This window comes from Phocoena phocoena, chromosome 12 (assembly GCF_963924675.1).
Source record: "Phocoena phocoena chromosome 12, mPhoPho1.1, whole genome shotgun sequence".
Taxonomy (NCBI): Eukaryota; Metazoa; Chordata; class Mammalia; order Artiodactyla; family Phocoenidae; genus Phocoena; species Phocoena phocoena.
In genome coordinates, this window is record NC_089230.1 from 14,408,805 (window position 1) to 14,537,044 (window position 128,240).

Consider the following 128,240-nt stretch of genomic DNA (forward strand, 5'->3'; position numbering starts at 1 on the left):
CGACGGCTTTCTGTGGCCTGGACGGAGCAGAGTCACTCAGCAGTTCTATCCCCCAGAGACCCGAGGAGCGAAGCCGCCTCCTCCCCTCCAGGTGAATGTGGGTCTGGAGCAGCAGCCACTGCATCTTTGGAGCATGTGGAGGGATCTCCAGAGACCACAGACCTTCCCTTGGGAGAATACGTGGCTACCTCCCCTACTGTAGACCTCATTCATGTCCTAAGTCAGGGATGTGCAGTAGCAAAATGCACACGACAGAGAAAGCCAGGCAGAGACGACCCATCCCCCAGCGGAGACCCTTGGTCACTCTCCCTCTACGTCAGCTGTCATCCAAACTGTGTCAAACTCACCTCCTTTCTTGTAGAGTTTTCATTTTCTCTTAATGCTTGGGTGTAATCTATTTTTTCCTTCTCCTTTAAATTAGACACTAATGCTCTTTTAAGGGAATATAAATTTTTTTTCTTATGGCATCAATAGAAATAAGACAATCACCCAAAAGAGAAACAGGTTTTCCTTGGGAAGTTAAGAATATGGTTTCCTGAAAAATATTCGTGAAATAGAAATTTAAAAGGAAGACAGAAAATGATAGAAATTCACTATAAAATCTCAATCCTGAAAAAGTATCCCTGCTGGCTGTCAGGACATCTGATACATTGGTGAATAAACTGTGTACAATTTCTTCATCTTACCAGTATTTCATGTTAAAGCTTTCATTTTTAAAGTACTGAGCTCGGCTCTGTTCAAACATTAATGATTACCACCAAATACGATCTGGTAGCAACATTTATTTGAAAGAGGACCATTTTATAGGACCTCAGATCTATGTATGTTTCATCCACATAATTAGGTGTATGGCTTTTTTTTTTTTTTTTTTTGCGGTACGCGGGCCTCTCACTGTTGTGGCCTCTCCCATTGCAGAGCACAGGCTCCGGACGCGCAGGCTCAGCGGCCACGGCTCACGGGCCCAGCCGCTCTGCCGCATGTGGGATCTTCCCGGACCGGGGCATGAACCTGCATCCCCTGCATCGGCAGGCATACTCTCAACCACTGCGCCACCAGGGAAGCCCGTGTATGGCTTTTTAAAGAAATCATGTGGGTTACACTCATAAATCTCAGTCACTTTTGGACTTCAATCCTTGATTGTACAGATGTTTTCCTTCCTTTGTGATGAAGGCAATTTCCACCCGAATCGCAGGAATTTCAGGAGAAACAGTAGGACTGTGAAATAACAGAGAAGGTGCAGTCTTTGATACTGAGCCGACCTGGTGTTCATTCTGGTTCTGTCACTAACTAACTGCAATCATAGGTAGGTAACCAAGATCACCTCTCAAGCCCCAGAGAGGTTGTAAAGTAAAAACATTAAAGTTTCTCCACATGGTTATTATGAGAATTAAATTGGGTAGTAGAACTCCTGACTCATAATAGAAACCCCATAATTGTTATTTCCCTACCGTCATTTCCCATTCTAGATACACAATCTAGTGAAATTCATCTGGGTCCCAAAGTGCTAGCAAATAAAATAATAGGTGATTTTAGTGCCAAACATTTACCTAAGGCTTGCACCTTTGAGATCTTTTTTTGCCCATGATCAATTCTTGCTCTATCATCAAAGTATACGATATTCACACACTGATCAAACTTCAAAGGTTTGGGGAATTTGTGAAATTGAGAACTCTGTCCTATCTCTCATCTCCACCTCCCTCAAGAGATATGGTGTTCAATGAAGAAGTTGTAAGTGGCCTTGTGGGTGTCCATCTTGCCTTGTGGTCACATCTTTGAGGCAGGCACAGGTGACAAAGTGATGCTGATGTGAATGGATCAGTCTTTCAAGACATTTGATGATTTCATAGTCAGGAAGAGCGAGACTGGTCATGTTCAAGGCCAGCATCTGAGAAACCACCTCCCTGAAGTCCACCAGCTGCAATGTCAAACAGAACCACAATGATTGAGAGAACAAAATGTATCAACACAGCTAGACCAAATGCAACACAAACATCTGTGGAAAACCCAGGTTTGCATGAGCTAGGCAAATTACTTACTCTCATTACTCTCTGATTAATTCTCTCATTTATGGAAGAAGGAGGGGAAGGAGAAGAGGAAGAGGAAGAGGAAGAAGAAGGAGAAGAAGAAGGAGGAGGAGGAGGAGGAGAAGAAGAAGAAGAAGAAGAAGAAGAAGAAGAAGAAGGAGAAGGAGAAGAAGGAGAAGAAGAAGAAGAAGAAGAGGAAGAAGAAGAAGAAGGGGAAGAAGAAGAAGGAAGAGGAGGAGGGTGGGGGAGGGGAGGGGGAGGAGGAGAAGGAGAAGAAGAAGAAGAAGAAGAGGAAGAAGAAGAAGAGGAAGAAGGAGAAGAAGAAGAAGGCTACCTGCTAAATTACCTCTCAAGACACTAACCTTCAGCAATTTCATAACCACTTTTCTGATGAGCCAATTAATATGGTATCGGCTACCAAATCAAGAAGCCCAGTTCAGCAACTATGAATGAGATTCTGGCCTTGATAAGATTTCATTTTCCCACTTCCAGGGTGAATGACTAAGCATATCTTTTTCCCAGGGCTGTTCTGAAATTTGGATCAAATGAAACGATGACTGTGTATGTGTTCTGCCTACTAGGAAATGCTCTACAATTGTTGGTGTGGTTGTGTCTCTTGTGTTATAAGCATTTATGCACTGGGATGTTAACTGGGCAATGAACCTCTTAAACAAAAGGAAGAACAAATGGCAAAAAAAAAAAAAAAAAAGTATGAGCTGATGAAAACAGAGGACTTCTAAGCGTTGATCAAATCACATCACACAGATTGCCACCTCACAGTCCACAACACTGGACTCTCTGGGACAATTATTTGTCCAACACAAAAGGAAAAATGAGAGTTGTGGAGCTAGAGAAAATGGACAAAATGTGCCTTATACCCCTTCAAATTCTCATTGACTGGTTGCTGTGATTCTAGGTAAAAGCAGAAGCAGATCAACTAGAGATGGCCAGACAACCCCTCTCCAGAGGTACCTTCCATTTTAGAAAAGGTGTGATCCAATCCGAAGGCAGATGTTTCCTCCAGGAGAAGTGCCTTCCACACATCCTCATCTTGTGCTCATTCACTTACCAGCACCCTTCCTATGCTGAACCCAACTCGGGAAACAGAACACTCTTTCCAGCCTAGTCTCCCTGATGAAAAAGTTTTCCCCAAACTTTTCCACCCTTTTGAATATGGCCAATGCTCTTAATTGATGAGAGGTTTCCTCTGAGACCACTCACTCTTAGAGCTTGGCCTTCCTCAACTCGGCCTGACACATGAGCCAAAGCAGAGGCAGCCAAAGAGAAAAAATATCCTCGGATCAGAGCCCACTCTGTGCCCTTCTGAGCTGCAGAAAGAGACTGAGATAAAAGCCAAAAGCAGGGGTCAGGCTGCCCAGGACATGTTTTTTTATGCCTGACCTCCTGATGGGCTCACCAGATAAAACTCCTCCTTGCAACCAGTGGGCGCATGAGTTCTGTTTTATGGTTTACATCTGGGCTTGGTCGGCCATCAGGTCTGGGTGCCACTGTTTGAGAATTGGGATTGTTTCCTGCAATTGATCTCTGCTGGAGATAAAATTTCCCTCCTGAGGCTGCAGCCCTGGATAACGTTAGAAGATCTGGGATAACGCAAACTTCAGAGGCAATCAGCAAATATAATAAAAACCTCTTCACAACCAGAACCTGGCTTTTCACAGGCTTTCCATGGCTTCAATAAGAATGTCTTTTTCTTTGCTACAGTTCACGCCATGAAAATGTGAATTGTTTTTCTTAGTGGAGTAAATCATAATCATTCTTTTAATGCCAAAAAGATGGTAGAAGACAGATAGATACGTTAGAATGATATAGAAAGCTTGATAAATTGGTTATGAAGAAATATATGAATAATTATCAAGCTTTTGAATTGCCCCATCTTTCCCAAATCAGGTTTCACTGACAGATTTCTACCCACCTGCTTTTCTCTCTCTTCTGCTTCTTCCAGTGATTGTTTTAATGTCTTCATTTCACTGGTTACCACTTCTAGCATGTTCCTGGCCCTCTCTTTACTCTCCTTAGCCCCATGCTCTGTAGTCTCCAATTCTGATTTGACAGACAGTAGCTTTTTCTCAGCATTCTCCTTCATCTTTTCCAGTTTGTCTCTGGATTTATTTAGGTCTTCAATAGCTTTGGTCTGTTCCAAAGTTTTAATCTAAGCAGTCAAAGAGAATGCTGATAATTTCTTCTGCATTTATTTAGGAAAATTGTATGAACAAGACAAATCAGAAGTCAGTGGGGACTTCCTGGTGGCACAGTGGTTGGGAGTCCGCCTGCCAACGCAGGGGACACGGGTTAGATCCCTGCTCCGGGAAGATCCCACATGTCGCGGAGCAACAGGGCTCGTGTGCCACAACAACTGAGCCTGCGCTCTAGAGCCCCCGAGCCACAACTACTGAAGCCGTGCACCTAGAGCCCATGCTCCGCAACAAGAGAGGCCACCGCAGTGAGAGGCCCGCCCGCGCGCTCCAGCAAAGAGTGGCTCCCGCTCGCCGCAACTAGAGAAAGCCCGCGCGCAGCAACGAAGACCCAACACAGCCAAAAATAATAAAATAAATAATAAAAAATTTTAGGTCAATGAAATTCATTTAACAACTCCTTTCATGAATGAAGAATGGAATCCAACCCAGTTATACAGACTCTGCTAGGCATACAGACTGGACGAACATGTCTTAAAGCAGTTATAATTTATGAGCAAATATTAGAGTATCATTATGTGGAAGATTGATGAGATGAAATGGTAGATAGCATGATTCAGGGGTTAAATATTAAAACAAAGTCTGTGGTACTCACACATAGACTCTACCGAGCTCCACAGAGAAAGCAACTTGCACTTTTTACCCCTGCCAAGGGGTCATCCCTGGTATACAAACATTAGAAAGAGCAAAATGTCTCCTCATTTGGTGATTTACCACAAGGAAGCCCCACTTAAAATCTCCATGGCAAGTCATCAGTGCTGTGAGGGAAATTAGCAGTTTTTCTGAAAAAAAAGTCTTCTGACTTTACCAATGAGTATATGGGAACTGGGAGGTGGCCACAGCATTCACTGCAGGCAGGAGGCAAGGGTGGTACCTCTCTCTCAGAAGCTATCCCAGGATCTTAAAGCCAAAACAGAGCATCCTCAAGTATGAGGCACACTTGCTTTATTAGTTTAGTATTTAAAATTATACCAGATCTGCCGACAAAAAGAATTTGAGTCAAAGGAATGAAGCTCTGATACATACTATAGCATGGATGAACTGTGAAGACATCCCTATAAGTGAAACAAGCCAGACACAAAAAGACAAATATTGTATAATTCCACTTCTGTGAGTTACCTGGCGTAGGCTAATTCGTAGAGCTAGAATGTGGAATAGGAGTTACCAGGAACTGAGGGAATGGGGAGCTCTTGTTTAATGGGCACAGAGTTTCAGTTTAAGATGATGACAAAGTTCTGGAAATGGATGGTGGTACTGGTTGCACAACAGTGCGAATGTACTTAATGCCACTGAACTGTACATGTAAAAATGGTTAAAAATGGTAAAATTTTATGTTCTGTATATTGTACCACCGTTTTTTTTAAAAAAAGAATTTGAGGTAGTTTTACATAATTAGGCACAAAATTTTTTAACTGACCATTCAAAATAAATATGAATGAGCTCCCACTCACTTATCCACCAGATGACTATAACCAAAAAGATAGGCAGTAACAAGTGTTGGTGAAGAAGCGGGGAAATTGGAACCCTCCTATACTGCTGGTGAGAATGCAAAATGGTGTGACTGCTGTGAATAACAGTTGGCCAGTTTTCAAATTGTAAACATAGAGTTGACTTATGACCCAGCAATTCCACTCCAAAGTGCATATATTCATGAGAACTAAAAACTTACGTCCACACAAAACCTTCACAAGAATGTTCGTAGCAGCACTATTCATAATCACCAAGAAGTGAAGACAGCCTACATGTCCGTCAATGGACGAGTAGATACTATATCCATGCAGTAGAGTATGAGTCAGCAATAAAAAGGAACGTAGTACCGATACATGTGACAACGTGGATGAACCTTGAAAACACTGTGTTAGGGGAAGTAACTCAGTCACAAAAGACCGCTTATTATATGATTCCATTTATATGAGAGATCCAGAAAAGGCCAGGGGTTGGTGGGAGCAGAAAATGGGGAGTAACTGTTCCCCGTTTCTTTATCAGGTAATGAAAATGTTCTGAAATTAGATAGCAGTGATGTTTATAAAACTCTGTGAATATACTAAAAATACTGAATTGTATGCTTTTAAAAGGGTAAGTTTCATTATATGTGAATTTATCTTGATCAAGTTGTTATTGGAAAGTACATTTACAAAGAAGCCTTTAAACGCATCAGAAGAAATTACTTTGAAATAAAGAAGTACACGTGGGATGGACAAAGCGCCAATACCAGCAGAGCTCTGAATTGAGTTCGGAGCCTCCTAACAGTTCAGACAAGGCCTACAGGCATATTCTCAAAGAAAAAGCATAAATTTGTGTTTTAATTTTGTTGAAAATCGTTTAAAGGTTACATCTGAAAGTAATAAAAAGATACCAAAAAATGAGCGTTTGCTGATTTCTCCCTTCCCCTTTCATTTTATCCCTTCTTTCCTAAGAAAGAAAGACGCTTTCTTGCTGCATCTACTCCCATCCTGTTGTTCCCAGGGCAAATCTGAGTAACGGGGAGAGTGCTGGGGAAGAAGAAAGTCTGAGAGACTAAATTGATCTACCCGATAAAAAGCTGAGAGAGGAGTGGGAAGAAAGAGTCTCTGTCAACTAGGCTGCAGGAAGTGTTTCTGGAAAAAATTTGGGATGATGGAAGAGGGACTTGTGAGGAGATATAGGTGTCATGCAGCAAGGAAACAAGAGAGGGAGGAAACAATGGAAAAGACGCTTTAAAATATTGCTACTCTTGATGAATGAAATCCTCCTTTGCTTTTCTTTTTTCCTTTTTGTTTTGAGTAACAATAATAAAGCAACATTAGCATTTAGTTTCTGGACTGCTGATTATTTATTGATGAAAGATTCTGAGATTGTTGCAATTTACCCAGACTACATTTGGAGGCTACTGTCAGAGATTAAAATCTTGACAGAGTCTCGGGGTTAGAGCTCATCTTCATGGAGACTGAGCTCCAGAATTATGGCGTAAGGAGCACAAGCTGACCTGACCTAAACTCTGAAGGGTCCTCCAACACTTCTGGAAAGTCAGAGGAATGGTAGACTATTCTAAGATTGGAAGTATGACATGATATGGAGGAAAGATGCCTGCTTGGGATATGGATGTCCAGATGGAAAATCAGATTTATACTGTCTGGGTAATGTCACTAAACTGAGAAAGCTTGAGTCAAATACCTAAACTGGAAACTTGTTTTTACCTACTATCACACACACAGATTCTTAAGAAATTAAATTCCTTCCCAGGCAGAGAGGAAGTCAATGGCAGACACTCTTGGACAAGTTCAAAACTTTTGAACTGGCTCCATGCAGGAGAGAGGAAATCTCTTGGGAAACTGACAGCTGCTCGCAATCCAGAAGGTATAAGAACAACTGCTGTAGCTTGGGAAATATGCAGGAAATAAAATGCCAGTAACAGCTGGGGGAAGGGATTCTGAGTCAGCTTTTTCGTCAATGAACCAGCACCAGTAGGGCAAGCACTTGAGACAAGGAAATGGTGCCCACGAAGTGCAGGTCTGCAGATGCCGACCTTGGAGATCATTCATGGATTCCAAGTTATCAAAACCCATATTTGAACGTGGACTGTATATTAGTACGAGTATATTCGAATATTATCCCAATGTAGATTCCTGAGTGTAACAACTGCACTGTGGTCACACAGAAGAATTCTCTTGTTCTTAAGATATACTGGGTAAGTATTTAGGGATGAAGTGTCATGATGTCTGCAACTTACTCTCAAATGGTTCCTCTCTGTGTCTCTCTGTATCTCTCTGTCTCTCTGTCTCTCTGACTAGGCAAAATATAACAGTAAGTAAAATGTTAACAATCTACATGAAAAGTAAAAGAATGTCTGTTATGCTATTCTTGCAACTATTCTATAGATTTGAAATTTTTCAAAATAAAAAATTGAGAAGGGAGCTTTCCCATGAGTGATCAATACATGTATAATGCATCCTATCAGTAAAAAGTTCTGAATATATATGTACATTTATTTATAAATTATATGAACAAGTGCTCTAAATAATATATTGTGTAGATTTTCAAATATTTTACAAATAGGGGACATTAGATGAGCGAAGTCAGTATCACTTTTAAAACAAGGTTATCTCCCTTTAAAACATAAAGATTCCCTTCACATGCCAATTATCTCAGTGCTGCAGAGAAAACGTGGGGCAAAGCAAGAAGTTTCTGGGATTGCTATGTTGCATTATAAACCTTACATTAACAGAAGAGGAGATACATTCAGCCTTTCTACTCAGATTGCAAAAACATTTACAGTGGGCCATCTACCAAAGGAGATGGAACATAGCTTGGAGAGTTAGAAGCACATAAATCAAGTCCTAATGAGAAAAATTTATAGCCAAGAATTTCTCAAAAATGTGAGACTTTATCACAATCCTGAGGGCTGCCTGAATTCTTGTTGTCAGGGAGAAAGTAATGGACTCCAAGCCAAGCCACCAGGACCGAACTGGGAGCCAGCGGTAGGAAGTAGGCCTCAGCCTCCTAAGTCAAATCCAGCAAATGAGACTGCTGGGAGGATGGGGGGACGGGGGGTGGGGAAAGGGGGCCAAGGCAAATGGGTTTCTTAATCCAACTACGGGAGCTTATCAGATCCAGCCCAGAGTTCAGTGAGAGACTGTGCCCACAATTTTTTCCCAGTGGGACAGAGATGGTCATAAACAAGACTGATGTGCCACTCAGACCCCAGCGAGGATGGACCAGCTTCCGAGTCTGCTTCACTTTCAGTGAATACCATATCTGGCATCTGCCCCCTTGAGGGAAAGCATTTCAAATCTGGTGAACAATTCTCTCGTGTTATAAGGGCCAAAGACCCTGAAAGAGAAGGTGATTCAACGTAAAATCAGACCTATTGAATCTGCCAGAGGATCTGAATTCTCCACCTGGAGGGTTTTTAGGAGATCGCACTGAAAATAGGACCCTGCGGGAGCCAGGCACTGCAAGAGGGCTCTCTAAAGGGGGTGGGACAGCAGCGGGGGAGGGTCGCCCAATGATACCTTGCCCCTCCTCAAAGAACCACAGAGATTTCACTAGGAGGGAACCATAGCAGAAATCAAAGGAAGATGCTCCACTCTGCAGGCTGAGCACACCCCAAACCCCTCCGCAGCACCAAGGAGGTTCTTTCTCACAGGTTCTGCTTGATGTACACATTCAAAGTGGGGCAAGTTCAGGGCAATTCAAGGTCAATGGATCTACGTAATCAGAGCTGAGTTCAAGATGGTAGGTTTGGGGAAAATAGTATAAAGAAAGGCCGCAACTGGCCAGATTGGAGAAAGTTCTGGAGTGTGGGAGGAGCATGGGAAGCAGCTGTCTTATGTGGGAGATTATCAAGAAAGTGAGAAAGCAGAAGAGAGCTTTGCTGGTGGCTGAAGAATGTTACCCTCTTTGGGTGTTTCCTTGAGAGACTACAAGGAAGATAATAATGGCTTTCCACTAGTTTTTGGTTGTCTGACTACCAGTCTTTGGCCACAGCTCCCTACTAAGATTGAGCCACATGGTACAGGCTGAAAGCTCACCACCAAATATCTATTCTTCCTTTTTTTATTACTTCCCAGAATAAAGACCCATTTCTTAGGCTGACTTCATCTAAGTGAGCCCCAGGGACTAAGTTACAGCCAACGAAGACTAAGAAGTGTTGTATTGTTCCTGGAAAGTGGCATACAGGATGTCCTTCCACCTTTCCTTCGGCCTGGTGCCTGGAATGAGGCCAGCAGCTAGCTTGCACTGAGAGGTGGCATTGAGGAGGAAAGTTATTGCTGGATGGTGAAGCAGAAAGAGAGAACAAGCCAGGATCAGCGATGAACATGAAGCTATCCTACTAAACGTGGAATGACTACGTCCGTGCTTCTTTGCAGTGAGAAACACGTAAACATCTTTCCTGACCAAGCCACTGTTATTGTGTGTTTCAATCTACTCAGCTGAAACTATTCATAACCCATGCCGGATACAAAGCAACTAGCGTTGCTTTGGGCAGATCCATAGAAACAGAAAGTAGATTACTGGTTTATGGAGTTTGGGGAAAGGATGAATATGGAGGTTTTCTGTTTTTGTTTTTGTTTTGGGAGGTGAGGGGATGATGGACATGTTCCAGAATTAGGGAACGGTGATGGCTGCACAACCTTGTCAATATATTAAAAACTACTCAATTGTGTACTTTAAAAGAGTGAATTTCGGGAGTTCCCTGGTGGCCTAGTGGTTAGGATTCCGGGCTTTCACTGCCATGGCCTGGGTTCAATCCCTGGTTGTGGAACTGAGATCCTGCAAGCCATGCGGCACAGCCAAAAAAAAAAAAAAGTGAATTTTATAGCATGTGAATTATATCTCAGTTTTTTAAACGAAACACATAGAAATGTGTCCAAATTATTACTTTGTATCAACCCTCTCTAAATGGTGAAATTAATGCCTAATTTAGTAAGAGTGCCCCCACCAACCCCACAAAAGACATGTCTACCCAGAACCTCGGAATGTAGTCTTATTTGCAATTTGCAGGTGTAATTAAGATAAGAAGCTTGGGGCTTCCATTGTGGTGCAGTGGTTAAGAATCTTCCTGCCAATGCAGGCGACATGGGTTTGAGCCCTGGTCCAGGAAGATCCCACGTGCCGCGGAGAAACTAAGCCCGTGAGCCACAACTACGGAGCCTGCGCTCTAGAGCCCGCGAGCCATAGCTACTGAGCCCGCAAGCCACAACTACTGAAGCCCGTGTGCCTAGAGCCCGTGCTCCACAACAAGAGAAGCCACCGCAATGAGAAGCCCGCGCACCGCAACCAAGAATAGCCCCCACTCGCCGCAACTAGAGAAAACCCGCGCACAGCAACGAAGACCCAACGCAGCCAAAAATAAATTAATTAATTAAGTAAATTTTTTAAAAAAAGATAAGAAGCTCAAGGTGAGAACATCCTGGATTAGGGTGGGCCCCAGATCCAATAATGAATATTCATATAAGATACAGAAAAGGAGAGACATACAGAAGGAAAGGTGACATCAAAATGGAGACAGAGATCAGAATTATGCAGCGGTATGCCAAGGACTGTAGTCAGCAACCGGAAGCCAGGAGAAAGGCATGGAATGGTTCCCCTCAGATGCTCCAAAAAGAACCAACCCTAGCAACACCTTGACTTCAGACTTCTGGACTCCAGAATTGTGAGAGAATAAATTTCTGTTGTATTAAGCCACTCTATTTGTGGTACATGGTTACAGCAGCCCTAGGAAACTAACACAAGAAGGCCATTTTTGCTAACGTCAGAAATACTGCTTTATGGATAGTAAAATTAACACAGGGACAAGCATAGGTGATGTACAAAGATGGAGAATTGATACCATCAGTCTGTCTTGAATACTAATATGTCTCAAGTAAAACAATAAAAAGCTGTTTTGTAGTTGAAATCTTATAAATTCATGAAGTTAGCATTTACTGTATTAGTTAGCATTGGTGTCATTTACTGTATTAGTAAGTTATAGAGATCCCTATTCCTTACTGGCAGGCAGACTTTGCACTCTACTTAAATGTTTAGGGGCTGAGTCAGTCAAATCCAGTCTCTTCTATACCTTACCTGTAGAAATATGTGCATCTCTTTATGCAAAATAAAACAACAAATTAAACACACAAGCCAACTTTATTTACTTTCCTGTCTCTCCTTCCCTTTTCATCCAAGTATTCCAGAAGACTGGGCCGCCATCTTTGTTTCTACTTCTCTGTCATTTCTCAGCCTACTGAAACCTGGCTTTTTGTCAGAGCCTTCTCTCACTACCACCATGATCTGCTATTATACACGCTCAAGCCTTATATGTCCCAAGGCCAAGTGTAGCAAAGAGTCATTCGGTCTTCATCTCACGGCTGCCCTTGATGCTGCTGATCACAGCCTTATTCTGGAGTCCCTTTGCTCTCCTCATATCTCTGTTTCTTTTTAGTCTCTTTCCTGACAATTTCACTCATCTTCTTGAAATTCCCCAGTGGCTCCCCAGGACCCCGATGAAAAGTCCAAGCATCCTAGCATGACACACGAGGCCCTGTGTGAGCTGGCCCTGTCCCCTGTCCGCTGCCCAGTTTCTTCTCCCAGTGCTCCAAACCCCGGAAATTATCACGGTGTTAGCAGCAGCCAATCAGCGTTTCTATTCACCTGCTTACTGCATTTAATTATCACTCATTTTCATTCTCTTCTCCAATCTGTCTATATTTGTTATTCCCATTCTACCTCCACAATGTTTACCTGTCCACATGTCACCTATATGATCCATTTTCTTCTTCAACTTAGCCACCTTTTTAACTTAAAGGAATTTAATGATTTTAAAGGGAATTTTATATGATTTCAACAGAATGTGCCACAAATGGGAGATGACAATAAAACAAACACTGTATTAACAATAAAATAAAACGGTATCAGTAGGCAGTACCGCTGGGACTGAGCACTGAGCGTAAGGCGTGTTCTTCGTTTAAAATATATACCAGCAAGTGTTCTAGGACATAATAACCTCTAAGATTGTCTCCTTCGTGGTGAAAGAATTGAAAGAAAAACTAAAGGGAACCCATTTTTTACCTCAGGATTGAACATCATATAATACCCCATCCTATATCTCCTAGAAGCATTCTGTATACAGAATGCTTCTGCTCTCTTCCCGCTTCCGCTCTCTTCCCGCTTCCGCTCTCTTCCCGCTTCCGTTCTCTGCTACACGAAGTGTGGGCTCCTCTCACCCCAGCACCACTTCCAGTTCACAGGGTTGTCTTGGCCCAGGCCCCCTACGGCTACTCTCACTACACTTAGCCGGGATCATGGCTTAGCGCATCTGCCTGGGAACCTGTGATGGCGAGTCACTGTGTCCCTCCCTTGAGCGGGCCACCGCCACCTGCTCCCACAGTGTGCTCTCCTGAGCGCATCTTTAGCTACCTTCCGTATCCCCCAAGAGCGCAAATGGAACTTTAGGCTCCAGGGCACGGGTGCCATCTAGGCCCCCTGCGCCTGCACCTCCTGCAGCCCCTGCCAGCCAGGGAGGGAGCAACTGCGTGCTGACATCAGGGCACATCAGTGCTCCCTGACCCACCAGACACACACCCCAAAGGTCAGTCTCAAGGTATGAGAGGGGTATCCAGGATACTTACTTCTGATATTTTCTCCCCACCCAGGCACCCTATCAGATGCTTTCCCTAGCCTCCTCCTTCCTTTACATTCAAGTATGTCCACTCCCCTGGGTGGAGTCTGCCCTCCTCTTCTCTAGGGAAATAAGCCTTTACCTAGTGGCCTCCTCCTGATGCCAAAAGGGCTTCAGGGGGAAAAAAGCTATTGACTCAGAAGGGAGAATAGAGTGGGAAATATGCCCTAAAATATTGTCCTGCTACACAGATTCAAGTGCTGGCTTCATTCCAGATTCCTTTTCCCAACTGGTCTGTGTCCAGATTCAGAAACATTCCAAAAGTCCATTTCAGAGCCCATGTCTGCAAAGAGCAAGGACATCATCGTTGCCCGCTTTCACGACACGGGTATCTGCCAGGGGTGACATGCGTATATGAAGTTATGTATTATGGCCAGCGGCACACATACGTGATATTTAAATATTTTTATTAAATCCCAAGTTCTAATTTCGTTCTTCCCTGTATTCATTAGAAGCCGAACGCCTCGAATCCAGGAATCACGTCACCCCAACCTGTCTGCCCTCTTCACCATTTGGTGTGACACATCGCACAGCACAACCCACACCTGTCTTCTCAGTGAACACTTCCGTTCATTTTCTCCTTTTCTCTAAGCAAATTCCTATGTGAAAAATCCCTACATGATCCCTACCATGACAGTCACCCACACTTCGAAGAAATGTTTTTATTTTCTGTACATCACATCACCCCTTTTTGACTGACTTTTCACCCAGCAACTATGGCTTCACTTCAAATATTGAAGAGACACGAAATTGATCGACTCTGCTGATCTGTGGAATATTTGCATTTTTCTCACAACTCTAGAAAATCAGAGGAAATTTTCAGCTTTTTTTTTCTGGTGTGTCCCTTTTAAGGCTGTCACGCTTTTGCATAAACTTTTATGGAAACACACATAGACAGTGACAAGGAAATGCAGCTGAGCACTTGCCTTAAGCTCATTGGTGTCAGCCAGTTTGGCTTTGAGCTCAGTGTTCGATTCTCGACACACACTCAGCTCCTTCTGCAGCCTCTCCACCTTCTTCTGCAACTTCCTGATGGTGACATTGCCCTCGTCCCTCTCCACAGCCGATGCCGAATGCACCTGCTTCTCCTCCTCCAGCTGGGCTATTTTTTGCCGGAGGAGGTTCATGTGCAGCTCTTTGCTCTCCAGTCTTTCTTTCTGAGTCTTTAGCTAGTTTAATACAAACAGGGATTTTTTTTGTTAATAATCATTGAATAGTCAGTAAATATAAATGAATTACTCAGATAATGTTGATCTTTATCTACACTTCAATAAGACTAATTTGTAAACCATCAGATTTTCCTGATTGCATTTTTCTATCCCTATTTTTCCAAGAATTAATTTGGTAGCTGCAAAGTATGAGACAAAAAGAGCCACAGAAAATGCACAAGGAAACAGGCTTTCAATGTCTGATTCCCTCCAACATTATGTGCATCGTAATAAAAACGTAAAATTACTTTTAAAACTACTAAAATGGGCTTATCAAGAGCAGAACATAATAAGACAGACAAAATCCTCTCCAACATCCCACGGCAACTGTACTTCTACTGGTCTTTTCTGAAAGAAGACAAAGTGTAAATTAGTACCGAAAACCCAGTGTGACTAGTTTCAATCACTTAGAACCAGGTTGAGTGGCACCAAACATGGGAGTTGATATATTTTTAAAGTAAGCTATATGAAGGAGATTTTGAGGAAAGCTTTGTTTATATATTGAAAATCTTAGAAACAGAAGGGACTTCAAGAAGGCATTGCTTCATTAGTGTCTTTACTATACGCCAGACCTTATACCATCCACAAACCAGGCTGAAGAGGGTCTGCAAATAGCACTTAGCATCGGCGGTCAAACTTGATGAAAGAAATTGTAATCGTTTTTAGAAAAAGCTTATGGACTCTATGAGGAGAAAAAAATCCTCCTGGGCTTCATATGTCACAATTAGTGAGTAGAATATTAAGTACAGGAACCTCTTTCGTCTCTTACGAACACTGGGAATTGGAATCGTGTAGAATTATAGAATGTTAGAGCTAAAGACCATCCCATTTTCCCTAATTATATATTCTGCATTAGTAAAGTGTTTGAAGGTGTGAAGGGCTTACTGAAATGAGGGCTTAAATATCTTGTCTAACAGTGACAGCAATGTCCATGCCCACATCCTTTTTTAACAAGGCGCTTTTAGTATTTCTCTAACTAAACTCCCTTTCCTGAGCTTCTTCATGTCAAATTTCACTCTACTGCAAATTTACCATGGTAAGTTCTGTACACTAGTCATTTTAATAATTATATAATACTTAAGAAGGAATAATATTGGGTATTGAGGAAAAATCAATTATCTGAGAACTTCAGAAAGAATTGTAGCTCAGTTTAATGTCTCTGATGGTACTAGGGGTTGTCTGCTTTCTTTTATAAAATATTCCTTAAGATACAGCAGATGGAGAAGAGGTCAAATATGAATAGAGCATTTTCTATGAACCAAGAGTGCAAAAATGCTATTTATTAACAACTTCATGAGGTAGCTATCATCCCCATCTTAAATACGAGGAAACACAGACAGAGAAGTATATAATTTGCCCAACGTCACACAGCTTGGTTGAACCAAAGTGAGAACCCAGATGTGACTCATTAAGCAGCCTATACACGATAATTCTACCATAGAATTTTCTCCTAAGAACTATTCTAAGGACACATCTGTGTTTTCCTCTTTCTTTCCCCAATGCCAATAATTACATAATAATTATGTTTTTATGTTTCATCCATTCGTTTATGTAGTCTAAACTGTTTCTAAGTCTCCCTTTGAGTGAGTGGAAAGTAAACTCTTCTCCTGTCTACTTTCTAGTGCAAGAGAGCTTATATAAAGGTGAGACTGCTAGATGTTGCCCAGCTCTCCTCTTCTCCCATAGTCATAGAAACAGTGACTTTTTCAGCTAGACAAATGGCTACCCAGAGTAAAGGCTACAGTTCCCAGCCTCCGTTGCAGCTAGGTTTAGCCATGAGAACACATTCTAGCTGTGGGATATAAACACAAGTTCACATAGAAAACTCTGGGAGCCTCCTTTAAAAGACAGCTCATGCATGTTCTTTTGCATCCCTCTTCTTCATCCCTTTCTTTTTTAACCTTCTGCCCGGAACACAGATATAACGGTTCTAGGCACCACTGTGAACCATGACAATAAGGACCCCACTAGGGATGGGCAATTACTGAGCTGAAAGGAGCCTGGGTCCTTGGAAACTGTACAGAGTAGAGCTGCCAACTCACTCTGCTTGACTCCAGAAATGGATGTGAGGGAAAAAAATACCCAAGAAACCCACTTCTACTTGTTTAAGCTATTCACAGTCAAACATAACCTTAGATGATACACTTACTTTCCCTTCAGACTTGAAATAGAGACTCAGCTTCTAAATACATATTTGTATAATATGTTTCCTAGCCACACTGGCAAATATGGTGGGAATAAATTATTTTTCGAGATTTACGTTTCTCAGAATTTCCCTCTCTCAACACCAGCAATATCCCCTACCTTTCTCTGTAAACTGTAGGCGACCGTCTTGTTCTCAATGACTGCGCTGCTCTCGGGGCAGACCAGCTGCTCTGTGCGAGCTAACACTACATCCAGACGCGTGTCGAAGCCAAGTTCAGCAGCCATCTGGTCCAACTTCATCTTCTCTGGAAGCTGATCCAGAAATTTAAGATACTAAACCCAAGAACAAAAATGAAAATGGGACACAAAAGTAGAGTTAACAGGTGATCTCACAGAATCCTTGTGTTTCTCCCAAGCTTACAGGTGGTTCTCATTAACCCCAGTACAGAGCCCAGCCCCCGACTCCAGGGCTTGGTGATGAATTCTTGAACCACCTTGCCCGCTCCATGTTCTGTTCCTTGTCCAAATTCTCTTGACTCTCCTGGTCAGGGGCCTTGATGTTCAGTCTAACATTACACACTCTTCTTAACCCTGCCACCTGACAAATGTGGCGCGCTCCTGACTGCATCTGAATCTCTCTGCTTTGGGTACACGCTGCTGCTACCATGACCCGCCCAGCTCCTGGGATCTACTGGCTAATCCAGCCCCTGCGATCCACTCATCCACGTACCTTCCATGGAAATTTTGTCCACCTAAGTGGGTCCTGGCCTCCAAGGTGGAAATTGACCAATTAGCTAGTTGCCATCTTACACTTCTTGGTTTCTACAAATCACACTGAAACCAGAGCTCTCCATACAAACAAACTTGGGCAACATTTTTGTCTTTGTAAGTTAAAATTCTTTAGAAAATGTCTTCAGGGCTTCCCTGGTGGCGCAGTGGTTGAGAGTCCGCCTGCCGATGCAGGGGACACGGGTTCGTGCCCCGGTCCGGGAGGATCCCACATGCCGTGGAGCGGCTGGGCCCGTGAGCCATGGCCGCTGAGCCTGCGTGTCTGGAGCCTGTGCTCCACAACGGGAGAGGCCACAACAGTGAGAGGCCCGCATACCGCAAAAAAAAAAAAAAGAAAATGTCTTTAAAAGTTTTTAATGTATCAAAGTTAAAGGAACAACACCCTAAAATTGAGCTGTATCAAACAGGTTAAAGTTACAAAACTACCCTAGGATCCTCCTCCCTTGATTTCTGTGGCTTATCTCATCATGCCAGATATTAATCCTTACTAAGTGCTTGATGGATAAATAAACCCATCAATGAGCTTTCTATAACATAATTTCATGATCTGGGTTCTATCTTTGAAAGTTCCTTCTCATTGCAATAACTCATCCATCTGGCGTTTTTAGGCAATTATATGTTTAAACAAGTATAAAGTATCATTTCCTGATGACTAAAGCATGCCAGCTTAAAGCACAGAGCTATCTATATTTCAGTCATCAGAATGAAATTATTTGTAAGTGTATATTTTCCAATTTTGTTGAAAAGCATATGTAAAACTTCATCTCTCCTGTAAGTCACAGCCGTTACAGACATTGCTGCTGTATTGTGTGACAGGACCACCACAGGCTGTTTTTGTCTCTGAATCATCAGTTTGTCACTTCTTTTTTTGGCTGTCTTGGGTCTTCGTTGCAGCATGTGAGCTTCTCATGGCGGTGGCTTCTCTTGTTGCAGAGCACGGGCTCTAGGCATGCGGGCTTCAGTAGTTGTGGCTCGCAGGCTTCAGTAGTTGTGGCTCGGGGGCTCTAGAGCACAGGCTCAGTAGTTGTGGCACACAGGCCTCGTTGCTCTGCAGCACGTGGGATCTTCCCTAACCAGGGCTTGAACCTGTGTCCCCTGCATTGGCAGGCGGATTCTTAACCACCGCGCCACCAGGGAAGCCCCAGTTTGTCACTTCTTAACGTTGGGTCAGCCCCCCTCACGGACTATTTCATTTCTAATCTATGCAGATGAAAGTGAAATAACTGCTGCTGTTTGTATTTAAAATAAAATAGAGTTGGTACCTTTCATGCGAAGGTATAAAAGCCTCTCTTTCTATTTCTACATATGACCCATCCACTCAGCATTCAAGGATCTACAGCAGGCCAAAGGGGATTAAGGGCAGGACTGAGCCAAGACCCCACAGAGAAAGTGCCTTTTCAAGGACCTTGGCTAAGCCTCAGAAAGTTAAGGTTGCTGACAGGATTCCTGTACATTTTGTTCATTTGAATCACAGTTTAGCATGAATATATTCTATGTCGTATAAACCTCAATTACCTGTATTTAAATTTAATCTCTATACACCTTTGCTTTTCAATCTTACACGCCTACTATTTAAATTTACCTCAATTACCTGTATTTAAATTTAATCTCTATACACTTTTGCTTTTCAATCTTACAAACCTACTAGCCTTACTAGGCAGTAAGGCTACTATTACTATTTTATAGGCAGTTATCTATGAAAGATTCACCATGGGCAGAGTCAGTTTACACAACTTGATTGCATAACTGAAAGCTGTTCTGGCATAACCTCAATTAAAATTAATGAGTCATCCTAGTGAAGGTGGGAAGAGACAACGATCTACCTAAAAGTCTTGCCTTTGATATGCTTCTTCTATTATTTAAATAATATTTATTGATTCTTGCTCTAAGCCCTGGAAAAATCCAGAAAAAATGATTTCCCCGGGCCTCAAGAAGTTCTGAGTTGACTGGAAAAGACAAATTAAGACATGGATACAAAAAGGGTGATTAGTGCCGTGACAGAGCCAGGTACGTGTTGCGTGAAGAACTAAGCCTCTGAGGAAAGGCTTCCAGAGGAAGTGGCATTGGAGCTGAGTCTTGAAGGGATAGTTATTTCTAGAAGAAGGTGAGGAGAACATTTTCTCAGAGAGACCAGCAATGTGCAATATGGATTGCCTCTAGACTCTCAGAGCCACTCTGCCTGCAGAAAAACCTTTCTTTTAGTCAGAACCCTCCCGTGGCTTTCCATTACCCACAGGATAAAGCCTCGCGTAATCAGCCTGCCCCACCTCAGTTATTCCTGCCACCTTGAGAGCTGCCTCCTGCCTCTGCCTCAGCAAGCATCACGTTCCAGTCTCCCTGTCACCCTCTATCTCTTCATCCTTCCTGCTGTCCCCTCTGCCTCAAATTCCTTCCCCACCGCTTCTGCCTGCCAAGTTCCTACTCATTCTTTCAGGCCCCTCTCACATGTGACCACTTGGGTGAATATGGCTCATTTCCTCACACACAGAAATCGGGAAGAAGTAATTACTCCTTTGTCTGAATTCCTGTCGCATTGTACACCTATCTCGATTGTAGCACTGACTGTACTAACTGTGCCCTGATTTGCCCATCTCATCCATGACATTAGGATTTCTCACAGACACCTCTTAGGCACCTTTGCATATCCAACCCTCAACACAGGCATGATGCGTCCTCAACTTTTTTAAGTACAGAGGATGAAAACGAATGAGTGTCCAGAGTACAGATTTTTCAACTGAAGAGTATTTTTCATGCCAAACTCTGCCCCTATGCTCTTGAGCCCATTTGTCTCTTTTTCTTCCCCTACAGATGCCCGTGACAAGGTACAAACATGTACCTTGCCATTCTGTCTGATAAAACCTTGCTCTGATCCTGTTTTTCATAGCTTTGGCTTCATGCCTCTTTTCTCTTTGGTCACCAGCCTTGGTAGTCGTCTAAGTCTCTAGCCCTTCTCTTCCTAGTCACCCCTCCTATTCTCCACCGCTCTACTAAAACTGCCACTCAGATGTCACCAATGGTCTTCCCAGGGTCAAATCTTAAGCTTAGACCCCATCTCTTCTCACTCTACTTTCCTTGTCGCCATTATCGTTTCTGAGTCTCTCCACACTGCAATCCCAGTTCCACAGTGATGAGATCTTTCTAAAATACTGTGATGTTCAGAAGTCACTTATTACACGTCATAGTCTACAGAATAAAGAGAACCCAATCTTCATAACCCAAGCCATTCCAATCTGCTCGCCTGCCAGAGCCTCGCCAAGAATGCCACGTTCCAGCCACATGGCAACAGCTACTCTGCGCTCTCTGAATATACTATGCACTTGCAACTTTCATGCTTTTGTTCAAACTGTTTCCCCGACAGTATCTGCTCTTTCTCTCCACTAAAATCCTACTTATCCTTCAAAGATGAACTCGATTATCTCCTGCACTGTAAAATCCTCCCCTCATCCAGAATTTATCACCCCCTTCACTGGACTCCTAGAGCACTCTGTTGATCAGTACATCTATTATAACACTTATAGCCTTATAGTACAGCAAATTATTTGAATGTCTGTCTCCTCTATTAAATCATGAGGTTTTATGGTCAAGAACTGCGTGTTATACCTTAACCCCCAAACCTTCAGAGTCTCATATATAACAGACGTTCAATAAATACCTGTTGAATTTAATTAACTTGAATCAAGGAAGCTCCAAACAATAGCAAGGAACACCAAAACAACATCCACTGTTCCTTGAAATTTACTCAGAACTCAGAACTTAACCAATCTACCAAAGCACTGCAAAATTCAAAATATTTCCAGGTGAAATTTTATACTGCAGCAGATGTTGCCACCCACAGACATGCCCTCAGGTTATTACATTTTGCTTCTCGAAATTCAAGTTGTCTCGCAAAATGTCTCCGGAGACCAGCTCTCCCTCCAGATGTGTCAGCTGACCCTGAAGAGTCTCCAACTTGTTTTCTGCTTTCTGGGCTCTCTGGTGAAACCCAGACTCATTTCCCAACTGTTCAACAAGCTCAGATATTTGGGCTTCAAGCTGGGAGACCATCTGGAAACAAAGAAACAGAACAAGGATAAATAAGCCTTGTTTCAGATGCAACAAAGTGTTAAAATCTACTGCTTAGCCGAAGGGGACAAAACTATTTATAACACCAGCTTCCAGATTCTTTGCAACAATTAACTTAAAAAAATAGGTAATGGATAGCTGTATTTGCCTCTGCTTGAAATAAATCTACATTCGTTAGCTAATAAAATATTTTACTGGTATTTTTAATTTTTATATAATTCCTTAAACAGGTTCCTCGAGAAGTATTTAGGGAAAACACTTACTCCTAAAACTACTATTAATTTAGGAGTTTCAAAGCTTAGTTGGAAAAAGAATTCAGACAGAAAGTACTTTGAAAACTTTTGAGTTTTCAAAGTACTTTGAGTTTGCCAGAGAAACTCTTTCACCACATATACCAGATTAAGATTATACAATGAGGTAATCTTGATAGGTAACCTTGAGACATTATCAGGAATTCAAGTGCAGAAAGATATTTTTTCAAGCTTTCTTTAGAACTTTCTATTGCATATTGGTTACTCATGCACTGAAGTGCAGTGGTACTGCGTCTATGCTGAATAGTTTTGGAGTAATGTCATCGTTTCAGCATTTGAAAGGGCAAAATTCCACTAATATAATGACTCTAAATACGGTCAATAGCAGAGTATAAGAAGGCTAGGAAATCTGATCACCACCTCCTCTTCCAAAGCATAAAATCACTATTTCTCCATTAAAGGACCCAAAACTCTACACAACCCCCTACCTTGCCCAACGCTTCCATCCTTTCCTGGAGTTTCCCTCTCTGTCCTGACCTTCCCTTAAACCAAGAACTTAAATTTACCAAACACCTCAAGTACACTTTGAGGTTACTCTAATTGATTCTGCCAAATCCAATTTTCAGAAAGTGCTGAATTTAATAAAAACACCAAGTTTGAGGTGATAAATTTGTTTGGCTTTGATGGTTTATTTTGGAAGAAGAAAGGGGACAAGTAGTAGATATTTACATAATACTCAGTACCATTGTCACAGAAATTAATATATCTTGACGGTCTCAGGCTTACAGTCTCAGGTTTAAAAAAAAAAAATTCCTGTTTGCCTATCTACAAACAACCAAATTTAAAGGCAAGAAGACATTCAAGCTGTCTTCAACTATTTTAAAAAGCGATTATATAGAAGAATAGTAGGATTTGTTCTGAGTTGCCCTCAGAGCTCAAGTTGAGGACCAAAAGGTATAAATCAAAGAATCTTACTCTAAGGTAAAGAATTTCCCCCAGCCCCAATAATTTCAAAGTGATACATACTCACTGTATAAGAAGATTCATTACGGACAAAAACAGAAGTGTAAATGAGCAAAACTAACTCCCATGATCCCACCACCCAGAGGCAACAACTATTAAAATTTTTTAATAATTTATTTGTATGTATTGCTAAAATATAGTTGAGATATTATATATGCAATTCTGTGGGTTTGTTTTTACCTCATATTTTAAGCATCTTCACATGTCAGGCAGTGGAGTTCCCAGTCACTGGAAAACGCTAGAATTTGGCCAATCGTTTGTTAAGAATGTTACGGGGGGCTGAAGTGCTATAATCAGGAAGGTTAAATTACTTAATCTCTGAACTCTCTAATTTTGTCCTTCTAAGGCTCTCAAGGTCCGAGGCCTATAATTCAATTAATTCTATACTCCTTTGGGTGTTTGAAATCAGCTACTTGATGGCAAGCTGCTCAGCATCATATCCAAGGAATATTCCGTTTCCAAAGGAAATTTATAATTTCATTATAGACTATGAGGCTTTAAGAACCCTCATTTCATGTTTCCTACCTTTAGTGCAATAGTAGATCTGACCTTAATGCAAGAAATGCATTAAGTACCATATACAAAGTAACCTACAGAACAAGGGCTATCAAACAACGTCCTCAAGATACTGGCTCCTAAGGGGCTGTCTAATGATACTATGTTGTACAAGGGATGACACTTTTCTGTGCAACTGAAAACGTGCTTTCACATTGGACTCCCAGTAGAAAGTAAGTCTTTCCACCTGAAGATCCTTCCACAGTTCTCCTGTCTCACAGTTGACCTGGCAAAGAGAATGAAACCAAAGAGCTAACAGATGCAGAAAATCTCAGCTGGAGAGATGGAAAACTGTGTGATCACTCAGCCACAGTCAACACGCTGCAGAGCTTAGCAGAGGAGAGCAAAGTCTTCAATGGAAATCAATCAGTAATGACCTCGAGCAAGTGCAGTAACTAGACTCAGGGAGTGATAATGACCCTGAAGGAAGAAGCAGACACCTGATGTAGACCAGACTGTGGAACAGGGACTTTAAAGTCAGACAGTCCTGATTTCAAGTCCTCACTCTACCACTTACCAGTGTGTTAACTGAAGCAAGAAATTAACCTCTCTGAAGCTCATAGACTTTGCTATGATGAGCAGATGAGATAAATTAGACAATCCAAGTCGCCCGGTATTCCATACCCAACTGAAGTTCAACATATTGCATCCACTTTTTTTTTCTTAACATCTTTATTGGAGTATAATTGCTTTACAATGGTGTGTTAGTTTCTGCTTTATAACAAAGTGAATCAGCTATACGTATACATATATCCCCATATCTCCTCCCTCTTGTGTCTCCCTCCCACCCTCCCTATCCCACCCCTCTAGGTGGTCACAAAGCACCGAGCTGATCTCCCCGTGCTATGTGGCTGCTTCCCATAGCTATCTGTTTTACATTCGGTAGTGTATATATGTCCATGCCATTCTCTCACTTCGTCCCAGCTTACCCTTCCCCCTCCCCGTGTCGTCAAGTCCATTCTCTACATCTGCGTCTTTATTCCTGTCCTGCCCCTAGGTTCTTCAGAACCTTTTTTTTCTTTTTTTTTTAGATTCCATATATATGTGTTAGCATACGGTATTTGTTTTTCTCTTTCTGATTTACTTCACTCTGTATGACAGTCTTTAGGTCCATCCACCTCACTACAAATAACTCAATTTCATTTCTTTTTATGGCTGAGTAATATTCCATTGTATATATGTGCCACATCTTCTTTATCCATTCATCCGATGATGGACACTTAGGTTGCTTCCATGCCCTGGCTATTGTAAATAGAGCTGCAATGAACACTGTGGTACGTGACTCTTTTAGAATTATGGTTTTCTCATAGCAACCGTAGTGGGATTGCTTGGTCGTATGGTAGTTCTATTCTTACCTGCATCCACTTTTATCATCAGTATTACTCCTCCAGTATGTGGGTTCACTCAGTCCTTTGCTTTTGTCATAAGGAGTTTATGGAGCCTTTCAGGAATTATGTTATATCGTGTTTCTCAAACTCTTTTCAGCCCAGAGAGCCTGGTTTTTCAACTAGAAGTCTTCCTCGGAAATACAAATAAGGAATAAATGTGTTGAATCAGAGGTGAGGGGGTCCCTCCTGCATCCTCACCCTGGGTGGACCTGAAAGTGTTCCATGGAACCTGCAGACCCAGCAGAGTGTAACTTTTAAAAACACCAGGATGGCTGACCTGTGCAGAACCTACCCAACCTCGCTGCCAAGATTCTGGCGTCCAGAGAGGAGCAAACAGCTATGAACTTCCCTATATTCTATGCACCACAGAACTTACCTTCATACGCTTACCTAGATCTCCATGAATATGATACCACCAAGTCTTTTCACAGTTAAATTTACATATTTTTATTCAAATAAATTAACATTCCAATCTGACTCAGTTCTTGGGAACACCAAATGCCAATGCCCAGGTGAATATATGTGTCCCATCAAAACTGTAAAGTAGTGTTGTGTTTCTCACACCAAGAAATGTGATTTTCTTTCCTTTTTTTTTTTTCTCCTCCTTTTTCTTAGTATCATTTGTTAATATATCCCTGATACTCTGTGGCACAAGATGTGCTAGGGATTTCAACACTAGAGATACATGGAATAGGGCAGGGAAGAGGGGGTGGATTGTAATAAAGAATACATATCTCAATTTTTTAAAAACAAAAAGAAGGCCCTGAAATAAACCATACTTCAAAAACAAGCAGCTTGGATTTTGGAAGTGAAGTCATAATGCCCTAACAGAATTAATTTACTTCCCAAGGACAAGTAGTTGTTGATTTTTCCAGAGAGGCAACTTTTGCCCTAAGATTAAACCCAATGGAAACACGAGAGCTCAAAACTGAAGAAAGAGCCACTTAGGTCATTTAAGGGCCAGTGCCTTTTAGACATGGACAATTCTCTTCTGATTATTGAAACTAGATTTTCACTTAAGAAATACAAAAAATAAGTTATCAGGAACCAATCAAATTATCCTTTCTTCTTGTCAGTATGTACGGCCAACTTTATTGACAGGCTAGCCCTACACCTGTCATACATAATAAAAGTATGACATACATAATAAAAGTTGTGTATGTCAACTTTTATTATGACTTGAATTGGGTCACCCCAAAAGAGACGTGGGGAAGTCCCCTGGTGCCTCAGAATGTGACCTTATTTGGAAACAATCTTTACAGAGATAATCAAGTTAAACTGAGGTTTTGAGGATGGGCCCTAATCCAATATGACTGGTGTCCTTATTAAAAGAGGAAATTTGGAAAGAGAGACACACAAGTAGAAGGAAAATTATGTGAAGACACAGAGAGATCATGATCCATAAGCCAAGGAATACCTGAGGCTACAGAAGCTAGGTGAGAGGTGTGAAACAGATTCTCCCCTGCGGCACTCAGAAGACACCAATTCTAACACCTTAACTTTGGACTTCAAGCCTCCAGAACTGTGAGACAATAAATTTCTGTTGTTTAAGCCACCCAGGTAGTGGTACTTTGTCATGGCCATTCTAGGAAATTAATACACTATAGAGGCTGGGAGAGCTGAAATCTCTATCTGTGTACTTTCCCAGATGCCCTTGTAGCCAGGGGTGACTATATAACATAATACTGGACAATTAAATGTCAAAGGAAGTCTACTTGAAGTCTACTTCTGGGCAAACGTTTGGTTTAGGATATTGGAGGATTAAGAACAGAGCAGAATGATGAGATCAGAAGGGGGAGTGTGGGAGTTGCAGAAACATCTCAGGTCCTTTACGGCATCGGATTGCTTCCCCAAAGCTCCCACACCAGACTGGAAAAGCTCCAGTGGAGGACGTACAGCCTTGTGTGTGCTCTAAAGCAGAACAGACGAGCTGTCTAGATAAATTTTTGTACGGTTGTACTAATTTGTCTATAATTAAGGAGACGACATGGAAATCACTCATGGTCCCGTCCTCTCTGTACAGATCAATTCTCAGCCAGGTGATTAGCCAGTTTGGAAACATCTAAAAGTTAAAAAACAAACAAAAAAAACTTTGCCTCAAGATTCTAAACTAAAATCTGAAAACGTCACAGCTTCCTGTCATTGTGTAAGAAATCATTATTTCAAAAACACTTGTTACGAGTGTCCTGAAATTTCAGGCTGCATAACATCGAAATACTCATTTAGAATTCCTGGGAACCCAACAGCAGAACATTCCTCTAAGAGAGTGGTTTTCAACTAGGAACAATTTCACCGCCCACCCCCCAGCCCCAGGGACATTTTGCAATGTCTAGAGACATCTTTGCTTGTCACAAACTGGGGAGAAGAGGAGGTACTATCGGTATCTAGTGGGTAGAAGCTGGAGATGCTGCTAAACATCCTACAATACACAGAACGGCCTTTACAACAAAGGATTATCCAGCTCAGAAAATGTCAATAGCTGAGATACGCTGCTCTAAGATATAGTAAAGCATTTAAAAAGAAAATTAGATTTTGTTATAATCAGAAAATCATGGAACAAGTAGAAATGACTTACTGAAAAAGTGTGGGTGGTGTCCTGAGTTCTACCCCGAACTGCAAATAGAGGAGAGTGAAAATGAATAGCGAAGAGGTAAACAAGAAAAGCAATGTTCAGTAAGTAGGAGTCATGGTGAAGGGGAGAATTTGCGAGGCCCTGAGCACAAGGGTATTACTCAGGAGTGAACTGTGTGTTTATCCACGGCAGCTGGCAGGGCGTTGCAGCCTCCTCAACGAACAGATTCACCAAACTGCAAAGCTCCCATTCTTCAGAAACATTTCTAAGACAATATATGGAATCCATTTTCTCCTGATTTTACTTGAAGATGAGTCACACAAGGTGCCAGCTATATGCTTGATTTCAGGCTTCTAAATAGTGAGAGCAGCTACTGAAAAAAATTACAGGGTAGGAAAGGCGGACAAAGGCACTAAAAACACTGAATCATTCTCATTTTTATGAGAGGGAGAAGGCATATCCAGCTTAACCAATTTACATCATTTTGCTTTAGAAAATAAACATATACTTCATGCTGACAACTTTATGCCATGTTTCACATGCTGGAATTAAAATAGTTTTAGGAAAACATTTGGGAAAATAGAAGAGGGAAGCAATAAAATGAAATGGCAAAGATCCATTCGCTATTGAAGTACGTCTATTACTATTCAAGGTAAGTCACTTGAAGTTTTTCCCAGTCCTGTAACTAATTCCCTTCCCCAATCCAGGACCTATATGTGTACTGCATCACAAGATAAACTAGGTCACTCTCAGAGACCCACACATGTTACAGGGGTGAACATTTTATATCCACAGAGAGTCCTACACTTGAACAATGGAGTCACTAGGGCTGCTCCTGGAGTACATGTGAATTTTGCAGTTTTAAAGGGAATTTAAAATGTTTTATCGGGACTTCCCTGGTGGCGCAGTGGTTAAGAATCCGCCTGCCAATGCAGGGGACACAGGTTCAACCCCTGGTCCAGGAAGATCCCACATGCCACGGAGAAACTAAGCCCGTGCACCAGAACTACTGAAGCCCACGCGCTCTAGGGTCCACGAGCCACTATCACGGAGCCCACGTGCTGCAAATACTGAAGCCTGTGCACCTTGAGCCCGTGCTCCGCAACAAGAGAAGCCACTGCAATGAGAAGCCCGCGCACCACAACGAAGACCCAACGCAGCCAAAAATAAATAAATAAATAAATTTATTTTTTAAAAGAAGTTTCATCACTAAAGGAAATTTACAACTGCAACCCCGAACTTTGAGTTAGTGATCACTTTGAGTTTTTTAGGATCATTAAAAGGAGGAAAAGTGCATTTTCTCCTTTCAAGCAAAAAAATGAACTCAATAGAAGAAACGGTTCCTAATGGAATTATACATAGAATTTGGATATTATTTACCTTAAAACCTCATTAATTAGGACTTCAATAATCTGGATTTGAGGATAGTTTAAACAGAGTGTGGGCTGAAATTAACTCAGCTAAGCAAAGCTTTATAGAAAATGAGACTTGTTAATAATATAAATAAGGTAACAAAATTAAGCAAGCTTCAATCATATGTGTGATTTCAACCATTTTTAAATCCACTTGTTAAATAGGTCCCCTGAAAGACTGTTCCAGGTACCAACACATCAGGAAAAGGAGGCGAGAAGGGGAGGAGGGGCCAGGGCAGCAAGAGTTAATGTTTAGTGTTGCTATTTGCCGGACAGTGTGTTAAGGACTTCCTAACAATTTTTTTTCATTTAATGCTTACAACAAACAACAACCTGAAGAGGCAGATACAGTTGCAGGTCCAGGAACTCTTACCTACAATTGCAAAATCCAAAAGGATCTGAAAGCTGACGGTTTCTTTCCAAAAGTTATTTGCTAGCAAAGCTTGACCTAACAGAATTTGGCAACAAAGCCTGACCTGAAGTGACCGAGGCTATGCACAGCCTTGGTGGGTCCCACGCAGCTGAGCTGCTCACAGCTTTTGCCACAGAAGATGAATGTGGTGAGTATGGGGTGCCGTCCCAGACCCCACTGAGGAGGAATGTGGAAGGGTGCTCTCTCCATTACCTTTCTGGGGACAATTTTACCTTCCTAAACACTGAAAAACTCTGAATTCAAAACCACAGCAGGCTCCAAGGGTTTCAGACAAGGGGTGTGGACCCTGGGCTGTTCCTGTACAGCAGGCCAGGAAGCAAAATCTCAGAGGCTGTCCTCTCAGGAACCTGCCCAAGGTCACATCTGGAGCAAGTGAGTGTTCAGTAGAGACCAAGATTCAGCCCGGGTAGCTCTGAGTCCAGAACCCGCATGGTAGTATGCGGTCAGGCTTCGGGACTATAATATATTATTGAAAGTAGTACAACCACATTTAAATGCTACTTTTAACTAACTCAGACAACCCACTCACTTACTGAGTATACTGAATGAAGGAGCTGACTGTCCTTAAGAAGCCGGTACGCAGCCATCACCCACTCACCCGTTTCCCGCTCTCTTCCCGGCTGCCCATTTCTCGAATCCTCTCCAGAATGGCATCCTCCGTGGGCCTAAGCGTGCCCGAGCTGCTCCTCAGGAGGGCTGCAATTTTCTCCCTAAATGAGGAGTACTCGCTCTGCGAGGCTGTGGCTGCATCCACACTGGCCTTCAAACTCTTCTCCAACTCCAGAGAGCTTCTCTTCAAGAGGCTCAGCTCCTGCTTTGAGGCATCCCAGACCCGCTGGCCAGCAAGCAGCCTTTCTTGGAGGATCTTAACTTCCCTTTCAAGAGCTTCTTTCTCCTCTACAGCACTGAGCAAGTCCTAAAATAATTTCGGAAAGTGAGGACAGTAGCATTATCAGCTAAGGAGGGGAACCTGCATTTGCTTCTCATTTACCTTGCTTGCTAACAAGTTCAAGGAGTTACAGTTAAATGCTCATTCCATTTTTAATTTTAGGTGCCCTATCCTCTCTTCATAAAGTTGTTCAATTGTAAAGCTATGTTAGGTAAATTTAGATGTCTGAAAAACAGAAGGGATATAAAATCAGGGCTAGAAAAAAAAAGAAGGAAGATGACATATAAGCCTTTTCTATGTGGACCTCTGGAAAGAGTTAATAAAAACAAATCATTGGCTAACATACTACTAGATTCGATCCATATATAGAATATGTTTACAGGCCTATGTGTTCTTAAGTTTGGTATAAATGGAAATTGATGTCGAGTAAACAGTAAACCCTCAGAGTTCTAATAAGTCACTAAAAGTTATTTGAATGAAGATGTCTCCCCTTAAAACTATTTTAAATAACAGGTAGAATTATCATAAAAAATCATTGTATAAAGGAGAGAAGGGCTTCCCTGGTGGCGCAGTGGTTGAGAGTCCGCCTGCCGATGCAGGGGACACGGGTTCGTGCCCCGGTCCGGGAAGATCCCACATGCCGCAGAGCGGCTGTGCCCGTGAGCCATGGCCGCTGGGCCTGCGCGTCTGGAGCCTGTGCTCCGCAACGGGAGAGGCCACGACAGTGAGAGGCCCGCATACCGCAAAAAAAAAAAAAAAAAAGAGAGTAAAATCTTTCTTTCAATATTCATTGACTGTGTATCCCCTTGTCTCATAAAAATAAAACCAATACTGATAGGACCTGAAGAAAGGAAATAGAAAGGAGTAGCCATTTGGTGGGTGGGAGGATTAAAAGTTAGAGGGAGATAGAGTACCATACTGAGAAGAATAATTTCAAAGAATATGATATGTATGATTAGGTTTGTAAAAATAAAGGGCATTGAGAAAGTTACCAGTACACCTACTTCTATTTACTATATGTAGAATGGTCCAAAGAGGCATAAAAAGGATATCTTTAAAATTCATTTAAAAAAAAACAAAACAACACTTGTGGACATCAAGTTCCCAATTAAGTGAATTCACATCAAATAAGATTAAGCAGTCGGTTAGCCAGCACTGCTATAATACTGTAGTCTAGGTAAATGGCAAACATATTTTTGGTTTTTAGGGGCAAAAATAACTAAAAAGAAACCATATCGTCAAATAACAGATTCTACGTCTAAACTGGCCAGTTGACACTTCAGGCTGCTAGTTAAAATGCAATCATCCCTTTTGCATTAGAGCTTGAAGACAGGAAGAATGTTACTTGAAATGCTACCTCCTACTTTTTATTTTTTAAAAAAGAAAGAGAATATCTTCCTTTTTTTTCTGGTGATTTGTTTTTAAATCAAGGAAGTCTTGGGCATCAATTTGAATGAAAAGTCATCCAGTGGATGTAGGTAGTTAGAGAAAGCTGCCCCTTTCAGAGATGTAATAACTAAACTAATTATAGAAACTAGTCTGTGAAATGCTTTGCTTCTCCAGGTCCTGGCACCAGCTCCATTACCCCACTGCCTTTCCAAACCAGTCGTCTGTGCAGAGAAGTCCCATTATTACTGCTAATTAAATTATGTACACTTTATCACAAATACAATATTTTAACACTTTACAGATTTCTTTTCAGATAGTAATACAGTAGCTGCTCAATTAGAGCAACTAGTATCAGCATTGGCGATAATAAATTGGGCCCATGTATTACTCAGAAACTACCATCTAATGTGTGGTTAGAAAACTGAGGTCCTAAATTCGATGATGCAGGGATGAAAATTAATCCTAATCCCCTCAGAGTTCTAAAACTCGATAGGAAATTACATATTAACTTTTACATTGAAAGAAAGTCCCTAATGCAAAGGAGGGGAGTTTCCATGACCAATGGAGAGATATTTTTAACCAGGAATTTACAAAAGATCCTAAAAATACACAAAAAATATATCAGACACTTGAGTACTATAGACTTACTGTCAGTTTGGAATAAACTAATCAATCAGCAGCTTACAGCAGGAGACCAATAAACACCATTAAGATATTTCAGCTATGAGGCATTTTTTCCACCCCAATATGACTGTTTTCTCACTGCCTTAGAGACCAGGGTCAAAACAGTCTTCTTTAACAAATCCAAAGCACCAATGCTTATGTCTAATAAAAATCAGAAAATTCTTTTGTGGTCATAGAATATAGTGGCACATGGCAGCAGGTCAGATTTTTTTTTTTCTGGACACATTTCAGCCCACAGAACTATATGCTGTTTCTCGTATGAAATGCAGACTCGGGAGCCAGCGACAAGGCCTTGGGGACCTGCTCCCCCAGTGCTCTGATTAAGCGCTTCAGAATTCAGAGGCACGCGGCCGATCTGCTGGAAACAGATGTCCTCAGACTAAAAATGCAATTACTTGTAGAGCTATTGGGAGACAGCGGCTAGAGTCGAGTCTGGTTGCATGGCTACCTCAAGGATACACTGAAGTAATGTGACATTGGTGTCGCCGGCCAGGACCTCGGGACTGCTGTCAGAGCACACTGACACACAGAACAAGAAACAAGTAGCTCCCTCAGAGCAAAATCAGGGCTGACCTCCACAGGAGAAATCGCAGTGGCAAATGAGCACAGACCCTATCAAGACAGTGACAGGGATCACTTAAAAAATTTTTTAAATTAACAAATCTTTAGATTCAGTGCTACTAATGCAACAAAGTATAATGACCCCTTCACAATTACTTTTAACAAAAACATTTGTAAATAATAGGATCAAGGTGTTCAATTTAACTTCCCAATTAAATGCATTAAGTAATGAAATCATTCAAAGGTTTGTGTTTTTAAAACACAATTGATTCCTATTACAATGTTGCTAACCATCCTATGGATTTGGATATGCCTGAGATCAAACTGCCTCTCAAAACTAAAATGACTAATTATCATCAGGGTAGAAAACCTCTGGCTTGAGCTTAATTCATCCAACCCTAGACAAATTTCATAAAATTAAAACTTCGTTGCTTATTTCCACCTACTGCAGTTAACATCAACAAATAAACTCAGAAATTCCCCCAAACATGTCCTCTCATACATTGCTGGTGGAAGTGTGAATAGGCATAATTTTGATATAAATATCTAAAACATGTAATATGCACAATATCCTTTGGCCCTGTAATTCCATGATCTATTAGAGTGGGAGCTGCAGAGTAACATTTTACTTCAAAATGAGGAAGACCTTTCCCAAATCTGAGCTGTCCCAGTGGCATAATCAACCTTGGAAAATAATAAGAATTCAACTTAAATTTGAAATTCCCATTATTGACAAACCCGATACAAGTTAACAATAAATTTAACTGTCCATGAGGCCAGTGTGTTCCTGGGCTTCACTTCAGTACTGCAAAACGCTCTGCCCTGAACTGGTCAGACTGTGCCTGGAGGACCATGGACAGTTCCCAGCTGAAATTTCAAGAGGGACATTGTCAAAATGGAATGAGTTCTGCATCACATGCTAGGATTAGACCCATAATAAAAAAATGTATGCAGTCATGTTATTTTAAATTCTGTTTTGATTTACTTTAAATGTGTTGAATGAACCTAAAGACAAAGCATTGAAAACTTAATTATAGTTACAGAACAGAATGAAAATATTACAAACCTTGACAAGGTAAATACAATAATAAAATAAAAACTGGAATGCAGAACGATGCGAGTAAAAAGTAGGAGGCATTAAATTCGTCATATATCATAGCAGAACATCTAAAAATACTATATCAGGTTGTTGAATCAGGAACAGAAATGTATTGTTTTAAAGTCTTAATGGTAATATCAGAGGTTCAAACAAGAGTTTGAGGCTAGAAGTGGAAGGAGAGATGATTTTTAATTTCACTTTGGAGCCTTACGAACATTTTTAATCTTTTATAATATGAGCAGATATTAGTTTAGTGTTTATTTTCATCTTAATTACTCACCATTTTAGAATGGTGAGCTCCTCTAGCTTATGAGCGCCAGGACCCACACCTACCCACCATCCTGTTGGCACCAGTACTGGGATGCCTCAGGCCAAGTAGCTAGGTGGGAAGGGATACAGCACCACTAGTAGGCTGGCTGGCTGCCTTAGAACCCCATAATCCACTAGCCCACCCACCAGAATGCCCAGGACCAGGCCCCACCCACCAGTACACCTGCACTAGCCCTGGAACCCCCAAGACCTGCAGCCAGCTGACATTACTTGGCCACAGCCACTAGGAGGCCAACACCAGCTCTGAGATACCTTGGGCCCCTCAGCCAGCCACCCCAGGAACCAACCCCACCCACAAGCAGGCAGACAACAGACCCAGGACCACTGCAACCCAGGAACCTGCCATGTCAGGACCCAGCCCACACACGAAGGAGCCAACACCAGCTCTGGGACACCCTGGGCCACTCAGCCAGCACCAATCCCTAGAAACATACAATCTTCCAAGACTGAATCAGGAAGAAATAGAAAATATGAACAGACCAAACATCAGTAATAAAATTGAATCAGTAATTTTAAAACTTCCAACAAACAAAATTCCAGGATCAGATGGCTTCATAGGTGAATTCTATCAAACATTTAGAGAAGAGTTAACACCTATCCTTCTCGAATTGTTTCAAAAAATTGCAAAGGAAGGAACACTTCCAAACTCATTCCACAAGGCCATGTATTATCCTGATACCAAAACCAGACAAAGAATCACTAAAAAGAAAATTACAGGCTAATACCACCGATAAACATAGATGCAAAAATCGTCAACAATAAATTAGCAAATCAATTTTAACAATACATTAAAAGGATCATACCCATGATCAAGAGGGATTTATCCCAGGGATGCAAGGATGTTTCAACATCTCCAAATCCATCAGTGTTATATACTACATTAATATATTGAAAAATAAAAATCATATGATCATCTCAATAGATGCAGAAAAAGATTTTGACAAAATTCAACAGCCACTTATGATAAAAAAAAAAAAAAAACTCCCCAGAAAGTGGGCATAGAGGGAACATACCTCAACATAATAAAGGCCATATATATGACAAGCCCACAGCTAACATCATACTCAATGGTGAAAATCTGAAAGCATTTCCTCTAGGATCTGGAACAAGATAAAGATGCCCACTCTTGTCACTTATACTCAACATAGTATTGGAAGTCTTAGCCACAACAATCAGACAAGAAAAAGAAATAAAAAGAATCCAAATTGTGAAGGAAGAAGCAAACTGTCATGTTTGCAGATGACATAATACTATACATAGAAAATCCTAAAGATGCCACCAAAAAACTACTGGAACTCATCAATGAATTCAGTAAAGTTGTAGGATACAAAATTAATATGCAAAAAAATCTGTTGCATTTCTATATACTAACAATGAACTATCTGGAAGAGAAATCAAGAAAACTATCCCATTTACAATCACATCAAAAAGAACAGAATATCTAGAAATAAATCTAAGAAGGTAAAAGACCTGTATTCAGAAGATTATAAGACACTGATGAAAGAAACTAAAGATGACAGAAACAGATAAAAAAATATACCATGCTCATGGACTGGAATAATTAATATTGTTAAAATGACCATACTACCCAAGGCAATCTACAAATTCAATGCAATATCTACCAAAATACCAATGTTATTTTTCACAGAACTAGAACAAATAATTCTAAAATTTGTATGGAAACACAAAAGACCTCAAATAGTCAAAACCTTCTTCAGAAAGAAGAAAAAGCTGGAGGCATCATGCTCCCTGATTTCAAACTATTACACAAAGCTACAGTAATCAAAACTGTGTGGTACTGGCACAAAAACAGACATGTAGATCAATGGAATAGAATAGAGACCCCAGAAATAAACTCACATTTATATGGGCAATTAATCTACAACAAAGGAGGCAAAAATATACTGTGGGAAAAAGATAGCCTCTTCAACAAATGGCGTTGGAAAAACTGGACAGCTACATGCAAAAGAATCAAACTGGACTACTTCCTCACACCACACACAAGAATAAATTCAAAATGGATTAAAAACTTAAATGTAAGACCTGAAACCATAAAACTTCTAGAAAAAAAACATAGGCTATGTGCTCTTTGACATCAGTCTTAGTAATATTTTTTTGGACCTGTCTCCTCAGTCAAGGGAAACAAAATCAAAAATAAACAAATGGGACTACATCAAACTAAAAAGCTGTTGCACAGCAAAGGAAACTATCAACAAAATGAAAAGGCAGCCTATTGAATGGAAGAAGATATCTGCAAACAATAAATCTTTTAACAGGTTAAAAGCCAAAATATACAAAGAATTGATACAACTCAACATCAGAAAAAAAAAGGGCTTCCCTGGTGGCGCAGTGGTTGGGAGTCCGCCTGCCGATGCAGGGGACGTGGGTTCGTGCCCCGGTCCGGGAAGATCCCACATGCCGCGGAGCGGCTGGGCCCGTGAGCCATGGCCGCTGAGCCTGCGCGTCCGGAGCCTGTGCTCCGCAACGGGAGAGGCCATGGCACTGAGAGGTCCGCGTACCACAAAAAAAAAAAAAAAAAAAAAGAGAACAACTATATTGAAAAATGGGCAGAGGACCTGAATAGACATTTTTCCAAAAAGACATACAGATGGCCAACAGATCCATGAAAAGATGCTCAACATCACTACTGAAAATCAAAACCACAATGAGATATTACTTCTCACCAGTCAGTACAGTTATTATCAATAAGACAACAAATAGCAAGTGTTGGTGAGGATGTGGAGAAAAGGAAACGCTTGTTCACAGTTGGTGGAATGTAAATTGGTGCAGCCTCTGTGGAAAACAATATGGAGATTCCTCAAAAAAATTAAAATTGAACAACCATATCATCCAGCAATTCCACTCCTGGATATTTATCCAAAGAAAATGAAAATACTAATTAGAAAAGATATATGCACCCCTATGTTCCTGCAGCATTTTATATATATATATATATAACTCAGCTATAAACTCAGCTATAAGAAAAGAATGTATATAACTCAGCTATAAACTCAGCTATAAGAAAAGAATGAAATCTTGCCATTTGCAGCAACATGGATGGGCCTAGAGGGTGTTATGCTAAGTGAAATAAGTCAGACAGAGAAAGACACAGAATCACTGTGCGATTCCATTTATATGTGCAATCTAAAAAACAAATGAACAGACGTAACAAAACAGAAAGGGAGTCATAGATACAGAGAACAAACAGGTGGTTGCCAGAGGGTAGGGGGATGAGGGAAGGAAAGAAGTAGGTGAGGGAGACTAAGATGTACAAACTTCCAGCTGCAAAATAAGTGAGTCATGGGTATGAAATGTACATTGGGGAATATAATCAATAATTACGTAATATCCTTTTATTGTGACTGACAGTAAATAGACTTACCATGATGATCACTTTGAAATGTATAGAAATATCAAATCACTATGTTGCATAACAGGAACTAACATAGTGTTGTAGGACAAATATACTTCAAAAACAAACAAACTCGTCGGTTACAAGGGTGGGAGGTAGGGGAAGGGGGAATTGGATGAAGGCAGTCAAAAGGTACAAACTCCCACTTAAAAGACAAATAAATCCTAGGGATGTGATGTACAACATGATAAGTATAATGAACGCTGCCGTATGTTATACGGGACAGTTGTTAAGAGAGTAAATCCTAAGAGCTCTCATCACAAGGAAAAAATTTTCTATTTCTTTAATTTTGTATCTATACGAGATGAGGGATGTTCACTAAACTTATTGTGTAATCATTTCACGATGTATGTAAGTCAAACCATTATGCTCTACACCTTAAACTTATACAGTACTGTATAGCGATTATATCTCCATAAAACTGGAAAAAAAGAGAGAACCAGGATGAGGACGTGAATTATAGGGATTTTGATCCTGACTTGCTACAGTGAAGAACTGTCAAACAATTAAGACTGCACAGAGGAAGTGGACCTCCGGTGAGTTCCCTGCCTCTGGAGGAGTTCAAGGGAAGGCTGGTACTAGCTAGACAGGGACATTTTAGAGATGATTCTTATTTCAAATAGAGAGTTTGATGATCTAGATTCTAAAAGACCTTAGGGTCACTTCCAACGTTGTGATTCTATGATTTTAAAGAGCTCTTTAACTTCTTTAGTAATTTATCCTGTCTGATAATTTCTCATTTCCAGGAACTCTTTCCATATGTCTGTACTCTTAAAATAACCATACATTTACTTTAATCCCTAGATAAAAGTAAATAACTAGGAAAAGGAAATTAAAACACTGAGCATCAATTATGTGCTGGGCTTGTCTTGAGTACCATATGTAGATTACATCATTCAATCCTAACGATAACTGTAAGAGGTAGATCCTTAAATTATTTTCCCATTTTACATACAAGAAACTGAAGTTCAAAGAGGTAAAGTCATATGCCTCAGATCACACAGCCAAATGATTCTGGAGCCTATATTAAAAACCCAAGAGCCTCGCCTCTGAGCCACCCTGCTCAGTGTGTCTCTCTTATCCTCTCCCCTCCTACACACGCTGCTGTAGACAACAAACCAAGAAAGCAGAAGGGACATCCTTCCAAACCAAGCCTGCTGACTCCAAAACCAATACTCTTTCTCCTAGCTTCAATTCTGGCCACTAGAATTAAGGAAAATGTGAACAGTGTGAAGGAAAATAAGCTGTTTTAAATCCATTATGTAAGTTTAATTTCTGATTCACTGATTGAAATGTCTGGTCTATAGGAAACGTGTGTGGCTAATGTAGATAAAGTGACTACTTTTCTCAGCATTAGATTATTTCGAGACAACAACAACAAAAGGTGCCAATCTATAAAAGTTTTTAAAACATACTGCAATTTTAACTATTAAAGATTGTCAAATAATGTATTATCCATATGTATAATAAATCACATGGATTTTTATTAGGGAATTTTCATAAAGTAACTTAAAAAAAATCATTAAGATAATAAGAAAAGTTGAGTTTGGTAGAAACAGCACCTCAGCCCCGTGGATACTTCTACCTCTGCAGTCATTCTGGACTTTATTAATAAAGTAAGTTTCCAACCTCAAAAACAGAGCTTTAGAAAGCATTATGAAAACTCTTTCTGAGACCATTAATGTGTCAGTAAAAGCACTTGACAGTGTTTTTCAGTAGTAAATCTTTGGAGTCATAATCCCATGAATGAGCACTTTATTAAAGACCTCAAGTTTTTTACTGCCCATATTTTTTTAATAATTTGTATTATTTTGGCAGGAACTTGATCCCAAAGTGAATGTGTTTCACAAGTCTGAACAACATTGTATCATCAGTCATTTACAAGTAAAGACACATATAAAAGAGGAGTAAGTTTTGAATTTTTAATGTGCTTTTGCAATACATTGTCATTTCCTACTGCTCATCTCCAGAAATGCACTTTTATAGACAAACTCAATTCTTCATAATTTTCAAGGCTTGATAATTTGATAACTACTATCTATAATCAAATTAAAATCATTCATTCACTGAGGAAATTTGCATAGCTACTTATTTTTACTGTTCCACTGACAAACAGTATTTGGCACCAGACTTGTATGGAGGAGGTAGCTGTGAATATACATGTAAAGGGGATTACTGATAAAAGCACAACAACATAATGACCAGGGTTCAAGTCACTTTGCCAGTTAATAGCTGTGCATACTTGAGCAAAGTACATAACCTCTCTGAGCACTTAGCAAAATGACTATGCTAATGGCAAGTGATTGATAAATGGTGACTATTATACTAATGATTGCTGATAGTACTAACATAAAAAGTCTGAGAGTCTTAAACTTCACTAAGAAGGTTTACTTATAGGTAGAATATTTAAAGTGTAATTTTGAAATAATTTTATGTATACTGTAAGACAAATCAAATGAGTAAATATTATTGTTAATATCCAAAAGATAGTAATATAAAGTTAAAAGATATTAATTTATTAATAAATTAATTAATTTAAATTTTTTATTTTTAAAATTAATTAATTTTAATTAAAAGTAATATTCTAATTAACTCTAGAATATTACTTTTAATTAAAAATACCAGTATTAATTTATTACTAAAAAAAGTATTTCTAGCTCTGTCCACTGAAAGCAATGACACCCCAATAGCAATGAGCACACCTAAAGCCTGAATCTTGGTTTCTAAGCACCATTCCCCAGTAAAAGGAGCCAAAGCTCCATAGAGAATAGGCTGCTTTTAGTTCTGTGGTCTGAAAATTGTAAGTGAGCCTAAGATATCATCTTCTGTCAAAAGGCAAGGAAGCATTGAAAGACTAAAGGAGTCAGGTTATAAGGTCACAGAGACCATCTTGTAGGGACTCGTCCTGGCCAAACATGGAGGATTGGAAAGCCAAAAGGAGAATAATTGATTATAACATAGTAAGTGTCAATAAATAAAAATCCATGTGTCCATAGAATTGAAAACAAAAAGCTTTTCTTTACGTAAGAATGTCAACTAATAAGTAGAAGGAAGGATGAAGTTAGAATATTACCACTTTGCCACCCCTGATGTAAGTTAATCCAGAAAAGAATCAATGGATGATAACATCACTAGGTCAACTTGATGCAGAACAGAAATAACCTGCCAATGATCACCCCACAGATACCTTACTTAACTGAAGGAAAAAAAAATGTACCTTTACACTAAAGATCTGGGCAATCAAACTTAGTTTCAGCAACAATAGAAAAATCTAACACTATCTGCTTCTAATGCAATGCAATATGAAGTATACAACTTTATTTTGGTTTTTTTTGTTTGTTTGTTTTTTGCGTTACGCAGGCCTCTCACTGTTGTGGCCTCTCCCGTTGCGGAGCACAGGCTCAGCGGCCATGGCTCACGGGCCCAGCCGCTCCGCGGCATGTGGGATCTTCCCGGACCGGGTCACGAACCCGTGTCCCCTGCATCGGCAGGCAGACTCTCAACCACTGCGCCACCTGGGAAGCCCTGAAGTATACGACTTTAGCTTTGAAATATTCTTGCCAGAAAGGTTTAACCTGGGAACTTCCCTAGTGGCACAGTGGTTAAGAATCCGCCTACCAATGCAGGGGACACAGGTTCAATCCCTGGTCCGGGAAGATCCCACATGCCACAGAGCAACTAAGCCCGTGTGCCACAACTACTGAGCCTGCGCTCTAGAGCCCATGAGCCACAACTACTGAAGCCCGTGTGCCTAGAGCCCGTGCTCTGCAACAAGAGAAGCCACCGCGATGAGAAGCTCACTCACCACAACAAAGAGTAGCCCCCGCTCGCCACAGCTAGAGAAAGCCCATGTGCAGCAACAAAGGCCCAACGCAGCCAAAAATAAATTAATTAATTATTTTTAAAAAAGGTTTAACCTGAATCCAATACAGCCGCTAGAGCCAACTTTAAGTGTATAGGGCATAGATGAGCAAGTTAAATAACATCTTGAAGAAACAATCAGACCACTGCTCTGTACTCTGTATAAGCCAATGATATGTTTTGAAAAACTATAAAAGGCTAAACATAACAAATAAATGCAATGAATGAACCCAGACTGAGCCCCAATTTGGGGAAGAAAACAGCTATAAAAGACATTCTTGTAGAAAATGATGAAATTTGAATGTCAATATTAGATGGTTATTGATCAGCTATTGCAGTGTAACAAATTAGCCCAAACTTAGTGGCTTAACACAACAAACATTTATTATCTCACAGCACTATGGGCCAGAAATCTGGGACTGACTTAGCTGGGTGTTTCTGACTCAAGGTCTCTCAGAAGGTTCTAGTCAAGCTGTTGACCAGGGCTACTGTCACCTCAAGATCATCTGAAGGAGGATTCACTTCCAAGCTCACTCACGTGGTAGCGGATAGGCCTCGGTTCCTGGGCACCTGGGCCAGGCAACTGGCTACCTGAGGGCCCCACCACATGACAGCTGGTGTTCCTCAAAAGCAACGATGCAAGGGAATTCAAGAGAGTGTATCTAAGACAAAAGCCACAGTGTTTTCATAACCCAATCTCATAATTGAGATCCCACCACTTCTGACGTATTCCACTCACTGGAAGTGAGTCAATTCATCCAGCCCACAAGGGGAGGGGAATTAAATTCCACCTCTTAAGAAGTACAAAAACCGTGTGGGTCTGATAACCTCCAAGGATGATACTGTGGCATTACTGTTGACTTTTAGATGTGATAATGGTATTGTGATTATGTATGGTAATGTCCTTATTCTTAAAATATATATGCTGCTGTAGTCAGAAGCAATACATACGATGTCTAAACTTATTTTGTGTGTGTGTGTGTGTGTGTGTGTGTGTGTGTGTGTGTGTATGCAAAGTAATAAAGCAAATACAGCAAAATGCTAACAACTGTTGCACTTGGGTGGGTAATAAGTGGATGTTCATTGTATTCCTGTCTATACATGTTTGAAAATTTCTGTAAGAAAAATTTGGAGAAAAATAATTGAGTTACTTGAATTGTGTCCGCTCAAAATTCATATGTTGAAGCCCTAGCATCCAACGTGATGGTGTCTGGAGATGGGACCACTGAGAGGTAATTACATTTAGATGAGGTCACTAAATGTCATTACCTCCCAGCCTCCAGAACTACGAGAAATAAATGTCTGTTTTTTAAGCCACCCAGTGTATGGCATTTTATTATAATAGCCAAAGCAGACTAAGACAAGGTGCTCAAATGACTGAAGTGACTTGATAACAGTGATAAAATTTTTACTCATTTCACAAAGTTAATGTGACAGAAGAAGAAATCCAGTGGTAAGAAGGGCTTTTGATACAGAGAACTGGGGGGAAATAGAAATTATTATCATTACTGTGGATCACTTTCATATTCCAACTTCTCATATTACCTCAGCTTGGCAGTGAAGTCACTGTAGACCTGGAAGACCTAAGAGATGATCCCACAAAGATGGCTCCTTCTACTGCATCCCGCCAACTCCAGAACCCCCGTCACAGCCTGTGGGACACCACTGAACCTTCACCCTTCATGGAGCCTCTCTTTTTCAGCATTAGTCATTCCTTAATTTTAAACTCCATCTCCTTTACTCTTCAACTTTCTCCTACGTATTTTATTAACTGATTGCACTAGCTCACTTTTGCTTTTGGAAATTAATTGTTATTATTAATCCCATGATTAGTTTCCTTGACACAAAATTTTTTAAATATAATTAAAGGATTATACAGTGTTAAAAAAAATACCGTATTAATTCCCATGCTCAAACAGACTCCAGCTAATTTAAAAGGTAAAGCAATTCATTGGATAAATAAAAGTTTGGAATTAAGAGTCACTTTCCTTTGGCAATATCTCTCAAAATTACAAACCCCATATCCTTTGACCCAGCAAGTCTACTTCTAGGATTTTTGTCTTGCTGATATAGTCTCACATATGAGAACTGACAGATTATTCATAGCAGCCTTGTGTATAATAGTGTGTAGTGTCTTACCAATTTTTTAAAAAGTAAATAAAAAGAAAAACATAGAGGTGCAGAGTATGTTGCCATTTGTGTTAAAAATAAATAAAAATAAACATATGCATATATATATATGTAGAATATTTCTAGAAAGGTATATAAGCAATTGTTAACAGGTTGCCTCTAGAGAGACCAACTCGGTGGCATGAGGGAAAGGACTGGGGGATAACTTCTCATCACATTCCCCTGTGTCCATTTAGAATTTTGTATCTTGTGAATGCATTACCTAGTTGTTCAAATATTAATTTAAAATTTTTGTAATCCTTACAGTTTAACCAAATAAGACGTATTAGCTACAAACTTTTTACTTTTAAGTGTTCTGTATTTCTTTTTTTCTAATTAGAAAAAAACTGTATCCGACGGCCAGATCAGGTCACTGACTCCCGTGGTGCCCCAGACCTCCTGCCGAGAGGAGCCTTTGAAGTTGCAGTCAGTAACACTAGTGTGCTCATCCACATCTGGTTTTCAATGTCTGCTTCATAAACATGATCACAGATGCACACACACGCTCCACACATTGTACCTGGTTCAGCTTCTCTTTCTCTTCAACGCAGGAGGCAGCTTTTTTCTGCTCTCTGTTTACTTCTGAAGCCAGCCTCATGATTGTTTCTCTGCTAGCTTTTGCCTCCATCTCATGGACATTTTTAGTCTCTTCAAGAGTAACGATTTGTCCTTTCACGAATGCGTTTTCCTTGCACAGCTCTCCAAGCTGAAGAGAAAGCAATTACAGCTGTCCCGTAAAAATTAATAATTTCATACCACTCTAAGCAATTCTGATCTATAAACCCCAATGATCTCATTATCACATGACAACAGGGAAAGAGCTATCCCTCCATCCACTCAAAAGATAACTTTTTCAAAGGCAGCCCCTAAATGCTCTTGTTATGTGCAGACCCAGTGGTCAAATTAAAATTAATCAAAAGGTAGCTGCAAGGCAACAAGGATGAGAGTTCAGCCAAAAGCTTCCAGACAGAACAAGCATCAACGAGCCCCTGGCTGCGAAATACTCAAGGGCCGGTGATGTTCCTACAGTTACGGCAGGCAAGGAAGCAAGGGCGTTCTATTCAGCCCACATCCACTGGCACCAACTGCCTGCAAGGTGTTACCTGGCACAGGGTGGGGACATACAGAGAAGAAAGCAGGACTCTCTTTTTCAAAAAGAAAATCCTTCTTATTAATATAAGCATAGAAAAATCCTGAATAACATGCTCGAACAATGTATTCGAGGCGTTGGCTGGGAGAATAAGACTTGTATGATTTATAAGGAGGGAAAATAAAACCAACCAGCCTCCTCGGCCCCAGGGAAACAGCCACGCAGACAGCTCAAGGATGCCTGTCGAAAGACCCGAAACTCCTCATGACAGGGTCAGCATTTGTGTTAGGACAGTCAGGGGAAGTGACATATCTTTTAGCCTCAGCAATTTGCCAACATGGTGCCCTGCTCCTGACTCAGTGCTATTCCCTCCCTCGTGAACACTTTTCCTCATATTTGTATACTTCCTCTCCAACATCCTTTTCAAGGTCCCCATCTCACAGGGGCACTCCTCGGCCGGTCTACCTAAAGTAGCATCCCATGCCTCTAACCTGCTTCACTCTCTTTTCCCATATCCTGATTTGTTTTTCTTCTTTGCACCTTTTACTACATGGGATAATACTGGATATTTGTTTATTTCCTCAGCATCTTTAACCACAACAATGGAAGCTCTAGGAGGGCACAGACTCAGTCTTGTCTCATTCACTGCTGTATCCCAGCACCCAGAACAGTGTCTAGCATACTGTAATCACTCACTAAATGTATGGGAAATGGATGAATGAATGCCAAATAAGGAATCCCTTCTTTTCTACTGTTTCCTTAGAGAGTGTGTGTACATGTGGTTATAAGGGCCTTAAAAGTAAGGGAATGGCTTTGAAATTGCAGTGGTTTCGTTCACCTTCTCAGGGTAACACCCAGTGAGTGTTCAAGACAGTAGCCTTTTTGCTCTTGGCCAGGGAGATTGTTGTTTTTTTTTTTTTTTAAGACAGGGACCTCCTCAGGTGATTGGGATGCTAAAACTCTAGGGTCTCAGGATCTGTTTAAAAATATAGGTTATAGGGGCTTCCTTGGTGGCGCAGTGGTTGAGAGTCCGCCTGCCGATGCAGGGGACACGGGTTCGTGCCCCGGTCCGGGAAGATCCCACATGCCGTGGAGCGGCTGGGCCCGTGAGCCATGGCCGCTGAGCCTGCACGTCCAGAGCCTGTGCTCCGCAACAGGAGAGGCCACAACAGTGAGAGGCCCGCGTACCGCAAATATATATATATATATATATATAGGTTATATTATCATTCAGGTATGGTGAGGCCAACGGATCAGGAGACATTGAAACTGTGTTACTCACAGTTTCTGAGAGGAAGGGGCACACCATGCCATGCAGGGCCGCCCAGGGAGCACCAGGGCTAGTCAGGAGACAGAGAGAGCCAGGGGAAAACATGCTTCCCACAGGAAGGAATGGGTGAGGCAGGGTAAGCAAGCTAGTTTGACTAATTTCAGTGGGTTCTGGAGTGTAGGAGCCATCTCTAGTTGTCTGGCACCTGACCCTGGGGTGATTAGTTGTATAGTGGCCAGAGTATAAAAGCCTGATAGAGGAAGTGGCTGGGGTATGGGCTCTGTATTGGTTGGTTTGCTTATGAAAGCTGTGCACCCAGGAGAGTCATTTACTAGGAATTGGCTAATCCTGGGACCCAGTCTTTCCTGGGTCAGCAAGGTCCCAGATGTCAAAGCATTCGAAGTACAGAATATAAAAAGGCAAGATTAATACAGTATTAACACCCAGATTAGCACCTGGAGATTGTCTCTGATGAGGGAAAGGGTACCTGAAAGAAGGAGCTTCTTAATTTCCTTTTGTTTTCCCCACCACTTGGCTTTTTTAAAGATAACCCCCCAAACTACAATGTGAAGTGGACTTTTATTGCCAGGCTCCTGGTCACATGTTACAGAGGTGGAGGTGAATCCAGCACCTTGAGGGTATCAGACAGAGCCCAGGCCTGAGCAACCAAAACCCATGAGTGAGGTGGAACTTCCTGAAGCGAAGTGTTACATTTCTCAGCTCTCACAGAGTTCACGTGGGAGGCTTACTAATAACCCACTGAGGGGAGGCCTTTAAGAACGGCTGCATCGGGCTTCCCTGGTGGCGCAGTGGTTGAGAATCTGCCTGCCAATGCAGGGGACACGGGTTCGAGCCCTGGTCTGGGAAGATCTCACATGCCGCGGAGCAACTAGGCCCGTGAGCCGCAACTACTGAGCCTGCGCGTCTGGAGCCTGTGCTCCACAACAAGAGAGGCCGCGATAGTGAGGCCCGCGCACCACGATGAAGAGTGGCCCCCGCTTGCCACAACTAGAGAAAGCCCTCGCACAGAAACGAAGACCCAACACAGCCAAAAATAAATAAATTAATTAATTAAAAAAAAAAATACGGGAGTCCATGTATTTAAAAAAGAATGGCTGCATCCCCAGTGGTCACTGCAGTGCTGTTTACAATAGCCAAGACATGGAAGCAACCTAAATGTCCATCAACAAATGAATGGATAAAGAAGATGCAGTACATATACACAATGGAATAATACTCAGCCATAGAAAAGAATGAAATAATGCCATTTGCAGCAACATGGATGGACTTAGAGATTATGATACTAAGTGATGTAAGCCAGACAGAGAAAGAAAAATATCATATGCTATCGCTTATATGTGGAATCTAAACAAAAATTATCCAAATGAACTTACGTACAAAATAGAAATAGACCCACAGACATAGAGAACAAACTTATGGTAACCAAAGGGGGAAGGGGGGGAGGGATAACTTAGGAGTCTGAGACTAACATATACACACTACTATATATAAAATAGACAACCAACAAGAATCTACTTCATAGCACAGGGAACTATACTCAATAATTTATGATAACTTATAAGGGAAAAGAATCTGAAAAAGACTATATATATATAATACATATATATATAACCGAATCATATGTATATGAATCACTTTGCTGTACACCTGAAACTAACACAACAGTGTAAATCAACTATACTTCCCTTTAAATAAATAAATAAATATTTTTAAAAAAAAAGAATGGCTGCATGGAAATCTATCAGGAAGCAAGGATATGAAAGGTTTATAAATGAGCAAAGATATGGTGTCCATTTAAACAGCTTCAGGCTCTCTAATGAATCACCACAGTCCAGGTAGTGATATAATTAATTTCCATCTCAATGGCAACCTACCATTAAAGTAGGATTTTTATTTTTTTGGCTTTAGTGTAAAATCAAAAAGTACTTTAGAGATAATCTTAACCTTATGCTCAAAAAGTATCCAAAAAATGACACACAGCTGGTTTTGGTTTTGGTTGTGAGTGTGTATGTGTTTCTATCTGTAACTAAAACAAACAAAAATCTTCCTAAAACAAATCATTAAAATGAATAATTCGTTGTATTTGACAACCTAAATACATTTTAGACAAAACAATCAATTTCTTCTGGAGAATAATTAATCTCAAATAATGCTAGAAAGGATCTTGGAATTGAGGCTCAGAGAGGTGATATGTTTTTTCCCAGGTCACACAATTAATGCTGTACTAGGGCTCCTGTCCTGTTCTCCTGCACCCCCAGACTCAACCACAGCTCTTCCTTTATGGCACACTTCAGAATGACCACTAAATGTATAGTCTTTTTAATCTTCATACAAATACCTTTAGAATTAAATCTTCATCTGATGCCTTTTCATTCTTCTTCCCTGGATCTAAGCAGTCATGAAGCCAGAAATTCCTCATGTTTCCTGCAATTCTGTGAGACCTGATCCTTATTCTCCTTGTTTTCCTTTAAACATTTTCTGTCGGGCAAATAACAAATAGGTCAAGTTTTAACACCAAAGAAGGTAACATTCATCAAAGTTCAGAACTCAAGCTCTCTGTCGGGAAATAACCAATAATCATTTCAACACAACACAGTTTCCCAGACACAGAGCACGATATCGTCTTGCAAGCCCAGTTAAAGAGGGAGAAAAGTGGAAACAACTCTGGGGCACGTACACTCTGCAGAAATGTAGGGAGATCTTTACGGCATGTTAGCAAGGGAGACAGATTATCTGCCTCCTGCTCCTGACATTTTAGGATCTGCAGAAGTGGAAGGTGGTTCTCTAGATCACACAAGGATCCACTCAGCCATGAGTCTCTGTTGCGGCTTCGTGGGAAAGAAAGAGAGTGATGCTACATTGGGTCTAGAGACCATGCTTTGGTCACTACACAATGATCCATAAGGGTTACTTAGAGCTTTCCCTGGCTCATGGCCAAGCATAACTATAATCAAAAATACATCAGAAGCAGGGGATGTGCCCACCCCTGGAAAAGAGAGGTAGGTGTTCAATCATCAGCAAAGATCACTATTAGTTTTTGCACATCCAGAATTTTTAAAGAATATTGGAATGGGCCAATCAAGGAAAATCAGTCAATTTATGCTCTGCTGTGAATATTTTATTTCAAATCTCAGATAGGTTTGCTAAAATAGCATAGTCTATTTCTAATTCTTTAAATGTTAAAAACTAAGAGAGCATAAAAAACAGACATATTTTAAAGGCAAATTAGGATCATTTCAATAATTTGGCATCATTTTTTAGTACCCTAGATAATAAACATGATTATTGCTTTCCCTTTTTACCATGTTGAGTGTTTACTGCAATTCTTTCACGCTATTCAAAGATTAACAAAGCGTGTAATTGCATATACTCAAAAGCATATCATATTTCTATTTAGAAAAAATGTATAACAATAAAAGATCAACATCAATATATCTCTAAGTTCTTATTTTCAGCATATGAAAGGTAACATTCAGTCTCTCTCACTCATTTAAGTCATAGTTAATGCTATGGCTCTGATTTATTTATGTATATGATTCTATATATCTACGCTAAGATTTCAGTCTTACTTCTGTTCCAGGAGTTTCTAAATTATTTCCACTTCTATTTGCATTTCCCTCTAACCCAACAAAGTCCCAGGCGTCTATCATAAAGACATAATCACATAAATGTGAAAATATGAATGCACATGGGTACTCACTGCATCTTAGTTTATAATAATTTTTTGACTGGAACTAACCTAAGTGTCTAAAGTTAAGAGCAAAAAGAACCTGTTAAGTAAATTATGATATTAACAGGCAATGGAATATCACTGGCCATTAAAAATGATACAATGAAAGACTTTTTAAGTATTTACAACATAGTATCCAGGAAAAATAGTTCCCTACATGATGCCATTTATGTACAACTGTCTGAAGATCTATTCAACAAAATGTGAACTATAGCATTTCTGGAATCATAAGGTTGTGAGTAATTTTAATTTTGGGGGGCACTTTACTATATCTTTAAAAACTTTCTTATAATGAATATATATCATTTTATTACTCATTTGTTTAATAAACATTTATTGGGCACTTACTATGCTACCTACTATGCTTAAAGGTGCTAAAGATACAGTAGTAAACAAAACAGATAAACATCCCTCATAGGGCTTACATTCTAGTTGGGAAGATGGACAATAATCAAAACATAAATGTATGTAAAATGTATAGTATATTATAAAAGGGCTGGAGGGCTTCCCTGGTGGCGCAGTGGTTGAGAGTCTGCCTACCAATGCAGGGGACACGGGTTCAAGCCCTGGTCTGGGAAGATCCCACGTGCCACGGAGCAGCTGGGCCCGTGAGCTACAAATACTGAGCTCTGCGCGTCTGGAGCCTGTGCTCCGCAGCAAGAGAGGCCGCGACAGTGAGAGGCCCGCGCACCGCGATGAAGAGTGGCCCCCGCTTGCCACAACTAGAGAAAGCCCTCGCACAGAAACGAAGACCCAACACAGCCAAAAATAAATAAATGAATAAATAAATTTAAAAAAAAAAAAAAAAAAGGGCTGGAGACAAAAACAATTAAGCAGGAAAGGGAGTAAGAAACATTTGGGAGGAGTGGGGTGAAATTTTAGATGTAGTCGCTAAGATCAGGTTAGTGGCAATGGGAAGTTATCAAAATTTAGATTTATTTGGACGGCAGAGATAGATGATGAGATTTACTGAAGGATCAAGGAAAGAGAAACAAGGATGATCCAAGATTTTGGCCCTGATCAACTAGAAGAATGGAATTATCATTAAACGAGATTAGGAAAAGCACAGGAGGATTTTATGGAAACACCAGGAGGTATTTTGGACATGTTCCGTTTGAGATGCCTGTTAGACATCCGCATGGAGATGCCCAGTAAGTCATAAGATATGTGGGTCTTTAAAAAAAAAAAAAAAAAGATATGTGGGTCTTGAGCGCTGGAAAGAGGTCCAGGCTAGATCTAGAAACTACATGCTCGTGGGGGGTCACGCGCATGTAGATCATACTTTAAGTCATGAGACTGGATGAAAGTAAATTTAGATAGAAAGGAGAAGAGAGTCAAGGACTGAGTGAGCCCTGGGGCACTCCAGTACTTGGAAGTCAAGGAGATGAGGAGGACAAAGCAAGAGACTATGACAGAGAGGCTAGAAAGGTAAGATCAAAAGCAGGGGGGCTTCCCTGGTGGCGCAGTGGTTGAGAGTCCGCCTGCCGATGCAGGGGACACGGGTTCGTGCCCCGGTCCGGGAAGATCCCACATGTCGCGGAGCGGCTGGGCCCGTGAGCCATGGCCGCTGAGCCTGCACGTCCGGAGCCTGTGCTCCACAGTGGGAGAGGCCACAGCAGTGAGAGGCCCGCGTACTAAAAAAAAAAAAAAAAAAAAGCAGGCACGCGCAGTGTCCTGGAAGCTAAAACAAGAAAGTGGTTCAGGGAGAAAAGCCAACTGTTGGCTCATACTGGAAGGTCAAGTAAGATAGGACTGATCATTGAATTTGCAATGCGCGGTCACTGGTCACCTTAATGAGTGGCTTCAGTGGAGCAGATCTGAGAAAGGAGAGAAATTGGTACAGTGAGTACATATAAACATGTTCCAGGAGTTTGGCAGTACATGGAAGGAGAGAGAGAGGACAGGAGCTGGAAGCATTGGGTTTTTGTTTTTATCTTTATAAGATGAAATAAGTAAAACAAGTATCAAGTATTTTATTAGTAAAGTGATTTAAGTCATTATACACAGAATTTTTAAAGTGTATCTTAAGAGCAGGTAGCTCCCAATTTTATCTCAATAATCACCTTTTGTCAGAACTAAGGGTAGAAAACCTAGATTTCCTGAGCTCTCTGCATAAACTGGCAATAAACCCTAATGAGGAGTGTCCAGGGTGGTCTGGGGTGTTTTGGGTTTCCGGGGTATTTTTATAACTAGCTTCTGAATAAACCCTTCCCCCTGTGCACTAATCCTCCACCTCCACTTAAACCTCTACTTAGAGGAAATCTTCCAAATTGTATATATCTAAGAATTTGCAACCCTAATCAATAGGGCATAAACATGCTTAGGACAACGCCATGACATTTAGAAATGAGCTTGGAAAAAATTTTCAAGAGTCCAAAGATACGTGAGGTCAATGATTTTTTTTTTTTTTTCAAAAATGCAGGGGACATGGGTTCGAGCCCTAGTCCGGGAAGACTCCACGTGCCGCAAAGCAACTAAGCCCATGCACCACAACTACTGAGCCTGAACTCTAGAGCCCGTGAGCCACAACTACTGAGCCTGCCTGCCACAACTACTGAAGCCCATGCACCTAGAGCCCTGCTCGGCAACAAGAGAAGTCACGGAAATGAGAAGCCTGCGCACAGCAACAAAGAGTAGCCCCCCTCACCGGAACCAGAGAAAGCCTGCACGGAGCAGCGAAGACCCAATGCAGCCAAAAATAAATTAATAAATTTATTTTTTAAAGTTAAAAAAAAAAAGAAATTAGTATTTTAACACCAGCTCCACTGAGAAGTATACTGAAATATCCTCACTGCAATTTCTCGTCCAGTTCTACAACTTTCTTCTTTAACTCCTGGTTCTCCTTGATTGCAGACTGAGCTGTGATTTTTAGTCCTAATTTTAGAAGTGGAGAGTGCCGCTGATTCTTATTCTAGCTCCTGAACTCTGTCTCTCAAAGAGGTGAGGAGAGACGATTCTCTGGCATTGTTTTCTCCGTAGCTCTCCATTTCAGCTTTCAACTCTTGACAGGAAACTTCTTTGGAAAGCATCTTGGATCGCAGTTCTCGAAGCTAACATGGAAAAGAAGTAAAAGAGGGAAAAGATGTCAATGGTATAAGTTGGAAGTACCTTGAAAAAAACCCAAAGTCATAACTTAAAATTTCAATCTTTTATTCATGACTTCATCTGACTTTACTTTTTTTTCTTCATGTTTGTTTCCACATTACCAGCTGGGAAATTATGCCTTAAATAGGGGACTTCATAGTCTGTCTTTTTCAAAAAACAATTGGGCAATGTCTTGTGGTAATTGAGTCTCACTCAAGAGACATGTGTGGTGTATTTTGCAAAAAGCAATAAAATATTTTGCAATGAGAATTCATTTTCTAAATCTGTATTACTGCTATCGCTGCTCACGATGAAACAAGGAAGCTGCAAGGTAGGCTGTTTGTAATTTCATGGCCATAGCTGTTTCCCAAGTCAATACGGACTATGCGATATATCACAGCATTTCTCCCCCTGGCCTTATGGACCCTTACTGTGGCTGATAAAGAAAAATAATACCCGGATTTCTGGAAAAAATATAGGAGAAAAGGAAAAATCATTATAGGATTTATACTAAGGAAACGTTTTAACTTTTATGAATTCTGTGGCATCAAAACGCTTAACACAGTATGTGCCTTATTAAGCTACCAGATCCACTCCCATTAGAAAACTTTATGAATGCATCTATTTTTTTGGAAATGTAAGTATGCATGCATACACATACACACACACACACACACACACACACACACACACAATCAACTCATCTTTCAGTGGGATCCTGGCAGCCTAGTGAGACTGCTAGTTACCTCACAGGCAAGCCTAGGATTCCTTGGGGCCATCAGGCTATAAGCGCAGTGAGTCTAGAGAGAATCTCCCAGAAACTCCACAATAGACCTGATCCAGGTCAGAGGGTAAATGGATCCCAATCATCTTCCTAGAATTTCCCCCAGACAATCAGAACCACAAGAAAGGGATTCAGATTTCCAACCCCAGAGCTTCAGGTTGCAAGCAATCCACATTAAAGGCAGCTACTCCCAGGGATGCTTACAGCCATCCAAAGCCCACACAGCCCAAACCCGAAGTCCCCAGGTGTCCCCAGGTGCTCTCGAGGATGTAGAGCTCCCCTGAGATCCAGAATCCTGCCCACGTCACCCTGCTTTGCGTCACGGCAAATGCACAGCCTTTCAGGAGTTCTCCACAGCTAGAGGGTAGGGGCACAATAAGAGAATAAGCGTAAACTTTGCCAAAAAGTTTAAAACTGTTTCCCTTTGTCCTACTTCTAATCACCTCTATACTCTGCTTCACTCCATAAGAAGCTAACAAGGCCATTTGTGAGTTATGAAGACGCAGACTCTCACCTCAGACTGAGCAGATTCAAATTTGACCAGAGTTGCTGCAAGTTCACTTCGGGCAGCCTCGGCCACATTCCGATAGTGGTTTAACTGCTCCCGAGTAACTGTGACTTCCAAGAGATGATTATAAGTTTCCTGATAGGGTTCCCCAAAAGACAAAATATACAAAGGAGAGTTAAACAATCTTTTCCATGCAGCTGTGCAAAGCAAGATTAAGTACAGAAGCATTCTTTGTAGTCCAAATATGTTGGAAAGGCTGCCCAGAGATGTGTTTGGTTCAGATTATTTCATTCTCCTTCTCAAAATTCTAAGGGAAGCAGGAGGCAGCCCAGGAAGGAATGATAGGCTCCCCCAGGATGGTAGTGGAGTTTGACTTTTAAGAGTCAGTATGTCCCCTTGGGGGACTTCCCTGGTGGTCCAGTGGGTAAGACTCCACACTCCCAATGTAGGGGGCTGGGGTTCGATCCCTGGTCAGGGAACTAGATCCTGCATGCTGCAACAAAGATCCCACATGCCACAACAGAGACCTGGCACAGCCAAAAATAAATACATAAATAAAATAAAATATTAAAAAAAAAAAAGATTTGGGCTTTGACACTTTACAGAGTTTCCTTCCGCCCAACTCCAATGTTATTTGACCTCTGACCAGAACAGATAGCATCAACAAAGAACCACCAGAAGAGATGGCTAACAGGAGGCAGTTTTTATTGTTCTTCTATTTCCAGACTACAAAGATTATCAACTCATCTCTGGTCTGTTGAATAAGTGTTTCAGGTGTTTATCAAAGAGACCCTGTCATTCAAGTATAGAAGTCTGTCTCCTTCATAATTATCCACTATGCCATTTATTCTCAGTCTCATAGCCTATCTTGGTTTTTTGTTTTTGTTTATTTATTTATTTATTTTTGGCTGCGTTGGGTCTTCGTTGCTGCACGCCGGCTTTCTCTAGTTGCGGTGAGCGGCGGCTACTCTTGGTTGTAGTGAGTGGGCTTCTCATTGCGGTGGCTTCTCCTATTGCAGAGCACAGGCTTCAGTAGTTGTGGCTCAAGGGCTCTAGAGCGCAGGCTCAGTTGTTGTGGCGCACGGGCTTAGTTGCTCCACGGCATGTGGGATGTTCCCGGACCAGGGCTCGAACCCGTGTCCCCTGCATTGGCAGGCAGACTCTTAACCACTGCGCCGCCAGGAAAGCCCTATCTTGGGGTTCTGAAGGTTACTCAGATGAATGCCTGAGGCCAGAGATAGTGGTCATGCCTGGAGTCCTTCTCCATCCAGAAGGGAACAACTCCCAGCTCCACTGACGGCTGCCAATGCAGAAATATGGATCCCAGCATGGCCTCATTACTCTAATTTTTCAAGACAAGTCCTATATTTGGGCTTTTTGAAGTAAAAATTCCCAGTTTTTCCCTCTGGGTAATTAATTTAAATTTAAAAAAAAACACCATATGATCCCAATAAACACATCTGCAGAGCAGATTTGATGGGTTTGGGCTGTGGGTCAGTATGTAACCTCTGGTTCTGTTTCTGTCCTATTCATGCCATAACACCCACTTTCTGAAAGAATTATTCCAGAGTTTGGACAGACACCCACCTCTATGAAGTTTCCAGGGCCTGGGGTCTTTGTGAAAGACATACAAGAAAGCCATTCATTTTTGAAGGAATATGAAAGAGGTCACATAAAGGAGGGTTTCCCTGGAATATCTAGTGTCCTCGGGGGACACACCAGTAAAACCTGTTTATGATTCTGCCCAGCTACTGAACTGCCAAAGACTACTGTTTGGAAATACTCATGAATGCAAAGTCATCTTAAAGCCCTGAACTTCACAACAAGCGTTGTCATGACTAGTGTGTTTCAATCCACAAAATGCTGAACAAAACCTTCAGCGCACTTAGTAACAGCCAGTGTTTGTCAATTACAACATATGCAAGAAGATGGTAGGCATGTACTCCTGGGGAGAAAGCATAAAACAATTAACTGCATCTGTTAAGAGAACCACATCCTGTTCAGCCTCACCCAGCATTCAGAAGGAACTTTTCCACCCTAAACACTCCAGCAATATTTTCCAGAATAAGCCATGTGAGGACCTAGGTCACCTACAAGAGGTCTGAGCTACAGCACGTATGGACCATTTTCTAAATTTCCTTAGGGAAATAAGTTTCTTAATGGCCATGGTTATTTCTTTCATTGACTAACATGATTTTTTAGGACATGACAGAGTCATACTATAATTTTATATCTCTTTCTTATGAAAAAATAGTGTCCGTTGGATATAATATTAAGAGCCCCTGAGACAGTTCAGAAGTGGGCCTTTATTTGAGGAGGTTACAGTGTAATGCAGGACACCACCAAAAGCATTAGCATCTTCACGTGCTCATGGGCGAAAGAAACCACATATTAAGATATTATTACCTTTGACACTGGAGCAGGGCCTACATGAGGAGGACTCTTTTTTTTTTTTTTTTTTTTTTTAATTAATTTATTTATTTATGGCTGTGTTGGGTCTTCGTTTCTGTGCATGGGCTTTCTCTAGTTGTGGCAAGCTGGGGCCACTCTTCATCGCGGTGCGCGGGCCTCTCACTATCGCGGCCTCTCGTTGCGGAGCACAGGCTCCAGACGCGCAGGCTCAGTAATTGTGGCTCACGGGCCCAGTTGCTCCGTGGCATGTGGGATCTTCCCAGACCAGGGCTCGAACCTGTGTCCCCTGCATTGGCAGGCAGATTCTCAACCACTGCGCCACCAGGGAAGCCCATGAGGAGGACTCTTGATTACTGAGTTTAGAAGACAGGTGCTAGGATCTAAATCACCTTTCAAAGTCCAGCAGACTCGAGATTATTCATCAGCAGGTGTTTACAAAAAGCCTATTCTGGGTCAGGCACTGAGCTTACAGTCTAATAAGAAAAAGAGCATTTATCAAAGAACCACGCTGGTGATTGTATAACTACAAACTGAAATAAATTCAAGCAAAGAAAGAAACAGACAACAAAGGAAAGTGACTTAAAATTAGGGAGGTGGAGGGAAAGATTTCCCTAAAGAAGTGATGATTAAATAGAAATTAAATAGGCAAGAGGTACTGAAACAGGAGCAACCCACATCTTTCAAATAGCCAAAAGTCCGAGCAAAGGTCCTGTGGCAGGAGTATGCCCTGTGTCATTAAGGATCAGAGAGAAGGCAGTGAGGCCTTCTGAGGGGTCAGAGCAGGTGAAGAATACTGGCAGCAGGGCTCGAAAGACAGCCCTGAGCCCATTGATATATTTTATTATCTGACAGGGCTTCTTTTTAAAAATACTCCTCCTTGGCTATTCTTACGTGTTCATTTTACCATGTGAAATTTAGAATCAGCTCATCAAATTCCAAAAATTCCTGTTGGTATTTTTATTGGGAGCATGTTAACTTTATAAATAAACTTAAAGAGAATTAACATCTCTTAAATGTTGAGCTTTCCAAATAAAATCATCTTTTTTCCATTTGTTCAGGAATTCTCATATGTCACATATGTAGCTGTGATGGTTAATTTTATGTGACAACTTGACTGGGCCACAGAGTGTCCAGATATTTGGTTTAAACATTATTCTGGTTGTGTCTGTGAGGATTTTCTGGATGAGATTAACATCTGAATCAGTAGACTGAATAAAGCAGATTGCCCTCCCCAATGTGGGTGGGCCTCATCCAATCCACTGAAGGCCTGTATAGAACACAAAGCCTGAGTAAGGGAGAATCTGTTCTTTCTGCATGTTTTTGAGCTGGGACATCAATCTTCCCCTGCCTTTGGATTCAGACTCAGACTGGAATTTACACCTTCAGCTCTCCTGGGCCTCCAGCTGGCCTACTGCAGATCTTGGGAATTCTCAGCCTCCATTATTATTCAAGCCAATTCCTTGTCATATATATATATATGTATATATATATATGTATATATACACACACACACACACACACACACATATACATACATATACATCCTACTGGTTCTGCTTCTCCAAAGAACCCTGACTGAGCCCCAGGGACACCTCTGTGTTGAGCTGGGCTCTGGAGTATACCACACTGACATAAATCATACCAATGTTTTCTTTTTTTTTTTTTTTTCTGTTGCTATACCAATGTTTTCTTAAGCAAAAATAAACAAATGGGACCTAAACTTATAAGCTTTTACACAGGAAAGGAAACCATAAACAAAATGAAAGACAACCTATGGACTGGGAGAAAATATTTGCAATGTGACCGACAAGGGCTTAATTTCCAAAATATACAAACAGCTCCTACAACTCAATGACAAAAAATTAAACAACCCAATTAAAAAATGGGCAGAAGACCTAAACAGACATTTCTCCAAAGAAGACATACAGATGGCCAATAGGCACATGGAAAGATGCTCCACATTGCTAATTATTAGAGAAATGCAAATCAAAACTACAATGAGGTACCACTTCACATCGGTCAGAATGGTCATCATCAAAAAGCCTACAAATAACAAAAGGTTGGAGAGGGTGTGGAGAAAAGGGAACCCTCCTACCTGTTGATGGGAATGTAAATTGGTACAGTCACTATGGAAAATACTCAGTAGTATCAAGGTTCCTTCAAAAAAAAAAAAAAACTAAAAACAGAGTTGCCATATGGAGTATACCACAGAAATCCACTCCTTCAAGACACTCTAAGGTAGCTTGAAATGAGAAGAAATGTACAGCAGTAGCATGAGAGGATTACAAGGATAAGAAAAACAATATGAAAACTGAAAGAAGACATGAATTCATTTAGTTATGCCTACGCTTTTCCTCTTAGCCCTTCCTTGGCCGTCCCATAGATCCTCATGTAGTCTTCTTCATATTTGGCTTGGATTTCTTCTTTGACCTGAGTTGTTTTAAGGGCTTAGTTGTTTTCGTGGCGCTCTGTCCTCAGAATTTGTTACGATGTCTGTTTTATTGCATTGTGCTCAGACAACCCAACTGTATTCCAGGCTGACATTCACGGGTGTACACCAGTGGGGTGGACCAATGTCCATTCAGACTGGAAGGTTGTCCTTCTTATACCAGCCATTACACATTTTCACCATCATCCTTTTCTATATTATTTCTACTTCAGGGAATTTACCAAGGTTTTTGTAAATACTCAATTTTATGAACATCCAATGGGTATTTAAAAGGAAGGTATATTCTCTATCTTCTGAGCTTGAAATTCAATATGTATCAGTTAGTTCTACTTTATTCATCATTTTAATTACGCATTTCTAGTCTCGTCTAATTTCTACGCTAATTTCTACTCTATCCTGGCTCCAGAGAGGTGAGCTAGAGCCTCCTATTACTACTATAATTCTCTATCACCTTGTAGCACTTGTATTCTTGCTGAATGAACACTGGTACTGCTTGACTTGGTGCAAAGATTCAGAAATTTCATATATTCGTTGTGAATTATACCACGTAGCACGGTAATGTGCCATTATTTGTCTGACCCTTTTTGCTCATAATTCAACTTTTTCCAATATTGAGATCATGACTCCTGATTTCTTTTTGTTTGCATCTGACTACATATACCTTTGTTCCAGCTTTTTATTGTCAACCTTTCGGTATCACTTTGTCTTGGGTGTCTTATATGTAAATAAAGTTGGTTAAGCCCTTTGGATACCCTTCCAATTACACTATATCTATTAAAAATTTAAATGTAAATACTATGACCCAGCAGCTCTACCTCTCAATTATCTCCCCTTGAAAAACAGTCACATATGTGCATAAGGATATAACAGCAAAAAAGAGGGGGTGTGTGAAACAATATAAATTCCCATCAACAAGGCAATTACTAAAAAAGGCACTCCCAAACTATGAATACTAGGCAACAAGCAGTAGGAGATCGTGCTGTATGTTTGGGCATAAGAATATCTCCAAGATATAACACTGAACAAAAGTAAGAAAGTACAGATCCACAGTTTGATACCTTTTTTCATAAAACACATAGGGAGGGAAAGCACTATGTCTTTTCTATAAATGTATTTAGAGAAGAAAAAGAGAAAAAGGTCTGAAGGGACACACATCACCTTAATAACAGTCCTCACCTCTGGAGCCGACAATAGTATTGGAGCTGGGAGGGGAAAGGCTTTGTTTTTTTCAAGAAGGATATATTTATGCATTATTTGTATAATTAAATATAATTTAAAGAAAAGAAAATACTGGGAAGAAATGTTACTGCGGTTATCTTTCAGTTATAGGACCACCTTTTATTTTCTTCTTTATTATATGTTTTTATATTTTCCAAATCCTTTATAGTGACTGTACATTAATTTTAAAATCAGAGTAAACATCCCCCCTTAAATAAAAACAAAAGGAATAAGGATAAGAATAGACAAAAATCACAAAACCTGCCATGTGTTGCTTTTATGGAAAACACAAGGACAAAGAAACAATCCCAGTAGCATAGGAATTTGAATGCATGTGAGAGCAGACATCTCAGGGGTTTGCTCTTTTAATTAAGCCCCCTAAAGTTAGTAAGATTTTTGGAAAATTCTTCAACTTTTTCTATAAATATTAAGCAATCTTCACTTTAAAGAAACGAATTTTACCCTATTCAAAATGGCAAGATTAAAAACTCATCCATTTGTCCTCACATGAGGACACTCCAAGTTATTAGGTCTCTCTCAGCCAACCCATGAAGCAATTTTACATTAATTTTAAAAAGCCAACTACCTATGATTTGATTCAGCTACTGATATTATGATAATGATTGAAATTGCCTCACAGGGTGGCTCATAGGCTTTTCAGAATAAAGGATAGTTTCAAAGCGCAAAGGCAGAAAGAAGAGATCAGCTTATTCATAATTTAGTACACAATGTGTCCAATTATCTGACCTGGGGACAATGTCTTGGGCCAGTCTTGCTTCTATGGTTTAGTTGTCTTATTTTCCCATGGACAAAAAAGAAAAAGAAAAGAAAAGGAGAGGAAAATCACTGCCTACCTCTGACACACAAAAGCACCTAAATCCATTCCTATCTTTCTATCCCATAACCAGCCTCCCCTTTTGTTCCAGCATTATTCCATACCGCAGCGCGTGACTGTGTCCCCAGGGCACTTCCACTGTGGAATGCTTCCTTTAGCCTCTCTCTCTCTATCTCCTTCCCTCTCTCTCCCCATCCCTCTTTAAGCCTTCACTGCTGCCCCAGTGAGCAATCCCTTCTAAGACTCTCTCCCCTACTCTCCAACTTCTTCCCCCCAAGTAGTTTCTTCCCTAATTTACAGAGCATAAATTAAGTCTTACAAATTGTATTTCTCCAACCAATGCCAATTTTGACTACTCATCAATTCTTCTCCAGGATTTTCCTGGCCCTCCTGCTTTTCCTTCTTATATCTGCATTTGGTTTCCGGGGTTTACTGCTGCCTGCAGGGGACAGTGTGATGGGTGTGGAATTCAGGAAATAAATCTGAGTGTCTACATTTTAGCAGTTGTGGGACAAATTTTGGAGGAAGACATTTCTGCATTAAATCAAGTTTTTTGAAGAAGCCGATCTATTATGTTTCCATTGTTCTCTAATTCCTTTTCTCTTGGGTGTCACTTAAAAACCCTTCTAACTCTGTATCTTTAAAGCAGAGAATGCAGTATTCCAAAATGTTCTTAATACTGTGGCTCTACTAAAAGAAACTGAGTCATCTTTTCAGATGGGGAAGGGTTGCAGTTAGAAAAACTTAGATGCCAAACTTTTGAGGGTTTGCTTCAAGTACTAATCCTGATATAACAATATATATTAAATATGTATCTTATATATTAAATATATATCAATATATATTAAATATATATCTTAATACTTATATATTAGATATGTATCTCATATATATACATATATACATGATCATAACTAATATTCACTGAACCAGGAACTACTTCTTTTTGGGGGGGGGTTGGGGGGGAACTATTTCCATTCAATCTTCACAACAGCCCTATGACTATTCTTTTTTTAATTAATTAATTTATTTATTTACTTTTGGCTGTGTTGGGTCTTCGTTGCTGCACGCAGGCTTCCTCTAGTTGCTTTGAGCAGGGGCTACTCTTCATTGCGGTGCACGGGCTTCTTATTGCAGTGGCTTCTCTTGTTGCGGAGCACAGGCTCTAGGCGCGCAGGCTTCAGTAGTTGCAGCACACGGGCTTCAGTAGTTGTGGCACGTGGACTCAGTAGTTGTGGCAGGAGGGCTTCAGTAGTTGTGGCTCACAGGCTTTAGAGCGCAGGCTCAGTAGCTGTGGTGCATGGGCTTAGTTGCTCCACGGCATGTGGGATCTTCCCGGACCAGGGCTCGAACCTGTGTCCCCTTCATTAGCAGGTGGATTCTTAACCACTGAGCCACCAGGGAAGTCCCCTCTGACTATTTTTATCCCCCAGGGACTGTTCTTATCCTCTCATCAAAAAATGAAGCTATTAAGGACTAAAAAGGAAATTCTTTTGCCAAATAGCAAACAACTGGTAGTAGATCTGGAAGCAGTAATTGCTTTTCTGTGCTATATAATTTTAAAATTAAGTTTAAAGTAGGATTAATGAATGGGCGTATAAACTGTCCCTGCCACTGCAGGAGACACTTCGGCGTATACCCCGTGACCCACAATTCTACTTGTCATTCTACATGAATGTTTGTGGTTCGCAGTGTCCATCAGTACAGGAATTGGTCAACAATAGTACATCCATAAGATGGGAAACTAGAAAGCAGTTAAAAGAGCAGAACTAAACCTATTTAGAGCAGCACAGATAGATCTCAAAAACATATTGTTTTCCAAATAAAGTAAATCAGAGAACGAAACTAATAGTATGATACCGTTTATGTTTTTAAAATACATGTTAGACAAAATAACATATTTTCTAGGTTTAAGTATGAATGCAAAGAGTATTTTTTTAATGGTCTGGAGGATACTCACCAAACATATTTAATAATTCCCTCTGGAGAAGGGGATCAGGATTAGAGGTGATTGACAAAAGGAACTATAGTTTATATGTAATGCCCTCATTTTTAAAGGAAAAGTGGATATAATTGTAATATTAAAATCAATTTCTTCATTAAGTGAAAAGACAACTGAAAGCATGTTTAAAGAGGCCAATTTTCTATGTTCTCAGCTTTCACACCCTAATCTTCAGACTTAAGAAACTGAATACCATGGGAATTCTTTACTGGCTGCGGAGGCAGCAGGAAACCCTGAACTTGAACCTCAGCATGCACAAGGCGGCAGCGGTAGGAAGAAGAATCATTGAGTTTCCAGCAATACTTGGAATGTATTTTTTAGGGCAGCAAGAAGGTTTTGACTACATTTCGGACAGGAAGTTCACCACAAAAATGAATGGAATAATACAATATTATAGCCAAAACAGTATCTTCAAGGATTAAAACAAGAATTCAATGATTCTTAATGTTTTTATTAACTCTAAAAAGATCTCCAATTAACAAAGGACAAGCCAGAGAGAGAAAACAACCTAAATAACACGTGTTGCACTAAATACTCTTCCAGGGTAACTCTTAGCTCTGCCCGAAGAAAACTCAACAGAAATGATGCTGCTTCATCATTTTGATAATATTTCTTCTGTTAAAAGGAGGCCATGGCTTCCAGCATACACACTCCTGCCAGCGACAGTCTCCTGAGAGACGAATTTTGTAAACAATGAGAAGACTGTGGAACGTTAGCATGTGTAATCTCTCCAGGTTTCACATTAGAAAGAAACCAAATAATTTTTAACCTCCTCATGAGAATTGTTGCAAGGTGACAAAGCAAGATGACAACGCAAGATCCACAAGTAAGTTTTCAGAATTAATTTTTCTCTTTTGCGTCCAGAATAAAACAGGTTAAAGGCAGATTTCAAATCCCAAACCGCAGGGCTTAGCAAGTCTCATTACTAGTCATGGAGAGGACACGGATGTCCTCAGCACACTCTAGAGGACAGAGGACAGACCAGAGTGGGCAGACTCCTGTTTAGGAAGCCCTTCCTTTCTAAAAATAGAACCCCTCATCTCACCCTCTCTCCTCCCCAGGACCTGCATCACATGATCCCTAATAAAGAGCTCAGCAGGAGGCAGCTGGGGAAGATCAAAGGAGGGGTCAGAGGCCACAAAAAAATCAACTAATGGACAGTGTATTCACCTGAATAGTAAACCTCTCGGGACTTCCCTGGTGGTCCAGTGGTTAAGAATTCGCCTTCCAATGCAGGAGACGCAGGTTTGATCCCTGGTCGGGGAACTGAGATCCCACATGCCAAGGGGCAACTAAGCCCGCGCGCCACAGCTACTGAGCCTGTGCACCCTGGAGCCCCTGCGTCACAACTAGAGAGAAGCCTGCGCGCTGCAATGAAAGATCCCGTGTGCCGCAACTAAGACCCGATGCAGCCAAAAAAAAAAAAAGAAGTAATCCTCTCACTCTTCTCATATTTGCAATTTCAAAGTCTTCGCACTCCATTTTTCCCTCTGCTTAATTTTCTAAAAGACTTGACCCATCAGAATTCCCACCTGACCACACCACTATCTTTCAGTTATTCTCTCATACAGCCTATGCTTCTCCTTCACAGCACTTACACAATGGCAAGGAATACGTTATATGTGTAATTAAGTATCTAATGTCTCCCTCCCTCAAAAGACTGTGATGTTCACGATGTCATACCTAGCACCTAACCAGTACCTCACAATTTAAGTGTTCAATAATTATTCGTGGAATAAGTGAATGGATGGATGGATGGATGGATGGATGCTCTTTTTATTAATATCTTAGTCCTCCCATTTGATTCACTCCACAATCTCATCCTGTTCTCATCTGCCATACCAAGTTCCAACAGTCTCTGGAGCTGGCTGATTTCTACTGCACACCGAGCCCCAGCGATGATGGGCTAGTTTAGGAAACACACAGATTCTCCCACTATGACCCCTCGCAGCCTGTCCGTCTCCAGTAGCATTAGTATCCAGACACCACGGATGTATCACATAACCATAAGCCCTGACAAGAGAAAAGCTGTCTTGCCTTTGACTCTGTGGGTGTTCTGGAACATACTTCCCAGTCACTGAATAGCTTCTTCTATATCATGGCAGGATCATAAACTAAAGGCGAGTCCCCACGCCACTAGTGTTTCCTGTAATCTTCACAGTTTACCAAAGGTCAAGACCTTAGAGAATGACTTTAACTTCCATGCAAAGTTTCAAGTTTATTTCTCATCCAATGTCAAAACAAGAAAAACAAAAAAGGAATGAAGCAAATGGCAGGAAAGAAAGATTGAAAGAGGGAACGAATAAGAGGAAGCGAGTGTCCTGTGTGTGCTGTTGGTGCCGTGCACTCGTTAGGGGTGAACCGGTGTGACTTGGCCCTTCCAAGCAGATCAACGTGACTCACACGATCTACCCGAACCACGAGGTAAAGCAAACAAGTTGCTCAGTAACAGGACACCTGTTCACTGCAGGAAATCACAACAAATCTCAAAACCCGTGGAACAATCCAATGACGTAATGCCAAGCCTTTGTTCAGTAAAAGCACTTCTATAGCAGGGCCAAAACAGTGGAGTCCAAATAGGCATCTCTCTCGGGTTTTGGTTTTTCAGGGATAATTTTGAAGTAGAGCAGAGAATGAATGAATGCAGCTTCTTCGGTCAATCCTCTGAATGTCATTGGACAACATCAGCTTAGTTAATATCAGAAACACATTCCTGAGACCTCTTGCATTAAGTCTCATCACCTGGATCCAGCCTCCTGCTGAGACCAGTAAAATACGTCCTGCTAGGTGAGAACAGAGGCTTCATATATCTAACTCCAACTTACCAAGCTCTCAAATGTCACATGTGCTAAGCTGATGTAATAACTTTAAGGCATTTCAACATTAGGATTGAAAATGGCTCTGTCAAAACTGCATCCAAAAATAAACGTAGACGGATGCCACAGCTGTCTCGCTCTCCTCCCTTCCACGCATCTCCTTTTGCACTGACCTAACCTTCCCACTGCTGCAGAGCAGACGGGATGAAACGCACACCTGATCAGGTCCCTCCCTACCTACCAAAACTGCCCATCTTAGACAAGGTAAGGGATAATCTCCTTAAGTTGTACAAATCTCCTCTCAATCACCAAAGGCCTGTTATCAGTGTTTCTGTCCCAATGTCAATATCTAGCTTAACCTTCAGTCACAAATGAGACTTGTCTAAACATGCCATGTATCTTTCATAACTGTTCCATGCTTGAGGTCCTTCTGCCTCCTTCCCAGTCTCTTCCTCCACTTGAGAAACGCCTGGACTCAATTCAAGAGTTAGAATTGGCTTCTCTGTGAAACTTTTCTAGCGTACCCAGGCAGAATTCTTTTTTTTTTTTAATTTTTATTGGAGGACAGTTGATTTACAATGTTGTGTTAGTTTCTGTTGCACAGCAAAGTGAATCAGTTATACATAAACATATATCCACTCTTTTTTAGATTCTCTTCCCATATAGGTCATTACAGAATATTGAATAGAGTTTCCTGTGCTACACAGTAGGTTCTTATTAGTTATCTATCAATATTTTATATATATTAGTTTGTATGTGTCAATCCCGGTCTCCCAATATATCCCTTCCCATCCCCTTACCCGCTTAGTAACCATAAGTTTGTTTTCTACTTCTGTGCCTCTATTTCTGTTTTGTAGATAGGTTCATTTGTACCATTTTTTTAGATTCCTTACCCAATTTACCACTCATCCTCAGCTTGTTTTATTTATTTTGGTTAATAATTCTCTGATTGTCTAATCAATGAAAAAAGATAAATGTCACCCACATTCTTACCAGAGACAATACTGATATATTTTCATGCATTTCTTTATAGTACTTTTCTTATACATATATATTGTGTGCTTTTTAAAAAACATAATTGGGGTTACACTATAACAATAATTTGGTATCCTATCTTCTTCGCTAAGTATTAATATTTTCCCAAGTATTCTTTTAAAATGTTAAGAGATGCACAACATTCCATCATAAAGCTGTAATTTAATCTCACTATTCTATTGATAGACATTTAGCTCTTTTTCCTATCTGTCACTATTACACATCTGTTAGAATTTCTGATTGTTTCCTTAAGATAAATTCCTGGAAGGGAAACAACTGGGTCAAAGTGAATAAAAATTTTAAGGATTTTCGTGCATATATCAACACGTAAGCAGCGCTAATTTACATTCCTACCGATAATTTATTATAATAGTTTCATGACACTAAGGGTCACCGCTTACTCAGTCCCTTCCCGATATTTCTCTATCACTTTAAAGATGGCTGCGTTTTAATATTTATCAAATGAATAATAACACAGTAACATAAGTTATCATTTTCTGAGGATTTGAGCTACATAAGCACAACGTAAGGACTGTACTAACATGATTACATTCAATCCTTACAATTCTTACAGAAGACAATTCTCCCCCTCTCCCAGGCTTGCCCAACAGATAGTGAGTGACAGAACCTGACAACAAACCCACAGCCCACCTGACCTAAATCCATGCTTTGACCAGCGGGTCTACAAATGTTTTTGCTTATGCAACCTATCAGTATCAATCTGTAGAATAAATTTGAACATTTATTTATGTAAAAATATACTACTGTCATATCAGGCATATTACCAAATATACACAAAGATACAAATTAAGATGAGATTAAAATAATAATGCAAATATTTTCTTCCTGAACCTCTCATAAATCATTTTGCACACCTCCTGTAGACACAAGCCCACTTCTGAGGAGCACAGCCCTTATCTTCTACACTAGTTTTTATGTCTACCACTAGGACATAAGCTCCACGAGGGCAGGCCCTGTGTCTGTTTTTTAGCACTGTATCTCCAGTGTCTACGCTGCCTGGCACACTAATGAAAGACATGTTGAATATTAATAAATGAATAAATGATTCAGCTGCAAGGTTGTGGGTTTGAGGGAAGCATCTAGAAATCAGTTTTATTTGTATCCCTAGCACCAAGCACATTTCCTAGCACATGATGGACACCTCTATAAATGTCTGCTGAGTGGATACACATTTGCTGTTTGATGAGTAAATGAGTGAATGGAGGGATGATGGATGGATGGATGGACAGATGGACAAACAGAATGGAAAGGCTTCTTCCCCTCTGTTCACATCTCTAGGATTAGCATATCAAAGATAAAAATACCTGGCTGAACTTATTTATTTAATTTCACTAACACTTTACTACTGCTAAACAGTGGTCCTGTTGGAACAAGTATAGATGGAGTTTCACTCACCTCTTGTAAAAACAGAAAGTAACAAGCCTCATATTTTTAAAATTAGCCCTGGCGAGAGATCAACCTAGAACAGAGATATGAGCTTCAGAAGAAGATGGGAGGGAGAGGAGATAGTTGACCAAGATGCACTGGGGAGGAAAGGCCATGAATTATTTATTCATCCACATCTTGCTAGATAAGAATAAAAGTTTAAAAGACTGAAAAAATACTTACCTTGAAGGAACCAAAATTATAACTCAATCCTTGTTAGGGTGAAGGTCTCATCCTATCTAACTTGTAATTTTTCTGTATCTTGTTATGAAAATATCTTGGCTAATAAAATTGCAGTTGTTTCTTTAACTCATCCTGTCTTTAGAAGCTTATTGTCACTCCCTGTGTAACAGCTATTCTTAATCTCAAGGTTTACATGCTACATGGACATGAGGGGAAATTACATTAATCCACACTCTCAGTATCTCTAGTTTGTAACCTTGCTGATACATCACTTACGTTCACTTGTTAATCAGAAAACATTAAGATGTTTTGTCTTGCCTTCTTCTTCAGTTGTGACTGTAATTTTAAAAATCATTTCTAAAATGAGCATAAATGTGGAAGCTCTTCAAACAGCTATTAGCCTCTCTTTGCTTATTTCCATTCTTGAGGTGGATATGATTACCTCACCAGAATGCAAACTCCATGAGGGCGTTATTATTTATAGACACCAGGTAGTAAATACTAATCATGCTAGCTCTGTATTAAGTATGATTCAAATACAATGCCATTTAATCCCAAGTGCAACCATGTGAAGCTGTTACAACTATCCACATTGCATAAAAAAGAAATTTAGGTTCAAAGATGATAAGGCATTTGATCTGAATCCCACAGCTGTGTTTTCTGGCTCCTCTCTTCCCCTCCCTCCCCTCCCCTTCCCTTTCCTCCTTCCCCCGGTCTCCTTCCCTCTCCTCTCCTTTCTACCCTCAACTCTAATCTCTTACTCTGGCTCACTCTACCTAGCCACTGTGACCTGTTTTCAGTCTTTAAATCAATGTTCCCTGAGCCTCGATCTAAATTAGTTTCCTGTTATTCACTCTCATGTCGCCTAATACTTATCCTTCGTGTTATCACCAAATTAACTATTATTTATTTGTATGATTATTTACTTAATATCTATGTCCCCCACTAGACTATGAGGTCCACAGAGGCAGGAAAATGCCTGTTCTGTTCACCACCGTGTCCCCTGTGACCGAGTATCAGTAAAGATCACAGAGTGAATGAAGGAGTGAGTGAAATGGCACAGCCAGAATTCAAACCAAAGCCTATCTGACTCCAAAGTCCATATTGTTAATCACTATGTTATCATCCTATATAGAGATATGCAATCATTTCTCCCTAAGTTGAATTCTTTTCCGACCTTCATTCAATATTGCTGTCTGCAAGGCAAGTAGGGCTGCTGTAGTAATGAGGTGCATTTCCATAACTAATTTTAAGTTCACAAAATTTAACTTTAATAAATTCATAAATCTCTTTCCAACCACTTTCTGGAAGATTCCTGGGGGAAGGGATACATTGGGAGACTGAGACTGACATATACACACTACTATATAGAAAATAGATAACTAATAAGAACCTACTGTATGGCACAGGGAACCCTACTCAATACTCTGTAATGATTATTTGGGAAAAGAATCTTAAAAAGAGTGGATATACGTATAAGTGATTCACTTTGCTGTACAGCAGAAACTAACACAACAGTGTAGATCACAACAGTGTAAATCAACTATACTCCAATAAAAATTAATTTTAAAAAACGATTCTTGCGACTTCCCTGGTGGTCCAGTGGGTGAGACTCCACACCCCCAATGCAGGGGGCCCAGGTTCGATCCCTGGTCAGGGAACTAGATCCCGCATGCATGCCGCAACTAAGAGTTCACATGCCACAACCGGAGGATCCCGCATGCTGCGACTAAGACCCAGCGCTGCCAAAATAAATAAATAATTGATTAACAAATCAATGAATAGATTCCTTCTGCTTTCTACAAGTTCCTGAATGTTGTATAGGTCGGGTCTAGTCAATTTAGAAACTTATATTTTCACTTAATATGAAGTCCTTTGAATTTATTTTTAATCTGTTACCAAGTTATCTGTTACCAAGATAACTTCTTAGTTAAGAAAGTCACAGGCAAGTTAATTAATTTCAGGTCCTATTTTAAGTGACTAGCAATTTCTCAGCGTTTATATTGGATATATCTCCATGGGAGGTATCAGGTGTAGCTATCCAGGTAACAATGAATGCAGATTTGGGAACACCGTCACACATGGAATAGCTTCTGTGAGTGGAAGGGTGGAAACAAAAATCTCTGTTGACAACTGGATGGCACATTTTATTCATTGGAATCCTGTATATATCTTTTTGCATATTAATGATTCTAGAACTCTTCCCAAGTGGGATTTTTTTCACTCTATCTATTATCAAACACTTGATAAATTATCTTAAAGTGAAAAATTTTCCAAGATACAATATTTTACTTCCTATGCTGAGTGGTGTGCTTGAAACTTTAATAAGTTGTCTATTCAAAGTGGCTCCTTGGGAATATTTCCCTTAGAATGAACGTGAAATGTAGCTTAACCCATCTTCCAAAAGAGCAACTGTCTAGCGCAATAAAATTGTCATAGGGAGACTTAAGTCTTGCTGGACTTCATTTCAATACTCATCATTTTATGTCAACCTTTAGGAGAAGGAAAAGCAATTTTAAGACAAAACTTTCTTCAGCATTACACACAATTCACAAGACGTGAAACAACCTAAAAGCCCATCACTGGGCGAATGGATAAGGAAGAAAATGTGACATGTTTATATCTACCTATATCTAAATAATGGAATATTACTCAACCATAAAAAAGAAGAAAATCCTGCCATTTGCAACAACGTGGATGGACCTTGAGGGCATTATGCTCAGTGAGATAAGTCAGACAAAGACAAATACTGTATGATCTCATATGTGGAATCCAAAACAAGGAAAAAAACTCATTTTTAAAAAAAAAAGAGGGGCTTCCCTGGTGGCGCAGTGGATGAGAGTCCGCCTGCCGATGCACGGGACATGGGTTCATGCCCCGGTCCGGGAAGATCCCACATGCCGCAGAGCAGCTGGGCCCATGAGCCATGGCCGCTGAGCCTGTGCGTCCGGAGCCTGTGCTCCGCAACGGGAGAGGCCACAGCAGTGAGAGGCCCGCGTACCGCAAAAAAAAAAAAAGAGGACTTCCCTGGTGGCGCAGTAGTTAACAATCCACCTGCCAAGACAGGGGACACGGGTTCGAGCCCTGGTCTGAGAAGATCCCACATGCCTTGGAGCAACTAAGCCCGTGTACCACAACTACTGAGTCTGCACTCTAGAGCCTGCGACCCACAATCACTGAGCCCACGTGCCATAACTACTGAAGCCCACGTGCCTAGAGCCTGTGCTCCGCAACAAGAGAAGCCACCACAATGAGAAGCCCGCGCACCGCAACGAAGAGTAGCCCCCGCTCACTGAAACTACAGAAAGTCCGTGTGCAGCAACGAAGACCCAACACAGCCCATAAATAAATAAATAAAAATTTTTAAAAAAGAGATCAGATTTACAGTTACCAGAGGTGGGGGGCTGTCAGGGGTGGGGGCATTGGAAGAAGATAGTCATAAGGTATAAATTTCCAGTTATAAGATAAATAAATGCTGCGGGTGTAATGTACAACATAATGACTATAGTTAACACTGTTGTACGATATATTTGAAAGTCCTAAATATATCTGAAAGTTCTCATCACAAGGAAAAAAAAATCTTCTTTTTTTGTGTCTATATGAGATGACAGGTATTAAATTAACTAAATTTATTGTGGTAATTACTTCACAATATATTTAAGTCAAGTCATTATGCTGTAAACCCTAAATTTACACAGTGCTGTATGTCAATCATATCAATAAAACTGGGAAAAAATATGTTCTATTATCTATGTCTTCGTATCATCTCTACACACAGTTTCATCTCCCTACAGGGCTACATTATAAATTTTGTGGGTCCTATGCACTTTTACCTTCATGGTCTCTTTCCTCCATAAAGATAGTAAAAATTATATTTTATAACTAATTGGTATAAAGAACATATCAAAATATTACATATTAAAATATTTTTTCAACTTCAAAGTTATTTTTTTCTCTCTCTCTCCTGATTTTAAAAGAAATTAAAACATTCTCATGGGTTCCTTAAAATATGGTGGTCTCTAGTGACACTGATGGATAGATTGGTCCTGTCTCTCTAAGAAAATCAGGCAGTAGATATGACAAACTCTCCCCAGTTTTCTGCTGTTGATTATTAGCTTTTGTGTTTGTGTGTTGAGCACCTGTGGGCCTTGCTGCACTGTCCTATTTTTTTTTGTTTTTTTGCAGTACGCGGGCCTCTCACTGTTGTGGCCTCTCCCGTTGCGGAGCACAGGCTCCGGACGCGCAGGCTCAGCGGCCATGGCTCACGGGCCCAGCCGCTCCGCGGCATGTGGGATCTTCCCGCACCGGGGCACGAACCCGTGTTCCCTGCATCGGCAGGCGGACTCTCAACCACTGTGCCACCAGGGAAGCCCGCTGCATTGTCCTTTGTGGTAGACTACAAACCCATTGGTTCTCACAACCTCCTCAAGCATGGAAGGACTCAGCAAAGTACCCTGTGTATTAATTAAGGTTCTCCAGAGAAACAGAGCCAACAGAATGTAGGTGGATAGATAGATAGATAGATAGATAGATAGATTTATTTTCAGGAATTGGCTCACATGATTGCAGGGACTGACAAGTCTGAAATCTGCACAGTGAGCTGGCAGCCCGGAAACCCAGGGAAGAGTTGATGTGGCTGTTTGAGTCCAAAGACAGTTTGGAGGCAGAATTCTCTCTTCCTTGTGGATCTCAGTCTTTTCTCCCAGGCCTTCAACAGACTAGGGGAGGCCCACCCACATTATGGAGGCTAATCTGCTTTACTCAAATCTACTGACCTAAATCTTAATCTCACCTAAAAAATACCTTCAACAGTGAAATATAGGCTGGTTTTTGGCTATATATCCTAGCCTAGCCAAGTTGACACACAGAAGTAACCATGACTGGGCTTCCCTGGTGGCGCAGTGGTTGAGAGTCCGCCTGCCGATGCAGGGGACACGGGTTCATGCCCCGGTCCGGGAAGATCCCACATGCCGTGGAGCGGCTGGGCCCGTGAGCCATGGCCGCTGAGCCTGCGCGTCCGGAGCCTGTGCTCCGCAACGGGAGAGGCCACAGCAGCGAGAGGCCCGCGTACCGCAAAAAAAAATAATAAATAAATAAATAAAATAACAAAGAGGTAACCATTACTTTGCTGTACATGTGAAACTAACACAACATTGTAACTTAACTATACTTCAAAAAAAAAAAAAGTAACCATTATACCCTGTATTTTCAAAAAATATACGATCTTGAGGTTGCTACCAGGCTGTTACACAAAGTTACAATGATCTTCATGCAAATATCACTGCCAGACTAGAGAAGAAATAAATTGTCTCAAGGTCAAAATAATGTGAAACAAAACTGTATCACCTGTGTCTTGAACAAACCTAGCCTTGTAAACTTGAATAAATCTGAATATTTTGATTTTGTTTTTAAGTAAATGTCAGCCTGCCCATTTGCCTTTATGAACAGAAGTGCAAGCATTCTTCTTTACCCAAATAGCATGGTTTTGAAGCCAGGGGCCAGAAATGGCCTTAAAATACTTAGTTAATTACATCAGAAAGGAACGTTTAACAGCCAGTATGGACAAAACCATAATCATTGTTTTTGGCAGCTATTCTCAAAATTCAAACTGTCAATTCTAAATAAATCCAGGCTCCAACACATGGGAAAAGGAGAACTGGAGGGAGACACGACCAGTGCTTAGATGATGCCGGCCCTAGTGCGACCTAACACCTGCCATGAGTGGTGCAGGCTGCGGGCGCTAATGAAGACCCCAGCTAATGCCCTTGCTTCCCAGGATGTGGCCCTGGAGTGGAAGCCTCTCACAACAGCCCTACAGGCAGGAAGCTCCCGGGCATAGAATAAATGGCGATGACCGAGCGTTGTGCCCACTGGGAAGCCCCCCCACCAGCACCCACTCCTCAGGTAAGGAGGGGAAACCATACACTGGTTTCCCTGACACGGAGACACTATTTTTTTAATTTATTTTTTAATTATTTTTTATTGGAGTATGGTCGCTTTACAATGTTGTGTTAGCCTCCACTGCACAACAAAATGAATCAGCCATACACATACAGGTATCCCCTCCCTTTTGGATAGACAACTGATGGGAACATATGGTATAGCCCAGGGAACTCTACCTAATGCACTGTGGTGACCTATATACATTATTGATACTATGTATAAAATAGCTAACTAATGAGAACCTACTGTAGAGCACAGGGAACTCTACTCAATGCTCCGTGGTGACCTAAATGGGAAGGAAGTCCATTTTCCCAAGTAAAGCAAAAAGGTAGACGTAGATAAGACAACAGACTTAAGGGACTTGGGATGGAAATAAAGAGCGTACAGCATGGCTGAACCTTCAGAGCCAGGGCAAAGTTAAGGATCTCAGTAGAAACTGCTGTCCAAGTCCACGAGGGAAGTCAGGGCCAAAGGGAACAGAGGATGGTGCAGCCCAATGCTCCACCCCACCTTCAGGGCCAAGAAACTCATAACCAACTCCACTCCCACTTGCAAAGACTTAGTTCATCTAAGGGGAAAGGGAATGAGGAAAACAAATGGAATAAGTTTCCTTGAACTGACAAAATGGCATTTTTCTTCTAAAGAGAATAGCCTCTGCTGAGCTAAGCGGAGCTGTTATAAAATGTTACAAAATGTTTGCACCTAAGTTACATCGTCTCTAAACCTTATACTCACTGTGTACGTCGTAACTGAACTTCAGTCACTCACCAAAAGAGCTATCCATCACGGCTAAATACATAAAGAAAACCGATACATAAGCAGAAGAGTAACAGGAACAAGTTAATGAATCGCTTCAGGTTCTACAAGTTAGAGTGGCAGAAAGTTTATTTCTCCAGAGAAGTGACTTCGCTAAGGTACAGCTTAATACACTTCAGCCTCTAGGGATAAATGTTATGAGGAAACTGCATATGAAGAAAGTTGTGCAATTAAAGACAATGTCCATCATGTTCCATCGTAGTTACACTTCATGTTTATTTGAAAGACCTCTGTGGTGTGAGTTCTGAGCACCAGTGGTTGTACTAACTTTAGCAAAGGCCGACTATTAGTCAGCCCCCGCTGTTGTAACAAAATACCTCAGATGGGTGGCTTCAACAACACATTTATTCCCTCACAGTTCTGGAGGCTGGGAAGCCCCAAATCAAGGTGCCACACAATTCAGATCCTCCTGAGAGCTCTCTTCCTGGCTTGCAGATGGCCACCTTCTCACTGTGTCCTCACATGGCAGAAAGAGTTCTAGTCTTTCCTCTTCTTATAAGGACATTAATCCCATCGTGGGGGTCCCACCTGCATGACCTCATCTAGACCTAATTACTTCCCAAAGGCCCCACCTCCTAACACTATCACATTGGGGTTAGGATTTCAACGTGCAAACCTGTGGAGGACACCAACATTCCATCCACAACAGACTGCACGCTGAATTTCATGGAGTGCGAACAGGTTAAGTCCGAAGTGCAGGCAGCGGAAGGGCACTGGGGGTGCAGGCAGCCAATCCACGTTCTGTTCATCAATTAATCACCCCGAGTTCTCCCTACTTCCTAATCCGTATCCCTAACTGGCAATTCCAAGCATGGAACCTTCCAGAGGTCCCTGGGAAGAACAATTCCACCTCCACTGCTATCTTCTCCTATGCCATTTATTCACCAGCATGACGCCACTGCCTTTGTATTTTCTAGAATGGTTAAAAAAATTAAAAATTTTTGGTCTTATTCCCAACAGTGCTGGAGAATGATTCTATTACCTACTTTTTCTCCTCTTTTAATGGGGTTTAGAGAAGCAGAGGACATAAACACATGTACTCAAGTCCAGAATCTTGAGCAAAAAGCCCAGATCAGCTATTAATAATCCCATTTTCACAAAGAGCACACTGAGGCCTGAAGGGTTAAGCAACGTTTTCAAATGGTGGGGCTGACGTACACAGGATCTTCTAACTTACTGTCTTATACATAGTTCTTTATAAGCCCCCTCAAATTATTTGGGAAGTGATGGTTAGTTTATCAATAGTTCCTAGAAAATGTAAGGTGGAAATTAACCTTAAAACATCCAGAAACCAGACCTAGAGAAAGTGAGGAATGAGCTCAGGACAACAAAATCAACTCATTTCAGAGTCAACAAGATCCAGGGTTCTTGACTCCCTGTGGCTAATACTCTTTTTAGGCCAACAGACGTTTGCTCAATAAATGACTGAGTTGACAAGCAAACGATTTTCTTATGAGGTGCCCATAATAGGGAGAATTTGTTCCCTTCATTTGTTCCTCTCAGTTTCCCTGGTCTGCTTATCCTCAACCATCACATGGTAAATTTCACTGTGAATTTAAAAATCCTTCTCGCTCTCTCCTTAGAAAACCTCTTATTTCTCTGGCCTTCCTTTATTCATAACTTCAAGAACCATCTAAACGGTGATGAGCCCCATCTACCAGACGATCCCCAGCCCAAACCTGTCTTTTGGGCTCAGGATCTACCCAGCTAACCGCCTTCTGGATATAACGTGTAAAACAGACAGACCCTTCACACCCAACATGTCTCCAGCTGAGCTCATGCTATTTTCCCCCAATTTGTTCTTTCCCCATCTCGGTGAATGGCACCACACATCCACCCAGTTCCTCCAGCCAGAAACCTGTGCTTTACAATCTCTCCCTCCCAGTTCCAATGCCTCTGTCTTGTTGACTCTCTCCCCCAAACAACGACTCACCCTCAACCTCCTCGTCCACCACCCAAGTCCCGGTTACCATAACAGCCGGCACACAGTCTCCCCGACGTCAGATTTATTCCCCACCCTCACCACTCACCTAGCCTCTAGTCCATTTATAGCCAGAGTGATCTTTTCAAAATGTAGACGTGCTCAATATTCCCAAGGCTTGAAATTCTCCAGGGACTTCCCCTTGGCCTCGGGACAAAATCCAAACTCCTGGGCTTCCCTGGTGGTGCAGTGGTTGGGAGTCCGCCTGCCGATGCAGGGGACGCGGGTTCGCACCCCGGTCCGGGAGGATCCCACGTGCCGCGGAGCGGCTGGGCCCGTGAGCCACGGCCGCTGAGCCTGCGTGTCCGGAGCCTGTGCTCCGCAACGGGAGAGGCCACAACAGTGAGAGGCCCGCGTACCGCAAAAAAAAAAAGAAAAAGAGAAAATCCAAACTCCTATGGAGGCCCGCATAACCTGACCCCTGCCTACCTCACCGGCTTCATCTCCCACTACCCTTCCCACCTCACGGTCTCTCCCAACTACTCTCCCGCCCCAGTGGCTTCCACGGTTGCCTGAACGGACTTTGCTTCTTCCCATTCCCCACGGTGTGCGGTGGAGAAAACTTATCCAGCACTCCCAGCCCCGATCCTTTGCCTAGCTAACTCCTACTCACCTCCCAGAGCTCAGCTGAAATTTCACTTGCTGGGGGAAGACCGCCCCCAGCACCAAGTCCAGGGGACACTTTCACTCCTTACCTGACCTGACCTCCCTCTGGTACTTGCCACGCAAAGGACACCCTCCTTGACCTCTCCGGACTCACACCCGCCGCGCCACCACTCTCCCAGGCAGCTCCCCTTTTCTCTGACGCACCTGGTCCTCCTCTGCCAGTGCCTCCTGTAGCTCATCGTCCTCCACCCACTCCAGCCATGCTTGCCTTCTTCCTTTTTTCAAACTGTTATCACCCCGTTTATTATTTACTTCACTATACTGTGAGCTCGATAGTTAGAAACAGCCTCTTCTACTTAGTATCCCGATTTATTACAGGCACGCACTCTCTTTAAAGTCTTATTTCAGTCTTACAGGAAAGTTACAAGAATAATCAAGTATATGCTTCGCTTAGATTCATCAGCTGTGAGAACATTTTGTCACATTTGACTTATTCCTTTCTCTCTGTACATTACAATCACATAGCCAAATCATCTGGGAGTACTTTGCAGACATCGTAGCCTTTAACCCCTAAATACTTCATCATGTATCTCCTAAGAACAAGGACATTCTTTTGCATACAGCTGTCAGATTCAAGAAATTTAACTATGATACCGTATTATTCACCAGTTATCTCGATAATGTTCCTTAGAGCAACTATAAATGTGTGGCATGTATTGTCAGGTATCTTTAGTCTGTTTAATCCAGTTCTTGGCCTTCCTTTCTCTTTCATAACATCAATAACGGGATAAACTGACATATGGCTCCTGACATGAAGCACTGAGAAGTAAACAACATGTCTCATATAGAATCACCATAAATGCCAAAAGTGATTAACTTGAATCTAAGGATGAGGAAACATGAGGCATACCCAAACTGAGGGACATGCTACAAACTGTACTTTTTTTTTTTTTTTTTCGCGGTACGCGGGCCTCTCACTGTTGTGGCCTCTCCTATTGCGGAGCACAGGCTCTGGACGCGCAGGCCCACTGGCCACGGCTCACGGGCCCAGCCGCTCTGCGGCATGTGGGGATCTTCCCGGACCGGGGCACGAACCCGTGTCCCCTGCATCAGGAGGCAGACTCTCAACCACTGCACCACCAGGGAAGCCCAAACTGTACTCTTTTTAAACACATTGCCCCTAAGGGCCTGTAGTTGCCCTTGTTATTTCTGAGAACACTCCCTCCCATCATCACCGACAACTCCGCACAGATGGCTTCTCCTTGGAGAGCCCCCCGGACCCACTCCATCCCCATCCCCACCCCAGTCAGCCTCCATCCTGCTATCCCACTTCACTGCCTTTTCGAAGCATTTAACACACTTTGAAATTACTTTGTTTATCTATTTGTTTTCTTTTGTTATCTATTTCCCCCACTAAAATATAACTTTTATGAGTAGTGGGACCTTATCTAAAACAGTGCCTGCTTTAGACTAAGCCCTTACTTTTTAACTGCTGAAGGAAAGAATTTCCATATCTTTGGTGCCCTAAGACTCAAAGAACATTCGCCACATGGGTGACTCATGCAATGTATGATTCACCAAGCAGAATTTTTCTGGTTCAGGTTACCTCCCAAGTTCTCATTTTTGCTTACTCCAAATATTCACAAAATTTCAACACCAAGACCTTCCTTTTTGATTCTCCACTCTACCCATTTCATTTACCCTTAAGTAGAAAAGACTTAGGAAAATGTGATAATTATAGTCAGTTCTTAATATTGTTCCCCTTTGCACTGACGTTGAGATTAGATGATGATGACCTGGAAATGCTGAAAAATACATTTCTGTACAAAGCTAACAGGGAAGGTCCAGGAGGGACAGCACAAGGGTAAATTCAGTCAACAGAAAGGAAGTTATTTCAGTTACTCAGAAATAAAATTCACATACTTCCTTTTATTAGCAATATTTAAAATATTTTATTCAAGCATATCTAAACATGTAGAGATAGAAGCCATAATCAATAGCGGTGCTGGTATCAGTAAGAGAAAGAGTGCAGTGTCACTGGTCCACCTCAGCAATGCTTTGAACTTCTCTGACTTACATCAAAGTCACCAAGGCGCCGATTTCAAAGGAAAAAAATTGGAAGCGAAACAAAGAAAAAAAGAAATCTTGGGTAAATAACCTAGCATAAATAATTCCTAGTACAGCAAATGTTACTCCCTTTTTAAATTAATATTTTTAATTGTCCTTGAACACAGAAAAAGTAAGTCTTTGTAATGAGTCAACTTAAGTACAAACCAAGAAGCACTCACTATTGTTTCAAATACACTACCCATTACATTTGGCAACATTGAGTAAAGATACACACTACCTTTTTAAAGTATGAAAGGAAAAACCTGCTCTCTGTTTGGGGTTCAAAAAGGTTTCTCCTACCTGTTCTTTGAATGCTTTCCCTCATGCTGCATTCTAAAGCCAGGTGGTCAAAGAATAATTAGATACCAAGAGAAATTAAGTGTTACAGTTAAAATAAAGTTGGATATACAAATGAATTAACTGGTTATCGTTCTTTTGTTTTAGCTTTTTATTCTGAAGTAATTTTAGACCCAGAAAAAAAGTTGCAAAATTAGAACAGAGAGATTCTGTTTACCCTTTACCCAGCTTCCCCTAATGTTAATTACATAACTGAAGTCTGCTAAAACCAGGAAATCAACATTGATGCAATACTATTAACTAAACTACAGATCTCATTCAAATTTCACCAGTTTTCTAATAATGCCCTTTTTATGGTCCAGGAGTCATCTCAGGCTCCCACAGGGCATCTAGCTGTCACGCCTCCTTAGTCTCTGCCAATCATGACCTTGACACTTTTGAAAAGTACTGGCCAATTATTTTGCAGAAAATCCTTCAAGGTGGGTTTGTCTAATGTTTTCTCATGATCAGATTGTTATGATTTATTTTTGATAGTATAAAGCTCTTTTTTATTTGAAACAAGGGAAAACATTTAGTTACTTATCTAGTTCAATCCCTACCAATAGAGTACACTTTCTAGGAGTTTGTCCAATTGATTGTTTCATAGTCTAAAGGTATTTATTCCCTTGGGCAAGGAGAAAAAGTCATCCTGTTAACTTTTACAGCCATATCCCAAATATTTTATATACTTTTCTTCTTCTTTATAATGACTTAACCAAGTTTGTATTTTTAGCTTTTTAAATAGTTCCCTTACCAAATTTTTGTCTGGTGTATCTCTCAAATACTAACAGAGGTATGTTAAAAGTGTTCTACTGTAGTTGTGGATTTGTTTATATCTCCTTATAGATTTTTGCTTCTGTCAATTTTTGTTTTATATATTTTGAGGCCATTTAATTAGATGCATACACATTTAGAATTGTTAAAGTTCCTGATGAATAAAAATTTTTATTATTATGTGATAGTGATATAATTTGTGTTATTATTGTGACTTTGTTTACCTCCAGTAATGCTTTTTTGCCTTAAAACTATTCTGTATAATATTATTATGCCTAATAAGCTTTCTCTTGCTTATTATGTGTCTGGTAAATCTTTTCATACACTTTGCTTTCAACTTTTCCAATACTTTTGTTTATATGTGTCTTTCATAAATAGCATATACCTGGATTTTTAAAAAATTCAATGTGACAGTTTTGTTGGTTAACTGAGCATTTAGTCCATTTATATTTATTGTAATTACTGGTACATTTGTATTTCTTTTCATCATCTTTTTTTTCTTAGCTTTTTCTGTTTCTTTTTCTCTCCCTTCTTACCTTTTTGGGGAAGCTTTAGGGTTGTTGTTGCTTTTTTCTTTATATCTAGAATAGGAGGCTTCTGACTTAAGTTCATATGAAGATGTGATTAGAGTCAGATCTTTTCTTAAAGTGGATTAAAAGGAGAAAACCAAAAAGAACAGAGCAAATCAGAAGAGAGAGGAAATGGCTCTTTAAAAGGTGGGAAATAGGGACTTCCCTGGCAGTCCAGTGGTTAAGACTCCATGCTTCCACTGCAGGGGACACCGGTTCGATCCCTGGTTGGGGAACTAAGATCCCGCATGCCACACAGTGCAGCCAAAAAAAAAAGAAAAAAAAAGTGGAAATAGATACTACCTCACACCTAGAAGGATGGCTATGAGAGAGAGAGGGAGGGAGAGAGAGAGAGAGAGGAGGGAGGGAGGGAGGGAGGAAGGAAGGAAGGGAAGGGAAAATACAAGTGCGGACAAGGATATGGAGAAACTGGAACATTTGTGCAATGCTAATGAGAAGTTAAAATGGTGTATCCACTAAAACAATATGGCAGTTCCTCAAAAAATTAAAAATTGAATTACCAAATAATCCAGCAATTCCAATTCTTATACCCAAAAGAATTGAAAGCAAGGTCTTGAGGAGATATTTGTACACCCATGATCATAGTAGCATTATTAACAGTAAAACAGTCCAAGTGTCCTTGTACCAATGAATGAATAAACAAAACCTGGTATATACATACAGCGGAGTGTCGTTCAGCCTTAAAAAGGGAGGAAATCCTAACGCGCGTTGCAACACGGATGAACCTGGAGGGCATGATACTAAGTAAAGCAAACCAGCCACAGAAGGACAGATGCTGTATGATTCCACTTATATGAGCTGACTAGAGTGGTCAAATTCAGACACAGAAAATAGAATGGCGGTTGCCAGGAGCTGGGGTGACGAGGGAATGGGGAGTTATTGCTTAGTGGGTACAGAATGTCAGTTTTGCAAAATGAGAAGAGTTTCAGGGATAGATGGTGGCGACAGTTGCACAGTCATGTGACTGTACTTAAGGCCACCGAACTGTGCACTTAAATATTAAGATGGTAAATTTTATATGTATTTTACCACAATTTTTTAGAAGTTTGAAATGGTGGGGAAATAAGGGAAAAGTGACTTGACTTCCTTCATAATTATACATGACCAGCTCTATGTCCTTTACTTTAAGGAAATATAGCTGTTGATTTACATTCGCTTCTCAAAACAACCCCATCAGACAGCAATTCTAATTAACCCTTGTTTTACAGAGAGGAATGGAACTTGCTCAAATCCCCAACAATGGTATATACTGGAGCCATAACTTTGGTTCAGGTCTTCCAAATACATGAAAACACTGACACAGCAAAGTAGCTCCATGTTTGTGGCCTCTGTGTCCAAACCCAAGCACTTTTCACCAAATGAATGCTAGAGCTTTTTGCTGACTGATGATATAATTTGGTGACATTTTCCAGCTTCCATACCTTATTTCAGATGCATGGCAAAGTTACACTGCTCTGCTCAAAGTGACATCTGTCAATTTCCCCAAAGCATGTTTCTGTCTTCCACGCTTGAGCTGTGACACTTCAATTCACACAATATTGCTCTTAGTATTTGTCACTTTTCCTAGCCTAGTAAAGCTCTGCTGATGATAAGGGGTAAATCCAACTTGAGAAAAATGCAACATTAGATTTGGTGCAGGGATGATACTACAAATGACACAGTCTTGTTATGGGTTATTGTAGACTCTTGATTTTTCATTGACACCAGGGACTGTGTCAGATTCATTTCTGTATCCTCATTCCCTCACACAGATCCTCAGTAACTGATTGCTGATGTGGTCCTGAGGTAAGGATGGAGGTGTCAGGGGTGGTGGCAGTGGTGTTGATGTACGGCAATCTCACAAGTTATAAAGACTAATAATAGCTAATAGATAAAATAGATAAACAACAACAAGGACCTACTGTGGAGCACAGGGAACTCTACTCAATATCCTGTAATAAGCCATAATGGAAAAGAATCTGAAAAATTATACATTATATATATATAAATAACTGAATCACTTTGCTGTACACCTGAAACTAATACAACATTGTAAATCAACTCTACTTCAATTAAAAAAAAAGAAAAAGGAAAGAATAAGAAGAGCGAATATGAAGAAGCATTTACTCTGTCACTCTGTTGGGAGCTTTACATATATGAACTGTGAATCCTCAAACCACACTATGTCATAAGCATTATGATCCCATGTTTCAGATGAAGAAATTGAAGTTCTGAGACATTAAGTAATTTTTTTGCCCAAGGTGTCACAGATAAGTGGTATACTCAGGACTGCTTGAACTCAAATATAATACCTCCGGTCCCTGCAGTATTCTACTTCCTCATACAATTGCATATTATCCCTGCTTTGTATTTTAATCAGTTTTTCAGTGTTATAATGGTGTGGTAGGAAAAGTACTAAACTTTCAAAGAAAAGATATTTAAGTTCCCGCTCCATTATTTGCTAATTGAGCAAGCTATATCATCTGTATAATGGGAAATTTCTGCCTTGCCTATCTGAGTTATAAGATTGTCTCAGATGAAGTATTTTGGAAACTGAAAAAACAATTATAATAAATGCTGGCCTTTTGCTTCTACTTTTATTCTCAATAAAATTTAGGTCTTTCAGGTCAATTAAAATCTTGGGCTTGGTGGATATTTTCCTTTATGTAGGTAGTGAAATTTATCCTAAAAATCTCAATATGGGGGCTTCCCTGGTGGCGCAGTGGTTAAGAATCCGCCTGCCGATGCAGGGGACACGGATTCGAGCGCTGGTCCAGGAAGATCCCATATGCCGCAGAGCAACTAAGCCCATGCACCACAACTACTGAGCCTGAGCTCTAGAGCCCACAAGCCACAACTACTGAGCCCGCATGCCGCAACTACTGAAGCCCGCGCACCTAGAGCCCGTGTTCCGCAACAAGAGAAGCCACTGCAATGAGAAGCCTGCACACCGCAGCAAAGAGTAGTCCCCGCTCACCACAACTAGAGAAAGCCCACGCGCAGCAACGAAGACCCAATGCAGCCAAAAAAAAAAATAAATTTACTTTTAAAAAATCTCAATAAGATTACTCAAAATGATCACTTATTTATTACTAAAACTTACTTATTTTTCCACCTTTACAGTAGAAAACTCTGGCACATACCAACGGTTTGGAATATCACCAATAGTGGGACAAACTGACATCATGCACCTCTTGCTGTGACACACTGTGACACACCACTGATATAGTATTCCTACCAAAAATCTTATCATGAAAAACAATCAGATAAACCTATTCTGCAGAACAAATGACCTAGAGTCTGTAAAAATATCAGTATTACTGAACACAAAGAAATGCTGAGGAACTGTTCCAGGTTTACAGAGACTAAAGACACACAAGTAAATATAATGTGTGATCCTGAAATGAAAAAAAAAAATTGCAGTAAATGGCATTATTAGGACAACTGGCAAAATTTTAGCAGATAGTGTATAGTATAGAAAATACTATTACAACAATGCTAAACACCCTGAATTTGATCATTGCATTTTGGTTAGAGAATGCCCTTGTTCTTAGGAGATACACACTAGAGTATTTAGGGATGAAGGGCCATGAAGTTTGTGATTTACTTTCAATTTGTTCCCCAAACAAATATAAATAATATAAAAATTCTACATACTCATGCATGGGTTAATATTCTTAATTCACAGAGGATACCAAATAGGGATAAAATATGCAAATGTCCAGTGGAAGAAAAATTAATTTTATTTGTACAAGATGGTACTAGTTTTCCAAAAATATACCAGGAATCAGAAAAATCTAAATGTAGGTAAGGCACTATTGGGTCAGCTGTAAGGCAACAATCAAAGCTGCTGAATATTACAACTCCTACAGCATGTTGGAGAATCCACCCCATGTTTTGAATTGAAGAGTGTGCCCCAGGGATTTTTGTGGTCAGTACGGCTGGGCTGAGGACACCCTCTGGGGCTAGCAGTGCCACTGAACACAGTTCCCCCGTGTCTCTGGCAAGCACCCCTGACACACTCTATGCCTGGTGGGCCCCTGGTGCCAGGTCCAGAAGAGGACACTTAACCCAGGCTGAGCCTGAAAGTCCCCAGTGCCTAAGTACCTCCTGGGAGTAAATGAGTAAATGGAGCCAACGACAATCGAATTACTGTTTCTGGAGTGGCTGGCAACCAGGAGGCCAGCGACTTTGCCCAAGACTGGCATTAATCCTACCACCTCAGGCTTTGAAGAAACTGCTCTGAATCACGTCTTAGTAGCTAAGTAGTCTAAGTTAACTGCAAGAATGCTTTGCTCCGGGGCCGGGGAGGGTCTACAGGAGCCAGACACGCCGTTTTTAGAACTTAACCCGTTTAAATGGCCAAGAGAAGCAAACTGGTACAACCTCAAAATTCAACAGCATTTCACAAACTCACGACTTGCCCCTAACTTCCTAAGATTAACCGGCCGCTGGCAAGTCCAGTCCCGTTCCGACTACGATCTCCCCACGCCATCGAGAGGAAAGTGTGCCGGCGAGGAGCGCCCAGCACAGCCGGGGCCGCGCAGCCGGGGCCGAGCATCCCCCGCGCCCTCCCGGGTGGAGACTGGCCGCCGGTGCCACCCACGCGCGCGGCCGCGGGCTGCTACGGTACCTCGGGCGCTGGCGACTTGACGCCGAAGGCGGCGCGGCGGGTGGGCTGCGGGCGCCAGCGGCCGGAGCAGCTCATGGCGGCCGGAGCCCCGCTGCGCGCTCGGACCCGCGGGCGGCGGGGAGCCAGGGGGCGCGGGAGCCGGCGGTGCGCGCGGTGCGTCTCCGCGGGCAACCGGTAAACACTGCGGCGAGGCCCGGACGCACGCTGCGCCCGCGAGACCCGGAACCCGGGCCTGGCTGCGAGCCGTCCGGGCCTCCGAGAAGCGCCCGGGGGCGCCGGACCGACCCCGTTTCTTCCGAGGGTGTCCCCCACGGTGCGCGGCGCAGCGGCCGAGCGGCCACATCCGGCCAGGATGAGGCTCACACACCCGCCGGAGCGACTGGGGACAGCGGGGCTGGAGGCTGGTCTTCACCGCGGGACTCCATCGCGAGCGCAGTTCCGGGTCTTGTCCTCAGGTCAGGGACAAGTGATAGCGAGGGGTCAGTATTGACAGGACTGGCGGCGTGCGCTGTCACGAAGGTGAATGAGCATTTATTTAGCGCCCACTGTGTGCCAAGTCTTCTGCGTCTTCCAGCGCCGGGCCGCTTGCTGGGTGTGCAATCCGAGCAGTGGCACAGGCCCTGCGCTCAGAAGGGCCTCACGCTTGGTTTAACTCCCTGCTGTCCCACTCTTGAAATTCTTAGTGATTTTTGAACAAAGGGTCCTACATTTGCCTTTTGTACTGGGGTCCACAAATCATGTAGCGTTCTCTCATTCAACCTTCTCAACAACCCTGCAGGGAAATATAAATATTAGTAATACTAGTGTTAGAACAGCCATAGCTTCTGGTTATAAAACACTTACATGTGTTCTTTCAAGAGCTTTTCTAACTGCTTTCCAACTAAGATTTCATTACTTAAAACAAGATTATGAAGTGGATATAAGAATGATCCATTTTTAAAGTGAGGAAACAATCACAGGGAAATGAAATAAATTGTCCAAGAGTATACAGCTGGTCAGCGGCAGAATGATGATCAGACCCCAGACCATAAGACTAAAAGCACAGAGAAGGTGAGTAACGTGCCTAAGGTCCCACTATTTGTAGCAGAACCTCAAACTGGAACCCACATTCATCTCACTTCAAGGCCCTTGATGGACCTCCCTGTGTGCTGTGCTAAAATTAAATGAACTCACAGATGTGGCAGCTTTTCTTAGATTCCATCCAACCATCCTACTCTGAGGACTTCTTGGCCTTGAGGATGGCTTTTGATTTTGTTTTATATTTATTTTATTTGTTTATTTGGTTGCGCCGGGTCTGGCTCCTTAGTTGTGGCATGCGAACTCAGTTGCGGCATGCATGTGGGATCTTGTTCCTTGACCAGTGATGGAACCCAGGCCCCCTGCACTGGGAGCACGGAGTCTTAACCACTGCGCCACCAGGGAAGTCCTTATGGCATTTGATTTTACAGTAACATTGCCACGTATCCAGTCCAGAATCACCTCCATGCTTTCACTTGGAGCAACATTAAAAAAAACAAAAAAGTCCTTAATGCAAATGAAAACTTTCAGAAATCTCCTATTAATAGTATAGTTTGTAGTAAACATGCTTTCAACTTGCAGTTTTTCCTTGCAGTAGAATCACTACACACTTGTCAATTTTTCTTTTTTTTTTTAATTTTATTTATTTTTGGCTGCGCTGGGTCTTCGTTGCTGCATGCGGGCTTTCTCTAGTTGCGGTGAGCAGGGGCTACTCTTTGTTGCCGTGTGCGGGCTTCTCATTGCGGTGGCTTCTCTTGTTGTGGAGCACGGGCTCTAGCTGCGTGGGTTTCAGTAGTTGTGGCTCGCGGGCTCTAGAGCTCAGGCTCAGTAGTTGTGGCACACGGGCTTAGTTGCTCCACGGCATGTGGGATCCTCCCGGACCAGGGATTGAACCCATGTCCCCTACATTGGCAGGCGGATTCTTAACCACTGAGACACCAGGGAAGTCCCACTTGTCAAATCTTCAATGAAACGACACTGCCTGAGGAAACACAAAAGCTGATTGAAACCTCAAGTCACCTGGAAGAGAAACTGTCTGAAAATGTCCCTTCTCCATTAACTCCACGTCCAATTGTTGCAGAATTCAGTTTCATAAAGTCTAATTCTGGTCACTGTGGTCAAGCTTGTAACTCTTCTTCATGACACCAGAAGATATGAATTTACACAGTCTTTAAAAATCGGTGTTGGTGATGAATGTGTTAATTAAAGAGATGGGAGGAATCCTTTCAAAATATAACTTATATCAAATCACCACTATGCACACTTTTAATATCTTACAGTTTTGTCAGTTATACCTCTATAAAGCTGGGGAAAAAAATGCACACAATAAAAGATTTTAAATCAGTGTTAAACAGATTCTTCTCTATGAAAGCAATACAGTTTTGCAGTAAGTGGGAGAAGAAAAAGTACCTGGCCTGACCCTTCCCTGGACACCTGCAAACTTTCTGGGATGTCAAGACATGAGCCAAGTGACCCTTCAAGGTAGCACCCGATGATGTGTCCCTTGAGAATTGAAAGGAGGACCCTGCGTCTGGATGTACGTCTGAGCTGGACCCTGGAAGGCACTACAGTTTGGGACTAGCTGGCGCTACAGTGATAGAATACGCAGGCTGGCAGTGGGGGGAACTCTGGGTATGATGATAGTTTAAGCAAGGCCTAGGGGGTGGGCACAGTTAGTAAAAATGCACAAAGCACGGCGTTCCGGCCCAGATTACTCACAAAACTGCATGTGTGGACAATATATTATGGTTTGTAATACCTCGGTACAGACTTCTAGTTTTCTTTATAATGACAACAGAGTCAGGAAGCTGCCAGGTGCGTGACCTAGTCCACCTCATGTACCTGCTTCTTTATAGAAAAGGGAGGTTCCTTATTAGATGCCAGGCTAGTGTATAGGAGCCCTTCAGCTGGCCAAGTTTTTAGCCATAGTTGATTAACAATGTTGTGCTAGTTTCAGGTGTGCGGTAAAAGTGATTCGGTGTACGTGTATATTCCTTTTCAGATTCTTTTCCATTACCGTTTATTATAAGGTATAGTTCCCTGTGCTCTACAGTAGGACCTTGGTGCTTATCTATTTTATATTTAGTAGTTTAGGTCAAGTTTTTAAACAGCAACAGGACGAAGGCTGCAACCAAAGGAAGATAACAGGGCAACAGGAGGTGGGATACACAGGAGGAGAGAGAGGGAAGGCAAGGAGGCCTGCAGGGGGAGCTGTCACAGGCCAGGTGAGAGGAGGGACCGGCAGGCTGGGGGCGCTCATGTGAGGAGGGGAAGGTTCGGAGGGGGAATCCACTGGAGGCTGAGTTTACCAGCCAGGCTGAAAGCATAGTGAGGCCTGAAAAGCAGTGAGGACATAAAACAGAGGAGGGCAAAGGAGAGAGAGTTCAGTTTGGGACAAATTTAGTCTGAGGTGCTGACAGGAGAAGGCAAACAAATATTTTGTAGTTTGGGAACGGGAAGCCCTGGGCACACCCAGCTTAAACCAGAATTTCCGGCTCATTCTGCTATAATGTTAAATCTTATCCTGAAATATGTTTACAAAGCTGCCACGTTGAGATACACATTCAATAAGCATGATATCTGAGACAAGATAAAAAAATGCCTCATCGGTAGCTCTGGGAAGCGAGGAAGATCTACATCTCTCTGGCACTTGGGCTTTTATTCTGGAGCTTTCTTGTGGTTTCGTAAGTTTATTTCTCCGGTTTCTTCCTTTTGTTTGTTTACTTGTTTGTCTTGCAAATATACAAGTTTCCCATAGGAAAAATCTGTAATAGGAAACTTTGGGGGCTTTCAATATATTTAGAAACCTGTCTGGAAAGCACTCCTGTAACATTTTGTTTGTCTAAAGATTGTTTTCAAAGAATGTTTGATTTAAATATTTTCCTAACCTGAATGAAATGTTGCCAAACCTGCAAACTACTTTAGTCATCCAACACAAGATTCCTTGGTAAAAGACCACCAAAACCTACTTCTGTCCTTTAAGTGACTGCATTTAAAGGACTTTATAACCATTCTCAGCCCTGTCTTAGACTTGTTTCAGTTGCTTTGCTGATTTCTATTTGATCTCTCTAATAATTAGTCCTTCTTTAGCAATGGTTATTGTTTTACCAATTCATCCTAAAACAAATCCCCGTCCCTTACTTGTCCTAGTAGGACAACACAGCTAGTTGTAAAACAATCTATCACTGTCACTTCCAAAGATCTTCATACATTTTCATATCATTTATTTTTAAAGTCCATTTTCTTTTCCCAATACATATAACTGTTTCCAACATATTTTATACCTAAAATAAATGTGATCCATTTCATAACTTTATGATAAGCCAAGCTTAGAAACCACTGAGAGCTCTCGTTACAAAAAATAACCAATTCAGGGACCTTTGGTTTCAGCATTAAAGTCAATCACAGACTGCTCTTTTTATTAAAAAAAGTAAAATCCTTATCAAAAACGTACAGTGCTTTTTAAAATACTTTAGCTGCGTAAGTAGAAGGTTCTGAAAAACATCCATGATAAATATATACTTTCGAAACTCACATGATTTTAATCTCACTTTAAATTCAACATATTTTCATTCAATTGCAACCTGTATTTCCTCAAGTCAGCAAGGAGATTGCGTTGTACATAACGCCATCCTCCGTGGCCTTACTGAAGCAATCCTTCAGTTGTAAAGTTGCAAATTTAAAATAGTTCAATATTTTAGGAATAATTTGGAAGGATTAATCATGCAGTCAGTGTTAATATTTTTTATCCCAAGGGGACAGTGAACTTTCCGGCAGACTGTCAGAAGAACTACTTCACCATGTGTCTCTTTACAGGAAAAGTGTCAACCAGTCAGGAGGATTATGGCAAGTCTGGGATGAAGCAAGAGCCCTAAGGGCCTTCTTTGACTGCTCTCTCCTCCACATTTCCTTGCAGCTATGGGTCTTTTAGATAAGTCTTTCCCCTTTGGCGTTAGTTCCCCAGGAAGAGCCAGTGGTCAGGATTCGTAAGGAAGTGGTTTACTGAGGAGTGCTCCTAGGACAAGGAGGTGAGGAAAACAGAATAGGGCAGGAGAACGAGCTACTCCAGCATGTGGGGCAAGCCTGGAAACTAACTTCCCACTTTGGTTCCAGGGGGCTGGCCCTTTGTACCTGCAACCCCCCTCCCCCTGCCCCATCCAGGTCTCCTGTCAGTCAGCCATTGGCAGGAGCACAAGTCTCCGGCGAAAGGGACAGCCTTTTACAGCCAACACCCACAGCAGCTCTTGGGGGGAGGGGGGATTCCAGCTAAGAAAGGGGGTTCCAGAAAGGATAACATCTTCAACTGCACAATTCAGTCTCTGAAATAACTCTTCAGTCTGTTTCTCCTTTCTCCATTCTTGCTATCAATTGATTGCCTTAGACTAGGTTTTAAGGAGTTTTTTAGGGCTTTTTCTGTTTGTTTTTTTTTAATCTGGGACTTTATACCAGTCTGCTTCTAATCCATTTTCAAACCAACACAAGAATTATTTTTTAAAAACCCCAATCTGATCAGATGATTCCCGTGTTCTAAAGCTTCAAGGAAACCCCACTGCTTATAGGAAAAGAGGGAGAGTCTTATTAACATCATATGCCTCTTTTTTTAATAATTTTCATACGTATTTTATTTTTCCTCCTCAAATCAACTCCTCTGAAGTGGGTATTATTACCCTCTTATTACAGATATAAAAACTAAAGTTCAGAGAGGGAACTTGCTCACATGCACATGACATAAACGGCAGTACAGGTATTTCAAGTGAGATCTCTCTGCCTCCAAGTTCTCTACTCTTTATAACTGATGTTATCTAACAGCATTTCTCAAAAGTTGAACCTATCCACTCTGCCTACTGTGCTTCCCCTATGCAGCCTAGATACAATCCAGGCTGCCACGTATGGTTGGTCAGGTTGTGCACTGCACGAGGGCACCGCATTTTAAGGGACACTGTTCAAAGCAGAGACATTTTTGCTATTTTGAAATTTCTTTGTATTTTTATTACGCTTTTGTAAATTTTGAAGATGGGCTGTTTGTACATTTAATATGACATTTTTTTCAACTGATAGAAATAAAATGTCTTTTCTAAAAGGTTAGATATGTACCAGCTGCTTTGATCTATGAAGGAGGACTAACTTTGATAAGTGAATAATAACTAAAACAACTTGGGTTTCTAAATAAGAAGCTGGTTTTCTGACACACTGATCAGTGTATATCTTTAAGTTTTACAAATACAGTCAATCCTTGCTATTTGTGGATTCAATATTTGTGAATTTACCTACTTACCGAAATTTATTCACAACCCCAAAATCAATACTCACGGAGCTTTCTCGGTCATTCACTGACGTGCACAGACTGGTGAGAAATTTGAGTCAACCGACATGCATGTTCCCAGCCGAGATCAAACAAAGCGACACTCTGCCTTCTTGTTTCAGCTCTCAGAGTGTAAACAAGTGTCCTTTTTGTGGTCCATTTAGTTCCACTTTTTTTGTTTGTTTTGCATTTTTTTGCTTTTGTGTGTTTGTGTGATTTTGCTATTTTAAATGGCCCCTAGGCATAGTGATGAAGTGCTGTCTGGTGTTTTTAAGCCAATAAGGCTGTGACGTGCCTCACAGAGAAAACAGTGTGTTAGATAAGCTTCATTTAGGCATGAGTTACAGTTACTCATGGCTGTTGGTCATGAGTTCAGCATTAATGAATCAACAATATATATTAAAGTGTCTCTAAACAGAAACACACATAGGACAAGGTCATGTATTGATCAGTTAATGAAGATGCTGTGACCAAAGGCTCACAGGAACCTAAGCCTGTATTTCCCCTGGAAGCAGTGGATCAGTATTTGCTAATTCAGTGTTTAAAGCGACTTTATAGAATATAACTACTGTGAGTAACAAGAATCTACTGTATTCCACTGGAATTAATTGCTGATTAGATTTGACACTCACAATGCAGTTTGTATCATCTGCTGTTTGTTTTTTGTTTAGAATGGTATCTTGGAGTTAACAGTTTAAATCTACAAGTGTTTTCATTATGACAGCTGCCATTAAATAATTCATATTTAATAATGCAATAATTATGGGACTTCCTGGTGGTGCAGTGGTAAAGAATCTGCCTGCCAAGGAAGGGGACACGAGTTCGAGCCCTGGTCTGGTAAGATCCCACATGCCTTGGAGCAACTAAGCCCGTGCACCACAACTACTGAGCCTGTGCTCTAGAGCCCGTGAGCCACAACTACTGAGCCCACATGCCACAACTGCTGAAGCCCACACGCCACAACTACTGAAGCCTGCGTGCCTAGAGCCCGTGCTCCACAACAAGAGAAGCCACCACAATGAGAAGCCTGCTCACCGCGACGAAGACCCGACACAGCCAAAAAAAAAAAAAAAAGCAATAATTAAATGGGATAAGTCAAATGTATTTCCTGCCAATTCAGTTACATGACCATGTAATATAAATTTTTTAATTCTATATTCTTGTTAAAAAATTATCCACCTGAAGTAAAATTAGATTTTCCAAAATACTCTATAGGTAGAAAGTTTGGGAAATTTATCACACATTACAAAATGAAAAAAATCTGTGAATCCTTGTTTTTTTTTTTCTGTCTCATAGTATTTTTTAGTCTACCTATATTTTAAACACTTTAGGGATGAAAAAATGAAGTGAAGAGTAAAAATGAGTTCAAAGATTTGCAGCATTTATCATGTATTCTAAAAAGCAAGCCAAACGTTACTTCAAAATAATAACTTTTAAGTGCCTTTGCTCTGTGTTCATTTGGTATGATTTTAAAAACAAGTGTTATCAGCAAAATAACGCAGGAATTGAAATTCATTGTGCATGGAAGCATCAAAGAGATTAGGAAATTCTTTGAATAAAAGAAGAAGCAGTGGTGTTTACAAAAATATTTTTGGTTGTTATGTAGCAATATAATCTTTAAAAGAGAGGTTTACGATGTTGAAAGAATATCATTGCTGTATCACTTCAGTAGATGTATTACTGAAAAATTAGAACTGATGCATAAAGTTGGCAGATTTTTCCCAGATGAAAGCCAGCCCTCCTTGGTAGCTGGAAGTAGCAGACTGACTACCCAGTGAAACTCTGTAGGGTCAAGCATTTCCCCTGCTTTAACAAAGTTGGCAATCAGTAGATATACCCTTAATTGAAATCAGATTATAAATGAGATCTAGTTCTTTTCATATATATGAAAAAAAAAAGCACCAGTAGAATATAAACTTGTATGAGAGGTCTTGTCCTTTTTTAAAAAATACTAAAAGTCCTTGAATTTATCTCTGGCCTTGGAGGCCTTCCAACAGTGGTTAAACGGACAGACCCTGGAGCCAATCTGCCTGGGATGAAATTCTGGCTCTGCCACTTCCTAGCCTTGTGATCTTGGGCAAATTTCTCTACCTCCTTGGACCTATTTCCTCATCTGTACCATAGAGGTAATAACAGTACTTAACCCATGGAGTTGTTGTGAGGATTACATGAGTTAATGCATGTAAAGTGCCTAATACAGACCCTGGGACAAAGTACAAAGTAAGTGTTAGCTATTCACATTATTATTTTAAAACAGAGTAGAAAATCCCCCCACAAGACACTGCAAAAAAGCACTAGAAAAGCAAAGGGTTTACTCTTATTCTAAATTACTCAGAACTTTGGACTATCACAGGATTTAAAAAAAAAGTTTTTTTTAACTACTCAGTATATAAGAATAAATTCTTAAAGCATTTTCATTACTTTTGGAAAATAAGGATCTTAGAAAGAGGCTGTAGGTAGAAGCAACAGAGGCACCTCATCTCCAAGAACTTAGAAATCAATTGCCCTTGGGACTTCCCTGGTGGTGCCGTGGTTAAGAATCTGCCTGCCAAGGCAGGGGACACGGGTGCGAGCCCTGGTCCGGGAAGATCCCACATGCCGCGGAGCAACTAAGCCTGTGCGCCACAACTACTGAGCCTGTGCTCTAGAGCCCGCAAGCCACAACTACTGAGTCCGTGTGCCACAACTACTGAAGCCCACACGCCTAGAGCCCGTGCTCCGCAACAGGAGAAGCCACCGCAATGAGAAGCCTGTGCACCGCAACGAAGAGTAGACCCCGCTCACCACAACTAGAGAAAGCCCATGCGCAGCGACGAAGACCCAACACAGCCAAAAAAAAAAAAAGAAGAAATCAATGGGCCTCATGGTATGGAAGCAATCAAAGTGTCCATCAACAGATGAATGGATAAAGATGTTATATATATATAAACTTTACATGTGTATATATATATATATGCTTTATATGTATGTGTGTATGTATACACATATACATATATGTGTGTGTATATATATATATTTACACAAAGGACTACTACTCAGCCATATTAAAAGTGAAATTTTGCCATTTGCAGCAACATGGATGAACTTGGAGGGCATTATGCTAAGGGAAATAAGTCAGACAAAGACAAATACTGTATGATATCACTTATATGCGGAATCCAAATAATACAACAAACTAGTGGATGTAACAAAAGAGAAACAGGCACAGATATAAAGAACAAACCAGTGGTAACCAGTGGGGAGAGGGAAAAGGGCAGGGTCAATATAGGGGTAGGGGAGTAAGAGGTACAAACTACAATGTATAAAATAAGCTACAAGGATATATTGTACAACATGGGGAATATAGCCAGTATTTTATAATAACTATAGGTGGAGTTTAACCTTTAAAAATTGTAAATCACTATATTGTACATCTATAACTTATATAATATTACTGTACATCAACTATACTTCAATTTAAAAAAAGAAATCAGTTGGCCTCATTTGATTAAACCGAAGCAGAGATATGCAAAACCCCTTATAAAGACAATGTTTCCCCAGCCAAGACAGGACTGTAACTTAATGGAATATATTAACATATAATAAAGAAAATGGTAACCACAAGAGAGGATATTGTCCAGTGGAGGCTCAGGGGAAAGATACTGAACCTCAACTGTTAATGTCATGCCCATTTGATAACTTTCTCATCTAAATTAATAAATAGGATTTCAAGTTTTTAAAGAGCAAGATCCCACCCTCAGCCTACAAGCCTGTGGACACCAAGTCCTCCCCAGGGACCTGGCCTTCCCTCAGGATGGTCATCCATACACAGGATGTGTCCGGTGTTGAAGACAACAGGACCCTCATGTCACAGTTATGTTTCGACAGGGTCACTCCAAGACAGTGATGAAAACAGGAATGCAGTTCTTCGGGTTCTTTTTGCTCCCACAAGTTGAAGTTCTTGAAGGACCAATGTCACATTCCACCGAAAAATATGATAACTTGCCAAACAAATGTTCCATTAAAAAAAACAACTTTCAAAAGCAAATGTGGTTTCTAAATTAAGCAAGACCCCAGCTTCTTCTGGATCTTTAAAATGTCTTTATTATTTTGGAAAATCTTATGGTTTTGGGTGGGGGAGTGTGGGATTTTCCTGACCCCATTTTAGACATGCTTTGGGTTTCTTTTAAAAGGATGCCAACTTTCCTTCAAAAAGCAACAAATAATTCTTGTTAATAAAAAGTTTATAGAAGTTGAGAGGGAAGACTGTTCCTCATGTGCTCTGGGTCTTCAGTATCGATTCTAACTTCCTGTTGAGGTTTGTGCAAAAGTATTCAAAAACATTTTGATGATTTTTCTGACTCGGACCAGGCTAGATTTTATTACCAATTCGATTTAGCCAAACTTATACATACATATAAAGTCATCCTCATCTACTCCTCTCAACAACATCATAAAAATAAATTTGTCTAATTTTTGGAAAGAGATTTTAATCTTCTGCTGATTCACTGATTTGACCTCAATTAAAATACCCTCTTTACAAGCTTGCATTATGAGTCACAAATTTCCTTGGTTTATAAAACCTTTAATGAAGAAGAAAGAGAAGGAAGCAAGTTACAGGAAGCTGAGTCTTTGGCTAATCATTTTCTAAAGAAATGAACGCCCCAGCCTTTTCAGGGACAGACGTCTCTTGAGGTGCTTCCAAAATACTGATCTATGAGTGTAAACTGCCTTTATTTCATTTGCTAAATCAGCCACAGTTACTTAATACCTGCTCTTGATACAGGACGGTGATCAGAGTGTACAGTGAGTCCAAAACAGTAAAAGGTATTTAAGTCTAACCTCGAGGACTTTCTGGTTAACGAGGAATGATAAGATGCAGAAAAGAGAAAAACCACAAAACACAATCGCGAAACAATTAGTCACCAAGCAATATTGCAAACATGGTAAGTCATCATGGCTGGAGTTACAAATGTACCTGATGGTAGGTGAAAGACTTCACTAGGGCGGTGAATCTTCCCAGCACTCTGAAAAATAAAATGAGGAAAAGTCAGAATTATCCTCATTCCTTAGCACACCATGCTTCAGAGGCAGCCATTCTATAACATACCTGTGAACAAAACTCTCTGAATCAGTTCTTACACATTTCAGGATTCACATATAGTCACAAACACTCAGACATAAATTCAGCCTGACTTGCCCCGAGGTGAAAACATAAATCCAGGGCCCAGGTTTATGTTTTCCAATTATTATATCGCAATCATGTATATGTGTCAGGGACAGGTTAGCTGTCCACTAAACATGGTTAGGCGTGACCTTGAATTTCTGGCCTTTGGTACGTGGACGGAAGTAAAGTACATCACTCTCAGGTTGGGCCTGTAAAAACTTCCCGTGTGATTCTGTACGCTCTGTCTTCCCCTGCGATCTGGCTAGATCCTGATTCCAGGATGGCATCTGAAGCCACATACTGAATGTGGTCGAACCTCCATCAGCCTGGGTCCCGGAATGTCTGCGTAGAGCAGACAACCCCGTCACCTCCCCTACACGCGTCCTGGCTGATTGGACTTCCCATTTGTTAAGCCACTGAGCTTTGGGTGCTTATCTGCTATAACAGCCGACATAACCTTACCTATATAATGTATCGTATCTGAAAAAAAAGACTCTCCATTCACTAAGACTTTGGGGTGTGTGATTTCTTACACAGTAACCCCGCTCCTTTTCTTTTTCCTGTGCCATACCTCGCTCCAGTGAAATTTTTCAGGGAAGTAAATATATCAAACAGATCATCTTGGCACCACTCTGGTTGAACTGGGAGTTGAAGATGCAGCTCCAGCCCCAAACTGCCCCTGCTGCTCCTGGAAACACCTTAACAAAACCCCAGAGGCTCTTAGGAGCACAGTTCGAAAGCCACGATTTACACTGATTCAATCGCAAATATTAGGTACAGTCTCACCAAGCATCCTTAGTTTCCAGAACTTACAATGGCCTTATCATCTACCATGCATTACCTGCATTTTTGGAAACTATTTAAATTTTCAACCTATGAATACTCTTAAGACGATAAACTCCATTTTCCTCTAAAATATTTCTTTACATTTATCTTTCTTCCATTTTTCTCTATCATCAGCCTAGTTCAGGCCCATATTACATGACTCCTTTGCCTCAGTTTCTCCCCACTCTCCCAATCCATCCAGCACACTTCCTTTTAAGAGTCTATTCTCTGTCCATGGATAAAGATGTGGTAGGTATATACAATGGAATACTACTCAGCCATTAAAAAGAATGAAATAATGCCATTTGCAGCAACATGGATGGACCTAGAGATTATCATACTAAGTGAAATAGGTCAGACAAAGACAAATACCATGCAACATCATTTATATATGGATTCTAAAATACGACACAAATCAACATATCTACAAAACAAAAACAGGCTCACAGATATGGAGAACAGACTTGTGGTTGCCAAGTGGGGCACAGGTGGAGGGTTGGATTGGGAGTTTGGGATTAGCAGAGACAAACTATTATATATAGGATGGATAAACAATAAGGCCCTACTGGATATCACAGGGAATTATATTCAATATCCTGTGATAAACCATAATGGAAAAGAATATGAAAAAGAATATATAACTGAGTCACTTTGCTGTCCAGCAGAAATTAACACAACATCGTAAATCAACTACTCTTCAGCAAAATAAAAAAAAATTAAAAAAAAAAAAGTCTATTCTCTCTTCAGCAGCACAAGTGGCCCTTACGGAATATGCATCTGAGCAGGTCACTCTTGCTGGAAACCCTCCGATGGCTACCCATCACACTTTGAATAAAAATCCAAAGGCCTTTCAATGGCCCCTAAGACCCCACATGACTTGGCCTCAGCTCCATGCTCCCGGCTACTATAGCTGCACCTCGCTGTTCCTCCTCAAACGTGGCAATGACGCTCCCATCCCAGGGCCCCTTACACTCACGTTTCCCTAAACCTGCACCTCTCACTTTCCTGATGACTGGCTGGCGGCTTCCTGATGTATTTCATCCAGGACCAAGATCAGATCTGGCCTGTTCAAAGGCTGTCCCCGACCCCCTTGTGTGAAACAGCTTCTCCTTTATGCCCCTACCCAGAGTATATCATTTCCTGACATTAAATCACGCATGGGCTTGTTTCCCCTCACTTAGACTGTAAGCTCTTTGAGGATAGGATTTTGATTTTGTTCATTACTCCATCCCAACACCTAAAACAGTACATAGCACATATCTGTTGCTCAGTAAATAATTCTATAAGGGAATAAATGAACGAATTCCCTCAGAGAGTTTGTAGCACCTAATGATTACTCTTTCCAGCTCAAAACCATTCAGGCCCCAGCATTACTAAGGCACAGCTCCCTTCTGCAGCCTTATTTCCTGTCTCAGAGTCTCCTGGATGTTGACGCTCACGGCAACATGTGTGAATCTGAAAGGCATTATGCTGGATGAAAGAAGCCAAACTAGAAAGGTTTGTATTGTATGATTCCATTTATATGACATTCTCAAAAGGACAAAACTGTAGGACAGAAGAAGATCTGTGGTTCCAGGAATTATGGGTGAACAAGATCTGTGGTTCCAGGAATTATGGGTGGAGGTAGGGGTGACTATAAAAGAATAGCACGAGGGAGCTTGGGGGGGTGGCGGTGATGGATGGAATTGTTCTGCACCTATTATGGTGGTGGTCACGAATCTATGCATGTGCTGAAATTCATAGAATTGTACTCCAAAGGAAAGAAAGTCAAGTTTAGTGTCATTTTTAAAATAAAATAAATAAATATGCAAAAACAATTTTGGTCCTGTGGACACTAAGATCCAGACAAATTGAATTTTTGCTCTTCCTACTTCTTGCTCTGACTTTCCTGCCCTCTCCCCTCCGCTCCCGTAACCTCTCTTGTAACCTCTCCTTTTCTATCCCCTCCTTCCTAAGTCTCTCTCTACCAGACTCTCTATATTGAAAGCTTCCTGCCACAAAACTGCCAGACTGATCTTTCTAAAACATGACCTCCTCAGAAACTTTCAACGGCTCCCTTTCACTTATGGCAATGGTTTCCAAGCCTTTCTCCTTTTCTCCAGTGAATCTTTGTCCAACTGGAATCTTTTTCAGGAGCCGAGTGTGCAGAACAGACCAATTTGGAGATTTCCTTGGTTCACCTAGTTGACAAAGGGTGGGGTGCTAGAGTCCCACTGAAGTGCCTCCCCTTGGCTCCTTCTTACACACCACCCCAAATCCCCAACATTCCTCCATGGAACCCCAAGAGCTACTAGAAGCACAGGATGAGAACCAGTGGCCAATAGAACAAAGTCTAACTTTCTAGAGAGATATTTCTGATCTCTGAGAGATCTTGCTATTTGTCCTAAAGAATGTATGGGACCATTAAAGGGCAGGAGACTTGGAAGATTTGGGGTTCAAGCCCCAATCTAGCCACTTACTAGCTGTGTGAAACTCTTTTGCCCTTAGGTCAAGTTAAGGTAAGAATAACCTATCTCACAGTGTTCTCGTGATGATACGACATAGTACGAGAACTCTTTTGTAAAGTATAAAGTGCTTTGTAAAATGTATGATAGAGTATTATTATGAGAGGCAGTGTAGGTGTGGGCAAAAACTATGGGTTTGGGCTCTTGGTTCAAATGTAGGTCCTGTCACTTGCTACCACTGGCGAGTTTCTTATCCTCTCAGAGTCTTTTATCTTGTGTGTAAAATGAAGCAAATATAGCATCACTTCTGGACATGAAAATCTCCAGAAGAAGAAGAGGGATATCTCCTTCCATAAGCCCCTTTTTAAGCGCAATCACTGGCAAAGGGAGTGGTACCAACATAGGGAAGGATGTTCAAACAGCTGGTGCCCATGCCAGGAAAAAAGAAGGGAAAATGACTTTTGTATTGTCACTCAACAGTCTCAGCTTCAATTTCTACCTTTGGAGTCCTGTTGCTAAGCCAGACTTCTCAATGTAATAAAATATTCCTCCATTCTATAAAGAATGTCTGTCTATAGTGTCAACAGTCTACAATGTGCAATATTTTCATCAATTCTTTTAATTGAAGATAAATTGTATTATTTGGTTCTTCTCACTGACATATTTAATTATATCCTCATGATTTGTCTTATAGAAACTAGCCAGTCTTTCAATGGGTTAAACAGAGATTAATAGAAACAAAAGTTTTCTATGGAGAGAAAAATGACATTAATAAGTAGGAAGAAGGAAGTAGAATTTTCCACAAAGGTAAAATGCCAACGTTTGTGCAAGAGTAAATAGGATTATGCTGTCTTGGTGCATGGCAGAAAACACAATTGGATCATAAAATCATAGAGCTAAAAGCAAATTTATGGCTTATACACAAAACATTAAGTAACAATAATAGAATGCCTAGCTAAAAATCACATAATTAATTAGTAACATAACTGGGACTGGAGTTCAGATTCCTTGAACAAGAACTCTGAACAAGAACCTCCCTCAATAAAGGAAGGTAGCTGATGGGTCTCCTGTAAGATCATTATTAGGGTTTCAGCAGTTCAAATAACATTCCATTTGGGAACTAATGAGAAACGAAACAGAAATATAGAATTAAGGTATAAGCTTACAGATTAATATAAAATTGTGCTTCATTTAATTTTAAACAACTTATCAGCAATGCTATCAAAGACCAGGCAAGAATTGGAAGAGTTTATTTGAACAGATTTTGGATTTCACCAAGATAGCAAAACAACTTTTATATCATCCCTTCGGTTGAAAAATTAAGCCAGTTCATTCTTGTTAAATCACTTCCATCTGGTCGCAAGAATAATTTCCCTTCAAAATAACTACCCACTGGTTTTCAGCTGGTTGGTGGCCTGAAACATGAGAGGCTTTCTTTTCATTACTGGATTTGCTGATGTTCAGCTCTCTACACCAAACTTCTTAGAGATTTCCTTTCTCAGTGTGGTGTTCAGCCTACTATAAAATTCCATGAATTCATAAGTGCCCAAACGATACAAAATGTATGATACAGAAAAACAATCCCCATTCCCACCTACTCCCATTCTACATGACTATTTTAAAACATATAATTGACCTTTAGCTTTATTTCTTCTGCTGCTGAGATTTCCACGTTAATAACTCATAATGTGTTTGATCATCCACATAATCTTATGGCTCAAATTTCCATTGACAGTAAGTATATTTACTCATATTTAAAAGGAACTTAAGTAAATGGTTACAAATTATGGGAAAGGCATAGTAACTTCAAATAAAAGCCATAACTTGACTTTTGGAGTCCAACAGATCAGAGTTTAAATTTTTTTTTTTTGCGGTACGCGGGCCTCTCACTGTTGTGGCCCCTCCCGTTGCGGAGCACAGGCTCCGGACGTGCAGGCTCAGCGGCCATGGCTCACGGGCCGAGCCGCTCCGCGGCACGTGGGATCTTCCCGGACCGGGGCACGAACCCGTGTCCCCTGCATCGTCAGGCGGACTCTCAACCACTGCGCCACCAGGGAAGCCCTCAAAGTTTAAATTTTGTCTCTGCCATTGACTAGTTCAGTGGCCTTGTGCCCAGTTACTTGAAATTACTTGAAATCACTGAGACTTGGTGCTCCTGTAGGAATAATGGAATAAAAATATTTGCCTCCGGGAACTTTATGAAGATACCATGCCACATTATGAGTAAAGCACTTAATACTGTGCCTGGAATATAGTGCTCCATAATGGTATCTATTCTGTTATAATGTATCTATAATGTGCTTGCTATTCACTGATTGCCATAATTATTATAAAAATTAAGAATATATGTAAAAGAAATTTTTTGAATTTTGCTTCTTGCTTTATACTTTAAACAGCTTTTTCTGATTTCTGATTTTTAAGACCTTTAAAATATTTTAAGAGTTCTAAATAGGAAAACATTCCTAATGATTTTTCATCTCTTTTTATTTTAAAACACAAACACACACGCACAAAAAAGCCTTGTAGTTGTAAGATTAAGGATGACTCATTCTATGTGCACATGTGAAATCTTTTCCTTCTTTTAAGGACCCCTGGAAGAAATCAAGCTAGACAATAAAGGAATTATATTAACTGAAGTTTGAGATGGGAAGAAAAAATACAGTATGATGTATCTCTTCTTCACCTCAAAAACAAAACCATAAAAATAAACCAGAGCTTCCCTGGTGGCGCAGTGGTTGAGAGCCCGCCTGCTGATGCAGGGGACGTGGGTTCGTGCCCCGGTCCGGAAAGATCTCACATGCCGCAGAGCGGCTGGGCCCGTGAGCCATGGCCGCTGAGCCTGCGTGTCCGGAGCCTGTGCTCAGCAACGGGAGAGGCCGCAGCAGTGAGAGGCCCGCGTACTGCAAAAATAAATAAATAAATAAATAAATAAATAAATAAATAAACCAAATCATGGCTTTCACCAACTGTGAAAAAGAATGAAAGAAAAGGAGAAAAATAAGAGCAGGTATTAACTGTTTTTGTGCCATGAGCTTCTCCAGGTAAAGCATCTAAATTTTTGATGTAATGATGAAACAATAATTCAAGATAGTTGAAGTAACCATAATATAATATGAAAAGGCTTGTGATTTTTGCAGTTGATGAAAGTACAGGTACTGCTAATATTGCTGAGGTTTATGGCTCATATTCAATATTAAAGGGAATACATTTCAATTAGAGATTAATGAAAATAAAGACGAAATTTTTTCTCACCCAAGCTTACAGACCACCTCAATTCTATTTGCTGAACCGCCTGGACCCCAGTTGCAGAATTTCTGCATTGGAGGTATACCAAGCCCAATTTGTATCTCCCTAAATGTAAGATAGAATTGGAATATTAGTTCCTTTAAATTTTCTGAATCACGGTAAAAATTAACTTGCTGTGTTACAATTAGCAAAATAAGGAAACAAGTACAGTTTTGCTTCTTTCCTTCAAGCAAAGTTTAAGTGAAGTGACAAGCAATTTTTTTAATTTTCTTACAAAGTTTTTTCTTGGATGACTTTTCTACATTGTTAACAAAATTGTTTCTTTTTTCCTGAATTTTATTTTCAAATTCACCTATTTTGATATACTTCTAAGATAAACCACGGTAACACTGGGTCACAAACATTATATGTATACAGAAAATTTCAGCCAAGAAAGGAATGAGGACACAGTTTTGTTGTCATTGACCTTACTGTGTTGTACCAAATCCTTGCTCCAGCATAATGATTTTAAAGTTGAAACCACAAGAATGTGTGCAGTCAACAATTAATATTATACTCTGCCAGGTTTTCTTGCTGAAATCGGCAATTCTAAATAGTACAGAAGAAAAATCCAGCCACTTTACCGTGCTAAGGGATCTCCCCCTTGTGCCTAAACTTTGTATTGAACTCAAGCAGGATTGAAAGTCATCAGCATGACATATGAATTTTTTTTTTCTTTTTGGCTGCGCAACAAGTGGGATCTTAGTTCCCCGACCAGGGATCGAATCCGTGCCCCCTGCAGTGGCAGTGCAGCGTCTTAACCACTGGACTGCCAGAGAAGTCCCTGAATTTTTTTTTAAAGTAAGGCAAAAAGTGACCTTCCTTCTCATATAAAGCAATTACTCAATGTTTAGAGTTTGGGGCTAAAAGCCTAATACAAGCACTATTCTAGGACTAGAATAATTGGGTGGCTTCAAATAATTCTCCGTTACTGAAGACTTGCAAAGCTTAATGGGTACTAGTTGTCTGAAGATGTTCATATCAGCTTCTTTTATAATAGCAAAGATTCTGAACAATCTACATAGCAAAACAAAATATGATCTAGCTATATGATGAAATGTTTGCAGCCATGAAAAGTCACATTTTTGAAGAATTAACAAACGGGAAACTGAGCACAATGTAATACTGAAGGGATAAAGCAGTATTCAAAGATGTATACATTCATGGAAAACACCCAATTATATAACATGTATTTCTTTATTCATTTAACAAGCACCAACTGGTCTAATTGATCAGACTTTCAAGTAGACCCATTTCAGACTTCAATTTAAGTAGCATCACATCAGGGGGTTAAGAAAATTATTTCAAGTGCTAGAATTTGTCACCTACCAATCAGTCATTCATTGAACACCTACTCTGTGCTCTACATTGTGTGGGGAGCAAACACACAGAAGTCAGTGGTTGCCCCCAAGAAATGTACAACTGATGGGATCCAACACTTTAGAAGTGTCTTCCCTAAGAACTGGTTTTCCTTTCTCCAAAATTCTGGAAGGTCTGAGAGCGAGGTGGATGTTAAATAAACTGAAAAGGGGAAATGTGACCCACCAAAGAAAAGCAGGAAGGTAGGAGAACCAGGTGAACAGTGGCCTCTGATTGGATGGCTCAGAGTATACTAACTCCACTCCCAACAGTATCTGTAGTTTACAAATGAAGGGAAAAAATCAGGGTTCATGGAATACTCAGGTGGCCGCTAGGGGATGCCAGAATGCTGGTATCTTTCAGCGTGACGCCAGTTTCCCTAGGGGAATCTGGGTTTGCGATTGAATGTAGTTCAAGTTGACCAGAAATAACTTCTCCTTTTCCAGTAAAATTGTGAGAATGTGACTTAGGTCACGGAGTTAACAGGAGACCAGGCATTAGCAATCAAGTATTTATGAGTCCCAGATCATTATTAAGTCCCAGGTCATCCAAGCGGGAAAAAAAATCTTCCATCCCTCCAGCCGGAACTAATGATAGCAAACCAGACAAAAATTACAAAAGTAAAATGACAACAACAAAACCAATTAACCAAACTAAAACTTCAGAAGCTGGAAAACCACTTCAGAATTTTTTTTTTAATTTAAATAGTACAAACCTGGTTTTTGTTTTTTGTCTTAAAAGTGTAAAAAATATGCCTAGGCACTGAGAAAGAAATACATCCAAATCTTAACAGAAGTATTGGAGGTGGTGGGATAACATCCTTATTATTTTTCTCATATTTTCCCTCTGCTTTATTCATTTTCTGTAATGTCAGGATATCATTTATCGCATACCATAAATGTCAGACACTGCATTAACACTTTATCATGGTAGTAAGACACGCACGTGTAGAAGTGTTCAGAGTCTCCTCGACTCCCCACACCCAGTCCAGGGAAATAGGAGAGTAGAGGGGAGAAAGTTTTGTGGAGTTAGAGGCTCCAGAACAAGGCTGAGTGAGAGCTTGGGCGGAGGGAGCTGTTAGGAAAATGGGTGGGAGAGGAAATTTTAATAATTCTAACTCTGAACTGTGTTTTCAATTCACCCTAGGGCTTTCTTAAAATCTAAGAAAATGGTTTGAATTACGTTGGTATTGCCTTTTGCAGTGGGAATTTCTTTTATAGAAACGTGACCTTGAGGTTGAACAACATGGGTTCTGGCTATTAAAAAGTTCAAAAGCATTACTGCATTTTATCAAACACCAAAATGCCACCTTGAATTACAGAAAAAAGCTGGGTCATCTCAAGAAATCTTGTTCATTTGATGTTTAATCAAAAAGTAACATAGAGCTTCCCTGGTGGCGCAGTGGTTGAGAGTCTGCCTGCCGATGCAGGGGAAACGGGTTCGTGGCCCGGTCCGGGAAGATCCCACATGCCGCGGAGCGGCTGGGCCCGTGAGCCATGGCTGCTGAGCCTGCGCGTCCGGAGCCTGTGCTCCGCAACGGGAGAGGCCACAACAGTGAGAGGCCCGCGTACCGCAAACAAACAAAAAACACAAAAAGTAACATAAATCAATGGAGTATAAACCGCCATCCTCCACCTAATTATTTACCTGCCCTTCATCCACATTTTCATCATAATATACCTAAGATACTGGATCTATGTCTTGCTAAAAAAGGGTTGCATGAAATTTATAGGCTGCTTTACCCAGGAGTTACTTCATACTTAAGCCAAGTATGGTATTGTTAGCAGTTGAAACAATTGAAGATGCTATTTTAGGAGTTTCCCAAGATCCCTCAGCTCTTCAGTGGAAACTTCACCCCCAGCTGACTCCAGAGCCCCAGCTTCCCTCATCATGCTCCTCTGTACCTACACCAAACAGAATATATAGGCCAAATCTGCTAGGGTAGAAACAGATGGGGAAGCAGGAGAAGGCGACAGGCAGAGCCCTGTCCATTGGGTGTCTCCAGCCCTCATTTCAGAGGCCCTTAGGTGATGTTAAGAAGCAGTTCAAAATCCAGTGTTTTCCAACAAAAGAGAAACAAAAAACATAAAGACTTCGTGAAAACGTAAAACTTTTGTGCTGCAAACAAAAAGACACCCCATAGAATGGGAGAAAATATTTGCAAATTATATATCTGATGGGACTTGTATGCAAAAGATATAAGAACTCTTACAATAAAAAATAAGTAAACATAAACTCTTGAGACTTCCCTGGCTGTCCAGTGGTTAAGACTCTGCGCTTCCACCACAGGGGGCAAGGGCTTGATCCCTGGTCGGGGAACTAAGATCCTGCATGACGAATGGCAACATGGCCAAAAACAACATAATTTTAAAAATTAAAACTCTTACGACAAAAGATAATCTAATTTTTAAATTTTTAAATGGAGAAAAGAATTGAAGACACTTCTCCAAAAATATACGAATGACCGATAAACACATAAAAACATGTTCAACATCAGGGAAATACAAATTGAAACCACAGTGAGATACTGCTTCTCACCCAGTAGCATGGCTATAATGAAAAACACAGACAATAACAAGTGCTGACAAGGATGTAGAATTGGAGCCCTCATGCGGAATGTAAAACACTGCAAACACTTTGGGAGTCTGGCAGTCGCTCAAAATGTTAAATGTAACTGCCACAGGATCTAGCACTTTTACACCTAGGTACATGCCCAAGAGAACTGAAAACACACATACATACAATCACGTGTACATGAATGTCCATAGCAGCATTATTCATAATAGTCAAAAAGTGGAAACATACCAAGTGTCCATTCACTCATGAATGTATAAATATGGTAGACCCATATATGGTATATCCATACAATGGAATGTTATTCAGGAAAAAAAAAATGAAGTACTGATACACTTTACAACTGATGAATCTTAAAAAGAAGCCAGTCACAAATGACTACATATTTTATATTCTATTTATATATGAAATGTCCAGAACAGGTAAATCCATAGACAGAAAACAGATTACTAGTTGCCAAGTGCTGAGGAGAGGGGGCTGGGGAGTGACTGCCAATGGGTGCAGGGTTTCTTTTAGAGAGGGTAAAACTTTGCAAAATTAGACTGTGGTCATGGGGGCACAACTCTGTGAACATACTGTACTAAAATACTGTACACTTTAAATGGATGAATTGTGTGTGAATTTTATCTCAGGAATGCTGGTTAAGGGCTTCTGTCGTGGCGCAGTGGTTGAGAATCCACCTGACAATGCAGGGGACACGGGTTCGAGCCCTGGTCTGGGAAGATCCTACATGCCATGGAGCAACTAACCCCGTGTGCCACAACTACTGAGCCTGCACTCTAGAGTCCCCAAGCCACAACTACTGAGCCCGCGAGCCACAACTACTGAGCCTGCATGCCTAGAGCCCATGTTCCACAACAAGAGAAGCCACCACAATGAGAAGCCCGTGCACCACAAGGAAGAGTAGCCTCCGCTCGCCGCAACCAGAGAAAGCCCACGTGCAGCAACGAAGACCCAAAAGCAGCCAAAAGTAAGTAAATAGATAAAAAATAAAAATTATTTTAAAAAAATCAACTGGTGAAACTCCAAGAGGCCCCTCCCTCCTGCTAAATAAGCATTTTTAAAAGTGCCGCCTTGACTTCCTCTTCCATGGTGCCATCTTCTTGCTTGCTCTAGTTTGCTTCCTTGCTCTCTTTCTTGTAGGAGAGGGTGAACTACTTCCTCATAAATCTCATGTTCTTAATAAAACATGAACATAGAAAAAAATCCCATGCTTTGGAAAAAAGTAATGTATTATACCATAGCTCCCGCTGTGGCTATGAAGTCAATACAAATATACAATTGTCTTCTAGTTTATGGCAAGTGTCTACAAGTAATTCTCATGTGCTCAGTATTTTAGTAACAATGTTTAAAACAGGAACACATGTAGATAAGGAAATGAGTAAATCCAAAATGTGCAGCTATATATAAACATTTTACCAAAACAATTTTAAGCACTTAGCAAGGGCACAGACTATCACTTCATTTAAGTGACATAATTTAACAACTGCTTGGACATCTATAATATACATTATGAGTTTCTTCATCATAAAGACCTCATTTTTAATCTTCCCTTCTTGACCTTCCCCCACTGGAAGATAAAACCAGTGAGATTTTCAGTACAATTTACAATTCATTTTATTATTCTGGTGCAAGAAAACATTCCCAGGTTTATTTCCAATTTCAGTTTCAAAACAAACTGACCTGAAACTTAGTCTTTAATAGCTGTGATCACCAATAAATGTGTAAGATTATAAAAGGTGAATTAACTCGTTGGTAGTACAAAGTCAATGCAGAAGAATCTTTCCTACCTAAAGCATTTTTTTTAAACTGTGAGCAATCCCATTCATTTAAAACATCTATGTGTTAAAATAATATACTTCAGTTGATTATGGACATCACAAATAGAATTACTGCAAAAGATATTACATTTCTTCAAGTACTATTTGTTTCATTCTGTTCAGTTTTGTGTTTCCTACCATCCATTCTACAGGTCAATCAAAATACAAATGCGTGCAAATAATACAGGTTATTGAAATGAAATAAAATTCAAGGAGAACAAAATTAAGAATTAACTTATGAGGTAAGTTTTACTTTCGTGTGTTCAGATATCACAGTTGTTAAGAAATGCCTCTCTTTACAAAGCATATTTAACATGTAAATATATTATATCTTCACTGAGCCCTTATCTCTAGAGCCCAAAATCAAGTTGAGTAAAACTCCATGCCTCCTAGAATATTAAATACCATGCAGCATAGTATTTTTTAAAATGTTAACTTTTAAAGCAGAATTCACTTATATTTCTGCCCAATTGAAAATAAGTTCATTAAAACCATTTGAAATGATGCATTTAACTTGAAATAAGTTACTAAAATTCCAACATAAATGTAACTATCTGTAACCAGTGTAATCCACCTATCCCCAAAACAATGTAGCAGGGCAAAACGTTCAAAGGAGAAAGCATCAGTGTGTGTGTCAAAGAGCACTGAGAAGCCAAACTTCCCAGAGCTTTTCTGGGGATGAAGAGTGACTGTCAGATCTTCCTACCCAACTGAGAGTTCCTACAGCAAGTCAAAGTGGACCATCAAACTGAAATATTCCGTATTTCCCAATGGTCAGCCAGTCGGGCACAGAAGCTGTGAGCTGTTCACCTTGCCCAGGCTGCAGACCAACCTGAACTTCAGCTTTTAATGTTCTTATACTGCAGACAGGTGCAGGGTGGAAGCCATTCAAAGCCTCATGAAATGGAATGGTAAATTCCCATCTTCTGTCCCCCGTCAACTTCCTGTAATTCAAATCACCCTTAAATAAAATCAAATGTGCCTTTTGTAGTGTAGCATATAAGTCAGGGGCGACGTGAGGCATTGCATTGAATTCATGAGGTAGAGTCCAAAACATGTGATCGAGGTAAACCCATCTGCCCATTCTAATATGGTTTTCCCAGTCAACCCCACACTTGGACACCCACTTATGATTAGAATGTTTTAGTTGTTCGATTACCCAGTTAAAATCATGTAGAGTAGTATCAGAAACAAACCATGGAATCGTTTTCCCATAAAAATGGATCTCAGTAGCCAGTTTAGAGGACAACAGTAAGTCAGCTAATACTAAATCTGTAACAAGTTCAAACCCAGAATTATCCAGAACAATATCCACTCGAGTAATAGATGCTTTTCCTCTTTTTTTTTTGCAATTGCTAAGCAATGACCAAAGATGTTCCATGTCATTCACTAAAATGAAAGGTTTTAGGTCTTCCAAAGAATTTATTAAATTGATCTTCTGAGAAATAGTTTTCCCACCTGATAGAGACAGATCACACTTATTTCCCCACAGTGAAATCTGAAAAAGAAAAAGCACAAATCATTTACCCTTCTTTTGAATAACCAACAAAAACTCTATTATGTAGGATGTAATGGGAGGTGGGGTTGCTAAAAGTATTCATAAAATTCTTAATATAAAATGTCCACCCAATCTACATTTTCTCTAAGTATACTGTATAAAAAAGGTAAAACAATGAAACTTTAGCCAGTATGCAATGAACTTAAGAAAAAAACACAGTTTGAATGATTTTAGCACTCACATTGTTTAATCAGAGTGAAAGTTTCTGCATCTTGCAGATATTACTAGAACATGATCAGATGCTGTAAAAATGAGGCTACAAAGTTTATTTTATTTTATAAAAATCCAGAGTCAAGAGAAAATAAAAATTCCCCCAATCCTTAGGACCTGGCAACTTTTCTGGGATTTAGTTCTCTCACTTGTAAAATAAAGAAATTGAACACGGTGATAACCAAAGATTCTTCCAACTCGAATAATCTATTATTCCACTTTGAAATACTCAAGTTTATTTTGTAGGAAATGGTATGTAGCCCCATTTTTTTAAGCTCTAACTAAAATTACACGTTTAGAACTATAGGCTCTAGAATCAGACAGACCTGGGTTCAAATCCTAGCATCTCCAATAAACAACCACTGGTAAATTAAGCTCTAAGGCTCAAATTCCACAACTGAAAAATGAGATAATAGCACTTAGCTCGTAGAGTCATTCTGAGTATTTGACATAATGCATGTAAGTAATGTACCCAAAAGCTGGCATACAGAAGTATTCAATAAATGTTAGCCCAAACAGGCTCTAGTATTCTGTGATTCAAAATAAGAGGAAAGTGCATGTTCCAACCAAGAATATTATTTTAAAAAGAAAGATAACTCAAGCGTCCAAATTTGATGAAGAAACATACAACGGCACACATGACGGCATCTCCAGCGGAGGTCAGGGTCTCTGCTGGCCTACGGCACATTTCCTTCAGATCATCTTCCAGTGTGTAATTCTGTATTTATTTGTGCCATTATTTGTTTATATTCCTTCAGGATTACAAGTTCAGTGGCAACAAGGAATAGTCTGTTTTCCTCACCACCACATGCCCGGCATCTAGAACAGTGTTTGATTAAGTTGACACTGAAATATTTGTGTGAACAGCGGTGGAGTGCTGTGGCTTTTAAAAGCATCAATAATTCCCTAGAAACTAAGACACCTTCAGGCTTCCTGTAGGGAGGTAACCTGCTGGTCATTGTGAGCACTAATGGGGACAACTTTGGCTTCCTTTACGTGGGAGAAGAGGGGCAGTTTGGGGTAGCTGGCTGAACTAGATGACAGAAGATAGATCAGTACGCTTTCTTCTTCACAGTTTATTATACTTACGGGACAAAGAACATATTCAAAGAAGATGATTTCCCAAAAGAATGGGCTGGCTAGGGGCAGCGAGTGACAGGCTGATTTTTTTTTTCTTTTCTTTTCTAATTCTAAGCTAAGTATAATAGTGAGAGGGGGAAATAATACTCCGGTTTATTAGTTAACAGAACCATGACCACTTTTCTTCCAAACTCAAAATATGCCTATCCTGCTTCATTATTCAGCTTACTCTGCTCGCCCTCCAAGTTTCATCAGGACTTTATCACATCCCACAACTATCAGCACATTCGGTAGCCTCTACTTTCAAGGTACATCCAGAATCTGGTGACATTTACCATCTCTGATGCTACCAACTTGGTCCAGTCTGCCCTCACCTGAGTCACTGTAGTAACAAATCTCCCCATTCCCACCCTTATGCCTTCGGCCTGTCCTCGGAAGTAATCCTTGAAATAAGTCATTTAATGTTACTCCTCTGGGCTTCCCTGGTGGTGCAGTGGTTGTGAATCCATCCACCTGCCAATGCAGGGGACACGGGTTCGAGCCCTGGTCTGGGAAGATCCCACATGCTGTGCTGCAATTAAGCCCGTGCGCCACAACTACTGAGCCTGCGCTCTACAGCCCGCGAGCCACAACTACTGAGCCCGTGCACCACAACTACCGAGCCTGCGCTCTAGAGGCCCCGTGCTGCAACTACTGAAGCCCGCGCACTAGAGCCCGTTCTCCGCAACAAGAGAAGCCACCGCGGTGAGAAGCCCGCGCACCGTAACGAAGAGTAGCCCCCGCTCGCTGCAACTGGAGAAAGCCCAATCGCAGCAAGGAAGACCCAACGCAGCCAAAAGTAAATAAAATAAATAAATTTATTTTTAAAAAAAGTTACTCTTCTGAGCAAAACCCTCTAACAGCTTCCCGCTTCATTGTGAGTAAAAACCAAAGATCTCGCCTTTGCTCTGGAGGCAGCTTGGCTTCTGTGCAGCCGCGGCCTGCAGGCCCTCTCACCTCTGCTCCCCATTCCCTGAGGCCTTCCCAGCAGGGTTTCCCACACACCTGGCAGGCTCCCCACTCAGGGCTCCGCAGGAAGCTCCACCCAGACGTGAGGGGACCCCCTCCTTCACCTGCCTCGGGGCCCGCCCCCCTCCTTAGCAGGCCCTTCCCTGGGGGCCAGGCTTAAAACTGAGCTCCGCACCCCTCCCCCACCACTCCAGGTCCCCCTTCCCCGCTTTATGTCTCTTCCGAGCACTTTCAAACATCTCTTTATGGAAATGTTTCGAACGTCTTTCGGGAAATAAGGGCTGGGGAAACTGCTGTGTAAAACCACATACTTTCAAATAGTTCTGATTATAATGATATATTTTAAATTTTAGGATGTTTTGAATGAGAATTCAAAACTAAACTTAAGACAAGATAGATGAAGAAATGTAATAAAAGCATATGAAATAGGCCATGGGCCACCCGATTGTTTCCACCTGCTGATGACAACTGCACAACACCTGTGCTCCACTCTGTGCCCAACACTTACAGGAACGAAGCTAGTTTCATTCTCAGGTCAAATCACGAGGCACATAGTACCACCCTAAGTTAACCGATGAGGAAACTGAAGCTCAGAAACATCAAGTACCTTGCTTCAGGTCCAAACACAAGTAAGTGACACGGCCAACATTCGAAGCCAAGTCAGGCTGGGCCAATCAGATGACTGTGGACTTCAGTATCTCTCCAGAATGACAGAGCTATGAAGCCAGATGACTCCTGTGCCACTAAAACCTCCAGTGGGAGGAGAAGAAACTTCAAACCCCCTTTTCAGAGATTAAATGGATTTTCATCTCTCGAATAGATAATTATTAAAATGATAAAAAACGATCACTGATAACTTAAATGACAATATGTAAACATGCTTTGCTGTTAAACGTGGACCAGTTTATTTTTCAACTATTTAAATAAACTCAGGAGATTAATTATTACATTTACCTGAAGAACTTTAAAAAACTCATTTTTCAGCTGATTTTCATCTAGGTCTTCAATAGTTTTCATCAACTCTTGCAGGTGAGTACATAAAGCAATGATAGATTCCTGAGACTCAAAGAAATTTTGGTCTTTTAATTCTTTAAATATATCAAAGTCATCGATTGGTGGACTAAAGTAGGAAAAAAGCATAAGTGAACATTTATATAACTGTACCTTTTTTTTTTTAATATTTGGGTAATTGCAGTTTATTAAAGGAAAGAGAATAGTAGCAGCCCATCTAAAAACTCACTGGTAATCTTTACTAGGTATAACATAGATCAAGTTACACAAAATAAATCAAATTAAACAAATTATGCAAAAGTAAATCCCCACACTCATTTTAACTAATTGTCAAATATTCCTTAATCAAATATTTTACCGGAAGCATTAAATAATTATAAGGACTGTATCTATAATTACTTACCCAGTGGGTTTTCAGGGCAAAAAGAGAAAAAGAAACAAAATTTCAAGACAATTACTTTAGTTCGACAAACATTCTTTTGGGTGCTCAGGGTGGCCAGGTTCCAAGTAACAAACATATAAACAGAATAGTTGAATACAATGTAGTGATTACTAATAGAGTCAAATACAGATTATGGGAACCCAATGACTACTTGAGATAGATCAGACAATATTAATGTAAATTTTATTATAATGACAAATTTTGATCATTTATGTGTAGATTCTTAATTTTTTAGCAACTTTTACTCCCAAGTTGACTTTGACCAATGGTGATGTATGTGCCATGGCTACATCTTCATGTTGTCCATTGAGAGATCAAATAATATTAATACTGGCCTAAGAAAAACACAACTCAGAAGACAGAAATACTAACATAAAAGACTTTACAGAATCAAATGTCAACAACATTCAGATCATCTGCTCTTCAAAATTAGCTACTTTTTCCATGGGTCTTCTACTTTAGGGTAAAAAGGCAATATGGCTGATGCAATGGGATTGATTAAAATCAAAACCAAAAACATACCAGAATTTACACATCCAAATGATGGCTGCCTCCCTTCTCAGTCAGTCACCTTGGGAAGCTACACCCTTAGTCCAAGAATGTTGCCATTGCTGAAAGCACTTTTGGAATTCCTCTCTGGGGATTTTCTTCAGAACCTGTGGCACATTATTAAACGTCCTATCAGTGACAGTATACCTTCATCCTTTGGAGTTTAATTTGTTTTTGGAAACAGCCAAAAGTCACTCAGAGCAATTTCAGTAGAATGAGGCATGTAAATCAAATGGAATAAAATATTTTTGATCAAAAGTGAGGAGTGACTAAAAAATAATGAGACTAATCTTTTTTTGAGGTTTGTAAACTGGCTCTGAAAGAAGTTCCAAAGAATTAAAAGACGTTTTTAGCAATGGCAGCATTGCTGAAGTGAATCAGTCTCTCGAGGTGACTTAAAAGGACAAAAATTATTTGGGTGCGTGGGTTCAACTGCAGGGGTCAGCAGACTGCAGCTTGCAGACTCCCTCTGGCCCACCACCTGTTCTGTACGATCTGCAAGCTCAGAATGGTTTGCACATTCCTGAAGAGTTGAAAAAAATTAAAAAAGAAGATTTTGTGACACATGAAATTCAAATTTCAGGGTCTATAACTGATGTTCTATTGGAACACAGCCATGCTCATTTACATACTGCCAATGGCTGCTTTGGCACCGCTACAGCTGAGGAGCTGCAACAAAGACCATGTGTCTTCCAAAGCCTAAAAGATTGGCTATCTGGCCCTTCACATAAAGTTTGTGGACCCTTGTTCTAGTGCTTTATTAACAAATCCTTCATTAATTTAAAGTCACACCTCATGTTAAGAATGAGACTTGTTCCTTATATTTAAGAGAGCAAACTCACATAGCTATAAATGATTTCAGATTTTAAAACGTTTGCTAGTTTAGAATCTACTATAGCTGTATATGTGTACACAATGACCCAGGGGTTCTCTCCTAGGTATATACGCAACAGAAACACACACGTATGTTCACCAAGAATATGTGTTCGAGTATTTGTAGCAGCACTCTTCATAATAACCCGAAACTGGAAACTACTCAAATATCCATCAACAATAGAACAGGTCAACAGATTGTCATGTATTCATATCAAGCAATGCTATACAGCAATGAAAGCTAATGTTTACAATTATATGCAACAGTATGGATGAGTCTCACCAATGTAATGCTAAGTAAAAGAAAACAGACACAGAACTACTTCCATAAAATTTCATTTAAATGAAGTTTAAAAACAGGCAAAACTAATGCAGGTCAGGATAGTGGTTACCCTTAAGGGGCAGTGATGGTGGCGACTAGAAGTGGATCCAAAGGGGCCTAAATTCTGCCTCTTGATCCAGGCACTGGGGACACAGCATGTTCTGGTAAAGACTGCTGAACACTTAAGACACGTGCACTGTTCTGCATGTATATCACACTTTAATAAAAGCTTAAAAATGTCTGCCATTTTCTCCGTACTTTCATCTTTCAATATCTGAAGTATATTTACTTAATATATTTAAATTTTACACATGGCTAAAACTTTGAATCTTAATTTAGATTTGCAGATATTCAACCATTTAACTCTAAAAAAAACAAAATATACATCTTGACAAAGAAAATTAGAAGTATGTTTCAGTGTAAGGGGCAAAATCAACAGAAACGTATCTTAAAGCTAATGTGTGCTTTGGGATCCTGCAAAAGTTAGGAAGAACATTCTTTGGTCACTCTGGAGGCGTCACTGACACAGGACAGGAATTCTTCCTATAAGAGCCCTAACAAATTGGACACTTAAAAACTACCTCAGGGGTAGTGATAAATTAGGAGTATGGGATTAACAGATACAAACTACTATACATAAAATAGATAAGCAACAAGGATTTACTACATAGCACAAAGAACTATATTCAGTATCTTGTAATAACCTATAATGGAAAATAATCTAAAATATATATACACACACATATATATTTATCTGAATCACTCTGCTGTACACCTGAAACTAACACAATATTGTAAACCACTGCACTTCAATTAAAACAAACTACTTCAGTGCTAGTTCTGCTGTAGGACAGCCTTTCTTTGCACCGACCTGACACCGGAGTATGGTACAGTATCAGACAAATCCCCGGACCTTCAAATATCTGCCACAGAGGTCACCTTAGGAGAGTTCCACATCCATGGCTGACTAATACTCTCATTCCTGGAACTTAAAGCTGAATTTTGCCTCTACCCCTTTTATCAAGCTATTCTTGGACCAATGGGTTGAGCAGCACAGGCTGGGCAGAGTCTCCCTGGGGCCTGGAAAGAAAAACTGATATGCAGGCCCCACCACAGACAAATTAAATCATCAGGATTTAATGTAACAATTTCCAAATCTGTATGTTTAAAAACAAAACAAAAAACTTTTCCCCAACTGGGTGACAAATATGCAGTCAGGTTTGTAAGCTCCTGCCTTTGAGTTTTCATTCTCTGAACCTGATCCGCCTCTAAAATCAAACTCAGAAACAGCATTCCTTTTACCTTTCCAACTTCCTAACTCCACTAAGCCTGTTCAGGGTGCCACTCAGCATTTCAGCACTTCAGCAGCCTTGTCTAATACCATGGATATTTTCCAAAGTTATGAAACCATCACCCAGAACGTCAGACTAACCTTAGTCCTGGAAAGATATCCAAATGTACTACTTGTTTGAGGGCTCTAATCCAATTTACACAGACCAGGCTCAAATATTGGCTCTACCATTTACTAACCATGCAGCCCTGGGCAAGTTACTAATCTCTCTGAGCCTCAGTTTCCTCCACTGTAAAATGGAAATCATAATACCTATACTTCACTGGGCTGCAAAGTAACTAGAACGGAGCTGGTGTTCAATATATGACAGTGCCTAGTGTTTGCTATAGTCCTTTGCTTGGATCTGTGAGCCAGAAAATGTGCTATCTTTTTAACATTGTATTCTGCTTTTAAAGCACAAGACCTAAAACATACTTATTCAGCAAATACAAAAACTTTTGACTTTAAAGTAATTTATAAAGATGATAAAATAATTTATAAAGATGAAGACAGAAAAAAAATAGTGAATAGACTCAAATTTACACATGTTCCCCAAAGTCATCTTTTTTTTTTTTTGGCAGTATGCGGGCCTCCCACCGCCGCAGCCTCTCCCGTTGCGGAGCACAGGCTCCAGACGTGCAGGCTCAGCGGCCACGGCTCACGGGCCCAGCCGCTCCGCGTCATGCGGGATCTTCCCAGAGTGGGGCACGAACCCATGTCCCCTGCATCAGCAGGCGGACTCTCAACCACTGCGCCACCAAGGAAGCCCCAAAGTCATCTTTGTATTTTAATAGTAGTGCTGGTTTAATCAATTGTTTACAATTATCCTATGCTATGTTTAGGAACAGATACCAAAGGATTCCTCTTATTCAGCAAACCTGTATTTCTGTAAACTGTGAGCTAAAAGAATGATCCATATTACACTTTCTTCTGCTCTACAGGTCAGTTCTCTGTCAGAATTTTCCTAGGAAAAATTAAATTAGTATAAACAAACCTATAAAAAATTATTTGGGGGACTTCCCTGGTGGTCCAGTGGTAAAGAATTCGCCTTCCAATGCAGGGGATGCAAGTTCAATCCCTGGTCAGGGGACTAAGATCCCACATGCCGTGGGGCAACTAAGTCCGTGTGTCCCAACTACTAATCTCACCCACTTTGGAGCCCGTGCGCCACAACTAGAGAAGAGAAAACCCGCACGCCACAACTAGAGAGAAGTCTGCGCGCCACAACGAAGATCCTATGTGCCGCAACTAAGACCCGACGCAGACAAAAAGAAAAAACAAATTAATTAATTTTAAAAAATTATTTTTTTCTAATCTAGCTGTTAAAAAAAGAGCTAAAAATTATTAAGATAGTGCGTAAAACAATATAGTGACTCCTTTCACCAAATAATTCTAACATATTATCTATTTTTATAAACAAAACATATGCTTACTTTGTCCTGTCTTGATTTTTTATATAAATAATTATTTCAAATTAACATTTTCTGCTCAATAAGTACATTTTGTTTTACTGTACAAATAAGTAAGTTTTTATAAGGATTTTTATATCCGAATATCCTATTCAGATATTCAATCTTAGGTCTCTTCTGGGCAAGTGGATTGTAATTGCCAAGAATGTATTACAGCAGTAACATTTGCAGAAATTTCCAATAGTGCCACTAATATCTGTTGAACTGAATACAGGCTTCTACTGGTTTTTATTTTAAAACTTACCATTTTATAATTTTTAAAAAAGCACAAATAATCTAAAACATTTGTTATTTGATAGCTATATACTTACCTTTGGATAATTGCTTCATGAATTCTTCGATACATGTAGCATTCTACAAACAACCACGGTGAGAGAAACCACCTTGGTTTTCCATTACTTTCATTTAAAAGGCTCTGTTGATATTCTAGGTACTGATTCCATAGGTCAGTATCAACAAACTTCTCAACCAAAGGAACAATTGGTTTATCTGTTTGCAATTCATTCCGTAATTTAGAAAGAAGAGAAATTGCTTTCTTTTCAGCTTCCAGGCCTTTCTGCAGAAATACAGGGGGAAAACACACACACACACACACACACACACACACACATTAGTTTACATGTAATTAATTTATATATAAGTATTTCATCTACAAATATAAGTATATATGTACACACATATATACATAATTCCTCTAGGGTACAAATTTTTATGTATCTAAATTTAAGAAGGAAAAAACGAATACATTTCAAAACTAAATTTTATGTCTTTCAAAAACTATTATAAACATTTAAATTTAGATTTCTTAAGTTGAAAAATCAAAGAACAACACAGATCTCATATCAACATTATGTTGCCTTATCTAGCCTGCCTTTATTTTTTTACGTTTCACCATATGAACTTATCTCCAGGTGGAATGACCATTACCACAGAGGGAAAACTGTTTATTGTGTTTCTATTAGAGTTAACCAAAGAAGAATTAATGTTAAAACACAATTCTTACCTCTCCATGTTTCTCGAAAAATTCACTTTTATGTCGATGCAATGTATCAATAGCCTTGGTTAAGATCTGTGGTAATCTGTCTTTAACTGTAAGATATGCAAATGACCTAGAAAAGAGTCATATACACAATATATTACTTAGTAGCATTAACATTAGAAGGCTGGTCATCTTTCAGTTTCTGGAACACCTCATTTAAATTCAAATTCCTTCTCATACAAGCCCTGTAAAGTAAACCAGCATTGCCCAACTCCTACAGTAACACAGGAAAATCTGAAACCCTCTCTGGTATATCGTAAAAGCTAAGCACTCTCTGTGCCTCAAATTCCAGGCTCTACCCTGGAGTCCTCTTTCTTATCTTCCTCGTTGTATTCCTTTTATTTTCCTTAATCGGAAACCAGTTTAACAATGTGATAGGACAGAAAAAGAGTTATCCTAAAAATCAAACAGCCTTTCCCCCAGGTCTATTACTTACTAAGCGACTTCTACTTAGAAAGATGAATGAGGCAATGGATGGAAAACTGCCTGAAAGACTTTACTGTGCTAGAAAAATATAATGAAAAATATTTATGAACCTGCTTCTTTGTCTATCCTCTTAGCCAACTGAATTCTTTTCTAAGGTTTTTCTTGCTGCCTTCTTTACCTGCCTAATAACTCCTTCCATCCTCTCTGCCCCTAAACAAAATTAAGGCAGATTACCATCTTGCTCTCCCAACCAGAAAATGAGAGATTTTCAAAAAGTGTCGAAGAATGAAGAAACCTGGAGAGGAACAAAACTTGAGTATACCTGAATCAAAAATTAAAGATATTCCTGACTTTAGACATGCAAAAATCAAGGGTTACAGAGTATCACTGTATGTTTAGTTTAAGGACATACATGGTTCGGTTAGAAAAAAGACTTTAGTACTGTGCAGTTTTTAGATAGAAAGCACAAAACTTAACTGATCAGTTCATGTATATCTTCAGATCACCAGAGACAAAGTAAAAATGAAGAAAGTTGGAATACTTCTGCCCAAATCTCCTATTCTAACTTTAATGTGGGATCATCACACTACTAAAAATTCAAAGACCTTATTGCAATTTTTAAATATAGGGTTATATACCCTGAGTATTTTTTCAAGAGGCTTCCTCAAATGTTAACCATAAAACTCAAAAAAATAGCAAAAAAATAGGAAAAGTGCTTTCTGATTCTGTGGTGTTTTACAGTGAGTAGGTTTTAATATGCATAGTAACTGCTCTGATCAGAATTTAACTTTTAACAATTACTACTAATTCCTTGGGAGAAGAGAAAGAATATTAAATCAATTGACACTTGAATTTTCCAAGGCAGCAGATACGAAAAGAAGTGCCAGTCCTTTGAGATTTTACTTAACTGGAAAATTATTCTATTTTTCCAGCTAGTAAATTTCCTCAGAGGCTTCCATCTCTAAGGGTAAGGTCTCAGGTCTAGGACTTGGGTGAGAGCAGAGATGCTTAGGACTCAAAATTTAAGGACGCAGACACTCCCTATATTTGCCTGAAGGTGAGCACATGCTTAAATTCTGGGACATTGGCCTCTCTGGCCTCAATCTACTGCCGGTACTGTCAATTTCTTCCAAGTGCTCTTGTGTTTTGCCATCTTTCGCAGTAAGGACATATTTCAAATATAAATTGGGCCTCTCAATTTATACAGAGAGATATAATAATTTTATAGAATCTATAACATGACGCCTAATACGCAAGAAAGTACAGGCACTTGTTATAGTGGGATTATGAATTAATCTGGTCAGCAATAAGAAGAAACACATTTCTCGATATATCTCAGACCCCTAACTTTTGCAGACAACTTTAACCCCCCCAAAGTAGGTTTATTAATTAAAATACGATTAAAGGCACGCGCTGCAACACTCTGAAAGGAAGCATACAGTCTCAAGACAGTCATGCGTAAGTTAAAAAAAAAAAAACAAAACCAAAAAAAAAAAACCGTATCGAACCACTTGAAAGACGCGTTAACTGATTCACATTAATAGAAGACTATCAAAACCCCTGAACCACCATTGTAGAGAGAGGTGGGGGTAAGCGGAGATTTTCAGTCGGGGTTCGCAGTCCGTTCCCGTGTAGGCAGGGAAGAAACCACGAATCAGCTTAAGGAAGAAGCTGCAAAGCCGATCCGAGCCTAGAGCTCGGAGAGCAGCCGCCTAGCCCTCGCCTCCCCGCGAGCCGTTAGAAACCGAGGCACCGCCCCCGGGAAGCGGAGCCTGGACAGCGGGATGGAACTCGCTGGCGGCGGGGAGCAGGCGCCTCCGGCCCGCCGCTGCTTCCCCGCTGGTACCCACAGGTTCCCGACGAGGCCCAGCTCTCCGCAAAGGTGGGGAGGAGGAAAAGGAGCGGAGCGGGTGAGGAAAGCGACACGAACCCTACGTCCCGCGCCGAGAGAGACACCGGAGGCCCCGCCATCACCTTCCGCGCTCCCCACGCCAACGCTCGGGTTTCACTCGCCGCAGGAAAGGAGGCGGTGCAGGCGCGGGGGAGGAGCTGAGAAAGGGTGGGACGTGGATTAAAAAACTGCTTTTGAATGAAGAAACTTTATTTGGTGCCCGTAGAAGAGAAAAACAATGGCCGAGGACACGGAGATCTTCCGGGGACGAAGGCGGGGACAGCTGAGGGCGACGAGAGAAGCGGAATAAGGAAGTGGGCGGAAGGCGGAAGCAACCAGGGACCGGGACGTCGCAGGGACCAGGGAGCGGATAAGGTCGCGGCACCACGGGTCACGTGCTCCGACGGTCACGTGGACCGGGCGGCTTACGCTCCGCTGGGCCAGGAGTCCTGTGCGCCTGCGCAGTGTCGGGCGCTGGGCGGGGCGCTGGGTCGGTGTTGGGACTGGCTGCGGGAGCGCAGGACTGCAGCCGGTACTCTGTCTCTTGCCTGCGGCGGAGGCGCAGGAGCGTGCGCCTTTGGCGCGTCTGTCTTTTCTTCCCGCGGAGAGGTTAGTGAACTACCTTGTTCTGGGAGCTTGTATGGTCTCCCACAGCGGTCCGCCCTTTGCTCCCCGCCGCCCTGAACGTCTCACGTGTTTCCCCAGTACAGCGGAGGCCCCCTGCCTATTACAGTGATCTTTGGTCGATTTAGCTGGGAGTGAAAAGCACTCCGTCCATACCCACGTACTGAACCCTTTGAGCCAGTGCATAGCGGTAACTGCAAAGATAAAATAATTTTGAGCAGCTTAAGGAATTGGAAGGTGTGCTCCAGAGATTAGCGCCACTTATCCATTGACTTATAGCCTAGTTGATACAGATTTCTTAGTTGGTATGTTCTTAAAAAGTAGAAAATGTGTCCAAGAACTGAGTAGCTGCCTTGTATTTCATTCAAAAAATACGAGTTGAATACCTGATGTTTGCTGGGCACTCTGGTTACAGGAGACACAGCATGAACAAGAGGCAAATCTTTATCCTCAAGGAGCTTAGGTGCTACAGGAGCGAGACAAAGTCTCCTTTCCTCTTGTTTTTTTCCCTGTAGCGTTGTGACTATTTAATGTATATTTTAGTGGTTTACCACGTGTATTATCTCTCACCCCCACTGTGATGTAACTTTCAAAAGATAGGGATTTTCGTCTATTTTATTTTCAGCTGTATTAGCAAGTAGGACAATTTCTGTCACATGGTAGGCACTCAGTTCATAATTTGTTGTGTGAGTTAATAAATTAAGAACACAACGTGTTTGCAAGTGATGTTAAATGCAATGGAGAAATAGTGGAGGAAGCTAGAGTGTGGGTGCTGGTGTGCGTTTTAAATGAAGTGGTCAGGGAAGACTTCACTGTGAAGGAGACATTTGAGCAAAGGTCTGAAGGAGGTGAGGGAATGAGGCTTACAGACACCCGAGAGAAGAGTATAAGGGATAGTAAGTGCAGAGATCCAGAGACCAGAGTGACTGGAGCAAAATGAGCGAGGGGAAAAAGCTGGAGATGTCAGAGTGGTAATAAAGGGCAGAGAATGGAGGGCCATGCAGTCTATCTTAAGGTGTTGGGCTTTTATTTCAAGTGAAATGTGAGGCCATCATCAAATTTTATGAAGAGGGAAGATGTAATCCGATTTGAGTTTGGTTGCTGTGTTCAGAAGAATCTGAAGAACAAAAGCTGGGAAACCAATTCGGAGGCTGCGACAATAATCCCTGGGAAGGACAGCAGCTTGGACCAGGGTGGTGGCAGTGTTGGTGGTGAGGACCAGTCCGAACAAAGCCAGTGGGATTTGCTGACAGATTGGGTATGGAGAAGGAAGAGAAGAATAAGGTGGACTGCAGGTTTGGGGCCTTGGCAAAGGGAAGGATGTAATTGCTATTTTATGAGTGGGGGAGACTGGGAAGAATAGGATTTGCAGGAAGATTTCAGAAGCTCAGTTTTGAGCATGTTACATTTTTCACGCTCATCAAAGTAGTTTAGGGATAAATATTTGCTATTCATCAATTGTAGGTACTATATAAAACTATGAGATTGGGTGAGATCACCAAGAGCTGAGAATAGAGAAGAAAGGTGGCCCAAATACTGAGCCTTGGTACATTACATTCTTGGGATGGGAGACGAGCAAAAGAGACATCCTACCCGTGAGGTAGGATGAAAATGGCCAGTGTGGTATCCCAGAAACGAGTGAGGGAGTAGGGTGGAGTGATCAGCTGTATCACATGTTGCTGGTCAGTCAGGTAAAATGAATACTGAGAAGTGACCACAGGACTTACAAATGTGGTGGTCCTTGCTGGCCTTGACAAACGGGCTTTGGTGAAGTGACAGAGATGAAAGCCCAATTGGAGTGGGTTCAAAAAAAATCAGAGAAGAGGAGATGGAGAGAGGCAATAAAACTCTAAAAGGAAAGGAGCTCAGAGAACAAGTGTAGTATATGGAAGGGAAGATGGGGGTCGGGGAAGAGTTGTTTTTATAAGGTGGGAGAAATCAGAGCCTAGTTGTATGCTAATAGGAATGTGTCAGTAAAAAGGGAAAAATAAATAGCATGGGGGAGAGAGGGGAGAAGGGCTTAACTATGTCTTCTGTAGGCAGGGAGGGAAGAGACTTGGTGTGCAGACAGAGGACTTGGCTGTAGATGGGACCACGGGCACCTCATCTGTAGCCTCAGAAGGGAAGACAAAGTATATGGGCACAAAAGCAATAGGTGGGCAGGTGGATGATGGCAAGAGCTGGTGGAAGTTCTCTCCTGATTATTTCTGTTTTGTCAACCAAAGAGGAAGCAAGGTCGTTATTGAGAATGAGAAAGGAGGAGGCATTGAAGGTGTGAGGAGAGAGCAAAAAGAAAAATATAGTATGGAAGTACAGTATTTAAGATCGTTGAGCAGCATGAAAGGCCCACCCGAAGTGAGTGGTCATGATTTTAAAGTGAGACCAGATGGTTGTTGGTTGGTTGTCCATCTCCAGCCACGTTGAGGTGCAGGAGTCCAGGCATAAATTGGGTGAATTATATTTAATTCACGTTGAGGTTTTGCCACGTGGGTATGTGGTAGAGTGGGGTACAAGGGATTTGAGGTCCATGGAATATAACTAAGTGTGGAGGAAGTGATGTGGGGAGTGAGGGACAGTGAAAAAGTGGTTGGATCATTGAATTGTAGGTCCTGTTGGGGTTGAAGAACTGTTGGAATTGGGAGATAGAAGGAGTGAGGCTGAAAGATCAGAGGTGGTGTTTGGAGAGTAGAATGCTTGAAATTGAGAACATGAGGTTGCAGATATTGGTAATGACAGGTCTAGAGCAGGACCCTCCAACAGGAATACGATACAAGCCACACACGGCATTTTAAGTTTTCTAGACACTTTAAAAGTAAAAATTAAGAGGTGAGGTTAATTTTATTTAGCCCAATATATCTAAAAATATTATTTCAACAAGTAATCAATATAAAAATTATTGAGATATTTTACTTTTTATATTAAGTATAAAATACAAGGTACCAAAAAAATTATTTTTAAAATTTTATTGAGCCACATTTCAAGTACTCAATAGCCCTAGGTGCCTAATGGCCAGGACATAGCTCGGAGCATAAGACCCTGGGAGTGAGTGGCTAAGGGAGGAAGGAAGATGAGATCACTCGGGGGGGGGCCGGGGATCACGCCCCCCACCAATCTGCACGGATGTAGAAACCATCAAGAAATATGACAAGGGCAATGCAGAGCACGGAAATTCGGTACCCAAAATGTTATATAAAGCTCTTAGTGTAATTAAAAGTGTAGTGTATTTTTATCTTTAAATTTAGTTTGTGCAATTAAAATTTCACTTTTCTGAGATGTGTTCCAGTTTTTAACAAAGCCTAAATAATTTTGTGTGTGTGTCAGATACCTTAAATGCTACCCCTCTGTTTTTTCTCAGCAAAGATAGAAAGCACACTTGTTTGTCCTGTAGCTTTTACATTCTTTGTCCCAGCCTCTGTGTGAAGGCAAGATTTAGAGCTTGGAGGTAAGAATTTCCTAGAAGAGAATGGAAGAATCCAGGTCTGTGTAAACAGATTCCTAAAATATTGTATAATTAGGTTCTGCAAAACCCACTGGTTCAACTGGCAGGTAATAGTACTAACTAAAGGTGAACTAAAATAGCTAGTTGGACTGTAACTAAACAGAGAATTCCAACTTTTGAAGATATTTTGAAAGCAGCAGGTTCTACCTCCTAAATATCGCAGTGACTCATCCTTGCCCTTACCCTTTTATTTTATTTATTTTTTTATTTTTATTTTTTTGCGGTACACGGGCCTCTCACCGCCGCGGCCACTCCCGTTGTGGAGCACAGGCTCCGGACGCGCAGGCTCAGTGGCCATGGCTCACGGGCCCAGCCGCTCCGCGGCACGTGGGATCTTCCCGGACTGGGAACCCATGTCCCCTGCATCGGCAGGCGGACTCTCAACCACTGCACCACCAGGGAAACCCCCTGCCCTCATCCTTTTAAAGGGAGATAATATATATGCAGTGGTTACAGTGTTGTCTCTAGAACTGGAAACGCCTGGGATTTCCTTCTGTCTCTGCATCACTGATTGTAAGCAGTCAGCCTCCCTAAGCCTCAGTTTCCCCTGTGAAGTACCTCACAGGATTGTCGTGCGGTGAAGCAGAGCGCTTGCTGGGTACAAAGTACTCAGAAAGCAATGTCTTAGTGTCTCTCAGTTCCTCCTCTAAGTTTTAACCAAGGATATGTTTCTTGAATGTACTTTTGACCATCTGAGTCTCACATGAAGAGCTCCGACTTCCCTCTCCTATAGAAACTCTTTAGGACCAGTGCTTAGGATGCAGCCACAGGCTCCTGTTCAGCCCTCAGCTGCTGGCTGCAGCTCACGCCCGGCTCCCCTGAAGTTGCATCCTGTTTGTCAGGTGAACAATACTGTTTACCTGCGGTGTTCGACTTGCT

At 40.9% G+C, this 128,240-nt stretch overlaps 2 protein-coding genes across 2 annotated transcripts; both read right to left on the reverse strand.

The window, feature by feature from the left end:
- Nucleotides 1-1,714: 1,714 nt before the first annotated feature.
- Nucleotides 1,715-72,330, reverse strand: CCDC170 (coiled-coil domain containing 170). Its single transcript, XM_065888615.1, is given in 13 exon segments — nt 1,715-1,915; nt 3,958-4,194; nt 14,303-14,545; nt 16,889-17,062; nt 21,374-21,562; nt 29,813-30,130; nt 44,129-44,314; nt 48,328-48,394; nt 48,396-48,467; nt 52,512-52,588; nt 52,590-52,769; nt 54,102-54,230; nt 72,325-72,330. Coding segments are annotated over 13 exon segments (2,079 nt in total).
- Nucleotides 72,331-109,809: 37,479 nt separating this feature from the next.
- ARMT1 (acidic residue methyltransferase 1) lies at nt 109,810-123,327 on the reverse strand. Its single transcript, XM_065889080.1, has 5 exons — nt 123,278-123,327; nt 120,886-120,991; nt 120,194-120,438; nt 114,841-115,006; nt 109,810-111,528 (listed from the first exon to the last, which is right to left on the reverse strand). Exons 1-5 carry the CDS (start codon nt 123,316-123,318, stop codon nt 110,761-110,763), a joined length of 1,326 nt encoding a protein of 441 aa, XP_065745152.1. The 5' UTR covers nt 123,319-123,327; the 3' UTR covers nt 109,810-110,760.
- Between the last annotated feature and the right edge of the window lie 4,913 nt (nt 123,328-128,240).

Bases quoted from the DNA above. Each gene is read 5' to 3' on its own strand.
- ARMT1 (XM_065889080.1), bottom strand. From the start codon at position 123,318: ATGGCGGGGCCTCCGGTGTCTCTCTCGGCGCGGGACGTAGG. The intron at 120,439-120,885 runs GTAAGAATTGTG...GTATTTCTGCAG, and splicing joins TTTTCGAGAAACATGGAGAG to AAAGGCCTGGAAGCTGAAAA. The intron at 115,007-120,193 runs GTAAGTATATAG...TTCCTACTTTAG, and splicing joins CATGAAGCAATTATCCAAAG to TCCACCAATCGATGACTTTG.